At 45.3% G+C, this 122,192-nt stretch overlaps 11 protein-coding genes across 11 annotated transcripts; 4 read left to right on the top strand and 7 right to left on the bottom strand.

Annotated features, from left to right (window-relative positions):
• The first annotated feature begins 16,108 nt into the window (after window positions 1-16,108).
• On the top strand, window positions 16,109-49,469 carry LOC128715891 (peroxidasin). The gene is made up of 11 exons (XM_053810808.1): window positions 16,109-16,323; window positions 25,753-25,968; window positions 26,445-26,516; window positions 30,613-30,851; window positions 31,401-31,787; window positions 31,869-32,054; window positions 33,733-33,924; window positions 43,279-43,482; window positions 43,747-43,919; window positions 46,461-46,630; window positions 46,712-49,469. The coding sequence occupies exons 1-11, from the start codon at window positions 16,109-16,111 to the stop codon at window positions 49,467-49,469; spliced, it is 4,812 nt and encodes a 1,603-aa protein (XP_053666783.1).
• A 1,723-nt stretch (window positions 49,470-51,192) lies between these two features.
• Window positions 51,193-52,083, bottom strand: LOC128713719 (acyl-coenzyme A thioesterase 13). The gene is made up of 2 exons (XM_053808582.1): window positions 51,997-52,083; window positions 51,193-51,537 (listed from the first exon to the last, which is right to left on the bottom strand). The coding sequence occupies exons 1-2, from the start codon at window positions 52,081-52,083 to the stop codon at window positions 51,193-51,195; spliced, it is 432 nt and encodes a 143-aa protein (XP_053664557.1).
• A 437-nt stretch (window positions 52,084-52,520) lies between these two features.
• LOC128715125 (uncharacterized) lies at window positions 52,521-54,566 on the top strand. The gene has a single exon (XM_053810005.1). It carries the CDS (start codon window positions 52,521-52,523, stop codon window positions 54,564-54,566), a length of 2,046 nt encoding a protein of 681 aa, XP_053665980.1.
• Window positions 54,567-54,996: 430 nt separating this feature from the next.
• LOC128712991 (enkurin) lies at window positions 54,997-55,846 on the bottom strand. Its single transcript, XM_053807856.1, has 2 exons — window positions 55,247-55,846; window positions 54,997-55,185 (listed from the first exon to the last, which is right to left on the bottom strand). Exons 1-2 carry the CDS (start codon window positions 55,844-55,846, stop codon window positions 54,997-54,999), a joined length of 789 nt encoding a protein of 262 aa, XP_053663831.1.
• Window positions 55,847-56,733: 887 nt separating this feature from the next.
• On the top strand, window positions 56,734-57,423 carry LOC128714688 (neurogenic differentiation factor 1-like). The gene has a single exon (XM_053809562.1). It carries the CDS (start codon window positions 56,734-56,736, stop codon window positions 57,421-57,423), a length of 690 nt encoding a protein of 229 aa, XP_053665537.1.
• A 361-nt stretch (window positions 57,424-57,784) lies between these two features.
• Window positions 57,785-60,562, bottom strand: LOC128712081 (cleavage and polyadenylation specificity factor subunit 5). The gene is made up of 6 exons (XM_053806977.1): window positions 60,435-60,562; window positions 60,163-60,301; window positions 59,966-60,091; window positions 58,868-59,033; window positions 57,877-57,991; window positions 57,785-57,806 (listed from the first exon to the last, which is right to left on the bottom strand). The coding sequence occupies exons 1-6, from the start codon at window positions 60,560-60,562 to the stop codon at window positions 57,785-57,787; spliced, it is 696 nt and encodes a 231-aa protein (XP_053662952.1).
• Window positions 60,563-61,092: 530 nt separating this feature from the next.
• Window positions 61,093-62,314, bottom strand: LOC128714272 (26S proteasome regulatory subunit 8). The gene has a single exon (XM_053809147.1). It carries the CDS (start codon window positions 62,312-62,314, stop codon window positions 61,103-61,105), a length of 1,212 nt encoding a protein of 403 aa, XP_053665122.1. The 3' UTR covers window positions 61,093-61,102.
• Window positions 62,315-62,705: 391 nt separating this feature from the next.
• Window positions 62,706-64,114, bottom strand: LOC128712108 (ribosome biogenesis protein WDR12 homolog). The gene is made up of 3 exons (XM_053807003.1): window positions 64,047-64,114; window positions 63,059-63,987; window positions 62,706-62,989 (listed from the first exon to the last, which is right to left on the bottom strand). The coding sequence occupies exons 1-3, from the start codon at window positions 64,112-64,114 to the stop codon at window positions 62,706-62,708; spliced, it is 1,281 nt and encodes a 426-aa protein (XP_053662978.1).
• A 459-nt stretch (window positions 64,115-64,573) lies between these two features.
• Window positions 64,574-64,928, top strand: LOC128715285 (uncharacterized). Its single transcript, XM_053810167.1, has 2 exons — window positions 64,574-64,600; window positions 64,665-64,928. Exons 1-2 carry the CDS (start codon window positions 64,574-64,576, stop codon window positions 64,926-64,928), a joined length of 291 nt encoding a protein of 96 aa, XP_053666142.1.
• Window positions 64,929-65,122: 194 nt separating this feature from the next.
• On the bottom strand, window positions 65,123-65,632 carry LOC128711501 (probable small nuclear ribonucleoprotein Sm D1). The gene is made up of 2 exons (XM_053806381.1): window positions 65,619-65,632; window positions 65,123-65,489 (listed from the first exon to the last, which is right to left on the bottom strand). Exons 1-2 carry the CDS (start codon window positions 65,630-65,632, stop codon window positions 65,123-65,125), a joined length of 381 nt encoding a protein of 126 aa, XP_053662356.1.
• A 5,058-nt stretch (window positions 65,633-70,690) lies between these two features.
• On the bottom strand, window positions 70,691-88,945 carry LOC128712990 (uncharacterized). The gene is made up of 3 exons (XM_053807855.1): window positions 84,527-88,945; window positions 78,803-78,926; window positions 70,691-70,725 (listed from the first exon to the last, which is right to left on the bottom strand). Exons 1-3 carry the CDS (start codon window positions 88,943-88,945, stop codon window positions 70,691-70,693), a joined length of 4,578 nt encoding a protein of 1,525 aa, XP_053663830.1.
• Between the last annotated feature and the right edge of the window lie 33,247 nt (window positions 88,946-122,192).

Raw genomic sequence — 122,192 nt, 5'->3', positions numbered from 1 at the left:
AAGATTGCCAGTTCACCAGAAGTGTTTCGGCCGGCTCTCGGAAGCTAACATGCACAAACAGTTTTGTTTGCAAGCTTTTCCAATTTCCCACCAGGCCATTTATCTCTCTCTCTCTCACACACACATTGAAGGTATGCATTTCGCCAAGCGACAAAAATCAAACATCATTTCCCAGCGATGTGTTTGAATGTATTCTTCGAAAAACTGCCAGCGTACGTCATGCGTATTGCGCAATCAAAAAACGTCAGAAAAGCACGACACAAACTGTACAAAACAACGAAAACAGATACATAACACACGTACAAATCGAAACAGAAGTCAGCAATCAGCTTGAATTTCATTGTTCATCTGTCAGACGGTGTTTGGGAAAGTGGCGAAAAAAAAAACAACTGGAACTGAGATGAAATTGCGCTAGTCTGGCATTTGCAACACATTCACAGAAGTTCTTACGGGCGGATACGTTTTTTTTTTGCATCGGCCGAGTGTTGGTAAATAAGTGTCAAGTGATGGCAGGTTGCAAACTGCTTCGCTCACATGTGACCGTATAACGTGGAAGTGTTGATAAAAGTGTGTGTTGCAGAGCAAAGTAAAAAAAAATCGGCTCAGTATTTGGCCGCAGCGATCCGCAGCACAACCGGCACATGGTTGGTACGCGAATGACCACATGGGGCGAAGCGTATCGTTTAACCATTGCATGAAATATTTGCATACGGCTTGTGTGCCGTTTGCACTTTGGCAAGGTATATTTGATTTAAGCGAGAAAAAATGTATATCTGATCATATTTATTTGTTCAATATTTTCATTAGGACGATGTAATGTTGAATAATTAAATGTGATTATATGTTATTTATTACAAAATGTAGTGAACTTTAGAATATAATTAAAATGATTTCTGAAAAAGCTACTGCTCAGCTGCTATTGTCTTAAAACTTCAACCTTTAACTAATTAAACTAGATCGACACAGTTGCAGACAATCGATAAGGCAAACATTCAGCGGTTTGCGGTTTCATGATAATCTCTCGCTAGAAGCAGTACCCATCTCATCAAAATCATGCTTCCATAATCACTTTCGTAGGTAGTTTGCAAAACTTTGCGAACTCAACCGTTTCCACAGGGCGTTCTATTTCCGCCGTATAAGTTCGGTTCTGGTTGGAACGGATTAGGTTGAGTCAGGGCAAGCTAACCGACCCGGGTTGAGTTCAGTAACTCAGTTTTGCTTGCGTTGCATGCAAACAGTGGCCTACTTGAATGAGAAATCAGCGCGATTATAGCAATTCATTGAGTAAAAACATGCTACACAACGTGAAACTTTACTGCGGCCAGAATTTGGGTATTACAGGGTTTTACATTGCAGAAAACAATCTATCCCATCTTCACCAAAATGTTCGGAGACGAAGTGTCCATTTCAATAACACAACTGTCACATTAGCTTCAGCGATCGTCAGAACCGGCGTGGTTGAAGATGGAAACGCTTTTTTTTTGCGATGTAAACCCCTGTATGATCATAAGAAAAACACGCTTTTCTCGCTAAAAAAGGAGAAAAAAAAAACGATTTCGCCCAATTTCCAGGGGATTTCTGCAGCTACTCACGGTGTAGTCCTGTCCTCATAGATAAGAGGACAGGCAAGTGGTGTAAAGCTGACGCACAGTGTCAAAATGCTGATTGATTTCGATCGTTGCTGTGAGCGCGTGGTGCTTTCATTGCAATAAAAAAAACGGTGCATAGAATCAATGATGTTCGTCCTTGTGGAGCAGAGCGTTCGGAGGAAAGTTGTTGAATGGTAGAATTTTCACCGGTATATTTGGACGCCGGACAAAACGAAGCTTATGTTAAAGCGGCAGAAAGAATAGTGGGCACGGGTTTGGAATTGCAAATCCTCTCAGCTAATGGAATGTGCAGAGAATTTAATTCTGGGAGTTGGTAAGATGAATTTCTATGGAACTCGTATCGAGTAGTTCGGATGTTCTCAATTTCATTATCCTACCTAGCAAAGGCAGAATAACAAGAATGATTAAAGCTCATATAATTCACACTAAATTTACCTATGCTTTTATAAGACTTGTTCGATCCCAAAACTGTAATGTTCGGGAATCACTTTACCTTTTCTCACTCCAATGAAATAACTATTTTTATGATCTGTGTTATCCTGAAGCGGTTTAATACGGCACTATTATAAACTTTTCCGAGACACGGTCCCCTATAAAGCCCCCCTAACCCAAAACACATTTCTTCGCCCGGTGGGAGCATTATATGGCTTTGACCACAGCCGACACACAGCCGGAAGTGACTTTCAACCCGGACGGAAACCACGGTCATCAAACGCTGCACCCGTCCCGTCCCGGCCAGGTTGTTCAATTAACTTTTGATAGTTACGTACGCTCGTACCCGTTGCAGCAGCGTTCGATCCAGCGTGTCGGCCCGAAGGGTGATGATCGTCCCATCATTATCATCATCGTCACCACCGGCTTCATCGGCTATGTCCGGTCAGGTGTAGCGATGGCGTGGTGTGATGGTTGAAATTATAAACTACATAATTGAATAAATTACCCCCAAATGGGCAGTGGGCCAATTGAACGCTGGCAGGCAAATGGTCGGTACATTTCCAATCGCAAAAAGGCTACCGTCGGCCGGTTGGTCCCTGGCTGAGAAGCGTTCGGTTCTGGGGGATTTCCTTGAGCTGCCCGGCGGATGATACAGGGTAGGATGTAATCGTAAAAGTATATCTGCATTCCGAGAGCTTTCAGGCACGTCGCAATGCCGGGGCCGATCGGCGAGCAGGTGGGTGGGTAGAAAAGGGAAAATGGAAACAGTTTAACTGCTGCTGGATGATGCTTGACCGTGTTGGAATGATGATGAGAATATTTGCCCGCGGGACGGAGCAATATACCGGAGTGCTTTTTGATATCGTGTCGAGTGTCACGGCGACGGTTGAAGAGCGACATTTTCGACTATCAAGTGGATCACACATCGACACACGTTACACAATATCACTCCGGACCGAACCTGTTAAATGCTTGTTTATAGCCAGAAGTTAAACTATTTTGCATGTTGCATGTCTGTGGGGTGTGTTCGATGGTTTTGGGGGAGGTGTTTATTTTTAACCCTTGTTATAATAGTTTCGCACTGTGCGATATGAGCTTTTAGGGAGCAAGCGGTTGTTTGGAAGAGTAATTGGAGTGCAATGAATTTCCTTGCAGGTTATTGCACGATATTGATTTGGTGCTTATCTTGGGCGTTTCTGGGACTAAATTTGATTAAATTTTGATGAGAATGAAAATTTCTTATTACAAGTCACTAATGCATTTTACGTCAAATGCATTTCATGTAATTAAATTTTCATTGAATTCAAATTTTTTCTTGTATTGTCTTTTCAAAGTTGTGCTGTAATAAATGAAACAAAATTAGCATTTTCCACTAGTGAATGATTCACAGCACACAAACCGTGCGTTGTGAAGGGAAAGAAGCCCTTCAAAAGCTTGGCTTTTGCCTGCGAAGTAAGAAGGATTCCGGCTGCATTGTGTCAAGGTGTCAAAAAATGAGCGATGTGAAGGGCCACCGTTACGGGGTCAAGAGTAACAAATCGCAAGCAAACAACCGTGCTAAGAATGGCCGAATCGTGCACTGGACCACGGGCTTCAGCGGGTGGGTCGTAAATCAAAACCGGCTCGGCTAGCAAACCAGCACGATACCAGCGAAGCGAAACGTTCAAGACGGACCATTATGACGCGCGCACACTTTCCTTCTGTGCGGTACGATGTTTAGCAGGGAATCGGGATCACGGGAGTAGAACTTAAGCTATTCAGTGCTTTATTAAACTCTTTGTGCTTTTACGTTGCTAAATGCAATTTGATTCTTATATTATAACACCACCGACAGGATATAGTACAATTACCACAATATACCACCGACCATTTCAATTACAAATCATTCACACTGTTAAGTCTTCTTAAAGCTACTTCACCGATCGAAAAAAAAAATGGCTTACAAAATCTCATTTCGTACTTCTTAAAAGCACTTTCCATCCTTCCCTATACGGACGATGTAGCTTTCGTGGTGTAATTTTTGTCATTCCTCTTTGCCAACCGGCACCGGGTGGATGGGAACCTCCCTTTCCCTTCTCTGCTGTTGTTATGGTTTCGAAAGCTAAAGAAGGTCCGCATCCTGTGTCTGTGTGGTTTGCTTTTATTGTAATGGTGGCCAAATTACCTCTTTTCATTGCGCAGAGCAGGAAGTGTAATAAATTTTCATTATATTAGTTTGTTAATTTTTTTCCTTCCACTTCACTACCGTGGCAGCAACGGTGCAAAAGGGAAGCTTTTTTGATGCCACTTTTTTTTGTTTACTGTTGTTGTCTGTAGTCTGTGTGGGGCTGGGCGGGTGTAATTTTGTTTCGAGTTTTTTTTTATTCCTACACTCTTTATATGGTTCCTTTATTACTGACTTTCTGGCGAGTTTTGGAGAGGAAATTGTTGACTTTTCATTTATGCTTCGGTTGTTATAAAAGCGGGTGTAATAAATATTGGGTTATGTAAATAGTTTCATAAATTTAAAAAGTTTCTTTGTTTGTTGAACGTTTTTAGCATTATGTTTGTGCTTTTTATTGGCCAACTGCACAGATAATATAGAACTGCACATAATAATATAAACACGCTTACGCACGAGTGCGTGAGTGACGAGAGAGGTCATGAGCGAGCTGCGACCCGAGGATCCGATCCGTCCGAGTGGTGCAGAATTAACTTGTAAAACAATACAGAACGAATCAATTTACAATTATAAATTTTACTCAATAATAACGGCCATATTACTTTAAATAATAGGGCAAAAATATAAAAATTAGGCGAAAGTAAGTAACTCATTTCTTTGAACCAACTGACCTTTCCTTGTAGTTCTTGAGCTAGGCTCCTGTGTACGGATGTGAAATAAAATTTTTATTCAGTATCTCATCTCACTCAAACGACTAAATGAGACAAGAACAGTAGGGCCGTGTCCAACATTTATCGTCCCCAAAAATCCCACCAACAAGTCACGTTATGGTTTCGACCGAGGCGGTTGTGTTGATGTTTGCCCAAACCCAAAGGCTTGTTTTGCGGAAGTTGTTTAGCAATATTTTTTTTTCCTGCCCAACTATTCCACTTAGTGCATGCGCTGAAGAATCCAGTTCGTCGCTGCACAGTGATGCGGTAGGGCCACCCCCTCTTGTGGAGTGGCCACAAAAACCGTGCACTGCATCTGATGAGCTAGCAGTAGCTTCGACATTCGGGGCAAACGCATTCTTCGGTAGAGTGGTCTTTATGAGAATGTTGAATTGTTTCGGCTTTTGGGGTTTTTCGGGGTTCGGGGGTTTGAGGGTTGAGATGCAGCCGAGATGCAGCCAATGCCGATGCATTTGTTGGGTTTTGTTGGGCGGTGATGTCTTCCTCCCGTCAGCGTATCAATCCCGGCCGGCCAGCTGGTGCAAGTTTCTAAATAAAGTCCCGTCTCCCGGTGCCAAGCCTGGCAAGAAACGTTTCAATCTTTCTGATGAGGCACCGCAAGCTCGTCGTGCGGTTTGCGGACCACACGAGCCGCTTCGGGTTGAATGTGGTTAGGCTCGCAAAAAGCGGGCAGAGATTCGTTCCGGCATTGTTTGTTATGGAATTTGTGGAATCGTTTGTCTCAGTGTGCAGCCCAAATAGGGCGTTCACTTCGTTGTTCTAGGAAGAAGCTCGACTGGAAGTTGAAGAAATGTGTCTTTTAAAGCATCGAGCTCGGGTAAGCATTTGTATCTCGTCTACCCGAAACTATATACATCAAATAGTGTTCTAACCTTAGTTTCGAATGCAATTATTTAATGCAGACCAAATTGTAACCTCGTCCAAGAACCACGCTCAAAGCAAACCAAGCAGGGTGGTAAGGGAGAAAAAAGATACAAACAAGTGGAGCGAAAGTGGACGTACAAACCTCAGTTGACGTTAGCGATAATGAATAAATATTTAATGCCGGTTTTCCCATTGCCCCAACCTCTCGGCACTCCGGCAGTCCGGTTGACCCATGGCGCATTAAAAACGCATGAACGTGAATGTGCAGTTGCATCTGCACACACAACCCCGTGGACTTTGATGTTGGATGCTGCCAGTGAGGTGTAACGTGAGCGGAGTGGCGTTTATTACTCCCACGTTTTCGATGCATCTCGGGCGTTCGCGTTTCCGTCCCGACACAGGCACTCAAAACGTACCGGGCACACTCACACAAACTCACCCGAGCACACGCTAACGAGCGCATGTGACTAGACTGCATTAATGTTGCAAAACGATAAAAATTAAACACGTCCGACTGCGTGTGCACGTCGCACGCATTTCGATGCTGCTGGTGGCGTGGCAGCTCGTGTGCAAATACTGCAAGAGAAAACCTCAATACAACCCACACACGTTGCTGGCAGTTTCGTTGTTGGCAAAATGCGTTTTGGGCGATGCATTTGGTGCGCGAAAAATGGCTACGTTTAATTAATCCCGATGTACCCGGGACCCTTCCGCCTTCCCGATCTGTATCGGTGCTTAATGGCTTTTGGCCAATTATGATGCCATACAGCAGGGGGACGTGCTATTGGGAAGGAACATTTCGCTACGTGATCATTTGCCGCTACAGGAAGAGACCATTTCAGTATTTTGATCTTTGTATCTGCAACGCTGCAAGTTGCGCTTGTGTGTGTGTGTTAATTAGTTACATGTAAAAACATATGAATTATTAGCATTTTTATGGTTATTTTGAGTCACTTTAAATATATTTCAACCGTTTCAGCTTGGCTTTTGACTGGTTTCTTGTATGAAATGCGTCGCGCAAACGCTAAACGAAGTTCCATGCATATCAGTTGCATACTTTTAGGCGCTTTTTTTGATAATACAGGGTTTTACACTTTAGTTTTGACTGGCAGCACACATTTTTTGACGCGCCGCACTCAATTTCTTGTCGCCGGCACATATTTTTGATTACAAGCACCGAATTTTTGAACGGGAGCATTTAATTTTATCAGCCCGATTCTTGAAAGCTTTTAGGCCGCATGTTTATAACCCCCTTGTGAAAGATTGGTTTGAGTTTGAAGCACTTGTTTATATGCAAAATTGTTTGTTTTTTTGGTTACTTGATAATTTTTTGGGCAAAATATATTTAATAAATTATGAGAAAATTTATAAAACATATATTGGGTTACGTATTTGAAGTATTATGCCCAAATCCCTCAAATTGTATGTATGCAACAGATTTGATAAATGTGCAGTGGTGGATCCTTGGAGATAAACCTATGTCAATGGGATTGGTTCAACCTAGCTGCCAAATTGTGCTAACCGACAGAATCGCGGCAGATTTGAAATCTTCTCGAGAGTTATTCACGGACAACGGTGTAAAAATTTCGCAAAACTGAATATATTCGCACATAATACTGCTGCTGCTAACAATAGTGTTGTGTGTAATTAGACAGGTACGTAATTGTTCGTTCGAAACTTAGAGAATCTGTTCACCCACGATCTTGTTTACAGGTATCACACAGGTATCAAAACGTGTTACACTTTTGCAACACATGAAGCTACGCATTCAAAAGAGGTACTGTATATTTTATCCTTGCAATACAACAAGGAAATAATTCTGTTTACATGATAATCCTACAGCAAACATGGATACATCGGAGGCTGTACCTCGACGCCGTAACAAAACTACGTCTGACGTAGATAGAAACCGTGTTGTTACAGCGTACGAGAATGGTGCATCTGGCAAAGAAATAGCAGAAATGCTCAATATTAATCGAGGAACAGTGTACCATATTATAAAGAAGTACCAAAAAACTTGGGAGGTTGCGGCTGCAAAACGTGGAGGTAAACGTCCTAAGCTCTTGCCAGATGATGCAGTAAATAGCATTCGCTTGTGGATAGATAACGACTGCACATTAACATTGAAAGTGTTGGCGGACATGGTGTTTAACCAATACGGCGTGCGTGTCAGTACGACAACAATTGCACGACAAATACAAAACAAATAGAACAAAGCATAAAATAAATGTTGTAACGATTGAAAATAAACCAAACATATTAATTGGAAGCACACAATGAACTTAAAGAAAATGAATACGATTTCAAACTGCAGATCATGTGTTGCAAAAGTGTAACACGTTTTGATACCTGTGTGATACCTGTAAACAAGATCGTGGGTGAACAGATTCTCTAAGTTTCGAACGAACAATTACGTACCTGTCTAATTACACACAACACTATTGTTAGCAGCAGCAGTATTATGTGCGAATATATTCAGTTTTGCGAAATTTTTACACCGTTGTCCGTGAATAACTCTCGAGAAGATTTCAAATCTGCCGCGATTCTGTCGGTTAGCACAATTTGGCAGCTAGGTTGAACCAATCCCATTGACATAGGTTTATCTCCAAGGATCCACCACTGCACATTTATCAAATCTGTTGCATACATACAATTTGAGGGATTTGGGCATAATACTTCAAATACGTAACCCAATATATGTTTTATAAATTTTCTCATAATTTATTAAATATATTTTGCCCAAAAAATTATCAAGTAACCAAAAAAACAAACAATTTTGCATATAAACAAGTGCTTCAAACTCAAACCAATCTTTCACAAGGGGGTTATAAACATGCGGCCTAAAAGCTTTCAAGAATCGGGCTGATAAAATTAAATGCTCCCGTTCATAAATTCGGTGCTTGTAATCAAAAATATGTGCCGGCGACAAGAAATTGAGTGCGGCGCGTCAAAAAATGTGTGGTGCCAGTCAAAACTAAAGTGTAAAACCCTGTAAACCACATTCTTCACTCAGATGCAAAACAATTAAACTGGATTTTAAGCTCGCATTTCTTTTATTCCGCGAATCTGTTGCATCTGCAAAACCACATTCTTTGGACACAACTTCACCAAAGTTAACCCATGACAATGACAACCGTGGTGGCTAATGATCTGAACAGCTGATACAGCAAATAAAACGCAAACGAGTATTCTGTCTGTCCTGCATACCGTCGCCAACAAACGCAACCGAGCGAATGTCCAGTTTATTCCTGGTTTTTTCCTTGCACCCGCCAACCGTCACGCCGTGATAGTTTGTTTTGGAATTACCTTAAATGCTGCTTCCTTCCTGCATTACTTTGTCAAGTCCATTTCTGCGTCGTCCGTACGATGGGTCGGGATGGACAAAGTTTATCCGGAAGTTATTTTTACTTTACCCATCCCACCCCAGTTGCGCCGCTGTTCACACGCAACCCGGGCGGTCGTATTTTATTTTGGAAGCTTTCCGAATGGAATGTTTGCGTTCGGATGTCTTTTTTGGAATGCCGCTGCTTCGCTCCCACCCGTGAACATTCGGCACAGACCAAACCCCGAAACAATGGTGACATTTCGCCGCTGTAAGAACGAAAATGCTCTTCTTCAAGAAACCATCCCACCCATCTTCTCATCCCACAAATGCGCAACAATCAAACCTAGTGCAACAACAGCCCGGAGCGACCACCGAACCATCGCCCAAATTGCGACAGACGACGGGCTTGGTGGATGCGGACGATGCCAGCCAACAATATCCTGGCCAGCGAACGAAAGTTTATCAAGCGCACTTTTTGAAACGTATTTTAAGAAAATATAAATAATTTATTTTACGCCACCACCAGCACCACAAAAACACTCCCCGGTTGCGCCGTGAGCAAGCGTGCGGGAAAGAGTAAGTATTGAGCAAACAGAAAGCCCCACACGAATGTGGGCGCCCGGAAGTGACGTAACTAACGGAAAAGTTCGTTAATGAAAGTTTTATCAACACTACTTGAGCATTTTGAGTTGCGTATTTCGCTGTGGTATTTTTTCCTTTGACGCTGAGTGTTTTTGCGGAAGGGGAGATAAATTTTAAGCACCAAGAATTTGCAAAGCGACTCAATAATAGAACAATCGTTTAACAATTCTTGGGAAGATTATCGACGAGTGTGCTGTTTTTGTTCGCAAGGAGATTTGTGGTGTTGTGCATGATTGAAGGGTTATTAGAAAGGTCAAAATAAACTTAAGACTCGCATAATAACTCAAAATCTGCATACAAACAGCAAGATTGTGAAAGTTTCAATAAAAGAAACCTCAGATTTCTCCACTGCTGGGCTTCGTCCTCGTAAAATCCACAACAATTTTTAATAAATGCTTAATGAAGAAATGCCAATTTTCCGCACAACATCACCCACAGCGCCATCGAGCGCCTTTTGCAGCCGACATCGAAACCGACAAATATTTAACATTTGATTTCGAAACAATTTTTCATCAACATACTCTTGACCTACAGCACCGTCTGCTATGGGCGCGGGAAGGTACAAGGCAACAGGCAACCACGGGACATTGTCTGTGCTGCAATTTCCATCTGCCCAGCACTATTTCCCTTCTGCCCCGTAACGAAATTTGCGAGCAAAAGTAATTTAATATCGTGTTTGAAATTCCGGAAAGCTTCCCGCTTACATTCGAAGAAGTAAGTGAGTGGAGAAGGAGTAAAACAAAAAAATACTTGCAAAACATTATGCGGGTGTGTCGAAAATGAAGATGAATTCGATTAAAACCACTGTGTTGCGTTGCCCACTTACAAGTACAAGCACGACAGCGGAAGCACACTGAAGTTCATTACACCGCAAAAAGGGATCGTTTTTTTTATTGCATTACGATCGTTGCTTTTGATTTCCAAACACTTTACAGAAGAGAATGGCAGTTGCATCATAGCGACCAGCCGTTAATTATCGCACAAAAACCAAGGTAGCTGTATTGGTTGCGTGGGCAGAGCGGAGACGACCAGCAGATTACATCAAACGTAGCCTTTTTCCTCCGTTCTTCGCGCATAAATGTGCACTCATTTAACCGCGAATGCTTTCATGAATATCATTTTCCATTCTCCTTTTCCATTCTGCCGATGGTGATGAGCGTCGCTGATGCACTTAAAGTGAAGTTGAATTGGCGGTGGAGACTTGAATTGATGTGATAAAGGCGAGTTTAAGCTCATGTTCTTTTGTTTTATGTATTTAAACGAGTTGAGTGTTACTCATCAAATGAGGTTTTTTTAATCAAGTTTGAATTAAACGGTTTAGTAATAATTTAATGGTTGTTACATTATATACCATTTGTTATACTTTGGCTGTATGATAACATCGTGTTTATTATGATGAAAAAGGACGGAATATTTGCGCCCGATTGTATGCAATCTAGTTAAGAAATAGCCTTACCTTAGTCTTTAGGACTTTCAAGATCGCTTCCTAAACTAAAACAAATGATGTCAATTTCGTCTTCAAACAAAAGTTCCATGGTTGATCGACGCTCAGCTCTTCACGTCCTAAACGTGATGAACAAATCTGTCCAGTTTAGTAAGTGTCAACAGTAAATTATTAAGTGAAAAACACAGGTTGATTGCATACTTTCGGGCATTATGAAGTCATTAAATGCACATTCTTGCGTAAACACATCGAAAGGTTCAATTTTCATGTAGATCCAAATGAACGCATGCTAATCCTTTAAAAGTTTTCTCTACTGTTTATTGATTAATTAAACAAGTTTATAATTTTGGCATTTTTACCAGTCACCTATCACCGCAATATGAAACGCAAAGCTACATCCCTGCTTCACCGGGTCATGTGTCAAAATCAGTAGAATCACAAATGGCAAAGAGTGCCATGCATTCCGACGCAACAGCAGTCCGTCTACGGCGCGCCAGCAAAGCCGAAGCAGCAACACACCGACACCGACAAATATCTGTCGACTGAGTACCAACCGGCAACAATGGTTCTCGTCCCACATTTGCCGAAACCGAACTGTTTCGCGGCCCGATAGGAGGCACAACACTGACAACACTAGCAGACGGTGCCGGTAAAAGCGTTTCCTATCCCGTGCATCCACCCCGGGGAGCTCACGCTCATCGGAGAAGCATCTCACGATAGTGAGCGCGTAACTCACTGCGCGCGTGTGATGCTGGAAAATGCGGTCTTGGTGTTTCTTGCAGTTCAGTTCGCTATGAACCGTTGCCAGTGTGGTACCGTCGTACGTTCGTGTTGCTGGTCGAGTGTTGGTGGTGTCGGCGTGGAATGTGGCTCACTCTCTGCTCAGACAGGGTACGGTGGTGATGTGTTTTTTTCCGTGTTCTGTTTAATTTCTTTGCCAGTATAGTGGACCATTACTAGGTAAAGACAGGATAAGGCGAACAAAGCCTGCTGGTTTAGTGCATCGTGCATGAACCGCGTGGAATAATGAAGATTGTACCGTAAGCGTTGCAGATGATGACAATTAATTGTCACGCGTCGCAGACCGGGGGTCATCGTGGCGTAAATCTCTGCCATCTCCGTTTCTGTGTCAATGTCATCAATCGCTTCTAAGCGCACGCAAAACTGTGCCACGGTTAACAATTGGTGGAAGTGATGTGCCGAGCAAAAGGTGACCGGGTTAGACGCGGTTGGTGCGGTTCCTGTCTCCGTTTAAGCCACCGTTTGATGATAAGTAATTGGATCGACACCGTGGTGCATGGTGCGGATTTGGTCGACGATCCTGCTAACTGCATACAAATCGCTTCGTGTCGGCTCCATCGCAAGACAGTGTGGTGCAATAATGGAGTGGATTGAAGTGGTCGGGATTAATAAGGATCAGTTGTTGATTGGTGGTACTTGTCGGGACTCCTTGAGGCAATCGCTTCTTCATTAGAGAGCAACGAGTGGTGTTTTGTTGGAACGCACGAATGGAACGCAGGAGCAATGAGAATAATGTCTCTTTATTTTTATCAAGTTATTTGGAATTTGGTCAATCATTTAGTGTAGTAATAAGGCAGTGAACATTGAAAACAAAAAAAGGACTACAAATCGGACTCGCCTGTTCGGAGATTTCCCGTGGAAGTCATCATCAATCAAGGACGTTGAAAGGTTTCAGCGATTATCGCTGCTCGTGTTGTGCTTTTGATTTAACCAACATGAATTGAACATGCAATGTAAACTCATCCACGATGCTTATCGTTGAAAGGATGTGCTGTACGTGACATTCGAGGATATTTCTGAGGTGTACAAATTGAAAGCCACCGCTACAGCTGAGTCATTTTGGGAACGAATTGGAAACAGATAACCACGCGTGATTTATGTTTAATACGGCAATCTACATCGCCGAAAGGCGTACGGGGGATGTGAAATGTATGTTTAAGATTAATTTCTTTCGTACTAAATTTAACAATAAAAAGACTGCTTCGCGATAGTATCATGCGAAGCGTATCACGTTCACCACGGGAACAGGCATCAAGGGGCACCCTCATGATCCACTGATTATCTACTGCTTTCACCCATCTTTTCGACTCCACACTCGGCAATGAATCTCAACGCGAACGTGCCCCAATTCTAACGTTGATTGTTCATTTTTATTCAAAGCATTGCCGAAGGTAGAGTTGGGCTAGGCGGCCACGGTGCCATTCTTTTGCCGAGCAGCACAGAGCTTTTGATGCGGCGCTGGGCCGGAGATCGTGCGGGGTTCCGAATACCAATCGGCTTCAAAGTGGATTCTAAACAACGCACATACTGTCGCACCGGTTTTTAGCTGTTATCTTGAACCACGTCCCCGTACCGACCCCGTTTCTGCTCCCGCCATTTTGTGGTAACCCCGACCCGATCCGGCTGGGATCGAAAGGGTTCTTGGACCTGGGAGGGGTTGCTTTCGTCGGTAGGGTTGTGCGATGGCTTTATGTTGTGGTCGTCATTCTTGTCCGGATTTAGCCATTCTTTTAACCGAATGGTACCCGATCTCCTCACCGATGGACCCTTTGGCGGATGCGAAGGATTTGATGGGTTGGTTGGTTCAATTTTCTGCTCTCCTTTTTTTTATTGGTTGCTCAGTTCCATCCCATGATGCCCTGATAAATCTTTGCGGTTTGGGTAGGGATTGATGCGGTCCAGCGACCAAAAAAAGGTTATCAGTGATGGAGCCTAAAGGTATTAAATATTTCTGATGGAATCACTCTACTAATGTTTGGACAGGAGCCTGTAAGCTTTATTTTATGAGAGGATCTGGTAGAATGGTACATTCGAAAAAAAAGCTCACAGTTCACTCACGCACACATGATACCGATGTCAGCCACACGAGGTTCTGCTTCGGAAAAAGTTCCACCAGTTCCTTCCTAAAGTTATTTTCGGAACTATTTTACAATCCGGGAAAGCTTACCAACGTTGCGTGCAATTCCAATTAAATAAACAGCCCAGTTGTCACCCGAGGCGGGAACATTTCAATTACTTGGTCTTCTCCCCATTTACCCCAACTGAGGATGGCAAAAGGGGCACAAAACTTCAAACCGTTCTCGGTAGCCGATACAATTTTCTAAAGCAAACAATCTCTGGTCCCTTTCGGTAGAACACGCGCCCTCCGCCAATGCATGCGCTCAGTACAATTACGGCAAAAAGGATCTTCTTTCCCGGTGGCCAAACTGTCCTGATGGAAAATCTGCCACCTGAAGCCTGCCCGCCAACCGACACGGAATATGGGTCCCGTTTCTTCAGGTTCCGGTTCCGGGATTTTGGGTTGCACCGAAACTTTGCTAATTAAAACTGAGCATCGAGAAAACTGGGGGAGTGGGCTCCTCGGGAACGTTTCCTCCATCCGCACCGGACACTTTGGTGGTACGATTTGCTTTGGCGAATTAAGAGCACCCAACGAAAAGGGAGGGGAGAGAAAACGGCCACCAGCGTACAAAAAGCATCAGCGCGATGCCACATTCCTAGGAAGGAACTTCGCGGAATGCTTTTGCCCCGAGTGTCGAACCGGGCGAGGATTTAAGCACCCGCATTTTGCACCCAACAGCAAGCAAACAGTGGCGCGAAGAACAACGCCAACGGGACACACACACACAGACCAAAAAAAACCCCTCTAGTGCGCATAAAAACAGCACACAAACCAGACAACAATCAGAGGGGAAAAGTTTCCCTGCAGTTCGTGTGTGTGTGTGTTTGTTACTTCTTTTTTTTAATTTTAAAAGAGAAAATGCAACGGGTACGATTTTGGGAAAGTTGTCCGCCGCATTCTAGCACGAATAATGTTTTCGCGTGCATTTCGTGTGCCGGTTTGCATGCGCCGGGCCGCTACATAAATGGGTAAAGTTGGTTCTAGGCCCGGTTGTGGTGGCGAAACAGTGAGATGGAAGAAAGGGAAGCGCGTTCAAATCGCCTGATATTTGGTTTGCATTCGGTGCGAAGTCTGTTCTAGTTTAGGGTTTTAGCTGTGGAAGTATTTTAAACAATTTTAGGCAAAGTATAGTACGTGGCACAGTCGGCAAATGAAGCTTATAAAATGAGCATGTAGACTTTATGCAATAAGGTACCAAAAGCGTTCAAAAGAGCCTATTAAAGGATTATGTTATCCAAATTGCATACTTTTAGGCAAGTTTCGCATTGAAACTGCCAAACGGTACAATTCGACTAAAGGTATGCAAAATACAAGACTTTTTTAAATAGATGACTTCTGGGGTTATTGAACATGAATAATATAAATGACAATTTAATAACTAATAAAGTATTTCCATTAAACACTTCGAAAAGTTGTAACTTCAATATTGAGTTTATTTACAAAAAAATACAATTTCAAATGTTCATCGTGGCAACCCAACCAATTCTTAAAGAAAATAATACAAGCGAATCAGATCTGTTACTTGTTCCCTTTGAGTGATCATCTAGCAGATGCAGATCTAATTTCTCTGCGTATTCCTTTTTCGTCATTTTTTCTGGTCAAGGTTAAGTGATGCTGCTAGAATTAAAACGCTTGCAGTTTGTGGGCAAGAAACAAGAGTGAAAGCAAACGACCAACCCTGCAATTCGAATGCGTGTGTGTGTGAATTTGTGTATGTGTGTGCTTAAGTGTGTGTTGTTCCCGTAGAACGTTCCAGGCGTTCTTGTACGAAAGTCAGAGCAAAGTGTCAGCGACACATGCTTATCGGGCACAAAAGGGGCCCACACAACCAAATCGAAGTGTAAGTGAACAAACGCATACAAGAAAGCACGAAGGCAAGTTAAAAAAAAAAAACCACCCGGGCTAGGAGTTGTCCCCAGCAGAAGCGCTACAGAGCGGTAAGGAAAGCGTGAAGAAGTGCAGCAAACCGTACGATGGGACGCGGCCATGTGCTTCGGGACCGGGTGCGGCTGATTAGCGGTAATGGCAGGCTGTTGCTAATTGCCACTATCGTCACCCTCGCCGGTCTGGCCGGGCTCGTCGAAGGGTTCGGTTGTCCGCCGAAATGCGCCTGCCAACAGCGAACAGTGCGATGCGTCAAGCAGCAGCTCGATAAGGTTCCGGAAATGCCGCCCGATACGAGCATAATGTGAGTAGCTCCCTGTCCGTAACACATACACTGATGAACCGTGCGTATGCGGGACCCGATTGTCTGTTGCTGGATGCTGTTTGTAAAGTTGCCTTTGTTTTTTTTTTTCGCCACTGTTGCGTTTATTTCATTTCATCGGTTAGCTTAGAATGTTCGTAGGTACATAAATTCCATCAACAGATGTTGCCTCTTTTTGGAGGGCAGTGATATTCTAGCTTTTTTGCTGCTGCTTTGTAGCCTTTGTGCCTTTTGCGGCTCTCGTATCGGCACGCAGGTAGGATGCGAAGTTTATGCAAATTTAACGACCGGTTCGGGTCGACCCCAAACGGCAGTAATTTTGGGGAGTTTATATGGTTGACCCGTGCGGCAGAAAGGATAAGCTGAAAAGTTGACACAATGTGTTTTATTTCTGCTTGCATAAAGATGCTACTTTTCGACACCCGTGTCGGCAAACTTACCCCGTACGATTAACAAACGATGGGTTTGCACTAAATAAAACAGTGTTTTACTGCTTCGTGAGGTTGAATGGAGATTATTAACGAAGCCTATTGTTCAAATACTTCTTATCGGAAGCACTTCGGTTCGGTAATCTATCGGGGCAGTTAATGACAGGGACGTGTCCCAGAGAACGATTAGAAAACAAACATAAAACACTCGAATAACGAATGTTTGTCCCATTTTGTCGAACAAATTGCATACTTCTAGGCGTTTTTGATATTTTGTTTTTACAGATGATTCGTTCGCCAGAGACGTTTGAATTTATTTATTTTTGTGTAATTTAAACCTTTTCATAACGACGAGATTATTCTACTCACAAATAAATTTAATTATCTTACATTTCATTTATTTTGTTCTGTATTAATCATTAAATATTAAAAATTCTGCTGAATGCAGTAACTCTCTTGTTTCAATCCACCACTTAAATACCGGCTAGAAATATCTAAAATAATTAATTTTTCACAAACCTGTTCGCACACAGTTCGCACCGGAGTTATGAATTTACTTTCATCAATCGCTGCCGCTGTTAGCAAACAAAGGCTGAGCGGGTTGGGCCAGCATGGCGATAATCAGCGGTTCGAATGTTAAAAGCGCTCTCAAACGCGGATAATTAAGGAGATAGGGCAATAAGCGCCAATCGTCCATGGTTCGCGTTCTTCCCCAGTGCGAGCCACCAGTGTGTGCCATTTTATGCTGGTGAGGTGAGGAATTAGATTAGGACGTTCGGGCACGAGTTCAAACGATCGTTGCTCGCAACTAATTTCACCATTAGCCGTGCGAATGTTTTGAGCTAATTGGTGAAAATGATGACCGAATCAATTTGCCGGCCGTATAATCAATTTCCTGAATGCGATGAAAGGATGTTATTGATCGTTTTGGGACTGAAAAAAGTGCCTCTATCAGTGCGATATGTTTTTTTGAGCTATAATACATCAAAAGAAAAAGAGATGTATTGTGCTGAAAGCATATCTTTAAGACAGAAATTTCAAAGCACACGCTCCGTAATGGATTTGCTTTATAAATCGCGATCCCCCAGCACGTCACGATGGCAACATTGATTTACGCGTACACTTACGAGATTAGTCTTGGTTCTAAGCCCATCCCGTACCGTGCCTCCGTTTGGCAGGGATGCTAAGCATCAAGCACCCTCGACCTTTAGCCGCAGCGAACCGTGACGACTTTTACGAGCTTAGCCAGGTTAACTCCATAAAAATCTCATAACACCTGCAACAAATTAAACGCCCCCTTTTTTTGTGCAACCTTTCACCATTACGCGGACCCGGCACCGTCAAGGTACCGTCACCCGGTAAAGGGGCCTCTTCACACTCTTTGGTGTGACGTGCCTTTGGTGTGTGTGTGTGAGTGTTTTTTTCTCACTTCTAGATGGTGGTGTTTGATGTTTTAGGTGAGTTTTTCACATAACAATAAAAGCGCATTGAAGGAAAGCAGGAATAGAAATGGTTAAGAACTCTTTACTTCTTATAAGTGTTGCTCTGTTTCAGATGGTTTGATACTGTGCACGTGTTACATCTGCAGCAGTTGCAGAGGAAAGCTTAGTTTTTATGTAGTTTTCCTGGGGAAGAATATTACGATTGCCAAATAAAAGAAGTTCAAATAGTTATTACTGCTCCCACTTCATTTGTCGTACAAATTGCTGGCGTACCCTTATTGCTCAGAGTGCTCCGCTGTAGCAGTTCTTAACGAGTCTCTGCAATAAAAAATACTTTACGGTATGATCTACAGTAATAGTAAAATAGTTTAAAAAGTAAGTATTTTAAACCTTCATGCTAAGGCAAATATTCAAAAGAATAATATTACGATAGGAATACAAAACTGCTTAGCACGTCCTTCAAAGTTTTCTCGTTACTCATCACAATGTCTATCTAACACAAAAGACCATTTTAGCTGCTCGTGATGTTCCAAGCTAAATGATGCGAACATAATCCGTCCCGACCATCGAACCATTAGCAGCTCAATCGGGCAAGAATGGCTAATGGAGCCGCATGGTTATTTGTAGCAAAATCAACAACCCAAGCACTCTTCAATAGTTTCGTTACAGTTTAAAAATAAAAAAAAGCACTTTCACCTCATCACAGACAACACGGGGTTTCGCTGGGCATAAAGCAATTTAATTTGCATTCACCCAAAGGCGCTTGCAGCTCGGCTAGCAGAAGAGGGTGGACCGTTTTCGATTCTTCCGTTGTGCCTTGATTTCATTAAACTTCACAAAAGACTTGAGTGATGTTGTGAACGCTTCTGTCCTCCTTTCGGGCGGAATGGCATTATCTTTCATACTCCCCCGATATCTGATATCCGTAGACACTGGCAGTGTAACTTGACGTCAGGTGAAATCGTAAACATTCATTTATCTCTGACGGCAAACCCCAGCAGCCAGCAGGGATGGGGAGGTTTTGTTTTTCGCCGCACTGATGCTTCGAACCCATTTTTGAAGCAGGAAGATAAAGAACCGACAGGGTGAAAGCTGTTGTCACATAGTTTGCACCCGGGACTGAAACAAATGGCTGATTCGCGTACGGTGGCGTACGATATGCTGCGGGAATGTTTCCTATTGGTGTCGGGGGCCTCGCTTCCAACGATGGGGAGCTTTGCTTTCACCTGAGCAATATTTATGTTTACACCCGGTGAACATTCTCCCGGTGACGGATAGCATCGGGCAGCGTGCAAAAAGTGCGCGATGGTGCCTGAAGGATGATAAAACATGCTGAAAAATAACACTCATTCAGCAACGAGGCTTTGATGACGTTTTCGGTGCGTTGTTGGTGTTTCTTTGCTTTTTTGGTTCCACTTGGTTTTTCGTCTATTTCCACCGAACACATTCGTCCGATCGCTGTCGGTGACATGTAGCCGAGTGAAAGGGCTTGCTTGGGGCACGAAAAATGTACATTATCAAACCAATGTTCACCGTGACGTTAAGCCGATTAGTGTAGCTCCTTGGGGCTTACGGTTCGGTATGCGTAATGCTGGTAGAATGTTACCGTGCACCGCAATCTACCGTGGGTGATGCAGGTCGCACACAGCTGCTAAGGTGAATGTTGTTCGCTGGAAATATTATTCATGATTACACTCTTTTCCGCTTTGCTTGCGATGCGGAACTGTAGCGTTGATGTTACGAGCACGATGTGGGGCGAAAGTCCGTTGTACCATCACCATATGGTGAAGTTTCATTTAATTACTAATGTATATGTAGCGTTTCAATTGTTCCTGTACAGGTAAGGTTGTTTTTATTAAATATTTCCTTTCAAGCAATTCACTATAGAGCAGCGAAAGTAAAGGAATTGTTGAAGGGCGAAAAAGTTATGCTAATTGCATAAATTTAGGCGAATTTGTCGTTATGCGTTAACATTAACATCGAATGGCTACATTGAAATCGTGAATGTTAATAATTCGTCTAATTTCATAAAACATTTTAGTTGCTTTTGAGAAGCAAAACATCCTGTTGCCTACGCACTCACAAACCTATTTAAGGTCCGAAAACCCATCCCTGTCTGATTTATACCAGGTAAAATCCCATAAATGAAGCTTAAACATAGATCACTCTAGATCTAATCCCATAAGTGAAGCTTAGTGATGGATCAGTACATAAATCGTCTTTGAACCTTCTTTACACCTTACAAAACCATCATAAACTGTGTTTGTCTAATTGCTTCCTGAAGCCTAATTGCAGTGATTATTACCTACCCGTCATCATCAAGATGAAATTAATGCATACATAAATCATGCGAGTTTCCGTTGTCAAAGGAATTACGCATCTTGAAAGATAAATCCTGCTCATGATTTAATACTTCATTATTCAAAATACCCAACAGCACAGCCACAAACACTCCGTACAATATTTTCGACACTCAATTACTTCCACAATAAGATCCGATTTTATGGTTTCGTAAACAGCCTCCGTTCCGGGCCGTTCCGTTCTGAGTTCTAACAACCCTCCAAATTATCTCCATCTCTGCGCACCGATCGCATTTCTTCCACTCATTCACTCAGCCACGCTTATGTTTTATTGGGCTTGAATGTTATCAGTAGCTTCAACGTTAGAACCCAACTGTCCAGGGACTTTCCGGAAAGGGTAATGTGCGAGCGTGCGACAAACGGCTGTACGGTCACGTTTGGTTCACTCCACAGCCGGACCACCGAACGGCACATTTTAAAATCCTCCACACCGCTGTCTAAACACGACTGCTCGTCCGGTCAGTCCGCAGGGACACAATAAATAAGAGGATAATTTTAATTACATTTACACTTTGCTGGTCGCCTCCTATTCGATATCACCGGAACAGGAGCAGGACATGTACTCACACACACACACACACACACACACACACACACACACACACACACACACACACTGTGGATGTAGCCCGTGTTCGTGGTCCGACTCCAGTTTGTGGTAATGTTTATCAGCGATGTCCTTTTGGGGGTTGTCCATATTTTCCGGGCTTTGTTGATCTCGCCTTTGCCGAAACCGGGTTTGGTTGCACAAACATGCACCGGTTACAAACCGAACACTTTGGGGGATGTTTTTATTCACCCCTTTGGCACTGCCCGTACCAGTACACCCCCCTTAGCTATTCGTTTACTTTTAAGTAAATATGGGACGCCCCGGGATACAGCTGGGACACTGTTTTTAGTGCACTTTGCGTCTACCGGCGGTTTAAACTGGAACGTAAATAATCGAGCAAGGGACCGCTCATTGGCGTCGATTGGCCGACCGTTTGTGTTACAGTTGGGTTTCTTTCGTTAGTGCCAACGGTAGGTTCGGTTTTGTTTTTCGAACTCTCAACTGATTTTAGAAGCAGATTGTAAAAAGGTACATTTTCGTTGCAGCTACGATGAAACCGGTGTAGAGTGAGAGCATTGTTTCAGCTGTTGCAAAAATAATAATGGGAAAATGTCTCTGAAGTATATGGCCAGGCGACTAAGCCAGTTCAAAAGGTATTTGAACACAGTATGTCTCGTGGAACGATCGTTTGAAGTTGCCTTTGCTTACTTGAAGTATGTTTATTTCTAATGGCATGCGACCGTGCACACAACAGGTTTGTGATTTGATCGTTTCATGTACTTGATACGTGTTTGAATTTCACGTGATATTTGTGATTCAAGTAATGCAATAGGGTGGTGTACTCTCCTTAGATGTTCTTCGATGGAATGCTTAAGAAGTTGCCAGTCGTAAGACGCCTATACCAATACCTAAAGTTGCTTCAAGGAGATAGGAATAGAATTTATCTCTAAATTTCATAAGGTGTGATTCAAACTTTCAGAATAGTTTGTGCGCATATTTACTTCTAACACATTCATTTGTGAACTATTTTGTAAGCATTCGTTACTGTTAAATATTTTCTTCCCTGAATTTTAATAATTTTGAGCTCAAGAAGCATCTTCGTCCGGTGAAACTTCCATACCACTAACTCCCGTCCCATTACGCATGACTTTTCGATTGTACAATTTCTTTTGCAATTCCCTGAACGCACATATGTACGTACATGCGCGCAGCCATGCCTAATCCTTCCCGGTACCCTTCAAACCTTAAAATCGGCTCGGGGCTATGAGTACGAAGAATAGCTCATAAATTGTATGCCACAGTGCACCCTGTCCCACGGGGTAAATATTAACAAATGCACATCCAGTGCACATGACGACTTGTTCGACTCGCAGGCACTGACTCTCACCGTGCCGGGCCCTCCCCTTGTCTAACGGTTGGTGATTGTTGTGGAACACCCAGCAGGCTGCAGCACGGGAACGATAAGTTAATTATTTATGCAAGCGTAAATTAAGTTCTAACTCTCTTTCGCCACTCTCGTACCCCATTCCCCACCCTGAAGCAGTCGACACTTCAGGTCTGAGATCACCGGCGGAGAAGGGCTATCTCGACGCTATCACACAAAACTTGACGATTCTTCCGTACGACAAACTTAACCGGGCTTCTATCTATAGTGGGGTTGCCGATCTACTACACCGCCATGGGAATGCTCTCGACGCATCGTGAGTAATTTGTATGTCGTTCGGAAATAGCTGAAAACTTAGCATCTGTGCAAGCGACCCCCGGACACACACACGGCACACGGCCGACGGGTCGTCGCGCCCCTCCTATCGAAGCCACTTTGCCACAACCTTTTGCCGCTTATCGGTTTCCCAATGCAGAGGTTTCGGCAAAACGGGAGGAAGCGGGGGGACATAATGAAAATGCTTCTTGCCAGCGAAGTTTTCCACCACACCAGCGGAGGTTACCACTTCGGGGCTGATATTATCATAAGATGGATCGATTTTACGAGGCTTTCCCGCAGCTGCTTGGTACACTACACTTATGAGCTCAAGCTGGAAAATAATTCATCTTCGAGTCATAAACTTGTCTAGACGCGACATGTTTATGTAAGCAACGAGCAGGAGGTGTAGCAAGAAATACTTGCCCACACCCAGCGAAGTACGGCTAGAAGGATCCTTTCCTGTTAAGGCAATAGCTCGCAAATACGGTTTCGGCACTAGAAAGAAGAATAAATAGCAGTCTTCAGAAACTCATCCTTCCCACCTTTGAATGGAATTGTTTAAGTTAAGATTATTGAAGAATCGGCATGAGAAAGTTAGCATCCATAGTTTTCGGGCACATTCGGAGCTCGACAATTGTTTTGACTTGAGGGAAAACTTCTTTCAACAAGCAATGCGAACCATCTGCAACCGGGAAAGTATGCTCCTTCCCCTCGAACCCTCCGTTTGCTTCCTTGCTCGATTGACAGGATCCACCAAAAAACAGACCTTCAACAAACTTTTCGTAAGACTCTGTCGAAAGAGCAAACCTCTGTCTATTATTTTCCAAAAAAAATCATAAGTTATTTTCTGATCAACTTTTGCACACTTTTACCACCGGAATGGCAAGAAGAAGGTGGTCATTGTGTTCGATTGTTATTTTCATACAGCAAGCGGATCACATCGTCATCGACTTCTTCAGCGACGAGTGTGCGACGACGTTCGGAGAGACGCATAAACTAACGACGTTTGTATGAGCCGGTCTGTCAGTTCAACGGAAATCCTCTGCCGAAACGAACGTGACGGCCATTTTAGAAAGCAACTTGAGATGAAAGCAAACTGATATTGAGTTTCGCAGGGAAAACTTTGTACCCGTAGCGTGAGACACGCGATGTACTGTAGGTGTGCTTATTGTTTTGATATTGCATTCTGGATGAAGTTTCAATCGGTGACAGTTTGAATATTGTGATAGATCGTGACAAGAAAACAAACTTTAAAGTTATCGTTAATAATAGCAGTATCGTTGGGCGGGATGTGAATATTCGCGGAAACTCCTTAACAAGAGAACTTTGTTATTAAATTTGTGACAATTTAGGCGTTGAACGATACTACGTTGAACGCCTGAAGGTATGCAATTTACCGAACAATGTTCCTTTTTTGACATTAGACTCCAGTTTATCATTAATAATAATCAGATAAACTATAAAAAAGGAAGCTTAAACCGCACCACATATTGACGAAGCGTTCAAAAACATAAGCATTACGGCGACTCTGTCACAAAGCCGACTAAAGTTGGAGATGTTCTGGGTGGGACAAAAAAACTACACCAGCACCAGTTGTTGACCTGTGGAATGTTCTTGCCCGGCAGTAAATTCTCCATGTGGACGGAAGCACTTTAAATAACGTTAGCGCTTAGATTTGGCCCAGGTTTGCTACGGCGGGAAATGGGACGAAAGTACGGAACGGAGGATGAGGGGTAGCAAGTTGGCCAAACTTTTCTTCCCCAAAGAACGATCCATTTCTCTTGGTTTGAAGATTTGTGTAGTCGTACGTTTTATTATGTAGCGCTTGTTTTATTCTCGACAGGCTTTCCTCCCTATCTCATATCCTTTTCTCTCCGTCTCTTTTTTATCGGGCGTTTCTTTTTCTCTCGAAGGAAATCTTAACTTTTTTCGTTTGCTTTTCAATTCTGCAAACTCCCCAAGACCGGCCGTTTTTAGGCGCGCCGTGGTTTGCCCTTTTGCCGGGTTGGAAAATCGGTTGCAGCTCAACTTTTTCCCTTCCGCACAGGCAAAGAAATGAAAATATGAATATTTCGTTAGCAAAGTTAGATTTGCTTTTACTTACCGTGTGGGGCAGATACGCTCCGCCTGAAACCTGCGCTCCGGGGCGGCGTGAGTTTTTGTTAGCGAATAGTGAACAAAAAGGGAGCCATAGCCCATAAGAAGAATGGAACGAGAACATCATCACGAACATAATCAACGTTGGAGGGGTAGGGAAGGAGTTTTCCTCCACCGGGACACCAAGTGGCAGAAAGCAGGGCAAACATCGGTTGTGCTATTCGAGCTGTATTATTTTCCCATCTTGGCAAGCTGATAGTCGCTTGACTTGAATGTTGTTTGAATCGATCGTTTGCATTCGGAGCGTAAGCATTTGCGCCCAAGATTGCTCAAGATGCACACGACAGACAGTTCGGAACATAAATTTGCACCTGCGCTGATGGCAAACGCAATGCTCGGTAGAATCGTATCGGGTGCTGGATGCCAACTCATTGATTCTACTGTGGGAAAACGGTATACATTTGCTCTCTAGTTTGTGTGTACAATGAATGGGGTGGAAAACTCAAAACAACTACCTAATCAATCCCGTTTGGCGTGCAAAAAAGTGTCGTGTGTCGTGCAAATTGCATACTTTTAGGCTCTATTTTTAGTCCTATGTAACAAACAACATTCTTCTACGTTTTGACTATTGTAACTATTTTTGTTCTTTATAAACGTGTTCAGGATTTTACTTTTCGAAACGAAATGATTATTCATGAACTTAGCATAAAATACATTCTTAAAATACACTTGTAAGCTCTTAAACCCCGAAGCCTCTACCGCTTCAACATGGCACAAAAATGCTAATGATTGCAATTACCCATTCTCTCTCTCTCTCTTTCAAATTTACCAGCGATCTGCGCTACAATCACATCCGCGAGGTACCGACCGGTGCGTTCGACGGGCTGCTGCATTTGCACACGATATTCCTTAACGAGAACCAGCTGACGAAAATCCACTCAGGTGCATTCCGGGACCTGCCATCGCTCAAGTATCTCTATCTCAACCGTAACCGGATTGGTGCCATCGCTGCGGATGCATTCGTCTCGCTGAACCGGCTCCACAGCATGTAAGTACGCAAATATACCGCCACCCGGCTCATCGAATTTCGCGCCTCGCTGAACGGTGACACTTGCCGGTAAACCGCTTGATGAGTGTGCCGGTTACGCGAAGAACCCCCGGGGGGAAACCCGCTTCTTAGCGGGCTGAGCACAAAATTCGGCGAAATGAGGCTGTGGCCGTGTCACCGTGAACACGGACGGCAAGAAAACATCCCCACGGTGGGATACAAATACAAGAAAGTACAACCGAGGCCGAATATTTGATGAGCCACTGATTGCAAATCCATTCACCGGAGCGACCGGGTTTTTTTTTCACAATTGCCTCTCACGCTGTGAAATTTTGCTCTTATTGCACTTCCGATCCATGCACCATTCCTGGTGGAAAATCGGGCGGTTTGGTGTCGTTCGCAAAAATTCACTTTCTGATGGGTGGTACGGAAAAATGGAAAACCTCTCTCTCACACACACACATACACTTTTACAGGTACTTGCATTTCAACAATCTGAGCCGGCTGGAACCGCAAACCTTCAGTAACATGGCCTCCCTGGAACGGCTGTAAGTATGAAAGGCGATATAGAGAGTAGCGAGTGCATTGGATTAGAAGCAAGTGGAAGCTCTGCTGTGTGCAAGTCAACCTTCGGCTCGACGTTGAAAGTGAACCGTGCATGGGTAAAGTTTCAGCCCTTTTGGAACATTTTTTTTTCTTCAATTTTCCCAGACTGTTTTTAATGTAAAATGCCCAAACGGAATCCTGCGCCCAGCAGCAGCACCAGCACATTTCAATGGCTATTGATTATGCGATGGCTTTCAAGAGTTTTATTTGATCGGTAAAGCAAACGAGTTAGACTTCTTGGATGGGTGCTGTAGACAACGGCAAATGGATGTTCTTTTAACCAAACACACCAATACTGCTTCACCGTATCGTATACACTAGGAATGTTTAATTAAAGGCTAGAGAATAGAGCTGATCCTTTGTTCACTGTAAAGGTTTTCCTTTTTTTTATTCACAACGTTACAACCCATCATCGAAACGATTAGCCCCAAACCTTAAGACAAGTTTGAACACAATTTATCAAATATTTTAAACAAACGAAGATAAAAATGTTAGATTAATGTGGCGACATTTATATCCACAACCATGTTGCTGCAATTGCCTCAAATTGTTCAATCACAGCTTCAAAATATTCCCCTCCCCTCCCCAAATGCCACCATTATCCTTTTGTTGGCCGTGTTGGGAGGTTTTAAAACTCCAGCCAAGCGAAAGCCGTAGGAAAAGCACATTATTTTTAGACGCGCGCATTAAATTGTTATAAACGACTGTAATTATTTCTAATTGCATGCCAACCGAAACGCTTTTGTTGGGGGAGGAGATGCCCGAAAGAGTAAAGAAAGTGACGCATTCTAAATCCAATAATCACTCATTCCACGGTACTAATTAAACCAAGAAAAAAACAAGGCGGAAGGGAGTTAAAACGAATGGCAGCGAACTGCGGGCATAGGGAAAAAAAAACAGATAGGACATGGGCAATAATCCCAAATATGGGCACGCTCGGTGCACGCGAGCTTCATTTAATAAATCTTGTTTCCGGATTAATTAATGTAACGCTAAGCAACGGCGACGGAAGACACTGGGAAGTCTTTCCGACGCGTTGCTGGATAATTAATATAACGATGTCCTCGGGGCTTTCGTGCACTGAGAATGAATTCTCCGCCACGATTACTTCAGCGTGGAGACCAGGAAGAAATCAAGCGTCTTTCAATTGTGTTTAGCGTGGGGATGTGCGATGTGTAACCTGGTTCGAAGTGTCTCAAATATCTCCAATTTGACACCTTCTCACAAATTCTACGCACGAACTTTGACCGATGTAAAATTAATTGAATGAACTCAGTCCAATCTTCCGGCCTTCAAGCTTGCGTGATCCACTGGGAGTTGCTCCGTAAGTCTCCATTTAACTCCCAGTGCGTGCGTGTGTGTGTGTGTGACAATTACCTGATTGGAAACTGATTAGTTTGAAAATAGTTTCAAGTCGTTGGCACTTTCCCGGACATATTTTCGCCACAACTTTCCCGCACACAACAGCGACTGCTGCCAGCCCGAAGGGCATACTTGCGTTGAAACTTCTGCCCAAGCTCTCCGGAGGATAAAAGTTAATCTTTTAATGGGTGTATCTGTTCTGTTACCGACACCGCCACCCCTCACCAGTATTCCCCCCTAACGGGGGTAGTGTTGTGAGCTAAAGTTTGTTCGTTTTTTTTTTTTTTGTAATTTAAACTAAGCGCCTCCGGGTACTTCAATATTAACCATTTGATTAAAACCGGAAGCTGCTAGAGTTGGATACGATGATCCGAACAACACACCAATCAGGCGGCAAAAAACACAAAAACAGAAAGACGCAATGTGGCGCAAAGATGGCTGGCGGTACAGCTAGCAAGGATGCCCGAGGATAGGTCGACCCAGCGTACCACGGCTGGCGTCTCAACCACGACATCACGTTCGCAGTGAAGGAAATGGTTCACTATCCGAACGGGAAAGAATCAAATAAGAGCATAGCGAAAGAAGTTCCATCATGTCGCGGACCCATCGGTGGGTGAGTGACGACGATGACAATGACATTAGAGATGTGGTGCTTGCATGGCACGTTCCGAGCGCCATCCGCCAGCGCGGATACATGCTCGGTAGACGCCGGGCTGGCTATGAATGGACGGACATACCCCTCGGGAAAGGGTCCGTGACACTCGTGCAACAACAATATCCGGTCGGTCTTGTTCGCTGGTTGTTATTATTTGCGAAATGTGACAAGAAAACGGAAAATGACAATACCTTTGCGGAGGTTGTCGCTACTTCCGCTTTCCAATCTGCAGAACGCGAAAGGACGAAGCACCCCGGGGCACTGATGGTGGACTTACCGATAGATTGTGAATTTCTCGTTGTAGATTCGTGGGAAGATGGAAGGCTGAGAGGAAAATCTCAATACAAAAGGGTTTCCCAGGATAAAAATCGATAGGTGCGTAGTTTAATAAGGAACTACGAAGGAAATGTGTGAAATAGACACACGACTATTTCTGTGCAATCTACCATGGAGGTCATAAAAAATTCAATGCAAAGAATTGTTGAAATAAGAAGAAAAGAAGAGGTTTGATATAAAAATAAAAATGAAATCAATATTTCGATATTTCTTTTCTTGTATTTCCTCGAGGGATCTTGTCTTTGCTACATCCCTTTCTAGACAAACAATGTCGAGAAAATGCCACTTGTCTGGTAAGCAGCAAATGAAATGAGTAAATACATACACACACACACATACATCAACTCTCACCCTGTATGAGACTGTAAGATGTCTAGTTGAATGAAAGAGGATATCACAAAAAAAAGCTACATAAACAACACTGGAAACTTCAAGCAATACAACGAAGAGCTCGAAAACAGCGCAAACAAAACCAAAAGTAGAAAGGGAAATAGAACCGGCCAGCTAGGAGGTTTAAGACTTTCGCATCCATTTTAAGTGGAAATTCTTGGCTCGGTAGACGTCTTAGTCTCAGGTTGCGCATGTATTTGTTTCGGCCCTTGTACAATCCACCGGCAATCTTGTTCGATGCCGCAAGACGCGAAACCTTTTCAACGGAGTAAAGAGGCGGGCAATTAAAAACAAACACCCCACAGCTCCCATCTTTTACCGAACCAACCTATCTATCGCAACCGGGTGCGGAGAACCTAGTTACTCGTTTTGCTGATATTTACTCCGGTTCGTTTCCCGTTTGCCGGTGGAAGCACAGCGTTCCCTTTTCCTTGATTTTATATTTGCTTTCCGGGAGCTGTTCAGAAACATTTTGAACAAGTTGTGTCTCGGCGTTGTTTCTATCTGTGTAAGTGTAATTGAAAATGGTAAAATAATCGACGCTAATTGACGCAGTAGTTTAGGTATTAAATCGACACGTCAGTCAGAGCCATTCGGATGAACTTCCGGAACAGCGATTTCCAGCGTAGCAAAAGGAAAAGATGAATTTATATTCCTACCATCATTAAAAGTTTGTGAAAACTGACGTTAAGACAGAAAAAGAATTAAAAACACCATCAAATAAACAGTTCCGAATAACCATTAGAAAACATTTTTGTTATGAAGATTGCATAAATTTGGGCGTTTTACTACGCTAGGTGTGTTTCGGTATGCTTGAGCACCTGCTATGATCGGATGTACCATTTTCGCTCGAAAAAGCACCAACATTTAGGATAGCTAACAACTTGTTTATTTCTTTTGGCAAGATTATTTCCAAGGAATCAAAATACGCGCTTGAAAACAATGATGTTAATGGCAGGACGGCGTAAGAGCATGACAATAACATCGTTTACCGTTTCCTTCATTACATTATTTGGCTGGCCCATTATTTTTGTTTTGCCTTTATTTGCATCGTTTCTTTCAACGGCGCAGTGAAACGGAGAAAGTTTGCTAAATTGTATCTCAGTTGGTTCAATGTTCTGCTAAAAAAATAGACACAAAACACTCGAAGGTTGATTTGCACCTGCGGCGCTTCCTGGACGATAAATATTTTGCCAGCCCTCTTGAGATAAACGGACCCCGGTCTTAACGCTCTCATTCCAACCTTTTGTTGCCCCCCCGGGTGTCCCGGTTTTATTGCCTCGCCCCATCGACAGCTATTTGCACGGCAACCAAATTAAGAACATACCGGAGGGAAGCTTCGAACGGTTGCCATCCCTGCGACGGCTCCGGCTGGACGATAATGCGCTCGAGTGCGATTGCTCACTGCTCTGGTTCGTTCGGACGATGCAGCAACCGAACCGGAAATCTCTGGTGGCCGGTGCAACCTGCGCCACGCCGCCCTTCCTCGAAGGTCAACCAATTAGCTCGTTCACGGAGGAGGACTTCCACTGCGGTAAGTAGCGGGTCCCACGGGTGAGTCCAGCGATTTCAATCCCCTTCCGTTTCGTTTCGTTTTCGTGATAAACAAAGTTTTTCGCTTACCGTGTGCTTCATTCCTGGTTTTGGAGTGGAAATTAAAATGTGTCTCATTAGGGAGTTATTCAGCATTATGTTGCGGACGCCGGAACCAGAAAATGAGGACGACGGTGGAATAAATACTGCTAATAACTGTTTACGGCGTACAAATGAAGGAAAACACCTGCACCGTCATGAATAGGTTCATCGTTAACCTGATTTCTTTATTTGCGGCATTCAGTAGATGTTCCAGGGAAAAGGACGAAATTCTTGGTGTCCAATTCAGAGTTGTTTTTTTTCTGTCGTTGGGCCAACTTCCTCTGATCGATGATATGATTCCATTTGCCAAATTTTATCCCTTTGAAATCCGATTAGCTCCCGGAATCCCGGAAAATTGAAGCTTCCCAGTTGGGGGAGTGGAACTATACTCCCTCCTTTTCCCGTGATCCCAAGCTAATGTGTTCGCTTTCGGTATCCTTCCTCGCAGTGAAACCGGAAATTGTCGTCCAGCCGAGGGACATCGAGATAGGCTACGGCCAGACAGCCGTATTCAGCTGCAAGGCGTCGGGTGCTCCACGACCGGATATTGTATGGTTGTTTGAGGAGAGCCCGGTCCGCTCGGAGTCGGACGGTCGGGTATCGTTACTGCCCGACGGTTCGCTGCGTATCGACGAGCTCGTCCCGGCCGATGCGGGCCAGTACGCGTGCATCGCCCGCAACAGCCTCGGGGAGTCGCGGTCACGCACCGCCCACCTTGCAGTCAACAACGATGTGGTCGAAAGCGAAGCGGAAGCCCCGAAGTTCCTGCGTACACCGGTGGACCCGCTCGAGCTGCTCGAGGGTGATCCAATCCTGCTGGATTGTGTCGTTACCGGTAGGTACCGAGCGCCGTCGCTTCAGTTAGAAACACGATTTGTATCCAACGCCGGGTGCGCTGTTCCATTTCTCTACACAGGTGCACCGACGCCGAGCATTTTATGGAAATTCAATAACGAAAACATCCAGAACGGACGCATCAAGCTGTTTGGCAATGGTTCACTGATTTTGCCAATGTCGACGCTCGATGACGGTGGCATCTACACCTGCTGTGCCGGGAACGCTCTCGGCAACATTTCGGTCAACGTGACGGTCTTGGTGAACGGTAAGTGTACGGCCCCGAAAAGGGACCGCAATCTTGCGCCCCCACAGAGTGCACTAATTCCCGACCGGATCCAAACACCTGCGGTTTATCCGTGTCCGTCCGTGGAGTTCACCTGCCATTCCACGGCAGCTGCCTGAGCCGTGAATGAGCTCATATCGCTCCGGACGTAGCTCATCATCTTTTCGGGGACAAATCGACACCGGGGATGCTCAGCTCGGGCTTTACGACTGACATCACTCTCGAGCGGAGATAATCACGTTACAAAGCCGGCAAAGGTCGGGGAGTGGTGGATTTGCATGGTGGAAACACAAGAAGACAGTAAATCGTTCGCACTTTGATGCAAAACAACAAGCCCAGGTACGGCGTTTGTCGACGGTGTCGTGCTGGGACGGTGCACCGGTACACACTCCAAGCCACATGACAACTGGTGCGGAATGCTCAACCACATCCGCATCACCCTCGCCCGGTGTTACCTGTGTCGGACACGTACTCGGTGAAACCCTGGGATATCCGGAGCCCTTGAGGCCACCCCGCCCCTCCCCGAAAAACGAGCACCAGGTTAAACTAAGCGTGCAAGACGTCTTTTGCTCGATTAAACAAATGTCTACCGCAAGTGTAATGGTTAGGTACTGTAGGGTTCCGGTCGTACGCCGACGCGGTACACACGCTGGAAACACTTGAGAACACTTCGTTCTCAATTCTCACAAAACACTCACGCCGGCATGCTTTCTAAACTTTTTGTCCACATCGGTTTCCGCCTACAAGCACTCGAATGCTGGGTGTGTGTGTTCTGTTCGTACGTTTCGCGACATTGCATTCAAGCTCGAAGACGCGTACGACCAACTTAAAGGTATCGAATTCCACGGAACTTATGTTCTTGGGTAGGAAAATCGTTCCGAGAATTATTTTATTGTTACCTTACGCAAACTTCGATGCAAATGAACTTTGCGTTAGCGCAGGCACAGACTGTGCCGTGCACAGATTTATTGTACACCAGCTCTATAAAACCCGATTGTTACAGATATAGTTTCTCGGAAAATTACTGTAACGCTTCCCGGAGAAGAAGTTGGATTGTGTGCATAAGTTTGGGAAGTCATAAAGTCGGAGCAATGCCGAAAGGTCAATCAAGGCGGTCTTTAATCGGATAATCGTATAAATTATACAGTTATGTTGAATAATTCACAAGCTGAGCGGATCACAAACGTTTCTTCGCAACGGTTAGTTGGTTAGAATTGCTTTTTGGAAGCGGCCAAAACTGTCTAAATATACAATGCTTTTTAAGCCTTTTTTTGCATACTTTTAGGCGCTGTACATAACTAACATTTAGTAGACAAGACCTATTTACAAGATAATGAAAAAAACAGTAAATTACTTTATATTTATCAACAAATGAAGCTTAAATAAATATAATTAAGTATAATTTAATATAACTTCTATATCGCGATCCAAACGCTAAGGCAACCAGAACAATATAACCGCTTTTTAAGTTACTCCTTGCCGAACAACAAAACAGAACAAAAAACGACACACCTTTACACCGCTCTGCACCTGTTAATTGCTTTCGCATTCTTCTACGGTACAATGCAAAAACATCGCAACAGTCCCAAAATAACCCACCTAACGCCCCCGAAAAACACGCTGTCAGGAATGCTAATGTAACCGTTTTTGCTAACACTAGCTCGACCGCTTGCATCCATCACCACCTCACCGACAGCATCCGCAACCGCGCCGTTGGCCACCGGTACAACGGCCGCCAACCCAACCACCGTACAGCCACCGAATAGTGCCACTCCGCTTTCGAAACCATCCCCCAAACCGACCGAGCATAGTAACGCCATACCGGGCGATTACGGAATAGAAGAGCATGAGGGTAAGTAGGTTCCATGATGTGTTTGTATAAATATCTTGTCGGAAGTAAACTACTAGTCATTCATTTTCTACACACTCACACACACACCCTGCCTTGACAATTAGAATGATATTAAATTTTCCACCCCTTTGCCTTTTTGTACCATACGCAACAACTTCGAAGGTCAATCATTCTCTTCACTATGTTAAGTTTTACTATAAGTATCACTGGTCTGATGTCTATGGCCGTTGGCTTTCTTCAATGAAATACTAAAAACTGAAGTATCACATCATTTTTACCATGCCTGAACATCCATCCAAGTCCACATAAAAGAATCCATTGTCTGCCAACGATAACAGTGATTTATTTCTGAAGCATGCAACATTCCGACGCACTTCACTAATCTGATCCGATTGCTTTTCCGCAGTTTACTAAACTAGATTGATTTTGCTTGCGTACATTTTAGTGTGGTGTGGTTTTGTTTGCCACAATATTGACCATCGATTGCAAACACGTTTGAATAAAAACTAGAGAATACAAGCAAACCATCCGGCTACCCCTGTTAACACGCTTATTAAGAGAGAAATGTTGACGGCTAACAAGGTTTTTTCCACGAACAGTCGAACGTGCATAACTTTAGGCGTTGAAAAATTTGATCTTTGAATACGCCCCAAAGTATGCAGTTTATTCGACATATTCTATCAATTTGAACTAAAATAGTGCGGAATTGTCTTGTTTTATACAATTTTTATCACACTTTTGAATTGATATTCGAAATAATTTCTCTATAGCAAAATTCTATCGTTTCTAAATCGTACATGTCCGACGGGTATTATTCAGACATAGCGAAGCGCTTTCGAGATTCGACCACTCATGGTTTACCGAGTATTTGATGAGCTGTCACTAAATCTATTTCTGTTGGTTTTGTGGTCAAATCGTTTCTGCACACAAACTCATGTGTGTATGTGTACTTTTTTTTGCTCTCTCTCTCTCTTACTCTCGTTACATTGCGTATTACAATACGTACGAGGATGGAAGTTGATTTGCATGGATGCCTTTCCGGTTTTTTTTTCTCTGCTATGATTAATATGCGTGCAATCTAACGTCTGGAGCACATTTTCGAATGACTGTTACTGCCACTTCTATGGTGAACGCACCACCCTGCACATCCTAGTTCGGAAATGTATAAATTCTGACGAGCGTAATTTATACTCGAGCGGATAAAGAGTGATTGATGGATGCTGACTGAGATGTTTATGATGTGTCATGTATGCGCTCATGGGCAGAAATTCGTTACGCATTTGCTGTTGGAATGATGAGGCAGACATCTGTTATTGGGTGCTGCTATCGATTGAGTAAAACAGGAATGCAATGATGTGATGCAAGCGATACGTTCAATGTAATTACTTTTGATCTTTGCTGGGCCGGATGTTAAACACTATCTAAGTCATAAATAGCCATAACGGATGTAAGGACTGAAGATGAAACATCTCCATTGAGCGTATGGCATGAGAGAATTGAAGATTAATAAAAGGTGAAAATGAGACATTTAAATTTAGCCAAAATCACACCCAAAATCAAGAATATTCTTTTTTCTTTTTATTTTTTCATTCTCCAAACTTCACGTTCCCGATAGCGAATTTGTCGCAACATTTAATTTCCCATCGCACGGGACGTGTATGCAATACGCTCATTAAATATTTCTCGAGCCGGAACATTATTCCAGCCGAGCCGGAGTGTGCTGTCGTAATTTATCACTGCACCCATCGCCGTGGCCGAAAGGTTGTTATTTCGAAAAACAAGCAATCCACCGATTGCTATTGCACACCGGACGACAGTTATACTACCTATCCGGCATGAGACCCTTCATGATTGCGATTGCAGCACTGGCCGGTTGATGATGTTTGGCCACGACCGGCATCGGTTGACGATGAACGCTACCGGCGTGCCTTTAGGTCCGGCAGGCCCGGGCATCACACCGCAGCATCGCTTGCCAAATGCAGTTAGACAATTTACGTCCCAGATCGCAACGCAATACCCAATCGATATTTAATTAAATGCATCCATCAAGCGGTCGTTGCTACAGTCGAGCCTGGGGAGGAATCGTCCACCGTGGTGAACAGTTTTGGGAGGAAGCTTCTGCATTCTGGGCCGGAAAGCAAACACTCGATGTGGTCCGTGCATTCCGTTTCTCGGAAATCGGACTCATCGACAAATGATGTAAGTTTATCGAAAACCAACCAGTTGGTTTGAATGTGTTATGTAATAATTATTTACTGTTCCGTAGAAATGGACTCAAATTATAGTGAAACCGTGAAATTTCAATTAATACTCTTTGGGTTTTAAAGGAGCTAAAATCCTGTTTTGAAAGCAACAGTAAATGAATTGTTTATGCACATTGCATAGCTTCAGGCGTTTAGGTAAAAAGTCTCGTTATGTTGAAATCGGACGCCTAAAATCATGCAATTCGCGTAACAGCAATGTTACGTCAACAAAAACAGTAGCTCATAGTACAGAAAATGGGTGGGATTTTTATTATCTTTCTCCACCTGCTGTTCATGCTGTTGTATATCAGCATTATGAAGCATGTTATCAAATTAAAAACAAAAAGTGGTGAAAACAACAAACAACGAAAAAAAAGGATATACTGACCAACACGGTACGAGGAAGGAAAAAAACATGCCACCCTGTCGATGATGTTATTTGTTGTGGCCGATGATGAGGATGAACAGAAAAAGAAACAACATTGCCCGAACGAGTAATGCCTAAAAACGCGTACCAAGCGGTTGATTGTGCGCCGAAAAAAATAAACAAAAGATTGCAAAAAAGTTTAAAAAAAACCCAACCAGAGAAGAATATTTTGCTGCTTGTACGAACCGAAAGAAAAACAACACAAAAAAACAGATGATAAACATCACGTTTCCCGGGTAGCAGTTTCGTTCCGAGCAACAGTGAAGGCTCGTTTGATTGAAGGACAGCGTTGGACTAGTTGACAGAAGATAGACATCATCATTGGGAACTATTCTTTTTTTGTGCGCTGGGACCTTTCTTCACAACTATAATGCCTCTCCCTCCGGTAACATTTCGTTCGTCTCATCTCGTTCAGGACAAAAATGGAGATCTAAGACAAAAAAATAATCGAGGATAAATCCCGTGATGTGGCACCGACAGGGCAGCTGCCAACGGATCGGCATGCAAACGTCAATGGTTTGCCACTTTTTGGAGCTTCGACTGCTTCGATTCTGGTTCAGAATTTGACGCATCCATTATCGAGAGTTTAATCAACGATTCGGTGGATAAACAGATTGTCACCAAGCGGGCAGGAAGGTGTGTGAGTTTTTCTGCCTCTAGTGCCTTCTAGTCGTATATTCGCCATCATGATTTGAGCGCACAGTGTCGCTGGTGGACGATACTGATGGAATTACGTAGCAGTGTTCTCGGTCTGTGACGTCCATCCAGGATCAGCCGTACGTGTGGAAGGCCAACAAACGGGGCCCGGTGCCATTCGAGGGCCGGAAAACCCCATCTTCGGCATGTTCATCGTTGCAAATTGCACTACTCAAACACAACCGCGCTGGGTCGTTAGAGGGTTGGTTTTTGGCTGTGGTTTTTTTGTTCACCTATTCTGATTTGTCTTTTCAAGGTAGAATTGGATAAAAAAACCCCCCAAATACGAACCGGGATGTTCTATCCCAATCCAAAAATAGACCGTTCGTCAATATTGATGCTGATTAAGTCCGTCAGACTGGTGGGAAAAAATAACAAGATGTTTTATGATACTTCTCGTCCAGTTTTGCGCCATTCCATGCGGTCTGTGGACGGAAAATGTAAACCGTCTGCTATCGGTAGTTAAGGGGTTTTCCCTTTTTTTTTTTTTGGCTAGTGCGATGATTCTCAACACCGATTCCGACCATGAACCTGCTGCCAATTATGAAGACGATAGGCTTGCATCGTACCGTTTCAATAGACGGGGACAGACAAGTGCTCCATTTGTGCTATTGTGCGTTTCCTCGGTGCCTCGGCGTAATGACGTTTTCAAGTTGACGCTCATCCGGAAACTCGTCTTGAGGAATGGAATTGCTTCGAAGCCGATTGTGAGGGTGTGTCTGACGCGGAGACATCAACCAGCAACCCGGGTTGCTCCAGCGAAGCGTCCCAAATCAAGTGACTCCTGATGTTCTGGGTCCTCTTTGCAACGTGCACCATTCCTTCATTGGTTTTCCGATACTCAGATAATCAGATTGACAAATTTCATGCCCCAGTAACACTCGGCTCACAGGGTGATGTACCCGGCAGGATGTCACCAACGACGGTGGCAATATTCCAATATGCTTTAACAAACTACTACGGACTTTCGGTGCATGTTTGGTGAGGTGTTACTGAGTGATATGGCGATGAAAGATGCAATTTGAAATTCAAATAACGTTCCAGAATCGGTTCCGAAAGAATCCAGTATCGGTGCCACTTTATACCACTGCAGACACTTCACTCGCTCATCAGTAGGGATGGAATTTGTCTCGGAAGTGATGCAGACGCTTGCAAGTACGTTGAGTAGTTTTTTCCTCTAGCGAAACCATAACACACGCAGGTTGATTGTCGAAAAAAAAAAGAGACGAATTCCCTCGCCTCCACAGCTGGAGCATTGAAAATACGCATAAAAGATAGATACCCAAAAACTCGACTCGGTTGTGCATTCGTTCGCCAACCCGCATTTGGAACGATCGATCGGTACGGACGGCCACAAATTGGTGCCGGTGCCAGTTCCGGCTCGCTTTCCTCCGCTGAACGGGAGGTAGACACGTCCACCGAAATTACCGTTTGATTGTGATTTGTAATGAATGGAATGTAATTTTATTTCCGATTTGCTTTGCCGAGCTGCCGCCCTTTACTACGGCACCGGGCAGGTGTTTCGTCTGGTGTCAAACATCCTTACGCTGTCCATGATTGACGCACCCCGGTAGCTGCGGGATGGATCGTAATCGTGCAGTTTGGGGTGGGGAAAAAAAGAAGAATCGCATCGGAAAAGGCGTTAGGCGGAAGATAAGCGAGATAAGCATATTGGCCCGGAAACTGAATGCAAGTAATTGAATAAGGGGATTTCGAAGGATGGATAAAAAAAGGGCAACTTAGAAAGGAGATTATTGAAATTGAAGAACCGTAGACTCGGGAAGGATTTTCCATTCCAGTTCCATTTTCTCCAGTTCGCAAATGAAAACCCATTTTCAAATGTCTATTCTTGGATTGGTTTCTAGACAATCTAGCAGTTACAACGGTTAAAGCAGATCAAATAACCCTTTCAAAGGGAATATTGTTATCCTAATTGCATAACTTTAGGCGATTTTGTGCTTTTACATATTACGTAAACGCTATAGGTGATAAAAGTATGCAATTCACATCAGTAATAAAGTTATAAATTAATGTAACCTCACTAAAAGGAATATTGGTATCCTAATTGTATATCTTTAGGCGTTTTTGTTTGTTTAAGCATCGTTAAGCTTTTTGGTGATGAAATTATGCAATTTGCAGCAATAAAAATGTTACATCTCATTGTATTGAAGAAACAGGAAGGAAAGAAGTATACAATTCGCATACTTCCCTAATCGCATACCAAGTAATAATTTGAAGGAAAATTGTTATCCAAATTGCATAACTTTAGGCGTTTTTATGTTTTTACGTACCTAAAAAGCTTTTGATGGTAAAAACGTGAAATTCGCATGAAAATAAACTTACTAAAAGTGGCTCTCTTTCGAAAAGTTTGTGTCTAATACAGGCAGTTCATTTATAAAAGTCTTCTAGAAGAAAACTCACAACCTTCTAAACAACCATGGGTCTCCATGGCACAAACGACTTCATCCAAACGTTCCTGGCAAACGAGATTGTTTGGTGTGTGTGTATGTACTGTAATCGGATAATAAAAAAGCGGCCTGTCAGACAACGAAGATCGAGGTCCGGTGGTCGATCGTTCCTTTCCTCATCGGTACCGTACAACCGTAAAAGTCTAATTCAATAAACGGGAAAGAAAAAAACGAACCTACATATAGCTGGAAAATCGAATCGATCGATCCAATGCAACAAACGGGTGGAAAGGAAGTGTTAAAAGGGGCCACAGCACAACCAAACTGCCACCATACAATATTCATTTCATCTTCCGATAAACCACCGCAACCGTGGCATGGTCGAGATGGTTAAATGGATCCAATCAAATTATCTTTCACCTTGTCGTGTCGTTTAATTTCATTTCGATTCCATCGTGTACCCGGCCTGCTAGGACCTGTCAAAGAGCAAGTGACAAGCGTCGGTGCCGTGTGGAAGATTGTTTTCTTTTTCCTTGTGCAAGATACCACTGATACCGGGTGTGTCTTCAATTACTTGGAGGCCCGAGGCGATCGTTTAAAGGGTCAGCTGCAGTTGCTTTAAACCGATCATTTCGTGTTGACCGTACCGTGAAGGTTCCCATTCCGGGATGCATAATGTAGAACGAAGCTCGTGTTTGAGGTAGAAAAGAAAAGGAACAATAAAGACTGTATTCGCCCACCAAAGCGACAACAGACTCTTTTCTCTGTGTGAATTCCGCACAATAAAAACGCTTCCTTCCTGTTGGCAACGTTTGATTGAGGACGATATTTTGGGACAACCGTACCGTTTACCTCTCGATGATCTTTGTCAGAGTTGCTTCCTATCATCGCATAAAAAAAGAATGTTGAGCCGTTGTCGAAACAGACGTTTAGGTACACCAAAAAAAAAGAGCGCTCCCAACACATTCGTCCAATAGAAACGAAGCCAAATAAGGTTACTTTGCATATTTATTCAGACGTGTAAAAAGTTTTGCAGCTCCATCCTGCACATCCCACCACACGTCGGGCACGGCATCTTTGGATCAGCATGTGGGCGAAGTCTTATTACCCTGGTTCGAGAGGAGATTGTAAAAAAAAAACATATTCAACCTTGATTTACATTGTTGGCGCTTCTAATGATACCTGTTGCATAATGTCGGGGGCGTTCCATAATTGAGGTACATCGTGCGTTACAAATGAGATTCGTAAATGAGATTTATTACACTGTACCACGGCACACGGTACGCTCCTGTCTGCATACATCAAATCACAAAACCCCTCCTCATCACTTTTGATTGCTAAAATTGTTGCCATTTAGGAAAGTTTGACGGCAAACGTTTTTAACTTATCCCGGCGCTTCGAAGTTCTGTTCAATTCGGTGGCACAAAAGGCAACGCTTTGGTGACATGTTTTTCCAATTTCGCCGCTCGCTTTTCCATTACAGAAGACAAACCGAACGGTGAAACAAACAAAGATGTCATGTCAGCTGTCAGCTGTGGCCGGGGGAGGTGGGTCGCTTTAAAACGCTGCCACGTTCGGCGTTGTTTGCTTTCGAGTGTGTAGACCAGCGCTGTTGCTCTCTTCTCGGTCTCCATTATGTTGTCGGATGGTGCCGGATGGCATTGCCGTCGGAGTGCCATCGGAAAAATGCTTACCAATAAATCTGTAAATGCTGTCCGGCACCGGCTTCTCTAGCCGAGACTCAACGCGGTACCTAACGGAGCCACCTTAAGACGGGGAAGGGGGCATCAATATTTTTCACTCAACCGAACCACCACACACGCTCCAATGCTCCCGCACATCAATCCTTTCCGAACAGCCTGGAAGCAAGTGCATTCCGTGCATGCTAGAAACCTTGCTGCACACATTTCCGTTTTTATGGTGCGCACACCGGTGCTCCGGACACCAGATAAACCCCATTTCTATTTCTCATAAATTCGAAATCGAAGCCATACACAGCCCGGAACAGCTCGGTGTTCCATGGTAAATGCACCACCATATTCCACGTATCCACCACGGCCATAAAGCAGCCTTTCTGCTACGTGCAAGCACATATGTGTGTGATGGCGTCTGTGGCAGCAGCTTCGCAGAAGCAGGCAGCGCTGCTTTGGAGAAAGGTGCCCGGATTACCTTCGGTTTTCCGAAATCCACGGAAAATACCGTCCAAATTTGGCAGAATGAAAATTGAGCTGCAAGTGGAATGTTCCACTGGCACCATGTGTGCATGTCACTGCTTCTTCCGAAATTGGCAGCACCATCCAGAGGCAGCGGAGTCGGGAAGACCCAGCAAGACGGAATCCTTCCCCGGCCCGGTATTACGGAAAAGCCATCACCCACAAACCGGACACTACACTGTTGCTCTTTGGGTATGTAGAGTCCTGCCCGGTAGGGGCGGCCGACTGGTCAATGTTTTAGCACAGGGGCAAACTCCTCCCGTCCACCCGGCTGTTGTTCGTGTGCTCAGGAACATATTAAATTTTCAAAAAGCAAGCACACAAAATGGTTTCGAGAAGAAGAAAAAAAAAACTATCTCTGCACAATAAATAATAACCCGACATGGCATTCGGGTGGTGTGCCATCTTTGTGTCCCGGTTCACCATCGTAATCCAATCTCGATGGTAAGGCGATGAACAAAAAAACCGGAGAGGAGAATAGAACCGAATTCTGGACGTTTGTTTGGTGCGTCCGGTGGAATTCCCTGCCAGGTGGTGGACTTCATCTGTACGATTGTGGATGAAGGCATTGAAATTCCTTCCATTAATTCGAGGTCCAGCAGTGGGCTTCTTCTAATGATTCTTCAAACATCACCTCAAAGAGATCTCTGTGTAACTCTCCAGAAGATCCACAAGTCCTATTTCTCTTTGTTGGTAAATTAGTCTTATCAAAAGAACTTCATTCGAGGATAGCATCTCCCTTCGAGATGGAATTGAAATACAGTTCCCACCGAAGCGCTTATCCCTGGCAAGCAATGAATATTCAGGGTTGAGATCCATTCACCTGTTCCTCGAAGCCGGGATAACCTCAAAAACCCCAAACCGGACCAGAAGTTTGCTCACACGGTGGTAGAGCGCTCGCCAAGATAGCAGCAAGTCCAGCAGATTCCAAGTCCAGACCAAACCGAGGGAAGAAAAAAAAACTGGAAACGCTCCCTTTTCTAACCACACACCGCAACACATCGCCACAGTGGTCGGAATTGAACAACAAAATAAATTTCGGCACATTTTGCCGCTTCTGTTTCGCTCTTCGACACACGAATCCTAAGTGCTACTTCCGGGGTGTGCCAGAAAATGTTGCACCGTACCTGGTTGCCCTGGTCAGTTCATCTTCGTACTCGCCTCAAACAATCCATCTGTGCCACCCGGATGTGTGGCTCTCTCTCTCTCTCTTGACCACACTTCAAGTGCCCGGTGTTAGCGAACATTCTACAGCAATATACATTCCACCATCTGGCCAATCTCCTCTGTAGCTGTTTCCCTGCTTTCGGTTGAAATTTTTCATTCTCTTTCGTCCCTAACCTTTCCCGATATCTTTCCGCCTGCAGCACCACCGAGGATAGTGCTCGGGCCGGAAAATCAGCACGTGAAAATCGGCACCACCTTGACGCTGGAGTGTGAAGCCGACGGGAACCCGCTGCCCCACATCTGGTGGAAAAAAGACGGTCTACCGGTGAACGAAACGAGCCAGGTCTATTTCATCGATGATGCGATCGAGCTGACCATCGACCATGTGGAGGAATCGGACTCAGGTAAGCAGGTCCAAAATGTCCGACGCGGGGTTTCGGATGTAATCCTGTTGCTTCCGTGGTCGGCAGATGCTTCCACGCCAAAGCACAAACACAACCCTTTATGGCGCGTATCGGGGCGAAACGATGGAGGCAATCTTTAATTGATCTAAACACCCCACCCGACACTTGCCGGGCTGTGATGGTAGCGAAACGTGACCGAGCGCTTACGATTGACTTTGACATGGTTCACCGTTTTCGTTCAATCATCCCTTATATTCCTGGCAGGCACGTACGTGTGTGTGGCCGAGAACGAGCTGGGAATAGCCGAGGTCGAGGCGGAAGTGGTCGTGATCAACGTGGGTCCACCACGGTTCCTGTTCGAACCGTACGATCTGGATGCCATCGAGGGCACTACCGTTGAGATGCCCTGCAAAGCGGAGAACGACGATATACTTCAGGTAGGTGCGAGCGTGTTGGAGACGGTGGCCCTTTTATGGTAGTTTTCTTTGAACTTTCACTGGCCATCGAATTGAGGCCTTCTGGGTCGCTTAAAAGGAAGGAAGATGGAGGAAAAATCCTGGCATGAACAAAAACCAACCAAGTCTTGTGCACCTTTCCACCCACTTACTGTGCCTGTCTTCAGGCCGGAACCGTGTTCAATCCGCTGCACCAACGCTGTGTAATGCATCGGATTTTGCTTCCAGTATGCTTCAGTGCACCGCACGCTGATGTGAGATGCACTCTGGGCACTCAATAGGAAATTATCCTGCAATGCAACCATCCACCTGTACGTGTGCTCGCTTGGTTGAAGCACGGAACACGCGGTGGGTGATTTTAGCAAACCGAACTAATTAGACATTTTCACGCTAGACGTAGTACTCGGTACGCTTGTGCCGAGGTTTTCCATGGCTGGTGCGCCGACTTTGAAGTTGAAGCGTTTGCGGCATCCGCTGGAGCAGTCCCGCGATATTTACGCTGAAAGGGCAGCGATGCAGCAATGATGTCCTGTGTGGTTGAAGTTATCCGACCAGTGAAAGATGGCACTGAATGAGTGGCAAATCATCGAGTTGACCTTTGGAAGTCCCGTAGTAGAATTATCCGAATATTTTTCAGACTCTAGTCTGTCTTTAAAAAAACGCTCATTAATCTCACAAAATGGCGTCAGGTTACACTTCCACCACACTTGAGCTAACGTCAAAGAAATGAGTGTTTCCATGCGTCCATCATTTACATTCAACTCCGAGCCCTTTTTGATGTATGTTTCGGCGAATGAATGGCAAACTTTTCAACTCGTAAAACTCTCCGTTCTGAGAATGCTGCATCACTTAACACCGACCGGCCACATACCTCAAAACTGCATCCTTCAAACTAATCCCCTGCCGTGAAGCGAAAGATTATAGAATACGAAATGGACAAACGGTGTTCCTAACTTCAGGCTAAACACTTGTAGATAGAACCTTTCATCAATGTCGTCACGGTTCCTGTGCGGAAGCTTTGGAAGTTGGCTCCAAAGCTCACCCTCGCTTGTACGTGGCCCCCCCCGTAACAGTGCCCCCGTTGCCCCACACGCGACGGTGAAGCATAAATAAGAAACCTAATGGTCCGACGATGGATTCCAGCAAATCCCTTACCTCACTCACACATTTCTGTAAACAGCTCATTTTACAGCGATTCAAAGCGATCACAAATCCATCCTTCATTCTCGGCATCCCCCGGCGGTACACCGGCGCTAAACGGCAACCAAATTCCAAACCATCAAGATGCCGAGACGTCCTATCGTTTGTCGTTGCACAGATCCGCTTGAATTCCGGTTCCGGGCCACCCCACCAGCCTGGCCTTTAGCCGGGCAAAACGGGCAGTACGTGCTAATCTGTTCGTTTCCGATCATTCTTTGCGTTCTTGGTCCGCAGTCCGCCCGAGGTACGGCGTGGAGAAATTTGAAACCCATATCGGACATCATGTCCTGTTATGGTGGTGGTTCGTTGGGATCTTTCATGGATGAGGTGAGTTCTTGCGGAGAGGCTACGATAAAACCCCCACGTTTTGACCACGGTTATGTGCGGAGGCTGGAAACCGGCATTGGCCGTGCGGGAAGATTATGTAAATTTTAAGATGAAGTTGCTTTACTTTTCAAACCGATAAGAGGAAACGGCATCCGTATCGATGGACCAGCGGGCGAAAGAGACCAGCGATGGATATTCCGCTGCTGTAAATGGCAAGATTTATGGATCCATTTGAGCATAATTCCTGTCCGATGGGCTTCCGGTAAGAGGGACCCGTCAGCCCAGACTGCCATGAGATGCGTTGTCCTTCAGGGAAGCGCATTTAGCACGGTATCCGGGCGAAGCTTCCGGCAAGAAGTATTTATTGTTCAGTAGTGACCACCACCTTCGAATGGAAGCGAAAGGCGCTGGAGAAAGAAACGAAGGAAACGATTGGTACGTTGGCACTAAGCGAGCGAAGAAAATTCCTCGCTAGTCTCTGAAATATCTCTCCTTAGCATCTTTAATGCGGACGCATCGCACCGCGGGGAAACGGCATAAAAGTTCCGCTCCAATATTCGCTTATCTTGCTGGAGCGATTTGCTCCATCCGTTTGGTATGCAAATGCTTACATCCGACGTCCGCTGGCAGTTAAAAGTCTAGGCAGAAACAGCGGGCAGGTTTTATGATTTCTTGGGACCTTGGGACATACAGCCACCGCAACAAACTACATCGTTCTTCCGCCACGGAGATAACCGAATCGAGCATGGTTGATTTGTGACATCGTTGCAGTTCGGCAATGGATGTCCAATAAAATCCGTTAATAAAGGACAAAGTCCGTTGTCCGTAGTGGTTGCAAAACAAGTTGTTCTTATCGCCATCCTCCCTTCCGAACGACACAATGTGGTATGCCACCGCTGGCAACGATGTTCCCAGCACCGGGCCATTCTCACCAACAACCACAAATTCTAACTTGTTTCTGGGTTTGTTTCTTCTCCACCGTTATCTCCACCGCAGATCAAATGGCAGAAGGAGGGTCGTACCATAACCCCGAAAGACAAGTACCGTATATCATCCGCCGGCAGTTTGTTCGTCGCTAACATCACGCTAACGGACGAGGGCCGGTACGAGTGTTCGCTGTTGAACAAGTACGGACGGGCGACGGCCAGCGGTATGCTGACGGTGAAGTAAGTGTTCGCGGCTCGGACAGATGTAGTGCTGGATGCTAAACATGCTTCCGTTACGTTGGGGTTTGTTTTTTTCTGCAGGAAGAAGGCGGAAGCACTGCCGGGCGATCAGTACGTACGGATTGCGATTGCTGAAGCATCGCGGGAGGTGGACATGGCCATTAATCAAACCATCGGGCGTATGTTTGCGACGGGCCGGAACACAACACGCTACCACGATGATCTGTTCCGCATCGTGCGCTTCCCGACCGGTCCCGCCCGCGAGATTGCCCGGGCGGCCGAAGTGTACGAGCGAGCGCTGGTAATCATCCGGAAGCACGTCGAGGGTGGAGCCAACCTGACCACCAACACCACCGACTTCTGGTACCAGGATCTCCTGTCGCCCGAGTATCTCGACCTGCTGGAGCAGCTGTCCGGCTGTATGGCGCACCGCGTCACGCCGAACTGTTCCGATCTGTGCTTCCACTCGAAGTACCGCTCGCTGGATGGGACGTGCAACAACTACAAGCATCCTGCCTGGGGTTCTTCGCTAACCGGTTTCCAGCGGCTTCTGCCACCGGTGTACGAGAATGGGTTCAACAGCCCCGTAGGGTGGAACCGTTCGGCCGTTTACAATGGGTTCCAAAAACCCAGCGCCCGTCTCGTCTCGACGAGCCTCATCTCGACCAACACCATCACACCGGACGATCGCATCACGCACATGGTGATGCAGTGGGGACAATTCCTTGACCACGATCTAGACCACGCCATACCGTCGGTAACGTCGGAAAGCTGGGATGGTGTTGACTGCAAGAAGACATGCGAGTATGCGGCTCCATGCTACCCCATCGACATTCCACCCGGTGATCCTCGCATCCGCAATCGGCGCTGCATCGACTTCGTACGGTCGAGCGCAGTTTGTGGTTCGGGCATGACGTCCATCTTTTTCGGCAGTGTGCAACCACGCGAACAGATTAACCAGCTGACTTCCTTCATCGATGCGTCTCAGGTGTACGGGTACACCGAGACGTTCGCGCAGGAGCTTCGTAATCTAACCACCGAGCAGGGTCTTTTGCGAGACGGGCCGCATTTCCCGGACCAGAAACCGCTACTGCCCTTCTCCGCACCGACCGACGGTATGGACTGTCGGCGGGATTTGGACGAGAGTCAGATCAATTGCTTCACGGCCGGCGACATTCGCGTGAACGAACAGCTCGGTCTAACGACGATGCACATTGTGTGGATGCGCGAGCACAACCGGCTGGCGGAGCAGCTGCACCGTATTAACCCGCACTGGGACGGAGACAAGCTGTACTACGAAAGTCGCAAGATCATTGGCGCTGTCATGCAGCACATCACCTACGAACACTGGTTGCCGCTGGTGATTGGAGAGCGTGGAATGGCCCAGCTGGGTGAGTACCGGGGGTATGACTCGAACGTGAATCCAACCGTTTTCAACGAGTTCGCAACGGCTGCCTTCCGATTTGGGCACAGTCTCATCAATCCGATCCTGCACCGGTTGAACGAATCCTATCAACCGATAGCGCAAGGACATCTTCCACTGCACAAAGCCTTCTTCGCACCGTGGCGTTTGATGTACGAGGGAGGCGTCGATCCGCTGCTCCGGGGGCTTTACAGTGTGCCGGCGAAGTTGAAAAAATCCAACCAAAACCTCAACACCGACCTAACGGAGCGCTTGTTTGAGGTGGCACACGCTGTCGCACTGGATCTGGCCGCGATCAACATCCAACGATCGCGCGATCATGCCCTTCCTGGGTATAACGACTATCGGAAGCTTTGCGGTCTGAAGGTAGCGACAGGGTTCGATGATCTTAAGGAAGAAATATCCGACCCGGCGGTACGGCAAAAGTTGAAGGATCTGTACGGCCATCCGAGTAACATCGACCTGTGGGTTGGCGGTATACTGGAGGATCAGCTGCCCGGTGCAAAGATGGGTCCACTGTTTACCTGTGTTCTGGTGCGGCAGTTCCGTGCACTGCGCGACGGTGATCGGTTCTGGTACGAGAACGAAGTGTTCAAGCCGGAACAGTTGGCCCAAATCAAGCGTGCCTCACTGGGGCGTATCGTTTGCGACAATGGCGATAACATCACAACCATCACGGATAACGTGTTTGTGTTACCGGCAAAGCAGGGTGGATACAAGCGTTGCGATGAGATCCCGCAGATTAATCTGGAGCACTGGGTCGACTGTACGGATTGTTCGCGTCACCACAAACGGTACGAGCCGCTGATGCGGCAGCGACGATCGGTGAATCGTGCTAAGCGTGCGCTACCCGCTACCGGCAAACCAGACGCCACGAAGCAGCACAATGACTTGGAGCGACCGTTACCAGAGGACGAGGGACATTTCGCACTGAACGATAACCATCTCGAGCAGTTGGAGGAAGATTCGTCCTTTGTTGAGGATGACATGAACGAAGAGCGGATCGAAGGTTTAGAGGCACTGATCGAAAGCTTCCAGAAGTCGATGAAGCAGATGCGACGGAAGATACGCCGGCTGGAGCAACAGTGTTCGGCAGCGGTTCTGGCAGTGACTGCCGCCGGTGGTAACGCGGGGGGTGCTGGTGCCGGTAGTGCGAATCCAGCCAAGGGCAAACCACACGGACATTGCGTGGACAGCAAGGGCATTAAGCGGTTAAACAACGAAATCTGGATGCGAGACGATTGTACCAAGTGTGAGTGTGAGCATCATCAGATCAGCTGCGAGACGGAGAAGTGTGCGGAGCTCATCTGCGAGAACAACCTGGTGCTGGTGAAGGAGCAGGGCAAATGCTGTCCGGCATGTGTCGTTTCAGACGATAGCGGTACCATGACCACTATCATTAAAGATACGCCGTAAGTAGACGGCGCGGCGAAACGATGGGGGTTCCGTACCAGTCCGGGAATCATGTTGAAATCTTCCCGGATCGGTGATGAAGATGCCGCATCGCGCAGATAGTTGATCAAATCATCACACCTTGGAATCGAATTCTAGCGAGCTGGACTGAACTGATCGTTGCGAGTGGATCTTCTAGTGTGATCATGTTCACCAAATTACAGCGATATCAAATATTACTGAACTGTAGAAAAGGAACAAGGGTCTAGATAACGAGATGAAGAGAGAGAGAGAGTGAGACCAGCCAGCTAGTTACCCGTAACTATATCTCTAATCATATGACTCAGTTATGTGCCACAGTACACTTTCCGTCGAGTTGTACTTTTACATTAACGTTGATAGCCGTTTTTTCCGTTCCCTTAGCTGCATTAAGCGTTAGCGTCCTTGACTTAGGCAGCCCTGTAGGTTGTCTGAGGACTGTAGGTTGTGTCGCAGGCAAGATTATTAGACCACCAAACCCTTCCTTCGTGCGACTCGATATGTATGTTTCTTTCGCATGAAATATTCAATTTGCCATCGTACTGTAATCACTTGGCCCTTGGTTATCCAACGGTTAGAGAACTGATCAAATTGACAAACAAAACACATTTGCAACGTTTTACACTAAAAAAACAAAACGACTCCTCCGTATGAAGAGCATAGTAAAGGAAAGTAAACACATAGTCTCTGCAGTTTATCGAAGTTTGCAAACTAGTTTTAGCGCGATTACAGCCATTTATAGCAAGTTTTAGTGGTAAGATTTCTTCGTTGGTGGGAAGACACCGTACCAGATCGGCTGTCCCATCAGCGCACAGCATAGCTATCCCAGGCCATAGATCAGTTTGTTTTGGTGGTGAAGACAAAACCCAATCAGGACATGGCCACTATATCGAGACGCGATTCACAGGAATCCTCTGTCCACTTACGAAAGCGTTCCATCTAAAGCGGTGCCAAACGGGAGTTCGTTACTCGAGTTCGTTATTCGAACTACCATGCGCGACAGTATATCGTACACGTCTCTAAATCAGATGCTATATCTTACCGGGTTTGACGACGACGACTACTACTACACTAACGATTCTTACTTACTGTAAATACTTTTTTAAACACGTTCCATTTCACTAGGGCCATTCCATTGACTAGGGCAAAAAAAAGGATATTCTAGTAAACCCAGATCAGAACTACACGATCAAACACGCGACATCTATCGGACAGTGGCATCCAGCATTGAATCAATAAAGAGGGGTCTCGATTATATTGGGAGCGGAGAACTAGCGGTAAACAAATAGCCGGATCAGGAGGCAAACATTAGGCTAAATTTTATTCGAAGTGAAGAAGCAAAGAAAACCCCCGAAACTGGTCCGTGTATCTTCCTCGATAGGCATTATTGAGCGCGAGAAACGTTGTGGAACGAAAATCAAACCAATTATAGTAACAACCACTTACTGGAGAAAATTTGAACAGGAAAATAAATCGATCTTTACTAGCTATTTCCTCTTTTCCGAACGAAAACACACACAAAAAGGTGCTGAAGAAAGTTGTCCAGTTTGTTTGCGTTTTATTGTAGCTGCTACAACAGTTAAGAGCTGGTTCAAACATAATAGACAACGAAAAATAAGAACCTAAACCATATCACCTAACACCCATTCCGTTTTTCTACCATACCCATTCTGTGTTGGATGCTTTCGTCTTTAGCTTTGCTAACGTTTTAACTACTTCCTATATATTTGGTGTGCGTTGCTTTGGCAATGATCGAATTATCCTTCTTGTGACGCAGTTCGCATTCGAGGAATGCTAAATTTCTACCGGCGCGGACTGTGTTCGCATCGATAATGACTTCATCGCCCTGCCGGGCACCCTTCAGGTAGCTCACGTGTATGTCCACCGAAACGCCTGGTGTTGCATTTTCCTTCGTCATCAGCGCGTACGTCGTGACCACGTCCACGATCGTGGCGGTATATCCTCCGTGCAAACCACCGGCCCGATTCAAGTGTTCCTCCTGGACCTTAAACTCGGCCAAGCATCGTCCATCGCCTCCACTGACCATTTCGAGCTAAAGGTGGAAGATAGTGATAGTCCCACCATTTAGATTAGTGCAATAGTAGTATTCTAAACGAAGTTATTTGTAGGGCCCAAACAAGCAATGGGAAAGACGCCCTCTACTGATTACTCTCATTAATTACTTTCAAAACGAAATCCCTCGCAAAAAGCTGAATACTTCGTACAAAAGAGCCCTAAAACAATCTGAAAGTTTACTTCCATTTGAATTTGGTTTACGTTGCCTATCTAAACAATTTTGTTCCTTGGGTCATTCTGTCAAATCCTGCCGGACATCTTTGTTTACAACCACTACAAACCATAACAAACGCGCTGTTTATGTAACAGTTCCGTCGGAAACGAAGAAACCAGTCTTTCTTGTGAAAATTTGTGAATAACTGCTTACAAATTATACAACTTCCCGCACGCTATTTATCGTGTTAATAGATTTAAAGGTAAATGAAGCTGTACATACCTGCTGCAAACATCTATCGTACCCGTTGGTTTTGGTCATCATAGTGGCGATGGTCCGCAACAGATCGAGCCCCTTTTTGCCGCTCATTGTTGGCAGTTGGAACGTTCGTTTACCACTAGCACAACACGGTAACAATAATGAACCTTCGAGATGTTCTTTTCGAAAGAACAATTGCGGTTAAACAACTGATAATGCTTACCAAGCAGCGGAACTGGTGCGCCTCCTTGGATATTTGTTTTGTTTCTGTTGCCTGCGCTGTCAAAAATGCCGACAGCGTTGTTGACAGTGCGTAGATGAAAGGAATAGTTTTTGTATGAAGTGGCTTTTTTCTATTTTATTCGAAACTAGTTCAGTTTGCTGCACAAAGCTATCTAATTATAAAACTCCACAGAGATCCTTCAACAAGATCATTCAGTAATTCTAACCCCTTCCAAAAACCACACCTTGTCTGGTGCTCATTGAAGTGAAATAATTCCACATGAAATATTTCAGGACGCTTGCAACATTCACCACAACGTGCTAGGATGGAGATGCAAGAACTGACCGCATTCCAACAGTCGGAGGAAATTATCCAACCATTCACGATCAGCTGCGTCGGTGAGGTAATAATAGTATGCACCAAGGAATACACGCTTGTGCTAAGGCTGAAGTACAGACACATCGTCGAGGATGGTGCGATCTGCTACGAACTGTCGCGCATCAAATGTTCCAATGCGCGCCCAACCGGGGCGCTGTTAGCAAAGGAAGATGCGCTTTACAACGCCAGCAACATGGAACAGCGTAGGCAAATAATGCTGGATCAAGCATTCTTCCCCAACATCGCCAAGGTGTACATCTGCAACGTGCAATCATGGATCTCGCCGGTCGGCATTTTTGAGGACAATCCTCGCGATCATCTCATAGCGAATCTAAGCAATATGGGTCAGCTCACGATATACCGGCTAGAGGAACGATGGCAGTCGGGGTGGAACACGTACGTGGACGTATCCGACACGTGGCAGTCGCACATATACGATCAACATCAGATCGACACCTTCGAAGAGCTGCAAATCATGGTAGACGAGATGATGATAACGTGCTTTTCGTGGGAAAGCGTTATCCACCAACGTCCGGTTCGGTTCGCATTCGGTACAAAGTCGGGCAAAATCGCACTCTGCCATCTGGAGCCCAACTGTCCGAAGATCGAACACGTACATCAGGAGGAGGAAACATCGCGCGTAATAAAGTACATTTCCATCCAAGGGCAACGGCATTTTCTGCTGGTCGGACTCGAAAGTGGTCGATTAGGAGTGTACCGGTTCGGGAAGGACGCTGCCACACAGCAGGTCGCCTATTGTGCAGAGTACATTGCCACCTACTTCGAGCAGGACATTTCCATCTCGGCAATCGAGTGTGAAGTGGAGCAAAGTGCAAACGGTGAAGAGCAACTGTTAATACTCGTGGTAAAAGGAACCTATTTACTGGCCCTGGAAATAGCCTTCGATGGTACACTGCATGGTAGCGTTACACTTAATATAGAGAACTTTATGGTCACCGGATTGCAGCAGGTGTGTTCGCGCACCTACATCGTAACGACGCTGCCGGGAAAGATTTTTCACATTTTCATCAACGGTTCGCGGTCACGCAACGGTATGCAGATCGCTGTGCAAGAAGTGAAAAGCGACCTGAACGTAGGATCTTACGCACTGTACGGAGTTACCGCATCACGCACCCGTACCGGATGGTTCTACCTGGGGTATCCCTCGCGACGATACGACCACTTAATGCTCCGTGCGCCCACCTGCATATTTTTCTGTCGCTTTAATCAACAGGATGCGCTGAAAGCATTGTTGCTAAATAAAACCAACAAACTGGACAACTACCACGATGCAGTGGAGATGGTTCGATTTCATGGCAATAAAAACGGTGACTTGTTGAAACAGCTGGAAGATATTGCACTGGTGCTCTCGTTGGACGAACATTCGATGTATCAGTTGAAGCTACAGCTAATACAGCTCAGTGCGAAGATTAGCTATCAGACGAAGCGCTGTAAAGCGATTACGGAAAATCTAAGTGCACAGCATCAATTTATCTGTAGCCTGATCGAGGTGATCCATGCGTGTCGGGTCGTCAATTGGCTAGCCGACCTATTCGTCAGCCGTACCGTGCTGGATCCTTTGCAGCAGAATGCATTGCGATGTTTGCGAAACTTCATACGTGCCATCACTGAGGAACCGTACACGGGAGATTACGGATACTTGCTGACGGAATTGCAGCCGGTACTGCGTCAAGTGCTGGAAAGCACAGACCAAGTCTCTACACCGGACATCATGCATGAGGTGTGTTCGTTCTGTGATGATCCGATCGAGGCCGACAGTCAATGCTGTTTGAAGAGGCATCCAGTGTTTCGATGCATACTGACAAAGATACAGATATCGCTCGAAGATACCGAGATTACGTGCGAGATGTGTCAGCGATATTCGGTTCGGCCGGAATACTTGGGGACGATATTTGAGCACGATACGGCATTAGTTGACTATCACAAGTGTTGCGTCTGTGATGCACCATTTAAAGAAATACAAAATGTCTAGATAGGGAGGCAGGGATTAACGGATAAGCATAGAAATTAAGGACTGACGAATGTTAAGAATTTCATAAAGAATAAAGCTGATAGTAATGATAATAAAATTAATGCCGAGATAACTCCTTCATAATGTCTACGTTATTTGGAACTTCACCAATGTTACGTTAGCATAGCATGTATGAGGTTTCTTTCCAAAAAATCCTTCTCCAACCGTCAATTTGTATAAAAAACACACACACAATTTATTTGATCGTGCCCAAAAAAAGTCAACCATGCAAGAAGTGCACATATCCTGTGAGTGAGTGGGTTGTAGAACACATTTCTAAAATAATATCCAATAAAACGATAAGTATACGGAGCAATTTTCCACAAAAGCTATTGAAAATGGAACTTCTAATGCCACGCGGTACTTTAAGCACTACCGATCTGTGTGCTCGTTATGTGTCCTTGTGCTCTTCGTCGCACAGGTAGATGTAGGGGTTGTTTTCGATTGTTAGAATGTCCTTCTCCAATTGTTTCAAATTATTTTCCAGCTTTGCCTTGCGTATCATCTTCGGTACCGTGTCCGTCAGCAGCGGAAGGCTCTGATACTCCTGCTGTAGCTTTTCCCAATTTTTCTTCAGACCCTACGGAAGAAATTTTTGGTAAATTTAGACTAAAACTTTCCACCAAAACAAGAAATCTTACCTTCAACAGCTCCACACGTTCCTCCTGCGATATGTACGTACAGCGTGGCTTCTGCTGGGCGCAATCCTCCATCAGACGCTCTTTCTGTGCGGCCAGATCCTTCTTCCTGCGCATTAAATACTGAGGCACTTTGCCAAACTTGGGCCGACACATGTAGATCGGCATCAGGCCCGATCTTTCCAGATCGTGAAAATCTCCCTTGCGCGTATCGGCGTACCGGGGCCGGCCTTTCTTCGGATTGGCCGCAACGACCTTTTTGATGTTTTCCTTTTTAAAATCGACCATCTTCAGCACCTGGCACGTGGGCGATTCGTTCGGTTTCGGAACGGGCGGTTTGTGGCTGGTGCAGAGCCGTACCGGGGCAGACTTGGTTGCCCGATAGCGTGGTCCGCAGTTTTTCTTCAGAAATTCGTTCGGACCGGGCAGTGGAATCTTCGAGAAGCCCATCGTGCGGTGGGCATCCTTGGACGATTTAGTCTCCTGCCGGACCTGGTGCTCGAAGCGGGAATGGTAGAGCGGCGGTTTCGGTGGCTTTTCGGGCGGTTTCTTCTCGACGTTGTAGATATTTTCGTCGTGAATGTAGATGTTAACTATCGACATGCTTGCAGATTGCCAATACGAATGCTGAAATGGAACTGAAAGCCTTGACCGCGACCGAAACTTCTCGAGCACTTTCTGGTAGGAAGGCGCTATCAGCGAACAAGTATCCTGCAGGACGAACGTACTTGTGCGGCCTACTGTCAAACTATTTGATTGAAACAAACAACCGACCACCTATTCCCCACATCATAGCAACCGGTGCGTTTTTTTTCTATATTCTCTTCCTACATCATTCCAAGCGAAACGTTCTAAGCATGCGAAAAACGTGGACGTGGAAGCATTCAAAATGTTTCGCTAGGCAACCAGGCATGTGTTAACGTCCGCACGCAACAACCGTCATCGCGCTTGACTTTGATGCGCCGACGCCATGTGGGGTGGTTCACCCCGCAGTCTAACAATGCAAATACTATGTATGGGAATCGTAGCACAGAACAAATACGTGCTCACAGCAAACAAAAATGTACGCATCGATGCGTGTTGTCTCGAAATTATGCTAAACTGCAGTTTAAACTTCTTCATTATTGTTTGAAATATTTTTCACGGTGCCCAAAACCGACATCCTTTTGTATAAGTAATACCAAACAGGGGTTAAAAAATCCCTCCTGAGGTATATTTTTAAATAAACACGCATACCGCTACACAGGGCGCTTTTCCACTGTGGTAATTATCACCACTTTAACAGTATTGACAATTCACCTACGATAACAGAGTTTCCCCCCCGCAGTTTTTCGCTACCAATTTTCCGGTAAGGGAATCTTATCAGAGATAAGGTGGAAAATTAGATTAGCGTGAAAATGGACAACCAATATATAGGGCAATATATCGCGCTCGATGCGTCGCAATTTGCATTAAAGTTTTGCCGCAGTACATTTAACGCGTGCCTTTAAATGAGCCCTAACGCAACGTCAACCAGCGGAGAACGAGAACGCAGAAGAAGAAAACCCTCCGGTGGAGGAATTCTATCCTTGGTGAAGCGCAAAAAGGCTAACCTTCGTGAACGGAACCGTATGCACGGGTTAAACGATGCGCTTGATCGTTTGCGGATGTGCATTCCGCTTCCGGCGAGTGTGACAACCGCTACGGTACGCTTGCACGTTAACGGGGACCACGGTGGACCAACTGTAACACCACAGAAACTTTCCAAAATCGATACACTACGGTTGGCACAAAACTACATCCTGGCGCTGCTGGAAGTACTGCGCACTGGACGCGGGTTTAAGTACGAACGCCTGATAGCCACACTGGCCAGCCGTTTGAGTCAGAACACGGCCAATCTGCTCCGGACGAAACTTTCGCTAGATCATCAACTTCAGACAGGCTTATTGGACGGGTGTGACGAACGTCGGGAAGGTTTCTGCCCCATATCTTCGGATAATCAACCGCAGCTTCCGTACTGTCTGTGTGCTTCGCATGACGCACCATGGTCTAATGGGGACACATCCTACAGAAGACGCAACAATCACCATTGGACATCCAATGGTTACGGTTGTACCTTTTGCGGCTATGCCGACGATGACACACAGCAGCCGGGCCGCTACTCGCCAAGACTTTCCCGTGAAGAATTATTCGACTTCTGATGGCTTTCTCAGCTTTTCGTGTCTCCGAAGAAGGTACGTAAATTATTTATTCGTGACATTTAGATGCGGATTAAAGTAAGATATATGGTAAATGACAAAAAAAATCTCTTTCTTGTACATGCGCTCTAAAATAGTGTCGGTTGCTAAATTAATAATTCACATCTGTGTTTCCAACGTTCAAACACACACACACACATACACCACCCACACGATATCCTATCTTTTGTTCATCTCCCTAAGCCGGTGGCAATGGGGAAGTCCGTTCCCGTTCTTACTGCCTTCACCGGGATCGGGATTTGAGTGGACATGCGGTGTGTAAATATCCCAATATCCAATTGCGGTACGTGGGCGCCGGGTTTACTTACATGTAGATGAAGTTAAACCTATGCAATGGAGAGAAACAAGGAATTAGTGGACAATCGAATTGCGAGAGTTGACAGCAGACAGTCATACCTGCAGAGTGCTTGCGGCAGCGATGATATTATCGGTCCGTAGCCTTGCGAATTGTCATACAGCTCAAACAACGGAGCCGCTACTAGCTTGTAGTTCTTCGGTACGGCAAAAAGCGCTGCACAGGGTAGAGGAGATTTGAGAAAGAGAACCAAAATTAAAGCACGCCAGTTAGGGGATGAGTGTAAGGGAAATGTTCAAATACAGCTGCATACAATGGTTCACAATCGTATCGTTAGCTTAACACAAACAGTCACAATTTGATTACAAGATTTTATCACTAACGTAGTGCTATCGTTTGGCTAAACAGTACAGAGTACGTAACCAGCCTTTGGGATCGATTAATGTAGTACAATTTGCTCTTGCATATGTATCTTCCTGTTGCGTATCACAATATTTTGTACAGTTACACAAATCAACTAGGAACTGGTCCGGCCTTAATTAAACCTTCCTTGTAGAGTAAGGTTTTTCAAAGTTGTTTTACAATTCCAATTCGTTTTGCTAACCGGTACTATAACATTCAGGGTGTAATATCATCTCCTGGGAACGTTTTCTTCAAAAAGGACTGCTTTATCAATTTACAGATTGACACAGAAAACAAGAGGTACAAAACATAACTGCAAGTAAAAAGATTGATAAAGCTAATCCTTTCGCTTTCGTTGAGAGTGGATGTGAGCAACGCTACAGCTCATCGTCTAACTATCATCATCACTACTCGATAATGTACAATAACTTTCTTACAAAAGTTCATCGGTTTTTTTCTCTTTTCTTTAGCAAACCTGTCCATTGACCATTACAATATCAAAAGTCTTCTGTCTTTCGGTTTTTCCAACACACACACACACATATTAGCATCTGCGAGAAGCGCTCGATCCTACACGAAACTAAACATTATCTATCAGCCAGCTATCAACAAACTATCCACAATGCGCGATGCTGCATTGATCAAAAACAAAACAACGTATGAGAGGATTCGGATTTACTAGCACATTACCCTTCTCGTGGAGTTGCACCAAAAACAGACGCTTGTGTTCCTTCGGCTTTGTGATGTGCGGCGGGATGTACGGGTACTGCGGAGGTTCGAAGTTCGGACGCCACCAGTTGCCAATCGTGTCCTCGACGATCCAGTCCTGCTTCACACCGTCCTGTCGCCCTAGAGTCTAGAGGAGGGAGGTTTTTTTTTGGGTTTTTTTGTTTGGATTTGCGAGGGAAATTTTAAGGATTTAGGAATTAAATTTTTAAATATAATCATATACACATAATAACAATTGGATAAAATATAGCGAGTGGTACAGGAGCTTTCTGTGATCATTGGGGTTGTTTTTTTTTCGTTTTTCTTCATCGTTACGATTACATTGAAACCGTGCCGTCTAGTCTTACCTACACTGCGGAGCGTGGAAGTGGTATAATGCCAGTTACAAAACAATTTCATCTGCATTAAAACCTTTTCCCGTTCGTAAGTGCTTTCTGTTTTCGCTTTTTTTATCATCGGTTCAATCAATAGAACAATATTACAGCAAAGGAACTAGTTAGGTAAAAGTTTAGGTTTTGTTGTTTTAGTCAAACGTATCGGAGCCATACTCCAAACGAAATTTTAACTGACTGAAGAGTGAATATTGGCTTTCATTCAATAGTAAGTAACAAAACACGTGTAAGTGCATACTAAACGGGAACTATTAGTGGAAAAAAGATATAATATGAATGTTTGAGGTTTGATTAGTTAAAAAACAACACTGAACGGTTCCATATCCACATTTTCTATTTGTTTTGCAGCGTGCGATCTTGATAAGGCTCGTTTTTTCATTTGTTTTAAGCCGCACAGCCTTGCTTACAGTAATCACATTCAAAAGTTACTCATTGTTTTAGTTCGTTTTCACATTATCATCACATTGATCACAGCAATGTTCGCCAGAAATGTCTGCATTTTCAACAGTATAATTCAATGGTGCATATATGCTACCTGCCTCAATACAACTTCCCATCTCATTGGACAATAATCGCACAGGATTAAACATTTTTCTCTTCCCGGGCGTTTTACATTTCTTTTCGTTTACTTCATGTAGAACTTCATATGGAACCCACGCCAACTTACCTCCGTCAGCAGTCGTTTTAGACCTTCCACTTCGTCTTCCCCGGCACTAAGCTCTCCTCCAGGTAGCTTGAAGAACGTCGTGCCCAGCTGCAGCAACAATACATGCGGAAGGCCGTGTTCATGAACCTAGAACGATTGGGAGTGTCGGTAATTAGACACGTTTTTTCTGCTTTTTACCCGACGCTTCCTGAACTCACCAGCAGAACACCTTCCACCGATCTGCGCATTCCAATTTTATCAAACTCGTCACGCATCCGCTGGAAACGAGCGGGAACCGATGGGTCCTTCTCGAACAACGGTTCCTTCGTTCCGAACGTGTAATTCGTCAGTGGGTAGCTACGGGGATGAGAAGAAACAGGGAACCGGGTTACATCCCACTACAGTGCGCCATTTTGGAATGGAACAAACGGACCAGCTACGGGAAAAGCGTAACCTTCAATAGGAATGCCGCACTAGTGAGAGTACTTACAGATTAATAGTCCTGTTTAGCGTCATCGATTGATTGGTCTGTAGTTTGTTCATTTCCGTCAATCCCGTGCCGTGGCTGTTTCTTCGAGGCCATCCGGAGCCGGTTTTGTTTACTGCTTGAGTAGCCATTTTAATGCTTAGGAAGATAGTTCGTCGATAACTTTTGTTCTATTTGCTACACTTAACTATGACGCTCAGAGCACTTTGCATGTGTGTTGTTCTACGCAGAACTAGCTAAAACAGCCACAAGGCAAAAGTGTGTCACTAATTATATGTTCAATGCAGATAATTTCACAAATTCCGCGTCGTTTTTGCACTGTTTGGCCCGGAAAGCTTTTTTTCACTCTATCGGCTTCTTCTTTGTGGCTTCTAGGGTAGGAAAATGACACATTGGACAGATGTCACGTACAGTCGATGACAGAAAAATGCTTTGATTGTGTTATTATTTTCTCCGGGGTGTTAGTTTTACGGCCGAGCTAGGCGAGATATTTCACGAATGAAAAGAAACAAAAACGAAACGAATATTTTGGATGGTTCAACCATAGAATGTTGGATGTATCGTTGTTCATAAAATAACCATATTTAAGATATTTCGCAAGGATATTTTATTACTTTATATATTCCAAAAGGAAACTTCCTGCAAAGATCTTGAAGGTGAGATGGAGTAAATTATTTCCACAGCTTCTTAATGGACATGTTCTTCTCGGAATCTTTCTGCATCACCTTCGCGACGGCCATCTCGAAGTCTTCCTGTGTAACATGCACACGACGTTCACGGAGCGCGTACATACCAGCCTCCGTACAGACACCTTTCACCTCCGCACCCGAAGCACCAGGCATCAGTTCCGCAATTTTACGCAGGTTTATACCACGCGTTAGATTCATCTTGCGCGAGTGGATCTTCAGAATGTCCAGACGAGCTTCCTCGTTTGGTGGCGGGAATTCAATCTTACGATCGATGCGACCCGGACGGAGCAGGGCGGGATCGAGAATGTCAATACGGTTCGTCGCCATGATTACTTTGATGTTCTTTGTCGCCTCAAATCCGTCCAGTTGGTTCAGCAGCTCCAACATTGTACGCTGTACCTCGGAATCACCGCCACTACCCGACTCGATACGCGATGAACCGATGGAATCGATTTCGTCCATGAAAATGATGGAAGGTGCATGCTCGCGAGCCATCACGAACAGTTCACGCACCATTCGCGATCCTTCTCCGATGAATTTCTGCACCAGTTCCGAACCGGACACGCGAATGAATGTACACTCGGTGTGGTGGGCGACGGCACGGGCCAGAAGTGTCTTACCGGTTCCTGGAGGGCCATACAATAGCACACCCTTCGGTTGAGCGATACCGAGTGCATCGAACAGTTCCGGATGTTTGACCGGCAGTTCGATTACCTCCTTGATTTCCTTGATCTGCTTATCTAGACCACCCACCATTTCGTAAGTCGAGTCCGGGACTTTCTCCACCATCATCAACGACACTAGCGGGTCCACCTTGTTGGGCAGAATCTTATGCAGGGTGTAGCTTTCGTTGCGCAGCGCCACACGGCAATTTGGCGTTACATCGTTGATGTCAATGTTTTTGTCTATATCGACAACAAACTTGCCTTCCGGGTGTACCTTGACCAGGACCTTCTTCTTGTCCATCGGTTTCACTACCTCGCCGACGTAGCTGCCCTGTTCCTGCAGCAGCTGGAGTTCCTCCCGGAGCATCCTAACCTTGGCGTTAAGCTCATTTCGCTGAGCCTGGAGACGACGCAGGTTTTGATTCTTCTCCGCCACAATCAGCTGCAGTTCTTCGATTTTCTGCACAAAGTACGATCGAAATCCTTCTCCCCGTGGGAGATCCACCTCCATGGTACTTATTTCACGCATTTTTATCTGCGAAATACACAAAATTTAACAGAAAATGCTGAGACAACGCGAAAAGTTGTGCTTACTTCTTGTCTTGCGGTACCAAATAAATGTTGCAAATCATCAACCACAATGAAACGTCAATTCGGTGACAGTATGTAACGCTGTAAGCGTAGCGTTTCGATGCGTCACTATACTAACGCTTTGAACCGGTCGCGGTACGATTTTGCATTTTTGGTTTCACTAAATTGTTTACAAAATTTAAACAAAAAGTTTTACTGTATCCCTGATTGTATGATTTTATTTTTTTGCGTATTACATCCTTCTTGATGTTTAAAACTATGCACTCGAATGAAAGTTACACACAACTTCCAAACATACACCTATTCTTTCTTAGTTTAATCGGAATTGTTCAATCGTCGGCGTTGTTAACAGCTATTTTTGATTTGAAAACACGCAGCGCATTGTCCGATCCACCGGAAAGGATGTACTTTGGATTAGACCAATCGCACGCCAGCACCTTATCCTCGTGGCCGATCAGATCGAAGATCGGAGCCTTTGGAGAGCGATAGTCCCACAGCTTGACGCGGTTATCGTAAGCGCCGGAAACGAACAGATACTCGTTGGTCGTTGACCAGCGGCACGTCTGTACCCACTGTGAGTGTCCGAAGTAGGTGTTCTTTACAAAATTACCATCTAAAAAAAATAAAAGCACATTATTTAATCACATGCTTGCCCTTGGATCTACAATTTGTAATCACGTACGCTTCGATCGGGGATCATACAGACGAAGATTTTTGTCCGGAGATGCGGTGATAATCATTCCATTCAAGGGAGAGTAGCTCAGATCAAAGAACGACTTGTTACCGGTATATTCCGTCTTGATGCCGCCGAGTGTGAGATCCCACAGCTTGATCGTGTGATCCCAGGAGCAAGTGGCAACCGTCGTATTGTCGATCCACTGCACACCGGACACAAACTCTCGATGGCCAGCTAGAGTGATGACCGGCGTACGGACATTATCTTGCTCCAGCTTTGCCTTCTTCGTGGCGGACGGTTCTCCCTTGTCATTGCGCAGCTCTGTGGACCAAATTTTTAGCATCGTGTCCATACTACCAGATGCCATTTGCGACTTGGACGGATTGACCGCAATGCAGCCAACGCCACGTTCGTGTCCTTTGCATACATGCACACACTCCACGGAGTTGGCCGTTACGTTCCACTCCCAGATCATGACGGTTTGATCGTGGCTGGCACTAGCAAACACACCCTTCTGTTCGTTCAAGGAAATCCATGCCACTCCCTTCACCGGTGCAACGTGACCGGGAATGGTTAGTTTGTGTTTGCCCTTAGTATTCCACAGATTTACAGTGTTGTCGTAGGTTCCGGTAAGGATCCAACCATCCTTTGCTTGGACCGCCGATACCCAATCGTCATGCAGCAGACAATCCTGTGGTTCGGGAGCAGGATATCGTTCAACGTACTCGAGCTCGATCGCATCTTCGAACGAAATATCCCGTTCCTTCAAATGCTGCGATAGCGAAGTTTTCAAGAACTCTCCATCTAAAAGGAAATCGAACTGCACTTTCCGGGCATCTTTGCCCGAATCCTTCAGCAATGTGCTGAGCAACACATTTAGCTCTGTGCATGCTACGTTGGCGCGAATCGAATATGGAACATCCGGCACGGCATACCTGTAATAAAAACCGCATGAGCATGATCCCGTCGTGCCCTGGCAAAGTGCAATACGTACTGTTTCTGCTTGGTGGTTAAGTGTACTTGCAGCTGGCCTTCCGTGGTGCTGGTAATGTGTAGTGCCATTTTGCACAACTAATTACTATGGCCAGCAAGTAAGAAATCAAATAAACTATCGTGCTCGTATATGAATTTCTACACTGAAGCACGCACGTTTCTTTATTTTGCTTTTATCACCCGCGTGTTTGACGTTGAATAAGCGGCTGTCAAAATAGTGTACAGTGGGAAGAAACCGAACTGTGTCTGCGATAAATATTGAATATTATTGTTAATTGTTGAATATTGTTGTTAAAAATGGGTGATTCACGATTTTCATTGCTTTTATACAATCGTGAATAAGAAGTTTTGTGTAGAAAATTATGTGCATAATAATTTGTCCAACATGGGCCTTCACTCACTGTATATGCTTTCGTCGCCACTTCTTTCTATTGGCAAACAAAAGCTTCTTCGGTTTCAAACAAATCCGTGTTAAAAACAGAGCTAAAGTTAAATTGGGATTATTTTCCGAACTTTCAGTATTTCATTATGGAACCTTGTCCATTACAGAAACAGGTTAGTGGAAATATCGGTTTAGTGCTGAAGGAAAATAGTTTGCTAACATTTCGTTTGACTCCAGATCGAAACGACTAATGACACGATAGCATCTTTGCGCGAACGCCTGCGAAGGTTGGAAATAAACTTGAAGGATCCCAACGTTGCCGAAGATCGAAGACGTGAGATGACACTGGAGCTGAAGGAAATCGGCAAACTGCTGGAAACAACCGAAGAGCAGTTGAAGAAAATGCACAAGGAAAATTCCAAGTCGTTTGCAGTGGCGGCCTGTTTGTTCTTCATCTGCTTCTTGGTATATGGGTTGTACGTTCTAGTTAACGGGGTATGACTGATAGAATCGAAATATAGCACGCAACTGCGGTGTGGCCAGCCATGTTCATCAGTAAGCAAGCTTACCACTTTTCACAACTTTATTTCTTTTGTGTAGTATCCGCTCGAATGACTCAAATATGTATAGTAAATGAACTTGTCTCTTATGGCTAATGTTTTGAGGATTGGTTGCGACCCGTCCAGCGATCGCATCTAGCGTCTTCCGCGTCCGCGTCCACCGCCTCGACCGCCTCTCGGCCCACCGCGACCACCCCGCGTACCTCTGCCACGACCGCGCGGTCCTCCACGATTTGCTTCCCGTTTCTTTGCTCGCGTCTTAGGCGCATCATCGATAAGCAACGTTTCCAGCGGTAAACTGTCCGGCAGAATGTAGTATCGAATGTTGTTACCGCGGATACTGAGCGAATCGAGTGTGACCGGGTCCCGGTTCTTTATGGTCATCTTCACCGCCTTTAAATGTGTGTTCATCGCTACATCCACACCGGTGATTGTGCCGTGCACTTGTGTGCCATTCTTTAGTTCAATGGTTACCGTTTCGTGGCTGAGTTTCATTAGGAATCTACAAACAAATCGAAAACCGGTTCATTGTAATCCGTTTGAGGTTAGAATAAGCGTCCTTCTGCAGGACATATTTTTTGTTTATTTGTGATGTTGCACAAGCGAACGGTAGACATCCACGGTTACTCACCTGACCAACTTCATCTTGAACTATGTTGAAAGCAGTTTTGAATCCCAAATAGAAGTGTAAATGCAAGGGAAAAGTTTTCGCTCCAATTGTTGGTAAAAGAACGCGACCAGAACACTTTTTTGGCGTAAACACACTTTTGACAGTAGCATAATCCCCAAACAACGTAAATGCTTCGCTCGATGCTCAATTGACAATTATGACTGTTTGAACTGGTGTTTTGGAAATGAATCCATTTTGAGCGTATTTATTTTTGGAGAAGTTAGTAGAGTATCGCTGAATGATATTTTTAACTAGTGTTGCGAAAAGAAATTTATCTTTCCTACCAAACTGAGCCAAATTTTCTGTAGAACACGATTCAAGATGTGTATCAATTTTTCGCGGTGCCAAGGATAGATGCAGACTCATTGCTTTTGAAATACGTTCACATGGATTCATTGAAACTTATTGAAAATTGCCTCATATGGCATAAAAATACAAAACTTAAGGCAAAATTTACATTTCCGACGAAATTTAAATTTGTGTAATTTGTTCAATCAAACGTCATCCAAATGACATTGTTCATAACCGAAAAGGCTACCATGGTGCTGTCTTTCCTAGGGAAAGTGTTGCGAGCTAACTGCCAAAAGCGACCCGAGTAAACGAACGTACTGAAAACAGTTGCAACCATACACAGCTGAATTTCTTTCCAAAACGGACGTAGAAAAACTAATAAAGGTTAGTTCGGGTGCAGTTCGAGTGGAAAATAGTCGTTGGCATCATTTTCAAGTGAGATTTATCATCGAAATACCGTTTTGACGCTGGCTCGTGGGCGAACATTTCCGTACACACTCGCGCTCGGGACCGACCGTCAGCACCCGTTTGTGCGTGCGTGCGTGTGCGAAACCGAGACAGCTACATCCCGCAGGCCCCGATTCGCACCGTGCCCGAGCGAGCACGCAAGAGCAACAGAAAAGCGAGCAAAAAAGCAAGGGAGAAAAATAAAATTTCAGCAGCAGCAACCAGCGCCAGCACCGTTCGTTTGCGTCTCGGCTGTGTACACGCGCGACTTCAAAAAGGTACAGGATTTTCCCACCTCCCAGCTCGTGCGTGTGTGTGTGCCCGTTCGTATGTGGGCCCTCCCCCTTGTGTAGGTGCGTCCCCGTTCTTGGCAAAGCCTGCAGCTGCAGTGTGTGTTGGACCCTTGCAGCAGTTCCAAACGTTCCCCTCGCAAAAGAACAACAGTACAGGGCAGGTAGCCAAAAAAGGGAAAAAAGTGCTGGAAGTTTTGCTGGATCCATTCCGTCGGCCTGGTTCCTCCTGCTTTGGCTGTACATTTCTGGGGTCCGTGGCACGGCCACGACCTCTGTGTTTGTGTGTGCGCGTTCATGCTGGGTCTCTGTTTGCCCGGGGGTTGCCCATTTTCCGGATGGGACAGGCTCCAAAAAAGGACACCGTACCACCATACTACCATCGTCACGATACAGACGAACTAACATTGCGTAGAAAAAAAAACAGTGACTACACGCGTGTGTGTGTGTGTGCATACGTATGTGTGACGAGTTTTGGGAGTGCTAAGAGCCGTTGTGTGTAGTAAACCACCTTACAGCTGAAGACGTCGGGGCATTGTGCACATCCAGGGGCGACTTCTTGCATTGTTTTTTTTCGGAGAAGAGCCCCTAAGGGGGTGCACCAACAATTCGCGCCCCGTCTGTATGTGTGTGTGAATTTTAGCTACAATTAGTAGCGGAGTAGAATCCCCAGACAAAAAGCCTGCTAAGATCCAACATCCCCAGAAACCTGTCACATTCGCTGTGTGCGGTGCCCTCTCTCGTGTTCGGTTTTAATGCGCCAACACAGTTTTTCCCTCACACCGGGTTGTCAAAAGCCAAGTGAGGGTTGCAGTATAGCCCGGATGTTTTTCACCATCCCGCCGCATCTGCAATCCTACAAATCCCGTCTCCTCCCTCGTCCACACCAGGGACAAGTGTTCCAATGACCGAGACGAACCGATCGACCAACCGACCCGACCGCCTTCTGTCAACTAGCCACCCCACCCCCCACCCCTTCAACCCCCACCTTTTCTTCGCGGGCCGTGTGTACAAGTGTGCCGTGTGTCTCTTGTGAAAGGTTCACTGGGAGCTGGTTTATCGGAAGCTGGCAATATTTTATATCTAGTGTAAAGAAAGGTGTCTCTGTATTTGTGTGCGTGTGTGTGTGTCTGTACCCCGGGCAGCCAGCCAGCCAGCCGATACCTCCGATACCTCCGATACAACCTTTGGCAGCATCCCAAAACACCCCCATATACCGTCGCTTGCTCTCGCACACACACACGCACACACACATACACGTAGGCACACGTGTACGCACACAAGCGCTCGGTGCGTTTGGTCCCCGGGGCGGCAAAACTTACTTCGTGACACAGTGGTACAGTGGCAATCGAGATAAAGTAGCGAGCCAACCCCAAAAACGAGATAAACTGTGTGTGTGTGTATCAGTGTGACCTTAGAATGAGTATGTGTTTTGTGATGAAAAATTAAACCCCTAAGAAACACACAAACGCATTTGCTGTCACCGAAGCAACCTAAACTCGCTTAGTAGCAACGGTTACTTAGATAAAGTTGTGCTCAAACGGATCGTAAAGTACATGAGTGTGTGTGTGTGATTAAGATGAGAAGAGATGGAAATGGCGGTCCTGGGAGTGGAACGGGAGCGTTCGGGGGATGTTATGAATTTTCCTCGGTATTACTACCCCATCGATAGACACATCTCCCAGCATCCCCCCTTCTCGAAATGCCACCCTGAACGCCGGTTCGGCTAGTTCTTATGTTTTGTGTGTGCTTCTTACCCACTGTTACCGGAAACAGTGTTGTTTATCTTTTCTCTTTCTTCTTCTTATTCCCCCTTTTCCCCCCATTCAGCTGTGAGTGAGAGTGTGTACTGAAAACACCCGCGATAACAACACCTCCCCGTTTTCCATCCCCCACACGAAAGTCCTTCCAGCGTGTTTTATGCGTGTGTGCGTGCGTGTACGTGTGGCGTTTGTAATCGCGCGCGCTTATAGCTAAAAGAACGGGTGGTGTGTCGTGTTTTTCTCACCCTCCCCTTCCCTCCCCCGTTTTTTGGTGATCGTCGCGTGTGTGTAATTGTGTGTGAGCGAGTGTTCTTGTGGTGGAAAATCTGTTCAAAGAATCCGAGGTGATAACAGCGCATCAGAAAAAGCCGGAGACAGCAGCAGAAGCGTCACGAAAAAAAAAACACCCCTCCAACTGGACTGCTTTTTATGCGTGTGTGTACGTGAAAGTGCATACAAGTTGCAGCGTAAGTTTTCCCTCCGTTCTCCACTCTCCCCGATACTAGCCGGTGTGGGGTTTGTTTTTCTTTTCGATCGCGAAATAAAAAAATGGCGGGAAGATTTCCACATCATTAAAAATACCATGAAAAAATAGTATGGAAAATTCATCCCCAAAAGAAAGAGTTCCGTTGCAGTCGAGGAGCCGTCGTGTTCGTGTGGTTCGGCAAGTAAAAATATGACCGAAAATCAAACAAAACACGCGCAATAAGTAAACACAACACTAGGGTTCCAGTTCGTTCGCGCTGCGGTTGGTTTTATTTGGTGGTTGTTGGCAAAGTTGCAGTTGCTTTTCTGACCGTTGATTGTGTTTTTCACAGCTTGGGAATACGTTGATTTTTTTAGCCCTTCGCACTTGGCTTTCCATTGAATTGCTGAAACCAATCCGTGTGTATTAGTCAAGTCATACTTTTCACTCTGACTCTTGGGTCTTGGGACCGGTGGGGCGAGGTGGAACATTGGACATTTTTGCCTTCGCCATGCACACAGGTCATCACAACGTTGCAACAGCCGGTGCGGCCCGTTGCCGCTATCGCCAAATGCCAAAATGTCACAGTGAAATTTTTCGCTCAATTCTATAATTATCAAGAAAACCTCGTGTTTTAGTTGCGCCTCCCAATCCATGCATACATGTGTGTGTGTTTATGAGGAGTGTAACAGTGGGTGGAGGGGTTGTATTTGCTTTTTAACCAACATAACCCCCTCCCACCCCCCAAACACACACCTTACCACCGTCGTCCTCATCATCCGATTCGATTTTTGTCGACTTCGGTCGGTTGGTCGGTCGGTTGCCTTCTTCTGTATTTGCCCCGAGGAAATGACATGCCAAACAAGAGGTGGAATGAAAAAAATACCACCCCCCCACACGATCCTCTTCACCCCGTAACCATCCAACGTTCTTGTTGTTGACGGTGGACCGAGATGGAGGAGTTTACATTCGGGGGATGTAGGGCTAGGTCTAAGTGGGTTGGGAAGTGGTGTAGTGAATGAACAACACCCCACCGAAAAAAAAGGTAAAGAGACATTGCACATTAAACTTAGCCGGCCGTACGAAGACGATGGCGCGACAAAATGTTTCAATGCGAGAATGAAACCGAGAAACACGGGGCGCATATTTTCCGTGTGCAAAATCGTCATCCGTCTCGCTCTAACTCCGGCCCCCCTTCGGCGGGCGGTGGAGAATGGTGTACCGCTACCGAGCACAACTCACCCTTAGTAAGGTGCAGGCGTGTTAGCAGAGGCCCGGGGCAGCGAATTTTCTTTTCGACCATTTAATTCCGCGAGGGCATGTTCGCGGGGCCGACTCGCGCCTGCCGTACGTTCGCCCATGGGCCTCGATTTGTGCAAAGTCCCCCGCATCCGGGGGAGGGTTTTTTTTTTCTTTGGCTGGTGGATTAATGCTTGGGGGTAGTTTTGAAAACGGTTCCGGGGAAAGAAGGCATCAAGAATGGTATAATTTTCCTCCCGCCCCACAATATAACTGCGAGGGGGAGGACTGTCGGAGGACAAGCCGCGAAATAGGCGGGAAAATTCGGGTCCTCACAAACCAAAAGCGAACGAACGAACGAACACCAGCACAGGGTAAGCAGTATCAAATTATTGTAAAATAAAAACAAGATGCAAACCCAATTCGCGAGGTACAAAAGAGAGGGGGTCATTGGAATGAAAAAAAAAAAACAAATGAAGTTTCTCGTTTAAATGACAAAAGAAGAAATCTAAAATGTATAAATATACTCAAAATGGGTTAAGGCGATGTTGTGAAGTGAGATTGCGAAATACCTAAAAACAAAAGAAACAAACGGTTAAGAGAGGAACGAAAGACATGTTAGCATGGTTTGAATCGGGAAACAAATTATTGATAGTATGCCAAACGTTAGAAAAAGTATAAGTTGAGATATAAAATTGTTGCAGTAAAAAAACGTTTGAGAGTGTGAATAATGGTTCTAAACTGATGAAAATGATGGAATAATGGATTGAATGATTATGATGGTACAACCTAAAGAGACTTTGATTTTTGAGGAATTCTTTCGTCTCTTAGATCTGTCAAAAGAAATGACAAGTAACTACAATAAACTACAATCAAACCACAATTTTTTGTAGAAAAAAAGAGAAAGATACAAAAATGTCATGAATCAACTAAAAAAAGACAAGATAAAAGATACAATATATAAATTACAAAATATGGACGCATCAAATCAAATAAGTTGAATAAGCAAACAATTAAAACTAAAAATAATTGCTGTAATGATAAAATTTAAGTAAAATGTTTGTTTTTTGTTATAACAACAAAAAATAATACAGAAAACCGAAAACGAAGAGAACTATAGAACATAAAAAAGAAAAATAGGACAAGAGATATAACAAGATAAGAAGGACAAAAAACAAAATAAGAAAAAAAGCTTCTTTTTGTGATAACGGTGGAATGAAATAGAAACAAATAAGATAAGACATGGAATTTAGGGACAAAACATATAAAAGGAAAAAAATAACAAAAAAGTGGAAAAATACATATTTAAAGGGAAAAAAATATACAGGAAACTATGAAACATGAAAAAACATGCGATAAAAGAATAGACTCAAAACAAATAATAAAGAGCAATGAAACAACACAAATCGTAACAACAGTAACGAACCAATTATAAAAACAGAGACGGGATAATACATCACGAACCAGCAAACCCGGAACATCGTTTGTCACTTACGGCGGGGTGTCCTTTCTTTTTGTGTGGGGTTTTGGGGATGGTTGTCTAATTCTGTCCTGTTGTGTACCTGCGAGCCTAAGAACGTAAGTCACATTTTGACTTGTGACTGCAATCAGATATCCCGACCCGACCGTGCCAAAGCTGTAGCAAGACGATGGAAAAAGGGAGCCACGGTTTGGATTTACCTCCCCCTCCAATGTTTACCGGTTCGGGGAAACCGATGGATGGCGCACTGTGGCTGTGCTACATTCTAGCAAACTACACCGGGCCGAGTTACTCATTCGCGTCTGTTGACGTTTCATTAGTACCGGTCTAACGGTTAATGGGTTTCGGCTCGGGTAATTAGGTTCGTAAGTGGACGTAGATCCCGGGTCGATCATCCCCGATTTCCTGCGTTGCATCCCCTTCTCCCCCCATCCCATCCCCAAAGGGCTTCGGCCTAGGCAGGCGCCCCGGGTTTTGGCGAAGGTTTCCCCATCATGGAAAGTTTGTGCCCATATGGGATGCAGGGTGTACACTGCTCGGTAACTTTACTGCCTGCGGTAAATTACATCGTCCGGGCCCCATGAAGTGGAGCTGTACCGTAGATGCTGTAGCGCACGGACAGTAAAGTGTTGACAGTTTGTGTAATAGGGTCGACCGATAGTGTATTGATTTAAAATGGAACCTAATTAAAAGAAGCTCCACACAAAGCGCATCGCAAAAGTTCGTTGGACAGAAATCCTTGGGGATTCCCTCAAAAGTTCTCAAAATGATTAAGAATTAGTACAAAAACAGCAAGCTCACATGGCTAAAATGTTACTCCACAAGAACCATCGATAATGGATGGTGTAATTTTGTATACAATTTCCTATTTTACAGACGGTGGAAAATAATGTTTTCTCAATGGTTTATCTTCCCCCAGCAACAAGAAAAAGAATACACAACACTGCAGCTCATTTCGGTTCGGTGGTTGGTACATGCCCTTTTTTCTTGTCCCTCTATCTTCCAAACGGGGCACAATGTCTCCCATTTGTAAGCGTGTGTGCGTAGCGGAGTAGTCGCCAGTGCCACGGACTGAAAAAGGAGTAAAATAGCACCGGAATGATTTGTTGTGAATTTAAATAATCAATCAATAATTTGAATATGGATATATGGGCGAAAAACGCCTCCGATTTGGGGAGTCTTTTAGTAGATAGTAGACAAACAGTGTGTGTGTGTGTATGGGAAAGAAATAAGGACAGTGGAAGTAAACCCGAAATTTTGCACGCACGTAAATCACATGTGTGAAAAGCGAATTGATTTTTTTTCGGTTCGTCCTAGTCCCACAGATACAATAAAAGGAAAACAACACCTCGGCACTGGGATAAATTCAGATCAAGACGAAAGCAGGAAAGGTCGTTTCTATGAATTGGATTCGATCGGATCTGGGGAGGGGGTTTTTCCCCCCCCCGTACCGGGTCTAGAAGCCTAGTTCTACCATCTGCCCGACAATGTTGTCGTCTTTTTCGAGCACGGTTTGGCGGTTTTTGGGTTCCTTTTTTGCGAGGGTAAATGGTAGGCAGCCAGAGCGGGGACACACGGAAACACGGGAAGGTAGGCAACCCCCAGCACACACGTGCGGCAGAACGTTCGGTCCGTTTCCGTTTGTCATCTTTCAGCGCAGAGCAGCACATAGTGAAACGTCGCCCACAACGGTGACGACGACGACCCCCAGTTAACATCAATAATCCGGCTCCAATCAGTGGCATTCTAATTCCGTCCCAGGGAGCGGTTTGGTTTTACCTCGGGTCGGCCCACTCCCGCGGTCCCGAACCACCGCCGCTCTACCCATGGCAAATATGCGTTTTTTTTTTTGCTATATTTTATCATCATCCAATCCCGGCGACATTGTCGTCGACCACGCCGGGGAAGTGAAGCAGTTCGGCGGGTTTATTGATCGTTTTGTCCATTTTTCGTCATCCCTTACATGGATGGAGCCATATCGACTGATCGGATACAGTAACCTAGAGTGGAGAGAAAACACCCTGACACATGACAGAATTGTTACGTTGAAAAAAAAAAACGCTTTTTATTAATAGATTCATATTAAGGCACTATGATCAGTCTAATTGCGTAAGTTATGTTGTGAAGTTTGCATACTTTCAGGCGTATTACAATGTGTACCGTTTTTTGCTGTTGCTAATGGATTGACTGTTTCGTTTTGTTTGGCATTATTATCAGCTGGGGCAAAATTTTGCCCTTTGCACTCTTCTCTCTCTAGTGAGGGTACGATCGATTATGTTTTTCGGAACGGTACGGACTATTTTATGATTGTTTGGTGCCGCATCGGTACTGTCCAAAACTCATGTCCCATTTTTTGCACAGTAAAGGTTGGTGAGTCAGATGAAGAAGAAACTTGCAGAAAGGTTCTTGGTGAAGAATTACGTAAAATTGTGATTAAAAAGAGTTGAGCTTCCAAAAGCGCCTTAAAGGTAGGCAATTTTTCACCTCCATAGACAAATGCTTACCATCGCCCGACAATTAGTGCCAGTTGTTCGTTAGTATTTTTTTGGGGCTGGAATTATGCTGGCCTGGAGGAAACGTTCAACTTCTCCTTCATTGAGCGCGGGTTGAAGACTCTTCTCCGGGCCAGGGGCAGTAGATTGGAGCAGGAAAAAAAAACAGACAACCAATAGAGGAGATAGTGAGGAAATAAAACTTCTCACTAATTGCTTGCGTTACGCTACGGCGCACCGGCGACCGGAGAGGACTAACCTGCCCTAATTTCTTAATTGTGCAACCACGTACAGCTCGCGACCTCGGCGCAGCTACCGCCATTTCTTTTCGCGAAACGCGACAGAAGCGGAAGCCGAAAACGGACCGATAACGAGAGGAATTGGTCATCATTATCGAGTTAGTAAAGGTGAAATGTTTTAATTGCGTTTCACTTACGTCTCGGTCGGCAGTGCGGTCGCCTGCAGGGTTAAGGTTTGGCTTACCCATTTCCAGTGGTGGGTAATTTCACCCGTTCGATACGGTAAAGAATGGCGCCAAAGACCCCTGCCGGAGCCGTTGATGCAGATCAGGGTGTTTGCTGCCTGCTATCCTTTGTTCGATTTCCGCACATTAAAGCATTGGGTGGTGGTGGTGTGAATTTTCCATACATTCTTTGTGCGTTTATCACTCATATATATTTTTTTGCTGTTGCCCTCGCTCTTTGGCTCCATTTTGAGCGCTGTGTTCCGGCTTAAATCGCTTTCTTCCTGGTTGTTTTTTTTTTGTTAGTGCCGCAAAGCAATTCGCAATCTCCTGGCAGAGGGCCAGAACCGAGTAAGCGACCGTTGGCAACGGGCCCAACACCGGGCGGCGACAGGGATTATAAATCAGTGAACATGGTATAGAGCACTGGTGGAGGAACTTCATAACAGAGGAAGGAAAAAAAGGCGACACCGGGCGGAGAAAAAAATCCGCTCGTCAGTTGTATGGAAATACTAACGTGCCCACTTCACTCGGCAGAGTAGTGTTCCATGTTGAGTCGTCCGATTTCGAGGGCAGTTGGATTTAATTTTTCGAATAGCTCAGCTACTTGTGTTTCTTTCTGTGTTATGCAGCATTCCACATTGGAAGAATTCTGCAGTTGCACATCGTATATGGGGCAGGATGCGCTAGATATGGCCGCTCACCGTCTCTCCGTAGCGTGGACACCACGGGAGGGGTTGGGACAGAATTTCAAGCCAATTAAAATACTTTATTAACTTTGTTTTCTATGTCTGGGGATGTTCTTTATTTTCAATCATGTATTTCCGTTTCTGTTATTGATAATTGGTTGGTATGTTGAAAAAAAAAACGAAAGGCAATTTCGCAGCAAACGGTGTATCTAAAATGAGTCTAGTTGAGCAAAATAGTAAAAAAAAATGTAACCGGTAGCATCGGTTGGGTTTTCGCGCACTGTGTCGACAGTTTCTCGTCCGCCCGTGACTATCCCCGCCAAGTGTAACACCTCCGGCGGAGGATTCTTACCCTCTGTCAGTACTCTGCGGCGATTAGAGTCTCATCGTCTAGCCGTGTGAAATGGGTTGATCGTTTGCCCGTCACACTGCTCCACGGCGTGCTTCTGATCTACCAGCGCCAGTCGTTTATTTTCATCCATTCCGCATCCGTCAACGCTGCTGCGCATCGTTACACCACCGCCGCCATCACCTTCTCCGTGCCCAAGCCATCCGATCGCAGCACACTTCTGCATTGCCTTCGACATGATAGCAGGAAGCGGCCGCTCAGTATGCTCAGGTGAGTTGAAAAGTTTTACCTACGCCCCGTACCTATTTCATCGTAATCATTATTCACACCTTGCCGCCCTGGGGTTTTGGGTGGAACGGTGCACGTTTTAACCCGTGTAAATGGGTGGGCATAATGTTTAACCATCAACCATGCTGGTATGCGGTGCATTCTTGTTGCAGATCTTCGAAACATGGTGAAACTTTGTTCGATTTGAATAATGTGTTGTCGGTGCGTGATGTTCTGGTCGTGTCGGGGTGTTGAAAAAGGGTGTAAAATTCTCGTAGCGTTACGAGTTTGATTATTTAGAAAACACTTTACTTCAGGATTGGTGGATTTAATTTGAACTTTTCTTCTCATTTTGTCATCATACATCAAAAAGCAAGATCACTGTAGAGCAGTTTTGATATGCATTTTGCATACTTTTAGGCGAATAAGCAAAATTTTTTGTTTGACTTTTTAGGGAAATGTATTTATTTGATGTTGAAATTAAGATATTGAAAATTCTCATTTAAAACTTCATTGTTAGAGTATTATTGCACAAATCCATGACCAAAAGCAATAGGTTTAAAAAGGTTAGGCTTTTTGCATACATTTAGGCTGTCAAGAGAAGACACCACACTTATCTTAATTTTTCTATTTCGTGTGTTGTAAATTTCTGCTAGAAGCCAATCGATATCGTTTCCAAACGATTGTTTATGTGTGAAGGGTTCAACCTTTATCATATGTGACGCTATTGTTATGCGCGCGTTGTGGCTTTTATGTTATTGTGCTGAGCAGCAGCAGGGGTTTACATTAAATGCTTTTTATTTCGCGTTTCTAGTCTTCATCGCTTTGGTATGGGCCATAACGAATAAAAAAAAACAGCGCAAAAGAAATGAAGACGTTGTCATAAATATTGGATTCAGCAAATGTTTTCTCTTCATACTGCTTGCCAAACTCAGCGGTAGGAGAATCTAATTTTCTTAAGTAGAAATAGAAACATATTTCACTTTCACGAATGTTTGGGCAATATAAGGGTCAAAGGTCGCGGTAAACGGAAGCCGAAAACACGCGGCGATAGTTTGATACAGGAATATGCAAATTAATTCTACATCAAGCCAAAAAGGAGCCCTACCAAAACCGTAATAATTTCGCCCGTTTCGGACGATAGTAAGAGGATTCAGTTGTCCTTGTGCGCTGCCTGTCTAGTGGGTTGCTGTATGCCGTGCCTATCTATCTACTTCCTACCAACGGGTCCTAGCGGAAACCTTTTTTTTTTTTTGGAGGTGGGAGATGTATTGTGCCCCGCTTAATTGTAGCTCGTTGTTAGGTTCGTGCTTTTTCCCCTTCGTATCAAAAGAACTCCTGGGATGGCAATCAGAAAGGATAGCAAAAGCTTCACCCGGCACCCAGGCTATCAGTGGAATGGTACACTGTTTTGAATGTTGTGGGCGCGTGTTTTGAGCATATTTGGTATTTTAGAAAGCAGAAGTCATTGGCAAAACCGGGGAAAACGGTTTTGTTTGGAGTCCTCGGAGAACACGTTCTCCCGTAGTTCTCAGTAGTTTTGCGTGTCGATGATCAAGATTGTCTTCGTCCCGGTGCAGGCAGTGGGTGTAGTTTATTTATTTCGTGAGGAAACTTTACCACCCTTTCCTTGATAGGGGGCCGTGTATGTTGTGGAAACGATAAGTTTTTTTTTTGGGGGGGGGGGGCGGGTGGAAAGCGCAAACGAACGAAAGCTGTTGATTAATGATTTGATTACGCTTTGAATGGGTTGCTTCTCTGGTGTGGTTGTTCATTCGAGTCGTCCGGGTCGTATTAATCGATTTGAAATAATTTTAAATGAATGCAACGTTTTTATAACTCATAAGCGAAACATGCCAACAACATTAAGCATGCCATTTTCACCCTTGGCTGTATAAATATATCTCTCCAATCGAGCGAAAACCTGACGTACCGGGCCAAAAACCTCGTTTTAAAGGCATAATTATGTGTCAAAGCTTCTGATTATTCGATTGACCAAATCATTGGACCACCGGAAATCCATTTTTGGCAAACCACTCGATGAACTGTGACAACCGATTTTCAACAAGCTGCACGTCGCACGCTTCCTGGTTTCGGACTGTGTTATGTATGGGCCAGGGTTTAGGCCCGGCTGTTGCTGTTTGCAATTTCTAATTGAATGACAATTTCATTAGAATGTGCAACATTCCATATCGAATTGGAGGATAGCATACGGGCAGGATCCCGCAAACCGATATCGTCCGGTGCAGGATGTGCACCGTTGAACGCAAACTCAATTTTCCTTACCGGCGCTCCTGTTTTTTCATTTATTTTTGGTGTACTTTACGATACCGGACACAAGGCGTCGAAAGTAACATGCGTTAGGAGACGCAGAGTTTTAGATTTTTGGGCAATCATTTTTTAAGCTTAACATTGGTGCGAGATGATTACAGAATGTGAAGCCGAATAGCACCAACCCCATAAAAAGGTATATTATACACGATGGATTGCATGACTTTAGGCGTTTTGTCGGGTTGAATTGCATACTTTTAGGGGCGTTGTTAATGAAGCGTATGTAACAAAACGTGTACCGCGACAGAATGACTTTGTGGACGGCGTGTTTGCATTTGTTAGTGGAATATCTCTGCTTTTGCGACACATCTTGTTCGAAATGCCGCATTAATTGTGACGCTTAATTTTGGACCCAAATCCATCGCATGTGCTGCTGGCAACTTAATTGAAAGCCGGTGCCAAAACTGTTATTCCCGCTCTCGGGCACTTACTCACGTGCTGTCCAGTGTAATGCTGTTCACTCATAACCTAATAGACTCGTTTAATATAATAGCAAACTTGGAACCCTCTTGTGGGCTCCATGCTTTTAAACGCGAAATAAATGTGCGGGCGGGCTGCTAAAACGAATAATCTCTTACTCGTTCGGGCCGATTGCGTACCGCAGCAAACACTTATCGTACCGGCGCGCTCCGTCGTGTGCAGTTTGGCTATGCGGCTCACATCGGCCAAAAGGGGCAACCGGGTTTCGTTACTTTTGGATACCTTCAAAGAAAAGAAAAAAAAGCGACAACGACCACACAAGTGCGAACCTTTTCACCCACTCGAAGGTGTGCTTGTTGGAGCAACGGGGGGGTGGGGGGGGGGGGGGGGGGGGGGGTGAGGGTTTTTTTTATTTCACTTCCATCGCTCGTGATGGTTCGTAGGAAGGTCTCGAAGGAAGGTCTCGTTGCGTTATGATATGCTCGTACGTGCAAATATGCCAATGATTTCCCTCAGACATCGTCCATGCCCGTGTCCCACCCAATCTCCCAGCGGTATGCGTATAATTATGTAATATGGAAATTAATGGGCGCTATAATTCAGAAAATTAATCCAACTTTTTACCACCCGCCAGCGCAAGCTGCACCGGTTACGGTAACAATGTGTGCCCTGGTGCGCTGGTGGTAAGGAAGGCGAACCGTTTATGGCGAAAGGATAGGGAGAGGTGCGTAACACTCGTAGGTACACAGGTGTCCCCCCTGATGCTGGTCTCGTCTGGTGTCTCTTGTGATGTTTTTGTATTACCTTGTCCAAATTTTGTACTGATGCTGATGCGCTTTTGCGTGTGTTGGAAGAAAGCAAAAAAAAAAAAACCTCTCGCTTGTCTGCATTCGATATCCGACCTCCAATGTTTAGCCGAGATCCTGCTGTTCGAGGCGTACGCCCAGCAGAAGCATATCCTTGAAAACCTTTCGTGTGGTGTGGTCCGTTGTGCATACCGGTTTACTCGCTATTTGGGCCGCTGTAAGGCTGACCGGGAAAAGCATCCGGCGTAACGCACGGCGAGACTCGTTGGAGCCCGCTTGGGGCAAGTTGGGGCGCAAAACCGGGTGGGTTTCCTTCGTGCCCGTACACAGGAAAAGTTGAATCATACTCATTACCCCACCGGTGTTTGGCAAAAGGTCGGAGGTTGTGCTTACACCATGGCACGCCAGTGCGTGTAAAATGGTAGGTGCGTGAAAATGGTTTGCCATCGTGTTTTTCCCCGCCGTGTCCTAGATTATATTGGTCCCCTCTTTCGCTAGCAGAAGGAAAAATTATGATTCTTACACTCGTAGTCGGCGCGCATGCATGCTGATTGGTTATTTGCATATTTGCTTGATTTCATGCTGAGTAGTTCTCGTGTTGCAGCAGCTTTTTGTTCTACGCGAAGGGGCCCTGTTTTACTTCCTTTGTTGCCATGCCTTGCCATTACCGGAGATTACTGGCAAGTTCTCGATTGCTGTCATGCAGCAGTGGAAAACCCGCCAGGGCTCGTAGTGGCATATGCGCTTGCTCTCGTGCGGTGATGATTGAACCGGTAATTTGCAATGCTTTTTGACCTTTGTTACGGTGGGATGTGTGTGGCAACCATTATTTAAATTATTTGCATAAAGCACCAACAGCTCATTGCATGTTTTATGGCTAAAGGCGATTAATGTGAGAATAATGTAGCAATAGGTTGATGTATTTATATTTTCCATTGTGCTTTACTTGTAGTGGTCAATTTACAAGTTTTTTTAAACTTATTAGCGATAAAAACAGGAAGATGCGTATTGAATTGCCTACCTTTGGGCGTTTTGCATATTATTTGTTATTTACCGCATATTGCCTTAATGTATGCAATCCGCATGGTAAAATTAGATTTTTCAGAAGATTTCCTGCAGAAACTAAATTAAGTCATAATGTTTCCTCCTTTTTTTTGTATATCCGCATGTCATTTTATCTGCAGCATCGCTGATTGTTTCACGTGCTAGGCCTTGAGCCGGCTTTGGTTAACGTTTTTTTTTTTTGGCGCTTAGATACTGCGTACGTACGCTAGCCTACCCTTCAGGCGCCCGTGATTGAACAATGTGAAGCTCTGGTGCCGACCGTCTATCCGCGGATGCCCCTGAAACTCACCCCATGTACGATTACTTCAGTTGCGGCTTTTTTTTCTCATCTTGCTGCTACCCAGCCGTGACAAGATTTTTCCGTCGTGTAGTGCATAAAAAGATGGGAAGCACTGCTTAAGCCCACTGCAAGTACTTGACACCGTAACACGCCCTTGGAGCAGGTCCAAATGAACCAACCTACTGTGAGGAGTGTGTAGCCTAAAGAGATTATGGCTAGGAGTTGGCTTTTTTGCTGGTGTCGCTGGTGTGCATACTTATGTATTTGTCTGTACCAAACACACAGCCATTGGAGTCCTTGGAGGATGTGCCGAAAAAGAGCAACCTCGGTCTAGGACGGGTCGTTGATATATGGATAGAGGCTGAGCTGTATTCACAGCGAGCGAACTATTCGGTTTATTTGCTGGAGAAATGGCCACAGTGTTTCCATGTGAAAAGAAAATATCTGTTTCTTATTTTCACCTTTGTCTAGCTTTCGGTTCGTCCACAAATGTCAATTTTTTGTGTGACAAATAGCGAATCCCTTTTCGTATTGCAGATTTGTTCGCAATACAAGAAAAAAGAAAGGAACAGTTGCCAGAGCCGGTGAAGTGAGTCCTTTGTGCATCATAACTAGAGCACGAACAATTCTTGCTGTTTATTTGTCATACCTGGACGAGAAAAGGGTCCGCATAGTACATTTAGTACACAGCGGTTGCTGGAAATGGTTTGTTTGTTAGCGTATATGTTCTCCCTTTACCGAAAGCTTTTAGTTCGATGATGGTTTCCTAATCTTGTTTTCAGTGTTAGGGGGATCAAAACAACACGAAGAGTTTGAAGTTGTTCTTGTTCGATCGCTTCTTCAATCTGATTATTCGTTCGCAGGGAAATTCGACGGAAATTTCATATGTGCAGCAGCATCATGATTTTGGAGTAGCTCCCTTGATTCTCACTTGATCAGTCTCTGTTCGGGATGTGTGTATGTGTGGAGTGTCTGTTATTCTAGTTTAGCGCAACGGAGTGCAACGATGTTGCAGCGAAATGAAGCTTTTTATGTAGCTATTTTTTACTGCTGTTTACCAGACTTGTTACGCCAACCGCCTTGCAGGCTCGACTCGACTTGGCGGTGCCGTCCGTGCAAGGTTTCGATAAACTTTCCCCCGGCATGCGAAAACTTAAATCGCAAACTAGAACTTGCTCTAACACATAATCGGATACTTTGTGGGAACAGATAGCTCGTTACCGGTGACTGGGAATGCTGTTGTAGGGTTCGGCCATGCTATTCGGTGCTTTGGTTTCCCTCGCCGTTGGATGCAACGCTCGATGAATAACAACGTTCAGCAAAACTGAGTTACTGATGGCACGGTTTCCTTCGCTTCAAGGTAAATTTTCCACAATGAACAAAGGACGTCTTGTTCGTGGTTGTTGTGTTTGTGCATTGTAAATTATCTGCCACGTGACTATCGATGAGCAGGAGTGGTGTGTATTGCTTTGTGATCGCATGGTGGGAATGTCCAGTATAAAGAAGTGGACATTTTATTATGTTAAATAAAAAAAAAACGATTGATGAAAGCAATTAAATAGATAACAAGTCTGTCTAAGATAAACATTTTTTAAAGCTCCCCTTTTTAAACACATTTTATGTCTCTCAAAGCTGCAAAGTCTCCCTAACATGTCATTCGCGTGATGGTGTTTTGGTGTTTAGCAATGACAGCTCGCGATGGTTACGTTTACAGAGTATGATTGAAGACTTTTGCCATACAAAAATGGCAAATACCATCCCATTTGTGTGTATTTACCAAAGCTGCATGTCTCGCTAAAATAGCGGACTCTTCAGCTTGCAGGTTAGTGAAACTTGACTTTAATTATCTTAACACTCCCACCTGTTTTTGTAAAAATTGTGGCAAATTAGTTAATTTGTTGAAACAGTATTTGGACAATTTCTTCACAAACTTTGTGTGACCTAAGGTGACCTAAGATGTTCCTAAAGAGCTATTAGATCAGTTATTAGATTTAAGATATGTAGCATGAAACAAGCCTCAATCTAAACATTATTGCAAATGACTTTTGTTGTGTACAACTAATTGTACATCAACGTCATTTGCGTTGGTTTACGTTGTGCACTTCAGGTCTCCAGCGTGCTCTGTGTGGCATCAGTTACTAAATGACCTTTTGGTAAGTGATTGATGAAAAAACGATTGAACTGCAGCAAACATGACGAGGATGGCAAACGATGCAAACGTCAATGGTTAGTTCGTAACAAAAAAAAACGATGAAAAACTGTCTGTGTACTCTTTGCTCTATTGCGAATGTCGAATGCAAATGACACCGAATGATGGTTTGCGTAGCCAGTGCAGAAAGTCGCGAAGAACAGATGCAGTAAAGCATGGAAATGAAAACCAAATTTAATAATCGTTATTCATGAGCATATTTTGTGCAATGGCTCCTAGACGCTAGCCTTTCAGGGACGTGTATGAATTTTCACTAGTGGCGAAAGTAATTCTAATTTGTAATATTTGCGATGTGATCAGTTTGGCTTTCTCTTTGCTACTGTTTATTCAACTGTCTCTTTGAGTTCATTTTACAATTCATGCGTTCATGCAACTGAATTCTACCATAGTTCATATTCCTAACATGTTGCGTCCTGTTTACATATATAGCTCCTAGAGTTGTCAAGTGCGAAGATAGATAAACAAAACAAAACTATAACTTGACATATTTACAAACTAGCTAAACCCTAGAAATCCAACATTCCGGCCACCAAAAGAGAATTCTTTTAATCTAGTACTAATTCTATAATTCCAATTCTTGTTTGATTTAATTCCTGTAGCCGTTTAATTCGTGTAACTAATTCCTATTGTTTACTATGTGATCGGCAGTGTAAACATTGCATATGTCAGTCGTGACAATGATCCTACTTCCATTCTAGCACGTAGTTTGGTTGTGAGCAGACTGATCCTCTATAGGATTTGGTAAAAGCGCAAGTCTACTCACTGCTCTAACAATTTCCTTTCCTGACCCAGTGCGTAACGTTACAACTCTTACTACGCCGTCTTTACCTGGGTGCAGTGCTATTATTCGCCCTTTCGGCCACACACTCGGTGGCACGTTATCTTCCTTTATAATCACCAATTGGTTCACTTCTAACTGTATCGGTGACGCGTTAGCGTGTTTTGCTCTAGCCTGGAGTTGCTGTAAGTACTCTGGGTACCATCGTGCCCAAATCGTTTGTACATGTTTCTGCACGAGCTGGTATTCTGTCAATCGGTTGTCTTGACGATTACTAAAGTCAACCTCTGGTACCGCTTGCATATTAGACCCTACTAGGAAATGGCCTGGAGTTAAGACTTCTAAATCGGCCGGTTCATTCGACAATGGTACTAACGGACGTGAATTGAGGCATTGTTCCACTTGCGCGAGAAGGGTAAGCATGTTTTCTTGCGTAATCCTACTAACTCCTATCGTTTTAGCTATGTGCCTTTTCGCTGATTTCACTGCTGCCTCCCAAAGTCCTCCAAAATGAGGCGCCCGTGGGGGAATGAACTTCCATCGCATTTCATTTTCCGCACACCAATCAAAAATTAATCTCCTATCACTATCATCAGCTTTCAACATTTTATAAATGCGGTTCAATTTGTGGGCTGCTCCCTTAAACGTGGTCGCATTATCTGAGTGTAACTCAGATACCTTGCCCCTGCGTGCGACAAAACGACGTAATGCTGCCAAAAACGCTGTCGTGGTGAGATCGCTCACCAACTCGATGTGAACTGCCCGCGTTGAGAAGCACACGAAGATCGCGATGTATGCCTTTGTTGGACTCCGGTTCCGGATCGTTGATTTCAGAAGAAATGGTCCGCAATAGTCCACACCGCTTACTGCAAATGGTCTCGTCGGTGTCACTCGTGATTCAGGCAAATCAGCTACTGCCTGCTTCACCAATACCGGCTTGTTCTTAAAACAAGTGTGACATCGATGGTAAACGCTCCTTGCAAGATTTCGACCACCAATCAACCAGAAACGTTGTCGAATCGTTGCCAACATCAACTGCGGACCAGCATGTAGTAACTGCAGATGATATGCTGATACTAACAGTGTAGATAGGTGATGTGATGCCGCAAGGATGATGGGGTGCTTAACATCCTTGGAAATGTTTGCATTTCCCAGCCGGCCACCGATGCGTAGCATACCTCCTTCATCAAGGTACGGTGACAACCACTTTAGCTTCGATGTTTCACCAACACGTTTCCCTCGTTGCAGGTCGTCCAGCTCTTTCGCGAATGAATCCCGTTGTGCTAGCTGGCACAACCTCAGTTCCGCACTGCGCAGTTCCGTCGCTGTAAGCGAAGGAACAGCATTTTCCAACTCCTTGATAGAAGTCGGCTTGTTGGACTTGCTCGTTGATACCTTGCTTGCTCGGCTGCATTCGATGAATCGTAAGCAGTAACCCATTACTCGTCTCAGTTTGCTGTATGACGAGAACCATTCAAAGAGTTTGTCACGGAATTCACACTTCGCTATGACAATTAGTGACACCTTTGCTCGTTCTTCGATGTCACCGTCATCGTTCATGGGTAGTGGTACCGATTGTGGCCATTCATCTTCGCCGAGAACCAACCAATGTGGTCCATGCCACCACCGATCACACTTCAGCAACTCGTCTGGCTTTAGTCCCCGTGAAATGTCATCTGCCGGGTTATGACACCCCGGAACATGACGCCAGCATGATATCCTCGTTTCCTCCTGTATTTGGGCCACCCTGTTGGCCACAAATGGTTTCCATCGACGAGGAGGAGACTTCAGCCAGTACATGACTGTCATCGAGTCGGTCCAACAGATAGTCATCGTAGATGTCGTTAGCACTCGACTCACTTTCTGGAACAATTGCGTCGCTAATCGTGCGGCGCACAGCTCCAACCTGCCAATCGAATGGGTGTTTGCCCGAGAAACGACCTTTGATTTGGCAGCTAATAGCCGCACCGTAGTTGACCCCATGGATTCTGCTCTCACATAGCAGCAAGCTCCATATGCAATTTGCGATGCATCAGCAAATACATGCAATTGTAGGCTAACCATTTCAGCCTGGGACACAAAACGAGGCACACGTACTTTGCGTAGCAAATATAGCGTTGAGTGGAAACTTCTCCACTCTTCCTGAAGCTCGCCCGGTAATGCACGATCCCAATCCCAAGCATTTCCATCATGCCTCAGACTCCATAATCGCTGCAGGAACATCTTAGCCAGGATGATGGTCGGACCCAATAGCCCAAGAGGGTCGAATATACTTGCCGTATACGACAAGACCAGACTTCTCGTTAATACTTCAGCAGGTGGTGGAAGATTGACTTTGAAGCAGAACATATCATTGGCTGGTTCCCAAACCAACCCTAGCGTTGATACTGCTTGGCCATCCTGCCATTCGTGCATCGTTTTGATCGCAAGATCCTCTAGTGGGACATCTCGTAGTGCAGCAGAAACATTTGACGCCCACTTCTTCAATGCAAAGCCGGCTGAATCCAGCATTTGCGAAATTTGCTTGCGCACTTCGATGGCATCTGCCAGGTCCGCTGCACCGGTCAATAAATCATCCACATAGAAGTCGTGTAGAACTGGATCTATCGCCTTGGGGTACTGGCCCTTGTGGTCGTGTGCAATCTGTTGCAACGTGCGTGTGGCCAAAAATGGCGCTGAGGCAGTGCCGTAGGTAACTGTTTGCAACTCGTACGTTGCTATCGGGTCGGTGAATCTTTCTCGGTACCGAATTCGTAGCAGTTTGTGATCACTTTCACAATGACGAACTTGTCGATACATCTTTTCGACATCTGCTACTAGGGCTATGGCGTGCTTTCTGAACCTTAAGATGATCGTAAACAAATCATCTTGTACCGTAGGGCCTATGAGCAGCGTATCGTTTAACGAGTACCCAGATGTTGTCTTGCAGGATGCATCGAAGACAACACGTACCTTCGTGGTCGTACTCGTTTCCTTCACCACCGCATGGTGAGGGATGTAATAGTGCGGAGCACTATCATCAACAGGTTCGGTGAGTTTTCTCATGTGTCCCAATGTTTCGTATTCGGACATAAACCTTTTATATTCTCTGTCCATTTCAGGATTGTTCAACAATCGTCGTTCAACGGCAACGAGCCGTCGATCGGCTATCGCTCTAGATTGTCCCAGTACAATATCAGAATCGGTCTTCTGCGGCAAGCTTACTACGTATCGACCTTGGCTATCACGCGTTGTAGTGGCCGCATAGTGTTTCTCGCATTGGTCCTCTTCTATGGACAACGCGGGACCTTCTAGGATGCTTTCTGTTTCCCAGAAGCGTTGCAGCATAGTGTCAAGTGAAGCTTGACTGACGGTGGTGAGGCAGGACCGATGGCTCGAAGCCGATGTGTGGGAAGTATTCCCAGAGACTGTCCAACCAAAGGGCGTCTCTACCAACCATGGTCTGCCTCTACCTAGTGCACGCTTTTTTCCAGTATGCATTTCCCAATATGCATCACTACCGATGACGATATCGATCTTCCCTGGGATGTGGAATGATGGGTCTGCTAACGTGACAGTCGGAATCTTCCATGATGTTGTGTCGATCGGTGTCATTGGAATCTCAGCAGACGGTGATTTCAAAATCAGAAATTCCATAGTGGATGCAAACTGCCCTGACTTCGATTGTACTGCAGCAACGACAGATCGGTTAACCTGTTGTACCGCTTGACCGATACCTATGATCGAAACACTAACCTTTGATCGCGTGGTAAGCAACTTTTGCGCTAAGGATTCCGAAATGAAGTTGCACATGGATCCTGAATCCAAGAGCGCTCGTGCTTCATGCCGAATACCATGGTCATCGACCACCCAAAGCAATGACGTCTCAAGAAATGACATCGCTTGTTCGGCCTTTGCCGCCATCGACACTTTCGGACGTGTGTTGTCATGTAGTAAGCTATGATGTCTGGCGTTGCACGTAATGCAACGATTAAGTGACTTACATGATCTCACTTGGTGGTTTTGGTTCAGGCAGTTGAAGCATAGCTGCTCCTTCGCCACCACTTCTCGACGACGCTGGACATCCCTTTTCAGGAACTCAGGACAGCTGCGAAGATTGTGCGCCTCTTCGCAACCCAACGGGCAAGGTAGCTGCATGCGGTTGGACTGGCCATGCGTCGATTGCTGTGTTGTCGCTGCATTCACGGCAGATTTCGGTCTGGATCCAACCTTTCGCTCGCCGCCGGCCCCCATTGCCGCATTGACCTTTATGTCTTCCGAGAATTCCCGAGTTGACCTGAGAATTATTACACGACTTTGTAAGAACTCGATGAGATCCTTATACTTATCTCGAGGTGCTTGCGACGAATGCTTTTCCCAAGCCAGCATAGTCGAGGGATGCAGCTTGAAGAACATCAAGGTGGTGAGCGGAGCGTCCCAACTGTCGACAGGTTCCTTCAGCTTTTCTAAGCCGTCTACATGACGCTTAAACTCGACGACCAGGTGTGCCAATTCATCCGCAGATTCCGATTTTACCGCTGGGAGATGGTGAATTTTCCGCAGATATTGCCGGATCAACATACGCGGGTTGTCGTAGGTTTTCAACATTGCGGCCCAGGTGCCAGCGTAATTGTCTGCTATCAGCGTGGTGTGCTCGAAGAGCAAAGCGGCTTCCCCCTTCAGTGAAGACAACAGGTACTGAAGTTTCATGATCGGAGGAATCTCTGCTGACGAATCGATCATCGATACAAATCGATCACGGAAGGAGAGCCACTTCGTTGAATCACCATCGAAGGATGGTAATCCGATTTTCGGGAGTCGTAAGCTTGGTCCCGAATGACCCGACGAACCAACACTCGTGTTCGCAAACAACACTGAAGCATTTAGCGGATTTGCTTCACATGGCTGCTTCTGAAGCAAGAATCCCTTTATTTTGCGATACACATTGTCCATTTCACACCTTTCTTGCAAATACGTTTCTAGAGATTCCGCGGACTCATCCAACTCTTCGAGTTTGGAGATTGCATCCATAAAATTGGCATTATGTTGCTCCAACTGTTCCAAACACACGGGAATTTCATTCACATCACTATCAGAATAGTTCAATTTAAACTGCTCAATGTTCTTGATCAGCGTTTGAGCTTGGCGCCTTTTTAACTGCGCGGCTTTAATTTTCTTTTCCATCTTAACGCACTTCACTAATACTTAGATACGGCTGTAGGGTCGACGATCGTTACAACTTGCTATCTTGCATGCAAGTCCTTCAAATGATGGCGGGAACGACTGTTGTGTTGGTGAGGGAACGACTGTTCGAAAAGATGGTCACTTTTCGCGATGGCGATGGTAAAGTGACGCTACGCTCTTCAGAACGCTAAACCAATTACGCCTTTTCGTTGATGCGGCGCATCAACTCACAACCTTCACGACACGTGAACTAAACGTGCACAATTGCGGAACAGGAACAGAGTGTCTCTCACAAACGCCTACGTAATACACGTTTGAACTAAATTCGTGCCTGTGGTGCTAGGCGACGATCGTTGTGTTTCACCGTGCTCACACAACTATAGCAATGCCAAATCACTTATCCCTCAATTCACGTAGTGAAATTGAAATATCACAATCAGCTGGTTACTTTCACCCAATCCGGCTCGAAGGACCAAAAAATGTATGAATTTTCACTAGTGGCGAAAGTAATTCTAATTTGTAATATTTGCGATGTGATCAGTTTGGCTTTCTCTTTGCTACTGTTTATTCAACTGTCTCTTTGAGTTCATTTTACAATTCATGCGTTCATGCAACTGAATTCTACCATAGTTCATATTCCTAACATGTTGCGTCCTGTTTACATATATAGCTCCTAGAGTTGTCAAGTGCGAAGATAGATAAACAAAACAAAACTATAACTTGACATATTTACAAACTAGCTAAACCCTAGAAATCCAACAGGACGTGATGGCGTTGGACGTTCTAGCAGCGAGTAAACCGACGGTAAACGACAGGCTCTTTTGAGTTGGGGACGAATTTAATGAAGTACAGCGTACGGAGCCGGACCAAAACAGGAAACAGGATCTTTAAAGCGATCCGGGTGGTGAGGTTCTTCATTCTTTTGTCGATGACACAGTCATGGAGCACATTGGTGGTTTGGAGTTTTTCTTTTCTGTCAGTGGCATTCTTTGCACTGGATGGATTCCTCTGTTGGGGTTTAGCCGTGGGACGGGTTAGTTGCAGTTCCCAAACGCTCAGGGATTATGATTCGAGCAGGATTCCAATTATTCTTCCCGTTTTCACCGTCGGTGTTCTCGATTTGGACGCAGGAAAACAAGGAAGATTATGATGCATTATGGCTTGCGCTCAGGATATTCTAGAACACTGGGAGCATTTGAGGTCATCGTCTAAAGCAACATGAATAGCGCAGAGTTCTGACAAATTTTGTCCACATTGTTTGTGTGGATAGCGTTTCAAGAGTAGAATTCAAAATGTAATAAAAACGAATTGTGACATCAGATGGGGCTGAGTCGCTTGTCATACTGTCGCGTATGTTATTCTGAAGACTGAAGAATTCACGAACGTTCAAGCTAAATGGTACATTTCTCTTGCTGGAATGTAACAATATCTTCTGGCGGCCCTGGTAACTAACAATGCCATCCTTTCCCCTTTTGTTGGCACCCAGCTTTTCTTCAGCTTCGGTTCGGCACGGCGCTGGCACGTCCGTGTTAAGCTGAACCCGAGCGCGCCCAACCCATTAAAAACAAACAAATGACGAAAGCGCGACTGTCACGCGAGGGAAATGCTTTATTTTTACTACTTTATAATCTGCGCGTCTCGTGAGCGGAACAAGCCAGCATGCAGTTGGGACCGCGGGTCGGGTTTTGAGTGAAGGCAACAATTATAGCACTCGAAAGCACCTCGCTGCGATGGCTCACGGGCTCCCCGCTCGGCAGGAACGTGTGAGCCAACTATTCACACGGGGTGAAAAGTGCTTCCCTTTTGCTAGTGCTGTGAGAGGAGGAAGAAAAAACCGAGAGGTGTCAGTGCATGATGCAGGATTATGAAGGTACTTCTATTCTACTGTTTTCTACCTCGTTGCGAGCGCATCCATTCCCGCCAAGCAGCACAGCACACTCCTGCGCACCGGTGCTTGACCGAAACCCTTGATACAGAGCCGTCATCTGTGATGGAGTGCAACTCCTGGAATGTGGAATTCTTCACCAGAGCAGTGTGCTTAGTGGGTGATAATTTGTCCGTTCCTATACACTGTCACCATCCACAATCGGTTCTCCAGGAGTCAACAACACCTCGGCGAATTTTGTTGGCAATAGTCACGAATGAATTTTTGAGTGAGTAATTTGAAAACAGGTTGGGTGTGCTGTTTTCGGCGGATTTTCCGTCAGTGGCATTTGCCCCACACGGGCACCAGGTTTTAACCCGGGCTCACAAGTGCCTAAGGTAGCTTCGTTTATTTTCCTGAGTGCTTTCATGCTGGTGCGAATTAACGTTTAAAATTTATTTCGCCCTCTTTAGCTTGTGAAGTATACGGTACACAATTTAGGTAATAATTGGAATGAGTATAAGTTGATTAATATTTTGACGATGATCCAAGTCATACAGAGGACTTGGAAAGTTCTTTAATTCTCTGTAGCTAAGGACAGAACGATTCGATAATTGGAGATATCTGAGATATCCAATATCTCGCAATATTATATCTGAAATATCCAATATTCTGCAGTACCTATTTATGTTCTAATTTCTATTGTGCAGAATACTTTAATTGATCGAAAGGTAATAATTTTCGTAGATTATACAGCAATTGAATTGCTCCCGCAATGGCCAGGTGGTAATTATTTTCCACCAACAATAACTGGAACATCACGGTGTGTAGTCAACCGTGGTACAGAAGGGAATTACGATTCGCTCACCATAAATCACACTACCGGTGCCGCGTACCCGTTAATGCACTTAACAGCACGTTTACGGTGGCCGTTGATTTGTTGCACAAACCGTTGCACCGCTAAGCAGTATTTATGTTTACGTTTACGTCCCTTCGCACGAGCGCCAATGTGTATCCTTTTCAACAATCGGCAAACCGTGTATCCTAATTTTGCATACAATTTCTACCGCCGGTGTGTGAATTGCTTTGAACTATCGTTAATTTATACCACCCACTACCAATTGTGAGGTGAGGTGGGAGGGTGTGTGTGTGTGTTAGTTTGTTGCCGTTTGATGAAAATCGCCAACAATCGAAAAGGGCCGTCCGCAGCCTTGACCCCGCTAACAAACGGGTTATTACCATAATCACCACTTGGGGTTGGTTTGTCGTGTGTGTGTGTGTGCTGGTAGTGGGCACTGTGAACAAACCAGAATTCCAGGATCGTTTGGACGGTGCATATCATAGGCTTACGCGGGAATCTCCCATCAAGTACCCGTACCCATTCAGGCGTACTGTGGAATACATTGGATAAAACCCGTAAATGAGGCGGTAGCGGAAGGGCCCTGACGTTAGTATGAAAGTAGTGTGTCGGCGGTATCGGTGCGGTGGGCAGCTATCGATGGTATGTGTAGATACGAATTTCTCATCAGCAATGCCCTGGCAGCTATGCGTGGTGTGCATTGCAACGGTGTGGGCCGGGTTTTGGTTCGCTTGGTTCTGGTGTTGGAATTTCGGTCCAGCGCTGGTATGCCTGGAGCCACTGTGCAAGTGGTTAAATGATGACAGGGATGCTACGCACATGTGGGACTAGAAAAGGGAGAAGACTGTACAGAAGATCGATAACCAAATTGGCAAATGGCAGTATGCTTTGATGGTCAGTACTTTGTACAGCCTCAATAAAACCTATACCGATGCGTGTCTTCATGCAAAATCCCTGATGACAGCCTTGCCAAACCATATAGGTAGACTATTAACCATGTCCGGACCTGCAACCACACACAAAGCAATAATGCTTGACGGTTTGTTATTCATCATACACGTTCTTCCCAATTCCCATTCGATAAATCCCCTGAATGAATGCAATGCGCTCAACGAAAACGCCTAAAGCGCTGCAATTCGCACCACAAAACCCCGCTTTTTGTTAATTTGTTTCTCAGTCTTAACAAGGCAGTCCCTTTGGCAAGTGTGGCTTAATATTACCTGTCAGTGGGGAAGCACTATTATGCCGGCACAAAATCCGTACCAAAAACCACCGCTTGTTTGTTCCCTTCAATTTCGGTTCGGGTGTCACACCGTTGTCTGCCCTACCGGGTTGCCCATCTTGTCGGCGAAACAATTTACTATCACTGCCTGCATCATCCGATGTCTGATGTCTTCCGACAGGCACTTTCGCTCGTCCTGTGCTAGTGCTGCACGAACATCCCATGACTTTGGGTACGATGCTGTGTGCGATAGCTACAGCACCGTAAACGAGGCGAGTGTTATAAATAGTCTCAAAGCTATTTGTAATTATTTTGCCACAAGAAGCTTTGCGGTCAAGCACACCTGTCATCTTTTTTGGAGCCTCGAACCGGTGGCCTCGCATGCCTGCCGCGTCGTCCATTGCTGGGTGAGCCAGAGTGTTGTCTACCATCGTTCCAAGATTGCTATCTACCGAGATCTAATTTGTTGTCACTTGTGGTAATCGAAATTATCCAAAATGATGAATCGCCTCAAACAATATCATTCACCGCCCAAATGTTACGCTTGCGTCGCAGCACACATTTATCCTTTACTCACCGCTACATATGGCACCGGGAGTTGGGGGTATGTGTGGTGTAAACGGTAGACGTGTCATCTTCGCTGCCGGGAATTCGGTGAGAGAAGCATGAGGAATTGTTGAGATCAATTTAGCTAGTGATTTATCACCATTACGTGCGTTATCGTAGTCGTTGACGATTGGCTCGTAATGCTGGCTAACCGCAACCATGTCGGAATGCAGCGAAAAAAGCGAAACAATATGTATTCTTACTAGAACTTTAATTTATTATTTTTAGCTTTAAAGCAGCAGACACCAACCAATAAGCAACACACTTCCATTCCATGAGAGAATAAATTAGCTGCTGCACCGGCTCTTAGTGCCGGTTGATTTGAGCTGAAAGGGATGGTATTTTTAGGCGGAGATTGTGATAGCCGTACCCAAAAAAAATGTAGGTGAACATGAATTGTTGACTATTTTTAACACATTGGTGAACAGCTTGCGGTTTCGTGTGGAAAGAGAGTCCAAATACATTGTATTAACATGCAGCGAACGCGTGCATTCTAATCGGCGTGGACTGGTGGACTTCAACTAACGTACGCCTTAAGTGTGTTCTATTATGTTCATCTCCACTCGAACCGACAGTGAAGAATTGCATTGAAAGGTGAAGCGAAATTAGACACAAAACTGAGTGAAAGTTGTCACGAGATACTTGGCGAAATACAGCTCACCGTCGCACGGAGTCACATGCATGCGGGCGGTTTCGCTCTTGCTTTCTTGAATTCTGGCCGATGAAAATAGCCTTTTCAATCACGAGACCACAATGAGCACGGATCGTCGGCAACTATTTTTGGTGCCGGTTGCACATTTGATGGTGAATATTTTTAGATTCATTCACTGGCGGTGCGTTCGGTTTGGCAGTGATTTTGGAGATCGGCTGTTAGATCGGCACTCAATCACAAGTGGCGGATCTAACGGTGGGCAGAGAAGGCGGCCGCCTAGGGGCCCGAAAAAAGCTGTTTAGTTGGAAAAACTGCATAAATTGACCTAGAAATGGGCTAGAAAAGCGTCGCATTAACTCTCTCCGGATACTAGAGGGGCCCCGAAGTGTATCACCGAAGGATGTTATCGGGCAGCCCGATAAGGATGTTATCGGACAGCCCGATAAGGATGCTATCGGGCAGCCCGATAAGGATGTTATCAAACAGCCCGATAAGGATGCTATCGGAATATCCACGAACTGTATGATTGAACTTGGAGGCCATAATTGGAGCCTTGGAGCCCTAGTCTAAAAGCATCCTTATCGGGCTGCCCGATAGCATCCTTATCGGGCGGCCCGATAGCATCCTTATTGGGCAGCCCGATAAGGATGCTATCGGGCAGCCCGATAAGGATGCTATCGGGCAGCCCGATAAGGATGCTATCGGGCAGCCCGATAAGGATGCTATCGGGCAGCCCGATAAGGATGCTATCGGGCAGCCCGATAAGGATGCTATCGGGCAGCCCGATAAGGATGCTATCGGGCAGCCCGATAAGGATGCTATCGGACAGCCCGATAAGGATGCTATCGGGCAGCCCGATAAGGATGCTATCGAGCAGCCCGATAAAGATGCTATCGGGCAGCCCGTTAAGGATGTTTTCGGGCAGCCCGTTAAGGATGCTATCGGGCAGCCCGATAAGGATGCTATCGGGCCGCCCGATAAGGATGCTATCGGGCCGCCCGATAAGGATGCTATCGGGCCGCCCGATAAGGATGCTATCGGGCGCTATTTGTGTTAAGGATAAGGATAAGGATGCTATCGGGCCGCCCGATAAGGATGCTATCGGGCCGCCCGATAAGGATGCTATCGGGCCGCCCGATAAGGATGCTATCGGGCCGCCCGATAAGGATGCTATCGGGCCGCCCGATAAGGATGCTATCGGGCCGCCCGATAAGGATGCTATCGGGCCGCCCGATAAGGATGCTATCGGGCCGCCCAATAAGGATGCTATCGGGCCGCCCGATAAGGATGCTATCGGGCAGCCCGATAAGGATGCTATCGGGCAGCCCGATAAGGATGCTTTTAGACTAGGGCTCCAAGGCTCCAATTATGGCCTCCAAGTTCAATCATACAGTTCGTGTGTCACTGTCGTGACATAGAATTAGAGAGTTGCAACTTATTAGTGAGATATTACTGAGATGACCACTAGACAATGAACTATGGGCCTGGTTTAAAGCATCTTCCCACGAATTATTCATTCTACGCGATAACTTATTAGTTGCATTAAGCTGTTAAAAAATGTTAAGATTAAGATCTCTCACCCGTTTCCCATTGTTTTTTGTTGTGCATTTGTGTTTGCTGACGTCTGTTCTTCCGTGTTGAGTATAATTTCCACCGGCACATTTAATATTGCCAGCCGTATTTCAAGTTCTCATTCGTGCACTTACATCAAAGCGAATGTGGCTCGCCCCAAAAGCGAACAAATTCCCGCAAGATTTGGTCGATATGTAGCGAATTTTTATTTCACCCCTGCAATCTCTTATCGTTCACCTCCAACTGTGATATGATGAGTTGGAAAAACATCGTTATTTATCTTTTACTCACCAGCAGCCCTATTGCCAATGCGTTTGTTCTTTATGTTCTCCGGTGCTTGGAAGAAGTTCTTGGCTTCCAGCGTTGCCGATTGCCGCTGGTTTTGGGGCGATGGGCGGACATTTTGGTTGCGCGGATAAGAGGGACTGGAGCGGTGGAGCTGATTGGTATTTGTCTAATGTAAATATTTTGCCCACTCCCCGGGGTTCAGTGTTTTAGTTTCATTTGCTACTTGCTTAGTTTGTAATTATCTGCCGACTCCGCCCCGCTCCCGTTTGTTTGTGGTGTGTATTTGGCGATGGGTGGCGTTTCGCGAATTGCGAACCACGCAGCGATAAGACGCGATGCTGTAGTACTGCGGTTGCGACCTGCACAGGTAGTTGTGGGGCTCTAATGTAATGATTGGTGTAGGATATGGGTACATTTATCTATGCATGTCATGACCTTCCGTGCCGTTCCGTGATCGCGACTAGAGTGAGCCGGTTTCGAGCATTTCTGATGGTGGTAGTATCGCGGAGTTAATCTGATAATTAATGGCCATCTTTAAAGCCGTGCATGCGAGTCGTCTGTACGTTGTGTTGGATGACTATATCTACGACTCGGTGTCCAATCAATCAACCACCCAGTTATTGGCGATATTGATACGGTGGAGGACTATTCAGCGACTTTGCTGAATACCAACTGATGCTGACCCTCCGGTAGAAAGGGTAACAATCGTCTTATTACCTTTTTTTTGTACCTACACTGTTAGTAATGCCTCGCAGATATCTCGCTAATGGACGACTGTCGATATTGCGTCGTTTATTGGTGGCCCTTCACCAGTGACTTGTAGCTCAAAATATCATCCCTTCTCCATCCCGCCGTCCCCGTTTGACTGTGTAGCGAGAAAAGAGCACCGTACTTACCGGTTACGAGTTGTGGTTGATGATTACATTTATCTCATTTGTAGGTTAGGTGCGCGTCTGCCGCTCGTCATCATTAGACTGTACCCCGGGCAGGCATCGGCATCGGTCGCATGATGTATCGATGACGGTGCCTTAGGTGCGCTTACACGTACCGCACCCAGCAGCCGCAGTCTCCTCTGCGCCGCGATGTTTGCACGCAATTGAACCTAACCTCACATCTCGTACATCATCCATAACAATCGTTAATATGATCGTGAGCGTGTGCCTAAGGAAGAGCGAAAACGTGTTAGAAAGGGAAAGGGAAACCTCGCGCCCAGTACGCCACCCCCACGGTACGCCGCTGTAGAGCTGGAGCAGATCTCAAAATGGAGTAATGGAGTCGAACGTTACCGCAATATCGCAGCAGGCGGAACAGTGTGCAGCGAATGCCCATTGTACGCACCGCCATTGGTTAGTGGAAAATGGCAAAAGTATGTCTCGCCCAGCAGTATGCCCGCTTCGCATGGGCTCCGGGTGCGCTTTCGTTTGCCTGACCGGGGTTTTTTGGGTGGGGGGAGAGGAAAACTCTGCCCGCCACTGACTGGTGTGTTCCGGCTTTCCTCACTCAACACCGCGATTAGAGTGCTGCCCAGCACGTTCCGATGCTTTCCACTGCATCTTCTATCCCGGGGATTTAACATCGATCTGACTGCGTGCGTGTGTGGGTTTTTTTTTGTACTGGCAAAGTTCTTCCATCGTACATCTATGTTTCCACACAATCCGGTCTGGCTATTCCGGAGGCTTTGTTTAGTTCGGTGGATCTGACATTTCCAGTTCAGTTCTCGCTCTCCTCCCCTTTGCAAAGCGGGCCGCTGTTTTTGTTCTGCTGTAGCTTTGGTTTTGATGTGTTTTTATTGCGGCTAGTCCGTGTTCTGTGCGTGAAAATTCACATTCCGTGTGCGGTGGTGAATGCGAAATAAGTTTGGTAGTAGAACTTTTTCTCCTGCAGCGAAATTGTGGTGCGTAGCAGCAAACTTTGTGAGGTATTCGCATCAATCCCAGACACTGTTGGGAGCTTTTTTTGACGGCGAAATAGCAATGGTATGTGGAGATCAGTCAGAACAATTGTGCTTCTGAGTGGTTTAGTTCGCTGTTTAGACACAATATTTCAAGAAAGAGGAAGATAAGACACCTTTGGATGGCTGCTGAATGCACCTGGTTTGACCACTAGAGGTGGTTAACTTGTCGAAAGTGAAGGAGATCACTTGTTGCCTCATTCATTAATCTTCTTCAATTACCCATTGCGCTAGATAGCTTGGAATTCTCTCAAATTCCACATAATAATTGATATTTAGCAGTTCACCTTTTGCGTTACGATGATGATATACTGTTGAGCTCAACGATATGCATCCGTTTGAATTATAAATCAACCTCCAAGTGAGGTTCAATAATGATGCCTTTTTGATGATCACGATTCAACGGCGCTAACGACCGGACCACCGCCATAACTCTGTACGCTTCCTGCGAAAGCTCGCTACGTACAGGGCAGGAGCAACGTTTTAATACAGGCCTGTCCGTGAAGTTCCACCCAATGTCTTTACAAACTACGACGTGCTGTGTGCTCTCCAACCGAACACGATCACTTTCATTGTCACCTTTTATTTGACCACTTTTAATCGCTCCATTGTACTGTTCCCCCTGTTGCATGGAGCGTCCGGTCCGGGTATGGTTCTCGCTTGCATCGTACGGTCCGGAGTCCCATCCATTCGGTCACCGAAACTCATCCACTACCTTTGCCGGTCACATTTGCATTCACGTACGCGGGCGCTCATTTGTTGCTTGCGTTATTGCGTGAGCTATCGTGCGAAGGGGAACGCGCAGTGTGCATCGCTACGATCGGGATGGGAACGATGTATACCTTATGCCAGCAAACAAGTGGCCATTGTGTGTGTTGGAATTTTCGTGCTGGGGCTGAGCGCGGGTGCCTGAAATGCACTCCACGTCACGCGCCCCCTTTCTGTCCAAAATTGACCATCCAAAACGTGAAGGCGAGGGCGAGGGTTCCTATCGACCATTAGCAGAAGGACATAATGCAATAAAGGTGAGCACACATTTGGAGTGCGAGTTCCGAATGCTGATGACTTCCGGTGCTGGGCGCTTGAGTATTATCATTTTTGACAGCTTCGAGTGTAGTGAAGTCTCATAACGCTGCTGTCCTAAAGTCCTCCTTTAGAAGAACTCACAGCGCCAAGGGAGTGCTACGCATTTTTCTGTGATGTCAATTTGACGCACACACTGCGTAGAGGCACCATCGGTCGTTTTCTATTTCCGGTGCAGTTGATGTAGACTAATTAAACTCTAACACGATGCGTTGACTAGCGGCTCTGTTGCTGCAAGTGTGCTGGTATGGTACGAAAGGGCTCCATTCAGAGTGATCCAGCACCGTATCATCGGCGCTGTCGTTTCCATACCGTGAAGTGTCCATTGCTTTAGCTGGAATAGGCACTTTCCCAATAAATGGATTACCCACTAAACCTCGACCCAGTATGTTGGGCGCTAGAAAATGGACGTGCTACGTACCATTTCGCCAAACACGAAGTACTCCAGGGCTGGCCCCAGTAAATGCTAGTAACGATAGGGCAAATCCTTGATGCAGCCTACGCACCGATACGTCTAGTCGTGCCGTTCCCATCGCCCTTACGAATCCCGCCTGCCACAAGCGGACCGTTCGTGGTTCGTGTTGACAAGCAGATTGTTGATGCCGCGCGCGTTGAAAGGGTAGGATTATTGATGTTTCATGTCGGGTGACGATAAATATTGTCATCGTCATTCCTGCTGATGAGGCCGGTAGGTTTAGTGAATAGGTGGGCGCTGGGGTTTGCTCGCCCGATTCCCCCGGATGGCCACTGTACAAGAGGAAGGATGGTAGGAGCGGTAGAAACAATGGTTACCCCCCCCATACACCCATCGTGTGCTGGTAGTTGGCCAAAGAAGCATTATGTGATTCACCCGTGTGCAGGTCGTTTCGTTTCCTTTTTGGAGAATCGTTTGACGGATCGGTTCGCTGATTGCTAGTCAACGGTGAATCGTTGTTGGATTAATTGTGGTTTTGCTGAAACAGTGGGCACAACGATACTCCTGGAATGTACTCCAGCGTGTGATAAGTAGTGTGGCTGCGAGTTCTCGTACTTGTGGAACAGAATCACGCCTTCTGGTGGCATTCTTGCTGCGCGATGAAGCACAATCATGAGACCATTCGCTGTTTAGTATGCTCACTTTGTTCTAAGAAGTTTTGCACTACAAACAGGAAGAAAGAAGCGGCTTCCAGCGGTGTCGAAACAAATTAACCTATCTGCTGGATCACGTCGCCATTCGGGATGGGGTTGGGCGCGGGATAAACAATCATCAGGAACGTACCACGAGCGGGCCATGCCCGGTAGTAATCTGGCGGGGCTTTAAACTACCTCTTGCTAATGGTTGGGCTTCCCATTCCGCATTCTGCTTGCCCGTGAATCCCTGGCTCCGATTTCTGGTAGTTCGCGCGTCAGGACAAAGCACGCACACCACAACAAATCTGGTGCTGCAAGTCCACCAGCACAATCGTGCCGTTGTGCAGCGATTGCCGGCCGGTGAAGCAAACGGGAATGTTAATTAGCGCCGGAACATGGGTTGTGAAATCTTTTCAACACGCTCCAAGTACGTGGTGTTGTTGTGGCCCTTCCCCTTCCGCCCTCGATGCTGCTGGTTGATCCCTCGCGGAAACCTGAACCTTCCGGGGGCTGCCGGGGTTGGACAGTTGTGATTATTACACACCTTCGGAAGGCGCCCAGGGAGCGAGTTTTTGAAGAAAATGAAGGTTAATTTTTGATGGGTGGCATGGGTGGTGCCCTTTTGAGCTCCTCTTTCCATCATGCCTAATTTGATCTAATTTATCCCTGCTTGGGTTGAAGGATCTCCTTCCACCCCTTCATTTTTTTTTGCAGCTCCCTGGAGTCCATCCATCAGCACCAAACACACCACAGTTGGCCTTTTGAAGTATGCGTTTTTAATGTCTACATGAAAATTTATCAAAGTTGATAGCTTTGCGTGTTTGGCTGTCATTTTTTGATCCAGCGGGAGAGGGAATACCCGCCGTGAAAAATTCGCGTGGTGTGGAAAACGCACAGCTTAGGCAGCTAGCGAAGCAGCGAAAAACTTTGCCGGAAAGTTTGTCACATAAGGTTTTTTTTTGCGCTTTTCCGAAGTAGCGTTGATTTCGCCTAATTGTTGGTGTTATTATACGTTCGTGCGCGAGATATGAGTTGTGTCCTTTACTTTCCCTTCGCTGTTCCCATTTTCCGCAGCTAGATTATCTTACACCCTGTTGTAACGATTTATGGAGAACCTGCGTGTTTGCGACCGAGGCGGGGAGATGACATTTAAAGCTAGCTCCATCCGGTTATTTATTTTCCCATAATTCCATCACAGCAATTGCATCGTTTGTTTATAGGTTTTTCGCTGAACCAGCCCGGGTCTTCGTCGAGCACGTGCGTTCACTGCTCTAGAGCAGGGGAAATACTTGGAAGCACTCGTTATCGTTTACAGGCTTTGGTTGCAATTTGTCCAGCTTGAACGCAGCGAGGGTTGCATCCGTTACGAAAACTGCACGACCGATCGATGCGAATTGATGGATGAGTGCGGTTTTGGTAGTGTTATTTGCACAGAATAATTTATGGCCACACGTTCGTTTGTTCGACTGGGTGGATTTTCGAGCAGAGATTTACTACCACCCCGTTTCGACGGACCAGATGAAGTAGGTACAATGTATTGTTCGTTCACATGGTGAGTTGTTATCAATATTATGCTTTAGTGAGTACAATGAAAACATAAAAAAGCATATATTTAATGTTGTTAAAGCATAACAGGTTTAATTTTTTAAGCGCAATTTACTAAATAAATTATTTATAGTCTTAGAACACACTATTTACAATGTTGGATGGTTCCAAAGAGATGATTGTTGGAGGAGCGAAAAGAAAAGAATTCTTAAGAATTCCGTCGTAAGCGAAACAGTACTCAACCAACCATATTCCGTTAAATTACCCCTCAAATTACCCTTAATTTACATGATAATTTAAGGGAAAGTTAAGGGTAAATTAGCATTCCTTAATTTACCCTTTCTAGCAGTTTGGGCATTGCTTCTTTTAGACATGCTGGTTTTCCCATTATTTACTGTTTAATTAAACTTTCTATAAGCATGCTAAAAACTTTCTCTAAGCAAGCACCACAATAAGAGTTTGTGTCGTGAAGCGTTTTAAAGACATTTTTAACATAAAACCCAGCGAGACAAATTTCGTTAAATTATCCTTAAATCACCCCTATTTACTGGGTAATTTAAGGGTTATTTAAGGATAAAAAGTAAGGGAAAATTTGCAGTCCTTAGTTTACCCTTTCGAACAGTTTTAACATGTTTACATTGGATCTCTGAGGCATGTTAATTTTTTCTTTATTTACCGCTGAATTAAGATAAGTTAAGGGTAAATCTTTCCCTGACCATGCACCACGGGTAGAGTAAATTTGAATGATTTATTTAATGTAGAGTTGATTTTGATATGATGCATTCTGTCACACCATCATACTGCCTCTGCACAACACACGACCGAGAACTGCTCGAATGCTCGAGCATTCAGTTTGCTCGAGCAAATGCTGTTAGCTTAACCCTCTTCCAACTGTAAGCTAACATGCAATTACACACTTTATTCAAAAACTCCCTCAAAAGTACCGACTATTTATTTGCCAGTTTAAGCTAACAAGGATAAGGGTGTAGTTTGGGTTCGATTCTGCGCCTGTGGTGTGTTGAGCAGCTTACTTACCTATTGCTCTATGGGAACGGTCTGTCCCAAGTATGCTTCTAAGTCTATAAAAGCACATTAGGCACTAAGCAACCAAAAACGACGCCAGATTTATGTTATAAGCAAGGCAGCATGGATTGTTTGCTTCGTTTCTATTATTATATTCCTTTTCCGATAGGAAATGATTTTTCCTCATTAGCTTGACGTAAAGGAAAGTGAGGAAAAAGCTCTGATCCCAACGTCCATTAGTGAGTTGTAAAGCAATCTTGCCCATTGCATAATTACCACCATGTTATAAAGGCTAACGCGAGTGATTCTTAACTCGTCGTAGACATTTGCACAATGATGGTCATGGGTTGGTTGCTTCCCCTCCCCGCGTGGATCGGCCTCCAGTGGTGTACGATGTGTTGAGGTCAGGCTTTGATGCAAAAGCCGGACGGCAAGCGGTGACACGCATCGTAATTAGAGAATGCGTGTCATTCGACGATTGACGCCGTGTCCACAATCTGTGCCCAAACACGTTTGAAGAAGTTTCAGGGTAGCACAATTCTCCCGTGGCGACTTCACGGCCGTGTCCTAGCGCGAATACGGCCCCCGGCATCGACCGCGTTATGCATATCAATCAGCATTGTGGCAATGCGTTGCTGTACACATTATCACGGGCGGGAACGCACGGCGTCCATCGTCGTCATGCTAGGACGCATCGTCGTCTTGCCGGCTACGTCCGTCGAAATCCATTACCGACCCGTGCGTGCATCGCGGAACCCCGGCGGCCGGCATGCATATCTCGGCAGGGCGGCCGGCAAGCTTCCGGATGACATCATTATCTGCTCCAACCGCAACCATTAATACCCGCCACACGCTGACCGCTGGCCCGCTTGCTAAGCTTGCGGATAAGTTGGCTGGGTTGAGATGGCGCCATTCCTTGCGGTCCCACGTTGGCGACGGTGCGCTTGTATTAGCTACGTTTGACCGATCCAGTTGGTTTTGATTGGGTGACGAACCGAACCGGGCGATGGGTGGGAAACAATATCGGTATCGCTCATCATTTGCAACCCAATACGCTAATGAACGTGGAATATTTGCACAGAAAAATGTGCTTTTTCTGCCTATAAGCATGCTCCCGGAGCATTATCTGGCTTAGATTTATACTTGTTTGTAATTAACATCATCCCGATTCATTTACATGCATCTCATTGAAATTTTGTGTTTTTATTTGTTAAACAATCGTGCTAATTCTACTCTATTGTTTTTTTCCAGGTAAGGATGACCACTACTGTTACAGAAAAACTAATTGGTAATTATAAATTCAATATTATTTGCATTTAAATTCCATTTAATTATTACATCGTATAGCCAACCATTTTTAGCAATACGACTTATTTTTTTTAATGAAGTTGAAGTTGACTTTGTTTTTGTTTGTTGCTATTCACAACATTACATACTTTTTCTGCTAAGATCCGATCATGTTTACCGCATTCGTCCACACAACTGAAAACCTTTTCCAAACATGTCACTTCCCGTGAGACATCTTTTTATGGATTTTGGCAGTTGGAAATTATGTTAGTGGGGTCCATCGTTTTGCGTCGGTCGTACCGTTTGCTCGGTACTAATAAAATTAATACCTCCAGTGAGCTCTGGAGACATATTAGCAAAGTTTGTTCCCGTCTGTGCCCTGTGGTTGTATTGTGCGGAGCTTCCCGGTAGAGGACACTTGCGGTGCCCGAGGATATATTGGTGCGATCGTTTAAGGAGCTAAAATGAGTCTCTCGACCAGATGCGCTACTGCAGCACTGCTTGCCCAGAAGTTCCGAGTACTTTGTATTAATTTGTGATCAGTTTTGAATATTGTGTTTAATATTTGTGGATGGTAATTTCGTGACCTTCAACATCTAGTTTAGGTTACTCATAATTAAGTGTGATATGATAATAATTGCGGTGACAGTTTAACCAAAAATTAACTAATTTTAAACATATTTAAACAAACAAAATTAAAAAAAAGATAAATCAAAATGATTTACAAATCAACCAACAACATCGACTAGAGCACATGCTTTTCCCTTCTAGTAAGGAGAAATCAAAAGAGGAATCCCTTCGAAAAGGCTTTTTCTCACTGTGCTAAAAGCTCCACATCCTGGTTTTTGAAAGCTCTGCTGTTGCTAAAAGGCTTTCTAGGATGATTTTTCTCATCCTAGCACCCCAAGCCATCAAACATCGGCTGTACATCAGCAGCTTTTCCAAGCGGAATGTGTGTGTGTTTTTTTTTTACTCTTTGCAATTTATTTCGTTCTTGAGTGTTTGTGTGCCGTCCGCTACCGTTCGTCCTTCGTGAAGTTCGTCCCCGCGGTGGCAGGAATGCGCAGCCGTGCACAGTACGTCAGATGGTTGTCGATTGCTGGCAAGCTTTCCGAAGCTTTTCCCTCTCAATCGGTAGCGATTGCCACCATCGCTTTCCAACACACTCTTTCCGTTGGCCGTGGCGCTTGGAGGAAGATCCCTGGCAAAGGTTGGCTGTGCACGCTCGCGTTACTGTGCGGGTAGAAGCCGTCCGGTGGCAGGATAATGTGCGCGTGTGTTGGTGCTAACATTTCGACGACAGTTTGGCGCGGCACAGTCGTCGGCAAGCTTGCTTGCTTCCTGAGTGTGCGGGGAAAACGACAACGAGAAACACGAAGAGTAGTCTCGGAGTTTGCTGAAGAAGGTCGGTAGCTCGGTTTAGTACCACGTACTGTCTCGCATAGTGTGGAACGCGTGGTTCGTTCAGGTTCACGATCTCGACACTATCGATCAATTTGTCAGCGATCTCCATCTTGTTGAGGTGTTGTGTGGTGGTTTTTGGAGGATTAACACGAGCGCAGGTACATCAACATCTTACAGGTTAGCCCTCCCTTTCCATTGATGTTATTTCCGTTTGTGAAACAGGTGGTGGGGTTTTGTTGGATATTCTGTGCGTTTTTTTTGTGTATCCCAATTTTCTGTAAACTAAAGCAGCAAAAAAAAAACGAGGTGTACGGTGTGGGACGTGGAAGTTTATCAATACCGTGCGGAAGCGCCACGGCAGGACACTCCAGCAGGTTAATGGTGGAGAAATTTGTAATAATCGGTGGAAAATCCTGCCGTTCGCATGTGTTAGTGAGACACAGCGGCACCGAAGCTCGCCGTGAGCGGCTAGGAGAGCTGCTCACCGTGAGCGGTTACGTGGAAAAACAACACGCAACCGTTCACTCCCGCACCGCTCGTGTTTAGCGCTCTCGCATTTCGCCATGCCGTTTCGCTCTTGGTTTTGTAAAAAAAAAAAACCTCTCACCAAACTCTCCGAAAGCTCTCGGTACACGCGTGCATACACGGTGGTTCCCTCCAGCACGCGCGGACACGCAATCGGCACACACATACACAGAAACCCACACGCGCAAAGCCCCCCCCCCCTCCCCTCTCCTTTCCCCACACAATCCCGCCCCGAACTGGTCGCGGCAGCATCGGTACGAAGAGCGCGTCCGGCAGGCGATAGGCACGCACTTTATTTTTAGTCTTTGAGGAGGTTTCGCACCGTACGGAGCTCTGCTGCCGCGCTGGAACGTCGTCGATTTTGTGCTTTGTGTGCGCTTGTGTATGCATGTGTCGATAAATCGGTTTCGCATCTCGACGGTAGATCTGTTTTCCGCAGTCGTCAGTGTGCAGCGACGTGTGTGTGTTGTCTTTACGATTAAACATCCATCGCACGCGGTTTTTTGTTGTTTGGTGAAGAAATTGCGTGCAAAAATTGAAGTTCATTAAGCAAAAAAAAAAGGTGACCACCATTAAAACAAATCCTTTTAATGTAAGGTATTAGTTTTGCTGTTTTAAATCGTTTTTTTTTCTACCGCAAAAGTGACTGTGTGAACTGCAAGAGAAATAATAATGACATTAGGAAAGAATTTGAAGAAAAACGAAACAGTGTAAAGTTTTAGCCACCTTAAAGAAAATGAAACCAAACAGGAACAGGAACGTATCCTTGCGTATCGGTTAAGCCTATCGTGCCGTGCAATAGTTGCGTTTTCATGTTATGTTTTGTCCCTGGTCGAAAGTGTTGTTTGCCTAATTCGTTCGTCCGTCCGTGCATGTGCGATGGAGACGCTTGGTAGCCGAAGTGATGAGAGGGTTTTCCACGTGGGGGGTTCCTTGTGGTGGTCGCTTTTCCGGTTGAATTTTTCCGTCCCGGCACACTCGGCACAAGTAGCGCGACACATTTGCCAGTGACGGTTGGGCTTAGCTTTGGGAAATTTTTACGTGACAAAAGAGAAACGAATCCTTCATTCTTTTGCACCCCACCGAACCAACGGGTGTGTGGGGGACCGTATGTGGTGGATGTGTGGCGTGGGTTGGGAGTAGGTACAGAAGCCAACCGATCGTGCCAGTGCATAAATCTCACCGACACGATGACTTTCCGTGCCAACTACCCGGGTGGGGGAGGAGACCCCCCATAGGGGGTGTAGAAATTGGACAAATAGCGAACGGAGCATGATTTAAGTCAATAACGGAAAAGGGCGCGTTGGTGAACATCGATAAATATTTTATTACCAGACGTTTCCATGTTCCGCAAACTGTCCGAAACCCGCCAGACACAGCGGTGTGTGTTTCGCCTTATGCTGTTAATTATCGGGTGTGATATGTTGTTAGTTGTGGTGTTTTTTTTTGTGTCTGTTATCTGTTATCTGTTCCTCGCCGTACAACCTGTTTACCATTTGTCGGGTGCTCTGCCCGTCCATGACTGAACCGCTTTTTGGACTCACCCCTCCCTTGCACCATCCATCAATGAGGTGGAAAATTAATGTGCTTTTCCCGGGGTATCCCGTAACGAAGTGGGCAACCGGTAGGAACAAAAAAAAAAGAAGAATTAAATCACTTTGTGTGTAAATTAATAGTACCCAAGCCATTATGATGGACTACGCTCGGTAGCTAGAGAAATATAGAGAGAGAGAGAGAGAGAAGAAGAGAAAGAGAGCGATCAATTCTCGGTATGAAATATTTTAATTTTTAGTCCATTCTTCAACCAAAACCCTTGGGATATTCGAGGTCCGTTTTACGTCCGTTGTGTGCCGTGGAGCCTTGTGCCTTGGTTTTGCGATATTTTTGTTGTAATTATTTGCTATCGACATGTTGGCGTTGCGTTACCGTCTTGGAAACCGTTTACACTCAGATATTGACGGTCCCTCGACGACCCACACTGGGGCAAGGTATTATTAATTGTTTAATCGATTATGTTCCATAATACTCGCGGCGAGAGCTATCGATAAGGAGAAGTGCAGGTTATAAAAAGACGATAATCGATAGGTTTTTTTTTGGGGGGCATTTTGGGTTATTGGTAGAAGGAATTGCCGTGTACTTCAATGTCGTACTTATCTAAACTGTGTTGTATTTGTGTTTGTACACACACCTATACCTTTTTGACGCTTTCACAAAGGCTGAAAATAGCAACGGAATGAAAAGTGTGAAAATACATGTCTTACAACCATCAAAAAGCAGCTTGTCCCTTGCAAGAACTTAGCGCAAGTGCAAAAAAAAAGATGGGAAAGTTTCCCTCATTAGCCTCCACGGGAGGTTTTTGCATCGATTTTTCCTCGTCCAGTGTGCCGTTGATGGGTGATTTGGGGGACGAAAGTTAGTTCGTATCGCTGCCACTGACAGATTTGCTAAACTTTTGGCCCCCAACCCATTGCCAGCTAGCTCAACAGGCGATCTGGCTCACCCATAACCCGGGCACCCTTCTCAGAAACATGCGGCAAAGTTAATTAGCAAAACTATATACCTACCAACAAAAAAAAACTAATGTTTGATAGCTACCGAAACTAGTTGTTCGAACGGTTTTAGACTTGAACCGGATAGGGAGTCTGGTCACCGGTGTACTAACAAGTTCGATTGAGTTATCGGTTTCGGTTGACAAGGTTAGTTATCAAACGAATTTCGCGTACTGCGATAGGAGTTTTCCGGTCTCGCTTTATTGCGTCCTCGGATTCGGGTGTCTGCCATGCACGTTCGCCCCCCAAAAGATGGGGGCCTTGTGGCGTAATGTTGTACGTACATTGAATCATCACCGCTCGGTGTGAGCAGTGCCCAGCCTTATCTTTACCCCAATGTTGGGCGTTCGAGACTCATCCTCCAGCTGGCACCCGATAGTCATAGATCGCACCGTTTGTCACATTCTGCTGCAATCGTTTAGCATTCGTTCGGCACCGGAGAGGTGTTTGGCGAAGCCTCACCACGCCTACCCAAACAGGGCCGTGAAAGGTCACACGGTTTGTAATGGAGTGTTTGACGTGTGTTGTGTGCCGTCCGAACGGTGCGATGATTGCATCTATTTGTAATGGAACTATAATTGTGTGCAATTTTGATGTGCTAAACAGCTGCTGGGTTCTGTGTAACATACCAGAGTTATCAAACGATCTCATTTACCGTTTGAGCTCGCTTTATCGCCACTCACCACGTCAGGGTTCCACACTATTTGCACGGGGGTTCCCAGTTTTCTTTTCCGTTTCGTTTTGAAACTAAAAAAAAAACTATTGCTCCAGCTTTTATCTTGCAGTGGCTGATACGTTTGCTGCGCCTATTGTGACGCAGATTGGTCAGCCGAAAGCAATCTTCGTAGGAGAGTTGTTTAGTTCATCAGAAATCTGGTCGGAAATTAGGTACGCAGTACAAACGCAAGAGCAGCCGGAAAATTTTCTGGTCATTTGGAGTAAGATGGCTCTAGGCATTTCGAGGAAGATGAGATTTTTAATGTTAAGTTATGAAATGGAGACCATTAGAACTAATGACAATTATAAGCTCAGGTGAAGAAATTTCATTTTAAGGGCCATGTGGAGGACTATTCTTCTTCGTCTAATTGTTATAAAATTCGAAACTTTGATGTCTTATTTAGAGGCCCTTTTTTGGTTGAATAAATAATCGATGGCTGATGCTTTTCAAATCGAAAAATCTATTCAAATTTCGTAAACGTTTCATCATGCTTTATATACCCGGTTTTCTGTTCGCACTTATGGACACACTGCCCTCGCCGATGCTAACGATTGTCGATGAATCCCACACACGTAGCACCTTCCGCCAGATGGACGATACGCAGCGGTATGTTTCCCATCCGTTCTCGCCTTTTCGGACGTTCCTGGACATCGACCGTCGCATATGTTTGCGTACCGGTTGCGGCCAGTTCAATCGGGGTTAGTTGGAATGTCTGGATGCACCCGCCCCCCTTTTTGGCGTCCCACGTAAACCGGGGCGGTGTGTAATACCGTTCGATACACGGCCATGGCTGCCATGATTACAAATCGAATCGAGCGGAGCACGGTACCGCCAGCCGCCAAAAAGACATCGACCCGCGCGGATCGTGTGCTACCCCGCACCAATTTACATACGTTTGCCGTTGGTGTAGTGCAACCCCACGCCCAACGCCCCAGAGTTGAACTAAAAATAGCGCGTACATTACTGCCACCAGGCCCGGCTGCTGGAGGTGAGGCGGGAACTCCCGGGGGGGGGGCAGGACCTGCACTACTGTATCAGAAAGCGTAGGTGCACCATGAATAATTGAAGTACCGTCAGCCACATGGTGCGCTGGTTGCCGTTCAGTACGTGACATTGGAGTGGATTGCGGAGAGATGTCTCCACCCTAGTCACCTGATTGGAATTAATCTCGTGCGGTTTAAAAAAAAAAAACAGAAACTATTGCGACACAATTGCAGGCTTGGTGCTTTCTTGTGCCATTGTCGTCGTCCTATCGGCGTTGCTGAGCGTTGACGACACGGACGACAGCGAAATGTTGCCGCCACTTTATAGCTCCTGGTTTAAGGTTTTTGATGTGCGGCCGCTGTAACGTGCAACATTTGCTTAACACCTTACCAGGGTTTTTGTGCGTTCGCAACCGAACCAACTGTAGTAACAAAAACCGCTCGACAAGCTCACCATTATCGCCTATTCGTTACGGTCGTTAAACCATTTTTTTACCCCCGTGTTTCGGAGCGGTCTCTGAGGGTGGTAAATTAACCGCTGATATTGGTTTGTTTCGGAAGCTAGAATGGATACCTGCCGATAAACGGAGAGAGGGAGAGGGAGAGAGCGAGAAGGAGAGCAAAAGAGGAAAGGGTGGCTGAGAAAAGTAACCTCAATTAACCTCACTTGCCGTGCTATTGTCTATCGGGTTGGGGTAAGTGTATAGGGGTTGTAAACGCACGTGAGTCGCGAGCCGCTGTAATGGGTAGTGTGCGCCAGCATTAATTCCCCCACCCAGTGATGGGGTTATTTTGTTTTTTTGTTTTTTGTTATTTACATTCTCACCTCACGCACCAGGGTTCTTCATCGCTAGCCAATCGCTAAATGATGCTGGTTCGGATCTGAGTCAATTAAATTATGGCACGGGCCCGGTTAGACACTCATCCACAAGGTCGATCGGGAAGTCCTTCACATGCACAACACCTTTCATCAAACCGATATCGGCTGGCCAGTGCGATCCGCTATCAAAATCCGGATGTATCGCTGTGAAGTGCCTTTGAAAGGTGGCAAAAAAAACAGCAGAAAGCGGAAGAAAAATGTTCCAAGCAACAACAAAAAAATGCTGTGTGCGTCCCATTCGTATTCATCACGAGTCGGATGTTGGAGTTCGAATCAATGCGGAATAAATTTTCCCTTTTTTCCTGGTGCTTTTTTTTCTGCAGCACTCATTTGAAGCCTTTTTGCCTGTAATCCTTACTGGCGAAAGGCAGCAAAATGGGATGGCCAGTGTCCAGCGTGCACTACTCCACTATTTCCGTGGGAAGGCCACACTTCTCAACCACCATGGAACACCTTTGTTCGTATGAGTTGTGCCGTCCAATGCTCACCTGAACGCAGATAAAATGGTTTACTCCATGGATAGATCTCCATGCCCGCGCAGGATTTACGCGTCGTGAAGCAGCCGTAGCAGCGCCCGGGGATGGGTCCTAGCGAAGGGAGCAAACTAGGTTACATGGGAGCAGATTCCCGAACGCCGGGTGATGACTATCAGTCGAAATGAAAAGCCCCATATTTTCCCTTTGACTTTTATGTGTTCTGTGTCAGATAACTAGGGCTTCCCGTGTGCGGAAAGTGTATCTCTTCCTGGTTTCCCGTTTTACTAGAACTCGTACCAGCATCCCGGATTGTGTGTGTGTATTACGGCTATAACGTTTCGCTTAATGGCGTATGCGAGCAGCAGGTATTGCATTTCGGACCGTATTGTGGGTCTTGTTTTTTTTCTGCCACAGACGTACAGAAACATCACAGCCAACCAGTGCTTTGCATGTGTTGACTGTGCTGGCCAACTCTTGCCCGAAAGTTCAACCAGCGTACAATACAGCTGCTATCTCAGCTGACTATTTCATTTGCCATACGCCCGGTGACGGATTGGTTGCGGGGTTTGTGGAGACTCATCTTTGCTACACCACCCGCACGTCTACACACACACACACACACCCCATTGCTTTACACAGTGGGCCGACGTCGTCAGGTTGTCATCTTCGGGGACAGGACAACCTGGCTGGCTGCCGGGGTGGTACGGTGTTGCGGATCGTTTATGCAGATACTTGCTATTAAAAATGAAAGGCGACCTCTGGTGTAGACATCGTCGTCGTTGTCGGTACCGTCTGGTGTACAGTTGTGTGCTGGTGTCCATTCCCTGGAACGTGCCAACCCCGATTGCTGCCGAAGGAGGGGGTACTGCAGATACTACCACTCTTCACCGAGCAGCGTCGATCTAGTTATTGAAATTGATTTTTTAACCACTCTTCTTCGACGGCCACAGCTGGGTGTCTCCGCTCGCTCTCCGCTTACACTGTAGGGGTAGGTTGTTTTCTTGTCATACGCGACGCTAAGCTAAGGCATCTTGCTGATGGATAAAAAATAAACGAAGAATGTATCGAACGGAGAGAGAGAGAGAGGTCGGGCATGATTCTTCTCTGTTCGTGATTAGTGCACGTTGGAAGTTGGGTGAGCGTGTTTGGCATCGATTTCTTCACCGTGCGCGGTTCTTCCTTCCACAGCACAACAATACCTGCTGAAGTCGGAAGCTCCGTACCTTTGCGGTACGGTACAAGATGTTCTCTTGTTTTGCAAGCAAGTCCATCAACCGCTAAAGGAATGTGTACGAAAAGCAACTTCGCTGAGCCTGTGGAAAACGCTTGTTGTGTACGCCTGTAGCATGACGATATCCCGAATGGTGGTCCCCACACAAGTGGAGCTATGGAGTATCGAAACGCGGCTCCATGTTGTGGTCTTACGTCCTTTCCAGCTCGGCCCCTTTTGCGAACGTTGGGACGCAGAACTATTTTGGGAACAATTCACCTTTTTTGTTGCACCACAACCGGTCAACTCATGATAGACAGGCTGGCGGTATTGATACCTTACCCTTGGAACTTTCTTCATGAAGAGAATTGGAGTTGTTTCTTTTGAAGAAAATGGACAGTACTTTAGGTATTGCCTCCTTGTAGACCTCCTTATAGACCGGCAAATCTTTCGATTCGCAAAATGTTTTGGTCAAGCGAGATCAGATGAATTACTCCCAAGCGAGATAAGTCAACAACAATCAACTCCGTAATCTTTCCAGATATCCGTCCATCCCCGTTTGACTTGCAATCAAATTGCAAGCTTCTTAATCCGATCGGGTTTCCGTTCGCTTCGTTCGGTGGTAGATGCTTACGGGAAGCCATTTAAGCGAACTGTACCTTTCCTTATCCAACCATCTATCCGGTTGTATCACAGCGCCAGCAGTCGTTCGTTAGTTGAAAGTTGACTTTAGACCCGCTGGTCCAGTGTCGGTCCTCCGTCCTTGACTGTTTAACTTTGTCGCGCTACTTTTGCGCCGGTACACCTTCACCGACCTTCGGAAACACATTGCGCACGGCATGACTTTTACTTTGCCCAGGTCTTTCGGGGTGGTTCGGGACGTTTTATGTGCTGCTTGTTTGACTAGTTACCCGAACTTGACGCTGTGTGACCTTATGAATTTTTGGATACGGAGCGTGACGCTTAACTTTCTCTCTGTGTGTGTGTCAATATTGCTGCAAATTTGAATGCAAACAGTTTTGATTGCTTTGAAAAGCATTTCTGTCCAAAAGTGTTGGCATAGTAATGCTTTACAAGTCCGGCGACCCGGTACCCCGCACCCTTCCCACCATTGCTTAGTTAGGGGGCCATTTTCGGAATCATAAGGGATGCGAAAAACATTTCCAGCATACGGAAAATTATGTTTGAAAACAAAGCGAACCGAATGTGGTATGAAATATTTGTTTTCTCGTACCATGCCGGAATGTCGTACAGGTTCACAGGTGAAATGCGCCATGCGTACGTTCGATCGGGGTCGCGCTCGTGTCTTCCCAATCTCACCCATAAATAATGCCTGCCAGCAGCGATGGCGATGTCAGGCGGGACCTGGTGGAATACTCACCCGGAGCGAATGGTGTGATTTTATGCTTCCACCAGCATATATACAGTCGGGTTTTTCACGAATCCCAAATCGATGCAAGTAAAACTTCCGAGAGACACACACACACACACACGCGCGTTTGACACCGGATGTTGCCGGGTGGAAACCTTATGGCTACCACCAGCGTTCCGCCAAGAAGCGAATCAAAAATTCAACACATCATCGCGCATGGAAATCTGATCGATATTTTGCAGGTGTTTTTCACCGGGACTCGGTGAATACAAAGGACGATAAAATCATTGCCCCGGCCACGGTTCGGGCGCGGCACGAAGCAACCAATCGGCATGGGTTGTGTATTGTTCCGTGTTGCCGGTGACAAATGTCTCGCAGCAGTACACATTATTCCGATTTCGACTTTCTGTGCCCGGTGGGGATATCTTCACGCCTGCCGCGCTTCCTGATCTGATATTATCCCGGCGTCCCTGGTCCAAGGAATATGCGCACGGGGAAGGGGGTGGGGGGTAAAGTTTGCGGCTCGGGTGGAATGGCGCGAGATGAAATTAAATCCCGGCAACGAATGGAAAGCATTCCTTCGCGGCACAATCAGGCAGACATCAGGCACTTTGTGGGTTGTTTTGCAAGAAGTGTGTGTGTGTGTGTCCCACCCCGGTGCGAAGGAAGTACGATCAGAAATTTGCATTAATGCTTCGTCAGCATTCTTTGGTGCTAGCGCCCAGACGCCGAGCAGTTTGCGCTGGAAAGGAAAGCTTACCCATTTGCAGGTGTCCATACGCTGGTTTCATGGGACACTCTTTTTTATTTAGTGGCAAGAGTTGGTAGTGACCCCGGCGTGACAAGATGGCGGTGGTCCCCCATTCGCACGTGCCGAAACACACATAAGGTGTCGTGTCGTCGAAGAATGATGATGAAAGTCGTCTGGTCCATCACCGTGTCCTTCTAAAGTGGGCGAGAACCCGCTGCTGTGGCAAGTCGGTGGTGAAGTGTTTCTCCCATTATTTGCATACACCCCGGGACAGGCTCGTAGTCAACCGTCCAAAGCACTCTCACACGGGTTGACACATTGTGCTGTGCCGCTAATGGTGGTTCGTTTCTTCCCTTTGGTGGATGTGTGTATGTGTTTTGCCCTGGTAGTCAGCGAAAGTTAGCGTAAGACCTGAACCACGTCTACAGTGGAACGATTTATTGCAACCGAGGGCAAAGCACCAGCACAACCCCCTTGTGAAGGGTCGCCCCGCATGGATGGGCGCACGTTTCAATTCATGGCTGGCGTTTTTCGTACCCTCGTTTGATGGGTGGTTCCTTCCATTCGGTGCATTCTGGACACACATTCTTTCATGTCAGAGAATTCCTTTCGATGGCGATAAAGAACAGGCATATTGGGTGGTTGCATAATATACGTCCGCTAGTCCATGAAACACCTCAAGGTACTGTAGGTAGTTCGTGTGATTTATCCAAAAAAAAAAAACATCTTCTCGGGTATCGCTCGGATTTCGTCTCGTTTAGCCGTTGGAAGACGAGAATGGGTGGAAAAAGAAATACTTTTAATTCATTTCGCCCTTCAAAGTCTTCACGTCTGTTATGGTTGCTTGTTGTGTACGGCAGAAGGCAGTAATCCTTTCAGCACAATCCTCCATTATAGCCGTTTTCTAAGCAACCGAAAACAATTCAAGTTAATCGTTTAAAATGGCGCCACATCGGTTGTGGGGAATGGGTTGGAAAAGTTCGCACAGGGCACGCTTTTATAATCGCCCCAACCACAATACGGCACGTTCGCAACCTTTTGTCCACAGCTCAAACCCGCTCTCTCTCTGTCTCGCTCCCTCAAAAATTTAACCTACAACTGTCAGTGAAAGGATTCGTTTCTTATCGCATTCGGAAGCATTCGGAGACATTGTTGGGATGGAAAAAAAGGCTTGGTCTGTTTTTTTTGTGTGTTGCGGTTTGCTACTCCGCTAACTCAATCCGTCCGCAGAAGCTCAATATAATCGAGCTAATGCTAGAAGGGCTTCGCCGGTAGCCTACGGCTCCCTTGGTACCGATAGTTCATCCAGCGCCAACAGTGTGTAGCCTGCTTAATCGACAATCGTTATCTGCTGCGTCTTGCGAAATTCAATTTGTCCCACCCTGTCACGGCCAGTTCGACCCCGGGTTGGCAGGGAACTGTTGCGGAATATGACGGCACGGGAAAAGCTGGAAAAGCCAACCATCTATACGCCGTTTGTTGTGTGTTGCACCCCCCTCCCCCTCTGCAGGTTTATTGCCCGTTCCTATCGAAATGTTACCGATGCCACAAACATAAGCAGAGTTCGGTTTTTGTTGTGGCTGCCCCGGCACGAAGAAGGGATGAAGCGATGCTAGAAAGAATCTCGTTGCAGGATTGCTCTCCGTTCTGTGTGCTGTGTGCTATGTGCTCTGCGGATAAATATTTCGTTCCTCGGCTTTGTACGGCCCGAAACTCGAACAAAAATGGAACAGTGTAGCGACGGTAAATCGGAAGCATGATTCGGAGCGCGAACGTGCCTGGCGTTGTGGATTGCAAGGTGGAAAGTGGCTTTTCCTTCGTTTCCCGGTGCCGCCGACTCGGCTGTGTGAGGTCACGATCGTGAGGACTTTGCCAAGAGTCCAGCCAAAGTTCATAAAGTTCATGTCCCGGCTCGGTCCCGCTAACGCTAACCGGCAGGGTGGTGACCCGGTGATCAGCTAATGGGGGTTTGGAGGAAGCTTTCTTCGCCCAGAAACCATGCGGGCAATGCATGAAGCGGAAAAGCGTAAAGCGTTTTAATCTATTTTCGTCGCCGTATCGGCGACGCGTTTTGTTCGATGGGACAGGGTGTTATTATTTTTTTGTTGTTCACTATTGGGTCACTCCCAATGGAATGTGGCCAGCGCAGCGGGCTCGTGTTACACGCAGTGTGTAGGTTCCGACCGGTAGACTCGATGGCCGTACAAGTGGGACAGAGAAAACCGAAACAATTTCCCAAACTGCAGAACATTTTTTTAATGGTTTTTTTTGTTCCTTTCATTTCATTTTCTAAATTATGTCTCTTCCGTTTCCTGTTTTTTGCGGTTTTGTGTGTGTGTGTGTGTTTGAATTTTTATTGTTACTCAGCCAAAATGGTTTCAGTTATGTGTCGCGTTCGGTGTGATATAATAAATTGTGTACGGTGACCGAATAGAACAAAAAAAAAACACAGTTTTACGAGGTGCAAACATAAATTTTAGAAGCAAACATACCGTGAAAAAAAAGATAAATATTAACTGGAAAGGGAAAATTCAAGAAAAAGGAGACAAATTTCCCAAAGGTGACTAACGATCGCAAACGGAGACAGTGATGCTGTGGCAATCATAATCAATATTTCTCCGTGTTTATAAATAATTAAAAAAAAAAAAAAAAACCATTATAATCAAACGTGGGTACTTTACTTTATTTACAGCACATTTTGACAAGTGAATCAGTGTATGCGAAGATTAGTCTGTTGATTGGGCGGAAAGTGACAGTTGTGGCATACTTTGATCATTCTCGTAGGTAGAGCAGTGTCTGTCCTGTGTGCGTGTGTGTGCGTGTGTAATACAGTGCCACATTTGAAGTGGGTTTTTTTTAGAAGCTAGCCGCTTTTCTATTTCCACCGGAAAACACAACAAATCGGTAATTTTGACGGTGTTTTTTTAAATGTGTATAAGATTTGATGGAAATTGTTGCTAAAATTGTCCTGAATGCCTGTACATGCTTCTTTAACTTTTTTATTACTATAATTAATGTTTCATCCTTGAAGAAAGCCCTCTGTCCTGTCGGTTTGCACCTGTGCAAGGTGCAGAATGTTTTCTTTTCTTTTGCTAATCACACGTACCAATCCCTTCCGGCACATTCTATAATAAAATCCCAAAGCAACAGCAAACAAAAAAACTCATTAGTATAATTTGTTTTCATTCGCTTAATAGAATAAAAAAAAATAGCTCTTTCTCCTCAATACAACCTTCCCCGGTGTCCCGCAACCCAAGTGGTGCGTGTTGTGTGGTGTTCTGTTTTGTTTTTTGGTAAACTTGCACAGTGTTATTGCTGTTGTTATGTAATTAACAACTTTTTCTCACTGTGTAACGAATGGCAAGCGGCCGCCTTGAAGGGAATTATCCGAGGTTCGCCTTCGTTTGTCGCGTAAGTTTTTGTGCAGCTGAAAGTTGTGTGAATATTTTCCGTTTTTTTAAACATTATCTTTCCGTTCCGTTGCGTTACGTCGTGGTTTCGTTTGAAAAGTTTTTACAGCCTAGTTGGGTTCACATCCTAAAGTCCTTTTAAATAATGAGCTATAGTCGTGCAAGAAAAAGAAATGATTGAAATAATTAACAATGAGGACAATGCATATTCGTAACAGTATCCTTGAGAACCTGTTGTAATTGTTTCCATCATCCCTGAGGTTTTTGCGTCAAATTCCTACTGTTTTTAGTGGGGAGCGCGTATATGTTTCGCTGGAATATCCTGGCAATGTAAAACAAAGCTGAAATCTGAAATTTAAATACGTTCCACCGTCGCTCCCTACTGTCAAGTATGTTTCACATTTTGAAGCGGTATAATGAATCACTTGACAAGCGAGCGATTTGCGCAAACAAAACTGAGCGTTGGACGCGTGAACAAAGAAGATTTTGGGACTTTCCGGCATCGGGGGCTGAAGGACGGAGCTTGCGAAGAGCGCGGTGATGGCGATCCTTCCTGCACGTTTGGTGGGATTTGCGGCATTAAACGGTCCTGATTCAATTACTCTGCACCGACTCTCGGGGGATTAAAACCCGCCATGTCTGGCAAAAGGACCTTTTTCTGCTTTGTTTGTTTGAAGCAGCGATAGAAAAGTTTATCCTTCCTTCAAAAGAGTTTGGAGGTTAAGAACAGCTTTTTTGTGTGTGTACTTTTATGTATAAAATTTTCACCCCTTTTTTGTTAAAAATAGTCATTATATTTTCAATTTCAAAGACTGTATTTTTTCTTGCTTATTTATGCTTGCTTGGTCTGCCAAAATGTTGAATTTCCCTTGTTAATTTAAATATTTTTGCATCAGCAACCGACACGATTGCTCTTCTGACTTGTTCCATCCAATGATAAGGATAATCCCATCCCGACACGATACACCACAAGCACCTCCGGGATGAAAAAAGTTTTTTCCACCTACTTCTCGTTCCAAAAATCGATAAATTCTGCTGTCGATTATAGCTGATGTTATGACATCGTGTTAAACTGCATACGTTCTGCCGATCGCCGCTTGGGCTACCCGAACCTCGGACCCCCCCCCTCCGTGCGAGCAACAGGCAACGTCAAGCGAAAGGTGCGAAGTACGAACTTTCGAAATTAACTTCCACCTGTCGGCAGCTGGTCTGGCCGAGTACGATGGAGATGTTTCATTTTTTTCTCTGTCGGGTGTTTGCAACGGAGATACCTCGTGGCAGGGTAAAGCATGCGTTCTAGCGATCCGTGCGGAATAAAGTTGTTTCTGAGTTGTTTGACACGATGAGCGGGGCCTATTTAGGGGACACACGCCAGTGAAAGGAATTGTGTTTGTGTGCCCGAAACCCATAACCCACATCAAGACCCCGATGTTGTGTGCGCGCCCTGGTACGACCAGGCTCCGTTTTCTAGCGCGTCCCGTCATCAGCGCACACGACCTGTAAATAAGCTCTCGCCTGGAGCAGTTTCTAAACCCCCCTTGTGTGAGTGTTTATGGCATCATCAACCAGTGTGGGACACTCTGTTTTAGTTTTTTCGTTGTTGTTGTGTGCTTTAGTTTCCATCTAAAGCACACCTTGAGCTTGTTATCGATGGTCCTGTATGCTGGTTGGGCGCGCTGGTCGGAAAGCTGGCTGGGCTATGGTAGATAATTAATTTTAAATGGCGTCTGGTAGTTGCACCACACGATTAATGGTGTAGTTCTTTTGCACCTGGAACATACTTCATGTCATCATCGCAGCTAGAGTAGTCCGACTTGCAGCGGTAGCACTTACAGAATGAATGGTCGCCGTACTGGGCAAGGAAAACATTTAAACGTAACAACACGAAACGTAAGGAAATGAAAACGAACCTTAGTGCCGGTTTCTATAAGTGTGTACCCGACGATGGTTCAGCGCTTATAACCGGCAGCTCCGGTGCTCGTTCACCGCTCTTTCGTGCTCCTAATTAGCTCGGATGGTAGTCCGAAAGTTGTAATGTTTTACTGACTTTCCGGTGTCATTTGGCAAAATTATGCTGAGCCCAGGGTATATTTACAGGCTCGTTGTTCCGAATAAACGGCACTGTAATTATCTTACCGGAAGTTGTAGAAAGCTAAGTTAGCTTAATGTTTCTCATGAAATGGTTATTGCGTTACTGGTTAGTAACGCTTTATACATTCTTTTTTTTTCGAAGGATGAATGTGACTCCAACAGTGTCTCTTTGGAAAGATTGTTTGTCAAGCTTTTGCTTATTGTGTGTACTTTAAACCACCATCCAGCTCCAAGATGCAAGTTGCAACCACAAACCGCGCCATCTTTACTGCGAACAAGCAGACAGCTGGCAAATTACTTATGCTTAGAGCAATGAGGTTACTGCTCGTTTGAAGTGGCTGTTTGCGACGAAGTACTGTTTCAAAAGATCCGAATCCATGTAAAACGGTAAACATTGAGCGGTTGAAAGCATCGCTTTCAAAGTTTGAACCTGGAGATTTGATGTTTGGTGTTTGTTTGTGCAGCGGAATGTGTTTATTTTCCGCAGACTTGCGGAAAACCGACAAGCACGTTGTTAAAATGATAAATATGTCGTACATGCGCCATAAATTCAGGCGCTCAGCTCGCCAAAAAGTATGCAATCCGCATAACTGAAATGAAGAGTTTTGCTCGCCATGATAACAAGATGAGGATTTAATTTAGGGTTTGAGACAGAGAGGGTTCGCTGGGTATTATTTCAATGCAAATTTTACATTCAACTTTTCATATTCATAGCAACATCTCGATGAGGTATGGCATTTGAGTGGTGCTTGATTGGAACAACAAATACAAACTATCAAACGCGCAGTGTAAAATGTGGCTTTTCAAACACTTGCTGTTGCTGGAATTGGCTCCGTGCCAAAGTGTTTTCGCAGCAGCCAAGGGTGTGATGATGAACGGTTGTCGATCCATCATCAGCATCGTTGCAGCCATTAAAACAGCAAGAATACGCTACAAAGTGCTTCGAGAAGTTACCATTTCTCAAAGAAACCGTCTCAAAGACGGTGTTGTGTACCTTCAGGGTGTTCGGTTTCATTTGCGGACGGTTTGATGCCGATGCAATGGCGCTGTAAATGACCACAACCGCCACGCGAGCAATGAAGATGAGTTGTTTGTCGTTCGAGCGGTTGAGGATCGCGCGAACGAGACCGGTCGTTGAATTATCGAAAATGTAAACGGTACTGCGAGAGGAACGGTGAAAGTTGGACAATTAGTGGTTTTGTGTTTACGTTCTCATCGCCGGGAGGAAAATTCGTTTTGCAAAGTTTAAAATTCAATTAAAAAGTTGTTCGATATTGGAGGTATAGAAATCAGTGTTATACTCCGATGCTAAATGTAAAGTAAATATTGTTTATTTCCTTACACCATATTACAATTCAATCACTAGCACAATCGACTGTATCGATTCCAATTATTCCATGCAAGACTTGACATGATAACGATGTCAAACGTGTTGTACATTTGACCTTTAATTCTTCGCTCCGTTTCAGCATTTTAGCTTCATTTTTGTTTTATTCCAAAGATGTAACGAACCTGTTTATGGTCGGTTCTATTTGTTTGACCTTTCGCTTGCCAAACAACCGCACACAGCGCTGTGTTCTATGTGGCGGCATGTTTGCTAACGTTATTGGAAAATGGGTAAAGCATAAACAGATGCGCTGTGATGTAAAAAAAATAAATAAATAAAAATAATCGTGCAAAAAAATGGTTTCTCCCCTTTTTGGCCCATTTCTTTCCCCCGCAGCAAACGTATAGTCGTGAAAACATTCGCCCATTTAACCGAAGGAAATGGAGCAGAAGAGTAAAAATGCATAGCGAAAGAGAGACAGTTGTATGC

Source organism: Anopheles marshallii, chromosome 3 (assembly GCF_943734725.1).
Source record: "Anopheles marshallii chromosome 3, idAnoMarsDA_429_01, whole genome shotgun sequence".
Taxonomy (NCBI): Eukaryota; Metazoa; Arthropoda; class Insecta; order Diptera; family Culicidae; genus Anopheles; species Anopheles marshallii.
The sequence above is the reverse complement of the archived record's forward strand: the minus strand, read 5'-3'. Positions and strand labels throughout refer to the sequence as shown.

Coding starts and splice junctions, on each gene's coding strand:
- LOC128714272 (XM_053809147.1), bottom strand. CDS start 62,314: ATGCGTGAAATAAGTACCATGGAGGTGGATCTCCCACGGGGAGAAGGA.
- LOC128715125 (XM_053810005.1), top strand. CDS start 52,521: ATGGAGATGCAAGAACTGACCGCATTCCAACAGTCGGAGGAAATTATC.
- LOC128715891 (XM_053810808.1), top strand. CDS start 16,109: ATGGGACGCGGCCATGTGCTTCGGGACCGGGTGCGGCTGATTAGCGGT. Junction 26,517..30,612: donor ATGGCCTCCCTGGAACGGCT/GTAAGTATGAAA, acceptor CCCCATCGACAG/CTATTTGCACGGCAACCAAA. Junction 43,920..46,460: donor AGAACGACGATATACTTCAG/GTAGGTGCGAGC, acceptor TCTCCACCGCAG/ATCAAATGGCAGAAGGAGGG.
- LOC128712081 (XM_053806977.1), bottom strand. CDS start 60,562: ATGGCTACTCAAGCAGTAAACAAAACCGGCTCCGGATGGCCTCGAAGA. Junction 60,092..60,162: donor CGGTGGAAGGTGTTCTGCTG/GTGAGTTCAGGA, acceptor CAATCGTTCTAG/GTTCATGAACACGGCCTTCC. Junction 57,992..58,867: donor GGTGCAACTCCACGAGAAGG/GTAATGTGCTAG, acceptor TACCCTGTGCAG/CGCTTTTTGCCGTACCGAAG.
- LOC128715285 (XM_053810167.1), top strand. CDS start 64,574: ATGGAACCTTGTCCATTACAGAAACAG. Junction 64,601..64,664: donor CTTGTCCATTACAGAAACAG/GTTAGTGGAAAT, acceptor GTTTGACTCCAG/ATCGAAACGACTAATGACAC.
- LOC128712108 (XM_053807003.1), bottom strand. CDS start 64,114: ATGGCACTACACATTACCAGCACCACGGAAGGCCAGCTGCAAGTACAC. Junction 63,988..64,046: donor TTAACCACCAAGCAGAAACA/GTACGTATTGCA, acceptor TTTTTATTACAG/GTATGCCGTGCCGGATGTTC. Junction 62,990..63,058: donor GTATGATCCCCGATCGAAGC/GTACGTGATTAC, acceptor TATTTTTTTTAG/ATGGTAATTTTGTAAAGAAC.
- LOC128714688 (XM_053809562.1), top strand. CDS start 56,734: ATGAGCCCTAACGCAACGTCAACCAGCGGAGAACGAGAACGCAGAAGA.
- LOC128712990 (XM_053807855.1), bottom strand. CDS start 88,945: ATGGAAAAGAAAATTAAAGCCGCGCAGTTAAAAAGGCGCCAAGCTCAA. Junction 78,927..84,526: donor GGGCAGTTCACATCGAGTTG/GTGAGCGATCTC, acceptor TTTTCTTTGAAG/GTATCCAAAAGTAACGAAAC. Junction 70,726..78,802: donor TACGCAATCGGCCCGAACGA/GTAAGAGATTAT, acceptor TTTTGTTTTTAG/GTATTTCGCAATCTCACTTC.
- LOC128712991 (XM_053807856.1), bottom strand. CDS start 55,846: ATGTCGATAGTTAACATCTACATTCACGACGAAAATATCTACAACGTC. Junction 55,186..55,246: donor AACGTGTGGAGCTGTTGAAG/GTAAGATTTCTT, acceptor TTTCTTCCGTAG/GGTCTGAAGAAAAATTGGGA.
- LOC128713719 (XM_053808582.1), bottom strand. CDS start 52,083: ATGAGCGGCAAAAAGGGGCTCGATCTGTTGCGGACCATCGCCACTATG. Junction 51,538..51,996: donor ACGATAGATGTTTGCAGCAG/GTATGTACAGCT, acceptor TTCCACCTTTAG/CTCGAAATGGTCAGTGGAGG.